The 130,986-nt window shown below is 35.4% G+C and overlaps 1 protein-coding gene across 1 annotated transcript; it reads left to right on the top strand.

The window, feature by feature from the left end:
* Window positions 1-3,276: 3,276 nt before the first annotated feature.
* On the top strand, window positions 3,277-114,842 carry ZBBX (zinc finger B-box domain containing). The gene is made up of 20 exons (XM_059388064.1): window positions 3,277-3,343; window positions 10,702-10,842; window positions 15,224-15,337; window positions 17,867-17,957; window positions 24,378-24,426; window positions 25,312-25,421; window positions 32,282-32,377; window positions 62,890-63,045; window positions 67,891-68,065; window positions 72,461-72,581; window positions 80,931-81,040; window positions 81,448-81,548; window positions 82,696-82,775; window positions 85,121-85,260; window positions 90,112-90,419; window positions 93,973-94,126; window positions 94,929-95,045; window positions 101,269-101,526; window positions 112,638-112,776; window positions 114,552-114,842. The coding sequence occupies exons 2-20, from the start codon at window positions 10,775-10,777 to the stop codon at window positions 114,667-114,669; spliced, it is 2,505 nt and encodes an 834-aa protein (XP_059244047.1). The 5' UTR covers window positions 3,277-3,343; window positions 10,702-10,774; the 3' UTR covers window positions 114,670-114,842.
* The last annotated feature ends 16,144 nt before the right edge of the window (window positions 114,843-130,986 follow it).

Here is a 130,986-nt window from a genome sequence, read left to right on the forward strand (position 1 = left end):
ACTCACAGGGTGGCGGGGCAAAGTATGCAAGAGGATTGCCTGTAGATCAGACACAGAATGTGTGAAAATGTAGAAGAAAATGGATCATTTAAAATTCTGTCCAGGAGGATCACTGAGATCCCATAGAGAGAAGTAAGAATAATCACTTGATGCCTAGCGACCCAGTAAGCAGAGGTGTTAAGAGAATGCTTCACCTGCAGCTAGGGGAATGTGAGTAGATGTCCTCAGTGGAGGGGGGTGGGGTGGTCTCAGGCGAATGAGCTGCTCTAAATGCCTAGCAGGCTCAGCACCATCCAGTTAGGACTTGTCTGCTTTAATCCTTCTCCTTTTCTGTGATTTTAATGTAGGCAATTAATAAGACTGAAGGAAGCATGGCTGGTGAGGAATGGAAACCCAAGCGTCTCCTAACAGGTCCTTGACCTCAGGTTTCCTCCCTCCATTCAGAAGGCCCAACCACTGAGAAGGGGGGAAAAATCTCAATACTAAATCACATGCAAAGTTTTGACAGTTATATGGAACTGGACATTTTTATTACTCATCTAAGAACTTTTATCACCTGTGAGTGACCAGAGAGTCTCGAGGCCTGTGCAATTTTCCTGTAGGCAGTAGCCTACCAAGTACAAAAGAAGGTTATTTAATGAGTGGGGCTTGCTTAATGCAAGTGTGTGTGTGTGCGCGCCGTGTGAGAGTGCACGCGCACGGATGCGTGCACATGTGAGAGAAAGAGAATGTCTTTTTAAGCATGACCTTGTAGCTTTGAATTCAGTAAGTCTGTGCTCTTGGTTTCTTCAGTGTGGGCAATTTTTATCTCTACATTGAACAACCCTAGTTCAGAAAACTTGCTTTCCAATCTTGTCTTCATACTGGTACAATGAAGCATGAATTTGCAAAAACGGCCAGGAATACCATGCTCCCGATATAGACATGGTAAACTATTTGCAGAATTGCTGGTGTCAGTTAAATGCACTCTGCTTCAGCAGAGAGGAAATCCTATCTCTAGAGGTGTCATTGTTTTTACATGTTTCACTTCATTTTGTCACTAATCATGGTTCTGAAAGACAAGCTCTTCATATTTTTCATTTTACTATGCAACTTGGCATTGGGACTATTTTTTTGTTCTGCTTTGTTTTGCATAACTGTGCATAAGCTAAGCTATTTCTCTAAGTATAAGTAAGATAATGTCCTTTTAGTGCTTTTGAAAAGTGCCAGAATATTTTATACATTATTTTTATGAGTTTAATTTTACTGTTGTACCAGTAAATGCATTTTAAGAATGCCTTTGCAAGTAAAAATGTGCTGTACAGAAGTAATCAGAGGTTTTATGCAACATACTGCTATTGATTGGGCCTAAACTCAAGTTTATTTTTTTCTCTGTCTGGAATGTTCCTGGCCCTAATTGCCCATGTCTTCCTTCCTCCCTGCATTCTGGGACTTTCCTGACCATCTAACCTAAATTTGAACTCTTCATTATTTTCTGTTTCTTTATTCTGCTTTATTTTTTTCAAAGCACCTGATGTATATTTATGTTTGTTTATTGTCTTTTTGTCCCTATTAGGATATAAGTTTGCTAACAGGAAGGGCTATGTTTCCTTCACTGCAGTATTTTCAAGATGTAGAAGAGTGGACTTTCAATAAATATTTGTTGAATAAATAAATGAATGGATACACACTGAAAATATCTTTCCTGGTACTTGGAAAAGCATGTTTGGAAAAAGTCCTGCATAAGAGAATTCTCATAGTATTGCACGTCCATTTAACACTTGACATTGTACTAGATTTAAAGGAAGGACTTGGTGAATTTATATCACGAACACTTAGATACCAATCAGTGTACAGCACCACCACCTTTTTTTTTTAACCATTTATTAAGCACCAATTAGGGGCCTGCGTTAGTGCTAAAGACTTAATATGCATCATTTCATTTATGTTTCCATGCTAGACTATGTATGGACTAAGTGTATTATCAGCTCATTTAACCATGTAAACAGGTTTTATATCTCACTCAGGATCATACAATAGCTTAGTTGTGGCAGGACCAGGACTCAGACTCAGGTCCGCCTTCATTTCAAAGTCTGGAATCATAGCCACAAGACTATCATTGTCTTTTCCTATGTATGCTAGTTAAGTTTTGTACAACTGAACCTTCCAGGGGAAAACATTAAATGTGTTCTTAAATGAGTATTGACAGACATATTAGTGCAGAAAGCAATGGTGCAAAGTTTAGTATCTTAACCATAATAGTTGAGATTAGTAGTCTAGTAACAAGATAGATAACAATGTCGATAAGGATAGACATTTTTAGACCAACTAACTGAAGAATTGACCACACATCCTACATGAGTTATATAAAAAAAGAGATAAAAACTACAACACTGCAGCATATTTAGGAAGCAAAAAATAAATTCACCACAGGTGACTGGACAGAAAAGTTTGAGAAGCATAGGTTGATTACTTCTCTTTCTCTCTTTCACATACACATAACATATAATGTATAATGTATAATATATAAAGACTCACACACAACTATGGGTCATGTATTTGGTATAAAGAAAAGAGGGTTCTTAAGACCTGGATTCTAGTGTTGATTTTACCTATTGTGACCTTTGATAAATGATTGAACAGAGCATACATGTGGGATTTCTTTTTTTTTTTTTTTAAAGATTTTATTTATTTGACAGATAGAGATCACAAGTAGGCAGAGAGGCAGGCAGAGGGAGAGAGAGAGAGAGAGAGAGAGAGTGGGTAGCAGGCTCCCCGCGGAGCAGAGAGTCCGATGTGGGGCTCAATCCCCGGACCCTGGGATCATTACCTGAGCCGAAGGCAGAGGCTTTAACCCACTGAGCCACCCAGGTGCCCCACGTGTGGGATTTCTTAATTGCTTCGGTTAATTCTTCTTGGGTTTGCCATTTGCTAGCTTCGTAATTTTGAGTCATTATTCAAATTTTCTGTGCCTTAATTCTCTTAGCTATAAATTGGGCCATTATGAGGATGAATTAAATATTACAGATAAAACTTTTAGAATATTGCTGCGAATGTGGTGGGAACCCCTGCAGCAGAAAGTCTTCAGAGCCTGCTGAGTTTCCCAGCCCTTCCCTTTTGGAGAAGATCCTTCTTCTCCCCCTCCCTGCTACCCCTCCTTTCTTCCCTCTCCCCTCTCTCTCCTGCTCCTCTCCCCTCTTCCCTCTCTCGGCAGGCTCCTTTGTGCCCTCTGCTGGTCAACAGCGGCAGGACCTAGCGTTCTGGTTGCTATGGGTACTGAGGTAACGCGGGAACCAAGGAGACCGAGGCGGAAGTTCTGGATAGCCAGAGCCCAGGGCGGTGACGCGGGCGGCGGGGTCTTCAGGTGGGTCAGCTGGCTGCCGAAGACGGTGGTGCCGGGCGGGGGACTTCCGAGTTGGCGGGTGTGTGTGAGCGTGTGAGTGTGTGTGTGTGTGGTCGCCAGGTCTGCGGTGGTGCGGGGAGCAGGGCGGGACGGCGGGAAAGTAAACCGGGTTGAGGGTGGAGCTGGGGCCCCCGCCCAGTCGGTGTTTGCGGAGACTCTGCCGTGGGCCAGACACTGTCCCAGGCCCGCGGACTGCGAGACGCAGCATCGCCCTCAGGAGTTGAAGTTCTTTTTTTTTTTTTTTTTTCTGTAAACAAAGAACTTCTGAGCCCATGGTGCTAATGGAGTCAGGAACTGACAGTGAACCCTAGCCACGGAAACCAGGGGCTTGTCCTCCCTCTACAACCTCACCTTTTCAAACGCCACCGTCTTTTATCCTTTGAAGTCGTTGGTGCCTTACGAAAAATTTGGTGCCCTGACAAGTCGTTACCACATCCTCTTTTTGAGCCTGCTTCCTGCCTGGGGCCACATGCACCCGCTATGTTCTGGAAGTCTGCTCCTCCCGAGTAAAGGTTATGGTGAGGGGTGGCAGATTCCTAAGAAATCTGAAGCTTGTGGGAGTTTTTTTCTTCTATCCCCAAATCAGCTAGATAGAGGTGCTCATATACAAGTGTAATTATATATGTATATATAATTTTTTTTTAATAGCCTGATTTTCTAAATCCAGAGTTAGCTAGACTCCTAAGGGGGGAAAAAGTGACATAGATTTGAAGCTACACAAGATTAAAACTGTGCAAACTGTACGCTTATAGAAAATGAAAACAGGGGCGCCTGGGTGGCTCAGTGGGTTAAGCCTCTGCCTTCAGCCCAGGTCATGGTCTCAGGGTCCTGGGATCCAGCCCCGCATCAAGCTCTCTGCTCCGCAGGGAGCCCGATTCCTCCTCTCTCTCTGCCTGCCTCTCTGCCTACTTGTGATCTCTCTCTCTCTGTGTCAAATAAATAAATAAAACCTTAAAAAAAAAAAAAAGAAAATGAAAACAGAAACAAGAACAAAAACACCCCACCTCCCTCCAACACCTTATTTTATAGGCCACTTACAGGCCTGTCCTGACTTTATTATTATTAGTAGTAGTATTTTTGGTGGTGTTACAAATGTATTTGAAAGTGCCTCGGTCTTTTGTCTGTTTACTTCAAAACGTTTAATATGTCCTCCAATTATTTTATTTGCTTTTTAATTTTTTAAAAAGCAAATAAATTTTAATTTTTAAATAATTTTTAAATTTTTTCCTATTTCTTCACCAGAGTGTAAGTTCAGTGAGGATTGGTGTTATTCCTGTTTGGTTCACCTTGTTCTTCAGTTCTTAATCTGATACCTGGCACAGAGGAGGTGTTTCTGTACTTACTGAATGTTCATCAAAGTCTGGTAGGATACAGAGAAAAAAGAACAAAAGGATTTGTTGAAGTGGGAAAGAGGGTGTGTTTGTTTAATTTTTTTCCCATAAGGTTTGTGCAATAAATTCAAAGCCATAGTAAAAAACTAAATATTTAAAACTTAACATATTATTACTGGCAGTACCTTATGAGTAGGCCCTCTTCTAATTGCTGGGGATTCAAAGATCAATGATATATTTGGGATGCTTAGGGAAACAACACCTGTACAAGCAAAGCAGGAAGAAATAACACAGGGCAGCACAGAGTAGCAAATGATGGTGTTACACATGATGTCCTTACAGGAGAAGTTCACTTTTGATGGAAGAAATCTTCATGGTAGAGGTGGCATTCCAACTGGGAACTGAATAGAATAAAACTTGGTGAGCAGAGAAGTGGAAAATAAAGTATAATGCTTAGGAAGATTGGAATGCATAATTGAGGCTCTTAAGGTACCAAACAGAGCAGTGAGAAAAAAATTTTTTTTTTCCTTTTGGGTATGGGGAAAAAATATAGAAACAAAAATTTGTTATCTTGTATTACATGGGAGCGATTTGGCACCTAAAAGGTTTTCAAGGTATTTAAATACATTACTGTAAAATTTAGAAAATGATCTGATGCCAAACAATTCTTTCTCTAAATTTCTTTTTTATGACAGGTTAAGAGTATGAAAGGGGGAAGAAGATGAATGATATAAATTCATCATTTTAAGTACATCGAACAATATTTAGATTTTGAGACTTAAGAGGAGCTAACAGGACTGGGAATAAAATTGTAATTTCTGGCTTTGTCACTAATCTTGGACGGGTGCCTTTAATTTTCCCATTCCTAAAATAGTCATAAGCGATCACTTAAGCTAATAGTGGATTTTATGAGAATGGATGGGATGGATAAATATAAAAGGATTGGGTTTCTGAAAGTTGTGATTTATAAACTTAATGCTTTCATTGCTATTTGTAATCATGCAGTTTTCGGTTGATACAGAATTAATAATGATTGTATATTAATTTACTGTTGTGCCTTTAAAACATTTTTTTAAGCTATAGAGGAGTTTCTTTATAGTTAATCTGAACCAGAGGCTCATTATGTAAAATAGATGGAATCAGAGAAGCTGTGGTTTAAGAAAAGCCTTGATGCTCCCTCATTACCCTCTCAAAGTAGCTTTTAAGGCTGCTCCTTCCCTGAACCCTGAACTCTCTGGAGGTCCTTAAGGAGGATTTACAGGCCACAAATTTGAGTCCTTCGTTTGATATCCTGGAAATTAGGTGGGGGTGGGAGGCTGTGGGGGGTGGAATTAATTCTCCTTATTTAATACTGATAAACTGAGACTCAGAGACCACTCTGACACAAAGGTTTTCAGAACTTAAAACTGGTATTTTTAGTATTACTTGTCATTTTTAGTTGGCAAATATTTTATTTTTTATTATTATTATTTAAAGATTAGTTGGCAAATATTTTAAAAAGATACCTCACCCCTTGATATCTGAAAGAAAACTTCCTTAATTGTTTTCAAGGGAACCTGCACATACAAGGTAAAAACTGGGTGACATGGGTACTACTTAGTACCCTGAGACAGTATTTATCAGATATGTTGGTTGGTTGAAAGATTAAGCACAGCTGAGAAGTCAATACCTGATTTACTTTCATGGCCTGCACTAGGAGAAAATGGCATATGTCTATTTAGTAGGCCATTCAAGCCCAAGATATGCTAAGGATCATGTATTATCAGTCTTTCCCAGATTTTAAAAAGATTTTAAAATAAATATATACATTTAGAATATGGATAATATCAGGTAGTGAAAATAGTAAAAGCATAATTCTTTTAAGAGTTTAAAACTATTTTTTTAAAAAAATTCATTTTTATTTGACAATTTTTTTTTGAGCCTCTGATTTCTAAGTACTATGGTAAACATGTTAATCCATCCAAAAGAGCTTGCTTTTGGACCTTAAAATATGTGTTAAAATAAATATATATGTTAAATAAAATATGTGTTAAAACTGGCTTTTAAATTTTTAGGTCTAAGATGATCTGGGTCTTCAGAATAACCAACACATCTTAGATAAGTTTTCAGTTATAAAAATTTTCCCTTCTTGGGTACCTGGGTGGCTCAGTCCTTTCCATATCTGCTTTTGGCTCATGTCATGATCCTGGGGTCCTGGAATTGAGCCCCACATTGGGCTCCCTGCTCAGCAGGAAGTCTGATTTTCCCTCTATTTCTCACCACACTTGTGCTCTCTTTTTCTCTTTCTCAAATAAACACATCTTTTTTTTTTTTTTTTAATTAACTTATAACGTATTATTTGCGTCAGGGGTACAGGTCTGTGAATCATCAGTCTTACACAATTTACAGCACTCACCATAGCACATACCTTCCCCAATGTCCATAAGCCAGGCACCCTCTCCTTCCCCCAGCCCCAGCAACCCTCACTTTGTTTCCTGAGATTAACAGTCTCTTACCGTTTATCTCCCTCCTCATCCCATCTTGTTTCATAAAAAAATTGTCCCATCTTTAAAACAGTGGTTTCCCAAACCTCCCGTTCTGCCAATGATGTCATGGCAAATTCTAGGAGACCAGGGCAACTCTTGATGAATGCTCTGAGTTTCTAGGATTATAAATCATCATAATTTCCTTGTTTCCATTCTGTGGTAGTCAGTCTTGATGACTGGGTTGCATTCCCAGAACAGGAACTTATGTAGGAGGAGAATCAAACCATCATGGACAACATTGGGTCATATTATGTGTACATGTGTGGGGAAGAACAAGGTTGGGGTTGGGAAAATGATTCAGTCTAATAAATCAGGTAATGAGAAAATTTTCCAAATAAATATTAAACTTTTGCTATTTAATCATCAGCAAAAAATGGAGTAACCAAAGGACGGCGGAACTACAAAATTTGCATTATAGGGTGTTTTATCTGTAGTTCCCTGATTCCATTAAGAGACAAAGTTTAGTGCTTTGCTTTTCTTCCTGCTGACATTGTTATATCCTTGCTGTCCTAAGAAAGGTGACTAATTCTCTATTGGTTTTACGAAAGGAAACAGGCAGAACAGCATGACTCACAATTATGATCTTCCTTTTTTCTTCATACAAGAAAATTGGCTTATGTGTGTGACTTGATAAAACATTTAACTGAGAAGAAGCCTTACTAATTGCATTCAGTGAAGTGAAATGCCCTCAAATTTATTGGTTAAATCACATTATCAGCAGAGCTATAAATCTGAATCATCTCATCCTAATGAAATTTACAGACTTTTTAAAAAAATTCATTTCAGTCCTCATGTATTAGTTTGGTTTTATGCATATGTACATATGCAATTGACCCTTGAACAGTGTAGGGGATTAGGTACAGCAACTCCCTACACAGTGAAAAATCCATGTATAGTTTTCAACTTGATTTTTTTTTTTTTTTGGTAATGATAACAATATGGAACTTTTCATGAAAAATTTAGCCACAGTAGACTAGGGCCCAGCTGTTTGAATTTCTAGATTATAATAAAAAAGAGATATAGACTCTTTGAGTAGGATTATTCCTGGAGTTTTGTTTTTGTTTTTGTTTTCTTTCAAGATTTGTGTGCTTTCCCTTTCATTTTGAGTTCTTTGAGGGAAGACACCATGTTTTTACCATTGTGACTTCGGGAACCCCAAGGGAGTCACAAAGGAGTAGTTAAATGTTTGTTTTGAATGCACAAATACACTTAATTCTACACTGCATCCACTAAACTGCTTACAGTATAAAATTATTTTGTATAATTCCATTGTGGAATTATCTCCAGAGAATAAATTCCTTCAGAATATTCTCCAAGGTAGTAAAAATCTACCCTTTCAGACTAGTTTGCTTTTTTTTTTTTTTTTTTTTTGGAGGTAGAGTAACTTGAAACTAAATTTGACTGAAAAAAATAGTCACTCTTGCTGAACAATATCATTTTCAGTTTTAAATGAGGCATAACAAGGTAGATCTGTGTGTTTGTTGGGTATATGATGGACTCTTCAGATAGTTTCAAAAGAGTCTTTTAAAAAAAATAATTTATTTATTTGAGAGAGAGAGTACAAGCAGAGGGAGCTGCAGAGAGAGAGGGAGAAGCAGGCTCCCCACTGAGCAGTGAGCCCAACAAGGGGCTCCATTCTAGGACCCTAGGATCATGACCTGAACTGAAGGCAGACACTTAACCAACTGAGCCACCCAGGCACCCATCAGAAGAGGCATTCTAAAAATGTTTTGATCAGTAGTTGCGTCATTGAAATTATGTTCCCAAAGGAACAAAACCAAACAACTACTTATTCGATTATGTAGACTTTGATGTTACAATAGCCTTCCATTTGGTTGCTCCTGTTCTGATGCCCTCCCTCCTCAAGTTTTTGAGCAAAGCTTCTAGATTTATTTTCTGTTCTTTTATCTAAAACTTCCGGTGACTCTAATTTCTAGAGAATAAATTCCAAATACCTTAACTTTGCATTTAAAGCCACTTGTTTTTGGGCCTTAGCCTTATTTCCAAGTGTATGCCTACTTTCCCCCCTCCATGTAAACCCACACATCAACCAAATGGAACCAGTTATTAGTCCCCATTCAAAAGCTGTTCTTTCTTATAGTGTGGAGTGTTCATCCCATCCATATCTTCTTCTTCTTCTTTTTTTTTTTTTTAGTGAGGGGGAGAGGGGGAGGGGCAGAGGATGAGAGAGAGCAAGAATCTTAGGCAGGCTCGATGTCCAGCATGGAGCCCATCCTGGGGCTCCTTCTCACAACCTGAGATCATGACAACTGAAATCAAGAGTAGACACAACCAACAGAGCCACCCCGGTGCCCCTTATATCTTCTTATATAAGCCCCCCTTCTCCTCAGAACTCCACTTTAAATGCTAGCCAGCTCGAATTTTTCCTTTCTCTCACTTATTATATTATTACATCTTGCTTTATGGCCTTTATATTTTTTACCCTATTTTATGGCTTTTATATATAGTTTTTATATGCCCATTTTGATTCTTTGCCATTTGAGCCAGAAAATGAATCTCCCTGGGCCTTGATTCCTTCATGCCTCTCTGCACAGTGCTTTGCATATAGCAGAGACTTAGTAAATATTAGTGGAAGTTGTGAATATGTAGTAACACATATATAAACTAACAATATCAAATGGTTTGGCCATTTAAGAGTCTGGACTCTACGGTAATGCCTATATTTCTTTAAGAATGTTCAGAATTTGGGAATTTTTATTGGTATAAAAATCAAGTAGTTGTGCATGTGATTCAGTAATTCAGCATTACAGAATAAATTATTATGGAAACATGAATAATTGGGATATTCAGGAAATAGGGTGTTCTGAATAATTTAATTTTCTGGTTAACTTGGAGTTGGGCGGAAAATCTTTTTTGTTTCATTTCTTGTTAAAAAATTCTTTCTAAATATGCTAATTTCTGGTCTTCGGCAAAGAGCATCATTAAAATTTTCTTTGATGAATGAGGATATTAGAATGCCTTTGGGTAGTTGTTACATACCTTAATTCTCATTTTACATTGCCATATATGTACAAAAAAAGTTTTGAGTTTGGATTGTATCTCAAAAGTTCTTTTCTTTTCCCTATATTTAGCCATGGATATTTGGATGGGAGCAAAACCTGATATATATTTTTATACTCTTTACTATAGAAAGTGCCGGAGAATGTTCTCTGTCTTAATGAGTGCATTCTTCACTTTCAATTGACTATTTCCATAATCTTTTGTTATATAATTATTGATAAAATTTTACTTCCATTAGATATGTTATATTTATAACTTTGTTAATATATAAATATTTATAAAATTTATATTTAGCATATATATATTTATTGTCTAACCTTTAATTCAGCTTTTTGCTTCATAATGATCTCTGTTTTTAAAACTTGCCTGAACTATATGTAGTTTTGAATTTGTAATTGATTGGCTTACTCAGGCATAATTCTTTTATCTGTTACTTTTCCAGAAGTTTTTGCAAATCACAATGATTTTTATTTACTATTAAGATAGTGGAAAAAAAAAAAAACACGACAGTGATCATGAACTCCAAAGATTTTGTAGTTCTTCCTTGGGGAAAACCTGGAAATTCTATAAAGCTGAAATACAAGTAAGTGTGTATTTATTACTTAAATAGAAATAGTTGTTAACATTTCTGTATGTTGTAATTTTAAGTATTCTTTTTATATGAGGCAGTTTAGACTTAAATTTGTGAGTTATTATCTCCATTTTTTTTTTTTACCTTGGTGTATTTTTATCTATAAGAGAGTAAGTTTGACATATTATAAATCCAAAATAGTTTTTAAAATAAGGACTAAAATTCTTTATGTCACAAAACTGAAGTGAGAAGTTATAAGTAAAATCTGGATTTGTTGACTATTAAAGCCATCTAACAAAGTTATAAATAGTTTGTGGCCCTTGTTTGGAATTAAAAGGAATCACCCTGAAGAAACTGAAAGACATTGAAATTTAGGGACACTATTGGGCCAAGAGATCTTAAACAGAGAAGGTACTAACTATCCCAGCACTTTGCCTACTAAGACTGTGTTAAATTCCCCTTTCTTGGAGGGGCACCTTCTGTCCTGGATTGCAGTGTGGATGCATTCAACTAAAACCAAGTCATTTTGCGTATCCAGGGAATTTCATAACACAGCAGGAATACTGGAAATGTCAATATACTGTTTCCCTTTGAGGTCATCTAGAGTCACAGGAAATTGCCAAGGCCTTCCTTTCAAGTATCAATAAGGGGCAGCTGATTTGGATTCGGGACAGACTGTAGACTTTTAATTTTAGTTTTGAGTTCCAGGGAAGAGATCAATAGTCCTGTGGTTATTCAGTGTCTTCAGAGCCTTCCTAATTCTTCCTTCACTTTTGAGATACTGTGTGTAAGAGCACGTGTAAACTGGAAAATGTTACACAAATATTTGTGATTCTCAGCACAGTTGACCCTTGAACAACATATGGTTTAGGGGCACTGACCCTAAATCACTAAAGCACATAAAAAAAATCCATGTATAACTTTTGACATCCCCAAAACTTAACTAATAGTCTACTGTTGACCAGAAACCTTATGGATAACATAAATAGTAAAATAACACATATTTTGTATGTTGTATGTTTTATATGCTTTATTCTTTCAATAAACTAAGCTAGTGAAAACAAAATGTTATTAAGAAAATTGTAAGGAAAAGACAACAGTACTGTACTGTATTTGTAAAAAAAAAATTTTGTGCGGAAGTGGACCCATACAGTTCAAACCCCTCGATTATCTGTATTAGTTTTACCATTTTTTTAGTGGGAGGGGAGCTATCCAATTGCTAGTATTACCAAATTTGCTTTTTTGTGTGTAAAAAGAAAATGGGGCATACAAAATTTGATTTTGGTCATATGTTTCCAGTCTGTGTTTATATACCTATAAACCGTTTACCCAAACATTTATTAAGTGCATGTGTTCTATACAGTGTGCTGGAGAATGGTGAATATGAAAGTAAGAAGACAAAACCTTTGCTCTCAGGTAGCTTGTAGAGGATGTGAATGGATAAAATCACATTTATGAGATAGTGAGAAGTGTAGTGTGATGAGAAAGCACAGTGGGCTGTGAGAACATGGTCTAAACTACTGGATTAGTGGGGAGGAGGTCTCCAAGTTTCCTCTGAATGATGCAGTTAGTTGGGTAGTTATTGGGAGAACTTCGGCGAAAGCACAAAGACCACATAGTCTGGAAACTTTCAGACACATCCAGTGATGTATGGAAGAGAGACTTATAGAGCAAAATTGGAGAGAAGGGCAGGGTTGTACAGATAATAAATTAATTTGTGTGCCACACTAAGGAGTTTGAAATTTATTTTGGAGGTATGGTGGGGGGGGATCACTGTTCCATGGCCTGCAGGTCTTCCTGATCCATCCAAGATCAATAACCTACAGAAGCTATGACAGGAACACACACTCTACGGTAATTGCTCTGGAGGTCCATTTGTTCCCCTTTCCTTATTCCCCTTGTCCCCTGTTTTCATTTGATACTGTCTTAATGATTATCTTAACCTTGTTTGATGTGTTGGTGCTCTCCAACATTTATCTTCCTCTTTCTCAGCCTCTAACTCATTTCAGCAGTTGTTTCTGGCCCTTGGATTTGGTGGGTTGACCTGGTCTCTGCAGGACCAACCCTAGTTTTCCTCAGTGGTCATTCCTGCCCTCTGGCTCTGAGTCTGAGGCTGTCTCTGGAAGGAACCCTTGTCTTGTTTCAGAACCATAACATTCCATCAACTTGATCACTTGGTCAGTAATCCAGTCTTTTTTTTTTTTTTTTTTTTCCCGTTCTCATCCCTTTCCTCTACCACAGTGGGGTTTTCAGAAACATTAAATGTTTTCTAAGTAAGTGAGTAACACAATTACATTTGTGTTCTTGAACCCTTTTTCTGGAAGCCATGTGAAAAGTGTTCTGGGCCATTGAGACTTTAGGCAGGGAGACCAGCTCAGGTATCAGTCCTGAACTGTGTCCCCATCCCATATCAAAGTGATCTAAGCATCATTATCCTTCTGGTTGCCTGAGTAAGAAACCTAGGATTATCTTAGATTCCTTCTTTGTACCTTCCCTGGTGAGTCAACTGCTTCTGGTCAGTCTCCAAGTCCAGTTAATTTTATTTCCTCATATTTCTCAAGTGCTCCCATTTTTCTCTCCACTGTCTCTATCCAGTCAGACCAGCGTCATCTCTCTATTATCAGGATTACCAAAATAGTCTCCCAACTGGCTACCTTGCCTTGCCTTTGAGCCTTGTACCCTCTAATTTCCCATTCTGCAATCAGAGCGATCTTCCTAAATAAAATGCAAGTCTGATCAATTCTCTTAAAATCCTTTGGTGAGTCTCATTGCCTGTAGAATACAAATTCTTGTCATGGTCTACATGGCTCTTCATGATCTGGCATTCTCCACCTCAGCAGTTCCATTTCTTGCTACTTTTGCCATCCTGCACATAATGACTGGTTAAGTGGAATCTCTTGCTTCTTGACCCACACATCACCTGTATCCACTTGTGCTCACACTTTTCTTTCTTCCTGGAACACTGCTCTCACCATTTCTCTTTGACTGGCTAGGTCTTTTCATCCCTTAGGGCTCAGCTCAGACTTCTCTTTCTCCTGGAACTGCTCTTGTAGGCCCATCGGCTGGGTATGTGCCCTGTGCCCTTTCTGTGTGTTCGGGTACTGACAGCACCATTATATGGTATTTCAATTACCTTCAGGCATGTCTGTGTTCCTATGTGTGCTGGAAGCTCTACTGGGTCTCATCCCCTTTCACATACTGTCACATATCCTGTGCCTGTTTGTTTTGGGGGCTGAAATACTCCTTGTGGAGCAGATACAATGAAAATAGTCCTCCCTCTCAGCATCTTTGACAGCTTCTCTGAACCCTCGGGCAGCCTTGCCTCCTTTCACTTTCTGTTTATCTCCCTGGATAGTGTACACTTGGGCCTGGATCTTTGGCCCCCTTGCACCTTGGTGACTGCCTCTATAAATTTGTTCCCTTTTCTGATCTCCATTATTCTTATTTTTCAACTCCTCGCCATTAAATCCTTGGGTATGCACACTGCCTGAATATGGACAATCATTAATGTAGTAATAAAGGAAGAAATTTAAACTCATTATAGATAATAAAAGCTAGAGAACTAGGTTGGCATAGACCTATGGAAGACGGAGTCAGTGACTAATACTGACAAGAGATGAGAACTGTAAAATGAAGAAAATGGCTTGTGTCAAAAGTTTGATGAGCTTCAGGTATTATTATCAAAATCTCTTGCACAGGAATCGCTAAGATGGCTCCTCTCTTCAAAAAGTTTTTTTCTTATTGTCTTCCTGTCTTCCTTCAGATGAAACAATAGGTGGTGTTGGCCCAGTTCCCATTCAGTCCTTTTGATGGCTCCTATACCAAGACCATCAATAGATGCCTTCTTCCTAATAGGCCCCAAACAGGCTCTGCTCTTTCTTTTTTTCTTTGTATTGTACTTATACAATACAATAGAGGCAGAAATTTATTGAAGGTTTCTAAGATGATCAGGTCAGCAAAAAATGTGTATTCTGTCTATGAATAAAAAAAATGGTTACTTTAAACCATATGCCTCAAACTATTTGAATTCTTTAGAAGAAAGACAGTATGAAAATTAGAACATATTTTTTTCTTTTGCATTCTATTTGTATAGCATAGATATTTTGTGCATATGTGAAGGCAAAGTTCATATGGAAAGTGACTTATGATTTGAAGCATCTAACACTGTAATAGGAAAAACAAAAATTTGAGATTTGAAGAGATGTATACATCAAGAAGAATGTTAATGGAAGTTATTGCTAACTTGAGAAACCATATTTCACAGAATGCAAAGGAAGTAGTTAGAATGCCTTACACTTGCTGTAGATAATTTTAATTAAAGGCAAAAGATGTTATAAAATTATTTTGTCTTTGTTTACCACAAATGAATGTTCTGTGTTTATCTCTTACTCAGAAATGCTCAGGAACTGAGGATGGAGAAGGTCCAGTTAGAACTGGAGAATCAACAGATGGAAAAGAAGCTACAGGAATTCCAATCAGCCCGGAGTAAAGAAAAGGAAGAAAGAGAGTAGGTGACATTTTTAGGGAATTTGAGAGGAATAAACTGACTTGGGTAAAGAATTACTTCATATATTAATATATCATTCCAAAAAAGAGCTGCCCTGAATGAATAATTTCTGGCTTTTCCTGATGAACAAATAGTATTAAATTTCTCCTACTTTTTCTTTGTCTTTTTTATGATGTAAGGCATGTTGCTTTTGAAAATTACCATTACTTCTGGGGCGCCTGGGTGGCTTGGTGGGTTGTGCCTCTGCCTTCGGCTCAGGTCATGATCCCAGGGTCCTAGGATTGAGCCCCACATCGGGCTCTCTGCTCGGCAGGGAGCCTGCTTCCCCCTCTCTCTCTGCCTGCCTCTCTGCCTACTTGTGATCTCTGTCTGTCAAATAAATAAATAGAATCTTAAAAAAAAAACAAAGAAAATTACCATTACTTCTGTTTCCTTTGTACCTTATTTGGTCTTACACTTTCTTATTTCTCTTTTTACATGACTTGTGAACCATTAAAGTCTGGGATGTTTAGCACAGAAATGCAGAAGTTGGCCTTTGCTCTCATAAAGCTGCCATCCATAGGAGACTGTGTTTGTGTTTAAGGTCATTTTTACTTAAGACTTTGTGGGGACAGGAGTTTATATGTTAATCTATAAGAACCATTCAAACCCTCAAGTATGTTTAAAATATTTTTAGACAAATATGTTTTAGCTGAAATTTTATTAATGAGCACTCTCTAATATTGTACTCTCTATCTATACTAATTTTACTGGACATTTTCCTTTATTATAAAAATAATAAGCATAGATTATAAAAGTCAAACAGAGCTGATGGTTATGTAATGGAAATTATTTCTTTTTAGCTGTAGGCTGAATCTCAGACCATTTGTAGCTCTGCTTTTAACAATTAAGTTTTTTTCCCCCACAACTATCTTATCTTTGTGTAAGCCTGTGTGTGTTTGTGTGTGTGTATTTGTATGAATGTGTATTTGTGTATTTCTCACATATCTTTTACATTTTTACAAGTGAGGTTATCTATAAAATGATTCATACCCTATTTTTTTTACTTAATACATCTTAGCATTCTTGCCACATCAGCACACAGTTGATCTCATTCTTTTAAAGGCCACATAATATTTCTTTGTGTGCTTTTCAGATCTTTATTAAATTTTCTCAGTTTTGAAGTTGTAAGTGCTACTGTGAACATGCTTCTATGTATATTTTTGCTTACACATGCAAAAGTATCAAAGGGTTAAATTTTAGGTCAAAGTGTATGTGCAGTTTACATTTTAGTAGAAACTAGGAATATTGTCTTTCAGATAGGCTTCAAAAATGTATAGCTTTCTCCTACAAGGATAATAGTGCATGTCTCATGTGCTTTGGCTGATACTAAATCTCACCAGGCTTTTTGTATATTAAATTTGCTTTTGTTTGGTCTTATCATATATCCAAGTGATATCATCAAATATCCATGCAATACCTTCTGAACCATTAAATAAAATTCAAATGTTTACTATAGCGTCAGTAGTATTTATCTTTAGAATCTGATTCTTTGAAAAATATTCATGACATATGCACACACCTTTTCTAATAACAGATTAATCAAGGATCTCAATGTCATATGTCATCCCAGGTGATAAAGTATATTGTATATTTTGATACTCCTCTTTTAATGATCCAGTGAACTTAGTTTGCACTTCTCAATGGCTCATGAAATATTTGTGAATCTGAGTTCCTGAAATCAGCCTCAAGAGAGGGTTTTCATTAGCAGAGGAACCTTTTCTAGACGGTTTTAAAAATGTTCTAAGGCTTGACTGAGTTTTCAGAAGAGGTAAGTGTTCTTCTAAGGTCACATAGATAGTAAATGCTATTGCTAGAATGAGAACTTGCCACTCACTGGTCAGGAAGATAGAAGTCTAATGTTCTGACCTTGACTTTATTATTTATTGTCTGTGTAACCTTGGGGAAGTTTTTGTCTCATTATTTTTTAAGTGAGAATTGGACTTCTGCCCTGCTGACTTCAGAAAATTTTGTGAGTTTCAAAAGTGCTTTGAAAACTAGAAATTAAACAGTTTGCCTTCTTTCTCATCTCTGTTACCTTTCAACGTGGGAACTCATTTGTAGTCTTATACATGGAATTCATCACTAGTAGATCTGCCAAATATTTTGGGTATTATTTTGCTTCCTTTTCCTCTTTACATTTGTAGACACTTAAATTTTAAAACTGTACAACAATCTGTAAAGTTTCCTATAAATCAGTAAAGCTATCTTTAATCATCATAAATGTCTAAAAAATGAAATTCTTCATCTGTGTTTGGATATTTTACTTTTATTCATTTCTTCTCAACAGTTGCAAATATGGTAGAGCTATATTTTGGAATTGCTGAGGATATCATGGCATTATTGATATTTCATTTTCATTTTGTGGTGGTCTGTTACATGTTAATGATTGAATATCATTTCTTGAAACAGGGAAAATATATTTGTTTTCATTAAAAGGAGAAATGTATTTGGTAATTACATTTCATCTTCTGTTTATATATATTAAAGGTCAAGTGGATATCACTGGAAATCTGGACGAGTGGGAAAATTGGGTAATCAATCACACACGATGTCACAAAATAAAAAAAATATTATTAAGGTAAGAAAATACCATTTGGCTCTCAGGGAATTTACTCAGTGAAGAGATATAAATTAATTTTTCAGATCTTGTATCCCCTTCTATATTTAAGAAATCTACTATTCTTCTTTTAACAACTGCATATGATTGGGTTTTGATTAATTCTTATGGGTTAATTTATAACTTTCATTATTCAGATATATTTTGTTTTTCATCGACAAGATGATTTTCAAGAATTCACCTTGAATAGAATTTTTCTAGACTGAGTTTTTTTTATACAGTTCAATCAGTTCTGGTTTCAAGTATGTGAAATACAACTATGTAGTTTTATATTAAGATGAAAACTAAGTTATTTGATGTAACAAAGGACAGACTTTTTTCTGCCTTCCTATAATCACATTTGTTTAATAGTATTTATGTTTTGCTTGAATAATTATTATTCATATAGTATTGAGTTTATGTGTGAAGATACCCAAGGAAAAAATGTTTTCAGGTTTCCCAGCTATAGAATTGCTTTAGCTTTACTGTGTATTATAAAATATAACATTACCTTATATTTAAGATTAAAACAAGATGAATGACTTTATGTAAGGAAAGCTGTTTTGTTTTTGGATTGTTTAGTACAAGATCCGTGACTTCGTAAGTCTTAACTTATATAGCTTTTTCTCTTTTATATACCTATCATTAAACTTTCTTTGGACCAGTTGGCATCTATAAACATCTTACTTGATGCTTCTAACCTTTCTGTTTTCAAAAAAGCCTTTTATTTTTTAGTGTCATTCTCTTCCTGAGATATGTTTCTTTAATTTTTGGATTATAATCCACTTCCCATTTCTCATGATCTTTCTGAGATAGTGTTCCATGTTTTAGATGTTATTGAAATATAATATAATAAAAATGCTGACTCTATGATTATTGACTTATTTATTCAATAACAATTATTAAGTGCCTCCTTTGTCACATAGTGTATTATCCTTGTTCTCAAGGAGATCCTCATCTAATGTAAAAGATGACGTACATATGAGAATAGGAAAAGTCAGTATGTCATTTTTGTCATAACCAAACCATCTGTGTTTGGGAAAAATTACTTCAGTTCTACAAATAGTTGAGAGTCTTCTAGATGTCTTTGTAAGGAAAAAATGATGAATAAATCATAATGCCAGGCCCCACAAATCTCATAATGGAGTCAGATGTGAAAGCATGGGGTTTTGGGAGCTCTGGAAGGTGGGGTTAGAAAGTGAGCTAGGGCAGGAGGGAATAACAGAGTGAGTCTTTTCTTTCACTGTGGGAATGGAATTCCCTGACAGCTTTTGAGCAGGAAGACAGCAAGATTAAGGTGATGATTTATGATGGCTGATTTTGTTTAAATATGCAGGGCATTAGGAGTTTATAAATAGAGGATAGAATAAGTCATATTGAAACTATTTTCATCATGTCCCACATCAATAAAGAATGTATTTTGATCATGAACTTTTCTATACATGAACTTTTCATTTATTTATAAATAAAATTTATTTATAAATATGATAGTTTACTAATATATCATGTGTATTATAAAACAAATTGTGGACATTATTTAAGGATGGCACAAACTTCATTTCTACCTTCTTGTCTTTTCCTGAGCTCCCTCAGGCATGCATACATGCTACTTTGGAGGCCACTAATATAGATAGTAGCCTCCAAAGTCTAAATAGGCAGAGAGACTATTTAGAAGACTAGTAAAAGAATCTAGAGGTCAAATGAGAAGAGTCTAAATTAGAATGTAGCAGAAGAAATAGGAAGGAAATCAAGGAACCAAAAAAGCAGTGAGAAAGGAAAGGAGGAAGTCAAATGTATAACTGATATCAGGATGATTGACAATGAGGTAGAATAAAGAAAAGCTGAAAAAAAATTGGGATTTAGAAATCCCTCCCTCCCTTCTTCTTTCCTTCCCCCTTTCCTCCGTCTGTCCCTCCTTTCCTTCTTTCCTTTCTTCCTTCCTCTCCTTCTTTTCCCAGCTCTACCGAGGTAACTGACAGTTACAATTTTAAGATATTTTAAGATATTTTAAAGTGTAACAGCATGATGATTTGATACATGTATACATTGTGAAAAGATTTCACCCATAGGTATAATTAACCCATCCCTACCTCACATATTTACTCCTCCTCTTCTTTCTTTCATCTTCTTTCCTTCCTTCCTTCCTTATTTTCTTTCTAGGACTTTTAAGTTCTACCTAGCAGATTTTGAGGATTTAGAAGGGTATAAAGGATAAAGCTCAGAAAGGGCAGGTATGAAGGATAAAGCTCAAGGAATATGGAGGCAAAAGAGAACTTTAATATTGATAATCACTATCTATTTTATACTAGTCAACAGTTCAGCTGCTTTTTCCTGTTTTATCTCATTAAGTGCTTATATTGCTCTTGAGAGGCAGTTATTTTTCCAATTTTACAGATGAAGTAATTTAACATCAAAAAAGTTCACTTGCTCAAGGTCAAGCGTCAGGGCCAAGATTTGGAATGCAGGCTTTCAAGCTGGTGCTAAGGTGATTTGCCAGCTCTCCGGTAGAGGGAGCTTGAGAAGAGGAAGAATGGTAGAACCCAAGTAATGCAATTTCAGAGAAAATGAAAGTAAATGAGGGTGTTTTGACTGTGATTTTAGACCAGTGTTTCTCAACAGGGGTTAGTTTTGCCTCCTAGGAGACATTTGGCAATGTCTGGAGACATTTTAGTTATCACCACCAAAATGGTTTGAGGTTTTTGGTTAATGAATGTTAGTGGCTCCAGGCCAGGAGTTCTGGTATGCATCCTACAACATACTGGACAGCCTCGCCACCAAAGGATTACTTGGCCTAAAGTGTCCATGGTATCAAGGTCAAGAATGTTCATCCATACTGACTAAAATCCTGACTCCTTTCATTAGCTTTGTGATTTTAAGTGAGTCACTTAAGTTTTCTGAGCGTCTGTTATATTTGTAACCATACAATATTTGTTAACTACTTCACAGAGTTTTAAGCAATGTTAAGATTATGTGTGTGAAACAAGTTGTAACACTGGCTGAAAATGTTTGTGGAGAATTAGAATTTTAAAAAAACATTGAATTTGATTTGATATTAGATGGAAAAATATCAGTTGGTTACAGGAAGAAGGGTGGGTGGCAGTGAATAAAGTCTAATGTTGCAGTGAGCATGAGAGTGGTGGGTGACATCTCAAGGATTAAACAGGATCAAGGAAAGACTTTTTTACAGTTGACCCTTGAACAACACAGATTTGAACTGTTCAGGTCCACTTAATATGCAGATTTTTTTCAATAGATCTATGTACAGTACCATAAGTGTATTTTTTCTTCCTTATGACTTTCTAAATACCATTTTCTTTTCTCTAGCTTACTTTATTATAAGAATACAGCATATAAACATATAACATACGAAATATGTGTTGATCAACTGTTTATGTTCTCTGTAAGACTTCCAGTCAATAGTAGGCTATCAGCAGTTAAGTTTTGGGGGGCCAAAAATTGGTGCCCCAACCCGCATATTGTTCAAGAGTCAACTGTATATTGTTTATTATAATCAGAAACATGTGAGCCAGTTTGTAGCTGAGGGATGGGACTCACTAGTGGGGGAAATGTAGAAGATGCAAATGAGGAAGGTGTCAGTTGCTGGGGTGTAGTCTTTGCAATGATGGTTCCTTAGGTAGGCTTTGGCCAATGGAAGAAGGACACACTGCATCTGGTTAGAAAGACAGAAGACAAAGCAGGTGGCAGTAAAGGTAATATTTTAGAGGTTGCATTTAATAGGAGGTGAGGCAGGAAGCTGTGGAAATATTTTAATGGGAAGACCTCAACATTTGTAGTAAATTTGAAGGCAACATCATCTGCTCACAATAAGGAGGGAGAGTGGGGTGAATGTGAGTCTTTCAGAATGGGGAACATTTGAGTCATGTGGGAGTCATGATTGAGGTTTAGCACAAAATGAATAAGTAGACTGCTGAAGAGCATAAGAGTATGGATTTGTAGGGGACCCAGTCAGGATTATTTCATCACAATGGTAGGTAGATAAAGGTAGAGGTCTAAGAGGAAGAAGGTAGGGTGATCATGTTTAGCACCAGATAGCTCTGAGTCTGGGCTTTTGAAGGTGTGGCCTTTCAGATTGCTGTTAGGTTTAAGGTTTGGTCATAATGGTCAGGTGGCTGAAGAGGCATTTAGATGTTCATAGTAGTCAGCATGGTGGAGGGTTTTCAGCATCAAAATGTCAGGTGAACATGGACATTGAAATCTCTATGATCATCACTCAGAACTGTGATGGAGAAAAATACTGAGCAGATTACTCTAGTTCAGGTGGAAGAGGATTGTGAATATTAATGAAAGTGGTCCATGGTTGGTGAGGACCTTCAGTAGAGGCATCATTGCTGAACGATGAGATCAGAGCGATATTCTGGAAGCAGGACTGAGGACCAAACAGGGAGAAAGATTTTCTTCTCTTCTGGTGAGTACAAGGGAGTAGAAATGGAGCTAGTTCCTCTGGAGAGTTCTTTAGAGAAGGTTGTGTCTAAAGCAAGGTGAGTCCCATTAATGGGAACTTTTGCAAGAGATGTTTTTAGGAAAGGTTTAAGTCATAGGATAAATGATTATTTAATAAGGACTCTATGGACTAGCAGGAAACCAGGATATAAGGACAAGCAGTAGAAAATGGAAAAAAGTTATGTAGCTAATTGTATTAAGAATAAGAATATTTGAAAAAGTTGCTCATGGATGTGGGCCCAGCATGGCAGATTAGGGCATTGTTGGGAGTTTGGAGGCATTTGTCAATGCAAGGAGGCTGATGATAGCATAGTCTGACTCCCAGGGACCATATGATATATCTGTATAGTACAACTATTAAGCTTCCTTGACCCTCAGTGTATCCCTTCAGTATTCTCTGGTGGAGGCATAAGTGGGTTAATAAGGCATAGGCTTCAGGATACCAAATTACTGATGTTTTAGATATACATGAATGTATATATACATACATACATGTACACATGTGTATATACATATGGATGTGTGTGTGTATGATGTAATGTGTGTATCCCCGGTCCAACCCTACCTGACTCTAGACTCTTCCAAACAGATGAAAATCAGACTTGGGAGGAAATTCTAGTTGCCTAAAAATAGCAGCTAGCAGTTTGTTCACTGAAATATTTTTATGCAGTTTGAATCATTTGAAGTAAATGTGACCATATTTATAGAGCTGAAAAATATTTACAATAATAAAAACAAATTATAAAATTTCCCTAATAATGGGTTCAATTTGTTTTGGCATAGCCATCCTGCCCAGGTTGCCTATAACCACCTTGACCATGTTGCAATTCAGATGTATAATTAAGGTAATAATAATGGATACTTTTGTTATAAAAAATGAGATTAAATTATCTGTAACTTGTATAACATTTTCAGTTTAAAAATAAGTGTGATTCACATAAAAGTTGATTATTTCAATCCCATTTTCTTTTCTGCTGTGTTTGGTACATAGCATCTGAGCAGCTACTTGAAGAATGTGAACAAAAAATGCCCGTTTGAAGCAAAACCACTAGATTCACTGAGAATAATTATGCCTAAATTTTCAAAGATGACTGCAGTTGGTGCAGCCGTCGACATAGAGGCAACTGTTGTTCTCATATTCTCATGTACAAATTGGGCAACTGAGCATGCAAATTGAAAATTGAAAACTAGGCATGAATTGACAGGGTCTGTGTAAATGTGCACCATTCCTCCATGCTCATTTGTGTACTTTGAATGTTGGTTTTAATAAGACCAAAGCAAGTATATACAGTTAGTGAGTCCATTTTATGTCTTAAAATCTTAAGATCCAAGGATTTTAAGTGACTATTTGAAACACCTAAAGGCGAAGCTTATTTACTCAATATTTTGTCTATAACTTCGGACCATCAGGGATCACAGCTAATATATTGAAGGTTAAATCTATGATGCTTAAACATGTGGTTCTCCAAATTAGACAAATAAGATAATATTGGCTTCTACAGTTAGGTAAGCAGAGTGTCTCAGTTAGAATTCAGTTTAGATTTAGTCTGTACAAATATTAGACTTTGTGTGTTTCAGAAAGATCAGAGATAGAAAAGGCTTACTGAGCCTTTACAGTGTTTGAATACTAGTGCTTTCCTAAAATAGTTTCATGAGGATATATAACTATTTTTGTTCAAAACATAATTTATGGCATGTTTTTAAAAGTGGTTTAGTTATTGCCCAAAGTTCCTTTTTTGGGGGGGTATTTGCTCTTCCTTCAAAGTTCTATATAAGTTTTAATCATGATTTTTTATTAATTTTATATTATTCTCTCAAATGTTTGTTTTGCTCAAGATTCACTGAAATTTTATGGCTCTCTACCATTTTTGTTAGTAACTTAAGCATTCTTTGAATAAGAGAATATATACCTGACAAATAATATCCATTTCATTAATACAGTTTTCTGCTGGAAAAGTGAAATTAAAATTACTGAAGGAGCAACTTCAAGGTAAACAGTTTACCACTGTTATTAGATGCTAAAGCTATAACTTTTCTTTTTCATTTGAAGTACATAGATAATTAAAGTGCTAGAATTGTTTGTGCTACATAATGATTCTAAAACCCAAAATGATGACTCTCATGTGAGGTTTTGATATTCAAATCCATTTTATTTATTTTTGGGGGAGGGCAGCCTTATTTTATGTTAAAAAAGTCAACTTAAAATATGAATATAATAATAACATTTTCCAAAATGAGGACTTTGATAGTACTATTCTGTGACCTTACTTATATAATCTTTTAACCAGGAAGATAATTGAGCAGTATAAAATTATATATTGAAATTCTACTCTAGGAATCTAAAAGAATATTGAAAATAGTTTTATATTTAATTAATTATTTCAAAATAGCAAAACCTGAAAATAAATTTTGAATTCACAGTAAATCCAAAAGAAGTAAATTTTTTTATAGAGGATAAGTACATTTAATTTGAATGGATAAGATAATTTGGTAGGACAAATTCTAGAAATACATGTAACATTTATTATAGAAGGCTGTTTTCTGTGAGCTTCATTTAATTTAATCCGGAGATGGGACAGAATGCCATAGCGATTCTATCAAGAGCCTAGTTTTTGACATTCTGTAATTTCACTTGTCTAATTCAAGTGAGTTTTAAGCAGGATGGGTATGGGCACGTATGTGGGCCCTAAGGTCACAGGGGACTATGAGGGAGGAGTATGGTTTCCACAGTTTACTGGGAAGAGTAGACTTGCCTGCACCCATTCTTACTGGGGAATTAATATTTAAATACTCTTTGAGAATTTAGAAATGTGCTTAAGTTCATTACTTTATCAGTCAGAAAACTAATTGGCCTGACATTTTTCTTTTCTTCCAGATCCAGTGAAACCACAACTTAATTATAAGATGGCCAATCCTTCTGAAAGTAAAAAATCCAAGATAAAAGGGAAGGTTTGTGGACAGTGTGAGAACAAAGCTGCTCTGCTGGTATGTGCACTATAAAAAGGTCCTAGAACCTAACTTTCACATGGCCTCACTCACCTCTTCCAAGTTGACCTGCTTTGGGAGTTGCTGTTGCTGAAGGGGAAGTGAGCAAGCCGCCCTGTTCAATGCACTGCATCTCATCCTCTCATTCCAATTTAAGGATATCACCTTCCTCCCGTCCTCTCCCTCTTGGATCATGCCAGTCAGCACACAAACATGTTGCAGCACTTTCCAAAGCAAAACTACACCCAAAGTTCTCCTATGACCACCACATCTCCCTCTGTACCCTTGTTAGTAAAACTTCTAAGGAGGTGTTGTACACTTGCTCTCATCGTATTCTCTCTTCCTATTTTCTCTCTCTCTCTCTTTTTTACTGAGGTAGAAAGCACTTACTGTGAAATAGACCTTAAATGTACAATTAGAAGGCTTTTGACAGATGTTTACATCCCCGTCAAGGTAAGAGAATACCCCTGAGAGTTCTTTTATGACTTTTCCAATTAATTTCCACTACAAAGCCAACTGCTCTTGTGATTTTTAGCCGTACCTTTAGTGGCACCTATTCTTGAACTTTATGTAAATGGAATGATAGGGTATATATTTTTCTGTGTAAGGCTCCTTTTGTTCCACATAGGGATTCACCGATGTTATTACATTTATTAGTAATTTGTTCATTTGAATTACTGAGTAGTACTCCATTGTACAATATACCACAATCTGTTTATTCATTGACATACTGAATGACAGTTGGGTTGTTTCCAGTTTTTTACTACTGTGTTTAAGGCTGCCTTGGATATTTATGTGCAGGTCTTTTAATTTTTTCCTTCAAACAAATGATGTTTATTTTTTCTCCTTGAAAGTTATGAAGTGAAATTGAAAATAAAAAAAGCCCCCAAATGGGTTCCAACGGTTCTCTAACTTCTCATTGTTGCTGATTTCATGAACTTAAAAAAAATATGGTAAAATATGCCATAATTTAAAAGTTACCATTTTAGCCATTTTAAGAGTATAGTTCAGTGGTGTTAAGTACATTCATGTTGTTATGATGCCATCACCACCATCCATCCACAGAACTCTTTCTGTCTTACAAAACTGAAACTCTGTACTAATTGAACAAAAATTCACATTCCCCATTCCTGTCAGCCCCTGGTAACCATCCTTCTCCTTTCTCATTCTACTTTCTGTCTAGGAATTTGACTATTCCAGGTGCTTTGTATAAGTGGAAGCTACTATATTTGTCCTTCAGTGCCTGACTTATTTCACTTAATGTCTTCAGAGCTCATCCATATGGTAGCATGTGTCAGATTTTCCTTCCTGTTCAAGGCCGAATAACATTCTATTGCATGTATATTCCACATTTTGTTCATTCATCCATTAGGGGACACTTGGGTTGATTCTACTTTCTGACTATTGTGAATAATGCTGCAATGAATATGGGTATAGATATTTGCCCAAGTTTCTACTTTCAGTTCTTTTGAGTATAGGCCCAAAAGTGGAATTGCAAAATTCCCATTCTTTCTTGAATGCTGTCTATTCAGAATTGGGTCTATGTCCAGAAACTGCTGCTATCAAGGTCACAATGGCATCCATATTCTTAAATAAAGTGGCCAATTCTGAGTTCTTATCTTAATCTATTAGTAATATTTGGTACAGTATTCCTTTTTTCTTTTATGACTCTTCACTTGGCTTCCTCCAGGACATAATTCTCTCTTGGTTTCATTTTACTTTGCTAGCTGTCCCATCTCAGTCTATTGTTTGTTTTCTGTATTCTAGACCCCTGAGTATTAGAGTGCCCCAGGGCTCAGTCCTTAACCCATTTCTCTAGTCCATCTATTTACTCTTTTTATTATTTTTTTAAGATTTTATTTACTTATTTGACAGAGATCACAAGTAGGCAGAGAAGCAGACAGAGAGAGAGGGGGAAGCAGGCTCCCTGCTGAACAGAGAGCCCGATCAGGGCTTGATCTGAGGACCCTGGAATCATGACCTGAGCTGAAGGCAGAGGCTTTAGCCCACTGAGCCACCTAGGCACTCCCATCTGTTTACTCTTGATAGGTAATTTTGTCTACTCTCTTGGCTTTAAAGATCATCTCTACATGGATGTTACCCAAATTTACATCTCTTGGGGTGCCTGGGTGGCTCAGTGGATTAAGCCTCTGCCATTCAGCTCAGGTCATGATCTCAGGGTCCTGGGATGGAGCTCCACATCAGGTTCTCTGCTCGGCAGGGAGCCTGCTTCCCTGCTCCCTCTCTGCCTGCCTCTCTTTCTACTTTTGATCTCTCTGTGTCTGTCAAATAAATAAATAAAATCTTCAAAAAATATACATCTCTTATTCCTCTCCTTCCCCTGAACTTTTCCAACTCAGACTGCCTACTCAGCAGCTCTACTTGGTTGTCTAATCACTAACTTAGTGTGTTCAAAATTGAACCTTTAGTATCTCTCCAACATATTTTCTTCCCCACAGTCTCCTTAGAAAAATGGTCAATTCAGATATTCCCTGCCCCAGCAGCCTTTTGTAAGGGGGGAACAGCTGAGTAGCCCTGAATTTTTTGGAGCTTCTCCATGCAACCACATTACATTTATTACCTATTAATATGTACTTATGTGTTTATTTTCCATCTACCTATGTCAAGCTCATGAAAATAGGGATTTAGTTTTGTTCATTGTTGTATGCCCACCACCTAGAATTATGGTTGCAATTTAGGAGGCACTCAAAAAATATTTGTTGAAAGAATCCATTTTTTTTCTTTAATAAAGACTTCAGATATATCTTCCTTTCAGTTAGTATTAAAAGTACTCTAATATCTGATGTAATTTAAAATATTATATGCCTTTGAGAAGTTTCCCCCCCCCCAAAATTTAATGATTATAACAAATATTTGTAGATGACTGTAATGATATTTGTTATAGGTTTTGGAGAATTTGGCCTTCATCATTTCTGATTTGAGACTCTGTTACTGTCCTTATTTCATGGCAGTTTTAGTTGTTTAAGAGAGTTAGAATGCTGTAAATCTGATAAAGAGATAATAGCAATATTAAATATATATAATATTTAATATTACCCTGGCTCTTGGTACAATGCTCTTACTATTACATCATGCTGTCTTCTTATTTGATGTAGTGATGGACAATAATTTAAGAAATCTTTATAAATTGTACCTATCCAGAAATATTTAAAAAAAAATACAAACAATGTTAATATTCCTGAAGTTGGAAGTATGAAAGCTAAAAGGAACTTGCTGGCTGAACTGAATTGTTGAGGTCCACTGTTCATGATCTGAGCAAAGTATTTATGTAGGAGCTGTCAATATTTCTTGTGAATCCTGTTCTGTGTTGAGCATTATTTAAAGACCATCAAATCTGAACAACATGACATATGTAGGTAGGTAAATTTGACCTGGAAATAAAGGATGATTTTCCAAAGAGAAGGAAAAACAAGAAGCGGACATTTCAGACAAGATAAATGGCACATGCCTTGTCTGGAAAGCAGATGAGAGTGATGATGTGTGCAGTGATTAAAAGGCTGATTTGCCTGAAAACTGTTAGAAATAGAAGCTATCATTTAAACCCTACATGGTCTTGAAGATTTTTGCTACGATTTTAAGAAAGTATGTTGGTTGATTTGAAGTGAAAGTAATGACCCATGATTATTTGTCAAGCACCATAATAAGTTATTTAAAAATTCAAGTTAGGCATATCTAATGAAATAGACCGTGGTGATGGTGAACTTAAGGTTATCTTGTATTCTTAGCATCCATCATTCTAGATGGTAATGCTGGTGTGTAGTGAGATTAAACCTTCTAATAAATTATGATAAGGCCTTCATCAGGGCCTTCATTCAGGGTAGACTGTATATGGCAAGTAGAGGTTAAGAGCTTGAATTTTTGATGGTTTAAATCTTGACTTTACCTTTTATTAGCTATGTGATCTATAGAAAATGGCCTAATTCCTCTGTATTTTTGTTTTCTAATTTGTTACAATGGGATAATACAGGTAGTATAGTCTATACCTCAGAGTTACTGAGAATAATAGTTAATGCATATGAAGTAGTTAGCATTGTGCCTGGCACATTGAGAGGAGACAGTAAATTGTGTGTTTTGTTGTTGGCACATTTTCATATCTCCTGATGCATTCACATACATTGATGGTAAAAATAAAATCCCAAACCTCCAGATTCCTTATTTTTAAAAGAAATTCCAGTAGCTTTAGGCTGTTTGTACATGGCGAAAGTGAAATGGATCGTTAAAAATTACATATTAATTTGGCAAATGTAGATAATTTAATTAAACTCAAAGGGATTCTCAAGGCTTAGCACAACTGATCTAGGCTTGATCAAATTAAAAAGATATTTGCTAAAACTGCACTTGGGTATTCCATCATTGAAGAAGCATCTGTGGCGGAATGGGGTCCTTATCTACATTTTTAGTACGTTTCTGCCAGTTATACAAACTGCCTAAAAAGATTTTCCAGTTGGCGGTCATTTTAACCCAATTTAAATCCAAATATGCTTGTATAACAAAATATATAAGCTTACTCTGCAATTCCAGCTTTGATCTTCTAGTCTACAACATCCATTCAGCTACTTTCATTAAAAATCTGTTGTTAACAAATACTTGGCTTAGAATTCAATGTTAAAACTGATTTTCAGTATTCTATATTACAGTGTAAAGACAGTTCCAATATGTCTAAAAAATTTATTAAAATATTCGCAGATATGTTAAAATTATGCAGAATACTTTTGGAAATATGCATCAATACAATAGTACTGCCATGTGTGTATGTGAAATTACAGCTTTATATTTGGTTGTACATTTAAAAATTATCGATCCAGATATGTTTTAATCATCATTTCTGTAAGTGACTGTTGTTCTTCAAACATGAGTTGGAAGGGTGGGACTAGTTCTGCTATTAGGGATAGTGTTTATTTTTCCTTCACTTAAATAAAACATTCAGTTCTGTATAGCTAATCACATTTGAAAAAGATGCAATTGGATTATGATAAATACCTCCCAAGCAGTCATTTGTCACATTGGGTTTTATTTTATTGCAGATTTTATCAAGGTTTTTCAATAAATGATTAGTGCTATGATTAATGGTCAATGTGATTTTTAATAATTTGGGTCATGGGCAAGCTTGAGTTTTCAGCCAGTCTGTGGGATTAAAATCCTGGCTCCATTAGCTGTGTGACTGGGCACATTCCCAACCATTATGTTCCTTTGTTACTTCCTCTTCACAACGGAGATACAATGATCATGTTAATCTTCTAGGGTTGTTGGGAGGATTCAGTGATGAAACATATGAAACGGTTAGAACAGTGAGTTAGTGTTCTGTAAATGTTGTGGTTACTGTTATTGTTATGGGATTCTAGCCTTCCTTTTCAGTTTCATTAATTTTATAAAATGTCTTACTCTTTTTACCTTTGGTGGTGGTTGTTGGTGTTGTCCTAATCATCTTATATTTAATAAATCTGGTCACATTATTGCAGGCAACTGTCATCATATGGAGACTTTGTAATACATTTTTTTTTTTTTAAGTAATGGTCTCCTGTTGGGTTTTTAGAAAGTGTTTACTTTTCTACACCCTATACATTCTGGTGCCTGTTATTTGGTGTGTGGTCTGCACACCAGCAGCTGCATGGACGTCACCTGGGATCTTGTTAGAATGCAGGATCTAGGTCCAAATCTGGACTTCCTGAATCAGTCTTCACTGCAACAGAATCCCAGGTGATTCATATGCACAAGAGGGGTCACTGTATTGCACATTTTAGTCAGTCACTCCGTAGTCAAGGGTAGAAGAGCGTGGTCAACCTTTCCCCAATCTGCCCTAGCTGCTTTCTGCGTAAGATCCCTTGACAGGAGAAGAGAGGGTGGAGGGGAAGAATGGTGGTGGGCATGCAAAGTGGAGGAGAGGAAATGAAAAAGAATCAAAGGGAATGTGGGCTCTGTGACATAGACTTTCTGACATTATCTCTCTAGACCCTGTGCTTTCTTACTTATTTGTGCTGCTGGCATTCTTTACATGGCCCAAACTCAAGAAAATTAGAGGTCTTAGCTATTTGGGCTGCTTTTTCTTATGTTGTACAGGCTCACGTTGAAGTGGCTGTACAACTGCCTATAGTACTTTCAGTAGCAGTAAAAATTCCATTTTTTTTTCTTTTTACTTTCAGTCTTGCTCAGCACCATCATAGGTACAAGTATAGCCCATCAATTTATTCATAAATTTAAAAAAATTACATTTTAACACCATAGGGAATTTGAAAGATAAATATAAACTTGTCCATAATCATTTTGCCAGTCATAAGAATTGCTGACATATTGATGTGGTTCCATCCTGTTCTTTTTCTTATACTTACTTTCCTTTGAGGAATCTTCTAAGCATACTTCTCAAACCATGTTTTGAGAATCACCGGTGAATTAGTACCATTGAAAGAAGCGTGTGGGGATTTTTGGAGACAAACAGTATATGCATTGTGTCATGTAAATCAATAGAGGAAAATTAAAGAACTCATAAAAATGAAGTAGTTTTGACCCAGAGAGAATGCCTGCTTAGTTCTTACCAGATCAAGAAGTTTGGTCCCAGGTTGCTGGTGTTTTATGACTTACTTGGAATTGTATATACCTATATACATCTAACACATATATCTAAAAGTTACTTGCAGCTATTATATTTATTTTCATACGACAGTAATTAGAGTTTACAAATTAATTTTTTGGGTCAAATTGTTCTAGTTTCCTTGGACTTCTCTATTCTGATGACATCTAGGCATGTAATCGGAGAAATAAAGATAAGAATAATGACTTCTTTATGCAAATGTTTTCTCAAGGTCATTAATATAAGATTGTGTGATATTTTAATGTCTTTTAAGGTATGCCTTGAATGTGGAGAAGATTATTGTTTGGGTTGCTTTGCTAAAATTCACCAAAAGGGGGCACTGAAGCTCCACAGAACAACTCTTTTGCAGGTATGACTTTTAAAAATGCTTTACTTGTACTGTATTTATAAAATGTTTCAACCGAAAGATATTTAAAACATGTTTAATTATCTAGAATTTAGGATGACTTATATTAATTTACAAAATTCTATTATGTACAGTTTTTTACTTATATCTCAAAATTATTTTACTGAGTGTTAATCTGGGTTCAATTTTGCTATTTAAACTGGGTTTTAATATAGTTCCTGAGACATGAGCTTGATTAGAGTTTTTAGATCATGCATTTTATCTGTGAACTTGACATTTAAAAATTAGACAGTATTTTTATCTATTGTGGTTTCAAATGAACACATGGTTTGCTTTAAGTATTATTTCTATATAGTTTATAAATAGAAATCTCTACTGTTTTCTTTTCATTTTTTTTAATTAGTCTTGTATTTGTCCTCACCCATTATCATTTAAATAAGCTTATCTCTCAGGTTTCTACTTTTCCTCCTACATAATAGAAGCTTTTATTTTTCCTCATATAGGCATTGTTCTGTGAAATGCTCAAGTTCAAACCCTGTCAGATGGTTTAAAAATTCTAATACTTTAACAAGAAATATGGTTAAATATAGATAGGACATATTATACTGGTTACATTTCACAGTGCACTGATTTGTCATAGATTTTATTCATTATGCAGCAATTTATTCAACAAATATTTATTGACTACCTTTTAGAAAGCAAGGTCTGTGCTAGGCAGTACCTTACACAGATGAATAAGACTAGGATTCTGCTCTTAAGGACCTAAGTGAGAACCAGGGACCTTGTGTAATGGGTTAAAGATTTTACTATCTTGTAGGCAAAAGGAAGGAGAGGATCAGATCAATATTTAGAAAGATACTGGTAGGTTTCAACTTTTACATGACTCCTCACCATAAATATTGATAACTCTCAAGGATGCTGATGACTCAAGTCATAATAATCACAAAACATAAAACAGACCTTATTTGTATCAGTATTTACCCAAGTGACATACTTTTGAGTGACTACTCAATATTTAGAGCTTCTTAGCAGAAATCATGAGAGAAAAACAAAACAAAAATAACCAACCACCTGTTACTCTCCTGTCTCAGGAAGGTTTGTACAACTGGACAATTATAGAATTGAAAATTAATGTCTATAAAAGTGAATGTAATTGTTAATATAGAACTAATGTAGAATTTAAAGGCACTCCACTTTAAGGGTAGAGTCTAATTCCCTCGCCCACCAAGCTCATATTAGTAATATTTGCTGGTGTGGAAGATATAAAGAAGAATGAGACATGGATCCGAGGTCTGATTCTCTCCTGTCCCTCCCTCCGACCCCATCTCTAGTCCTCTCTTTCAGGTCTCTCTCCCTCTCTTTCTTCCATACACATCACACACACACACACACACACACAATTTCAAAAGACAGACTGTGCTGTGATATGGCTTATTGTTATCCAGAGACAGATATAATATGGGTCAAGTCATGCTTACTAAAAGCAATGCAATATAGTGTAGGCTTTATAAACATTATGTCATTAAAATCTATGTCTTTTATGTCTTAAAAAAAATAATGTCATCTTTCTAGATGGGATTCTCATGTAATTCTAGTGTGGAATTGATAGGGAAGAGAGAATTAATACTTATGAGAATATATTTTGTATCATACACTGTTGTTATATCCTACCAGCATCACATTTTCTAGCTTTTATTGCAGGGGAGAAAGGTTGGTGAACCAGAAATAGTAAAATGGCATTTAAGTTCCTAGTGAATCTCAAGTTGTGGAAGACACATTCATCTCTAAAAGTTAACAGAAGTGAATTTTATAACAGGTGTAGATCAAAGAGCATAGCAAGCGACAACAAATCCTTGAGATGTCTCTTTAAACACAGGGGTTCCTTTATGTATATATTTTAAAGTTAAATACCATAGAGAACTATGTATTTTCCATATTCATGTTAGTCCTCTGTGTTGCCCTACAGTCTGTGAAGACAAAAGTTGCTACTTGATGCTATTTCGAGGATCGTTCTGGGAAGTTCATTCCTACTGGGGAAATCAAATTAGGAGGCTAAACTTAGAGAAAAGTATGGGGAGACTGTGCATGTTGGGAGCTGAACATATATTGTTCCTCTTTTTATATAACAACATTTCACTTACCCAAATTGCTATGTAGTGAAATACCTTGAAGATTTTTTTCCAAATAAATCAGGTAAATTTGACCTTTATTCATTGAACAAAAATTTAATTAAAAAGGGATTTTTGTTTTAAGGAAACTTTCAAAATGTGTAACATACTCCCTCCCATCTTAGTAAAGATTACAGTGAATACAGTCTCACTGTGTTTTGGTGACTCCTGCTCATTGTTTTGCCCACTAGCTGTTACAATAGTTTATTAGTTAATAAGAGGCCTTGGCCAGCAGATGTAGTAGGTGGAGCTATACCTTCCTTCTAAGAGGTTTGCTCTGATTAGTATTTCAATTTTCTTCTTTATCATGGTCTCACTAATTCTCTGCCATCACTTCTTGATTTTAATCAATTGTCCCATTAGCTATCTGGCATTTTCTTCCTCGTTCTGTTCTCTGTTTAGCCCTTTAATTTTTTTTTTTTTTCCAGTCATCTTGTTTTTTCTCCTTGTTTTCATCATTCTCCCTGGTCTTTTCCCATCAGTAAAGGTTCTTGCTGCTGTTGTTCCCTGGCCTGAGGACCATTGGTCAGCAATGAATGGTGTCTCTCTCTGTTTAGCTCTCATTAACCAGTCATATAGTATTTTTACCTTTCTACTAATTTGGCAACTGTCAAAGCCATGAGATTTTTTTTTGTTGAGTGCTGAATTCATGCCAAATTTGAGAAGTTAGAGCCGACATATGATACTTGACTTTTAAGCATTACTATATAAAAAGCAAGCTTTCTAAGCTAATGGCTACTCTACTTTTATATTCTTTAACCTATGCTGACATTTCCGGTTATTTTAGAGCACAGCCAAATTTGATTGCTGTAAACTGTTTCAGCCCCAATCCTATAGCCCAGTGAGTCTTTATATAGTTCACAGTCAACAGGGACCATTTTGTACTGTATATCTTCTTTTACTTAAGAGATAAATCCTTGAAAAAATTGGAGGCAAACTACTACCATTTCCATGTTGACTGACATTATAATTTCAAAGGGTTTTTCTTTTGATTTATGATTGATTTATACTTGGCAATGATTCTAACACAAGTTTTTTCTTTTTTTCACCTCTCCAATCTCTGTTAAATAGTTAATTATCTGCAAAATAAAGTGCAAATGCATGAGGAGAATTACTAAGGATGAAAATCCTATTTCTACATTTAGAATGATTTGCAACACTTTAAGGATTGAAACAAATTTTTTTCAGTGGGTAAGCCTCAGATTGATGAAAAATAAGGTCTTAATCTATCAGGCATTTCTATTTCCTTTTACCAACATACAATCAAACACAAGAGACAAGGTTAATCAGAGATAATAGAAGATAGGAGGGAAAGCAAACAAAAGGTATTCCATTATGAAATACTACATGCACAAAGGGAGGTTGGATTAGGTACATCACTAATAGATTCTGGTATGTGTGTTTTCTTAATTGGAATGGAGATTTTTCTTAGCTGGGAGGGAGAGATCTTGGGAAGGGGGATGGTTATTAATGAGTGAAGAGATAATTGAGGTAGTATTTCCATGTTTTCTGGTATAAACCATTTATATGCAGCCTCTTTACCTTTTTTAATCTCCAAAGAAAGGTATGTCTATGTAGATATAATAGAGTTATATGTTTGCTTGAACATACTTGTAGGAAAGTAATCACCAGGTAGAACTTCAGTTATCATCAGAATACTATTTATGGTAGTTTTTTCTTTTAGTTGACAATGACCAATATCAGCTTACAGGCTCACACTGTCATTGTTCTGTTAATGTTAGTAATAATATAGTATTTTTAAATCATAGCTAATCATTTGGACAATATCATTATTACTAAGATGACCTTAATGGACCCATTTTAAATGCTGTATGTACACAGTATTTATAGATGCCATGGTGTGCTACTGAGATCCTCATCTTCAGGATTGAGATACTCACTTCCTTAGCTACCTGGAGTATTTGCCTATAGGTGGATCATATTTGGGTCTCTCCTTGGGAACTGCTCTTGCCCAAAGAGAAGTTCCACTTACAAGCTTACACTCTATTCCTTGAGGCAGTCATTTTCTGGTCCAATTTCTGGTCTACGTGAGGGTACAAGTTCCCAGCAGCAGACCCTTGCCTCAGTTGAGAATAGTTGATGGGCCATCATAGCTTCAACTGGCAATCGCATCAAATTCAGTTTTCCTCTTTCCCTAAATTTGTCTCTTTTGTCAATCATACTTGTTCTTTTCAAAGAATTTCCCAGTAAAAGTTAGGCAGGCAGATCTCAGAATTTGTTTCCTGGGAACCTGACCCATGACAATATCCAATTCAGAGTGGAATTATAGAGTTTTTAGCCCAACTTTAGAGTGCACTGCAATTTTTGGAGGTCAATGTATAATATCTCTTTTTTTCATTTTTCAGATTCTGAATCAAATGAGAAACAGATATTAGAGTGAAGACATAGAAATCTAAATATCAATTTTATTATTGCTACAATTAAAATTACTGATTGCCACAGTCAGCTTCCCAATTCTTCCTGGAATTGAACATTTTTTTACCCCCCTCCCAAGTGGTAGACATTTCCCTTTGCCAGGGCAGGATCTACCCAGTAAAACTTCTTAATGGATATCTAGATTGCAGTGTATTCTCTGGACAGGCAGAGCTCAGAGAGAAAACCCAGAAGGGACAGCAGTGAACATGTTCCTTTTCTTCTTCAGAGTCTCAGCAATAAGATAGATATGTAGGGATGAAGAGTAAATATTCCCATAAAAAAGAATAATCACAAATTCCTATGATTTTAAAGTTTAGGTAATATAAATGTCTTTGTATAAATTTGCTATTTATAAATATTAGTTAATATTGCACTTAAGAAAAAACAAAATACCTAAAATATATATAAACAACTGAGCCATGGCACGTTTTTCTTATTTTCTTAAATATGAATAGTGTTATTAACAAAGATTCCTTATGCTACAAGTTTGCATTTATTACCCTTCTATATGATTATCACTTTGTACTTCCTCTATCAAAGGGTTTTCTAAAATTATATTCTTATCAACTATACACTCTTTTATAGCTTCTGATAAATTTCAAATCTTGTGAGGAAAGAGACTATTTCTATTTTGTTCATCACTGGATTCTCGGTGCTTAACATTATACCTGGCCCACACAAATCAAGTTTTTGAATAAATGGCAACATGAATGAGTCCCCAATGATACGATCAAGCTCCTGAAATAATTTGAAACTGTACTTTAGCAAAATTTTATTATTCTCTGAATTTTTGAAAACCAAAGATTGGGTAATTAAAGGAATTTATGGTATATTAAAGTGTTCTGTGGGTGAAGGGCCAGCAAAAGCCTCTTCAGTCTGAGAGTTTGAACTTGAATTTCCTAGCTGTTTCCCCGGGAAGGAGATAAAGGCAGTGATGTCAGCTGTTTCCTAGACAACATATTTATGGTAAACATAACCCCTGATTGGCAGATTGCCTCCAAATGGGAGAACTATAAATACTTCAAGTAAGCCACAGCTCCCTGAGTATGGTGAGCTTTGTATCTATGCCTTTTGCTGGGGGGCTCTGGAAGCCATGCAGATGGGGATTGACCCTGGTGGAAAATAAAGCTCCTAAGCAGGCATCATCCTCACCTATTCAAGCTGTACTGGTGCATGAATTTCTGCAAGACTCCCACCCAAGAACAACTGGTGCTGTTAGTAAAGTGCTGTCCCTGTTCTTACCCTTCTCAGCAGACCGATGCCAAAACTGGTCAGATGACAGCCTTGTGAGTCTGAAAGTTTGGTTAACTCAGGCAGACTCGTTGGTGAGCATTACGGTTTCAAAAAACAAAATGGTGGAATGCCTAAAAGATAAATGAAGAACACTCGTGCAGTATTGTTGACGAGAATATTTTAAAAACAGCTTCCTTGAGATACAACTTTTATCTCAAGGATGATGTTGTATCTCAGAGATTGATGAATTTATGAATTCATCAACTCAATTCAGTAGATTTTAGTATATTCACAGATAATGTATAACCATCAGCACAATTAATTGTAGAACATTTTCATCACTTCAAAAAAAGAAACCCCATACTCTTTTGCTACTACTCCTATCTCCCAATACACTCCTTCCTCCAATCTCCTGGGAACCACTAATCTACTTTCTTCCTCTGTAGATTAGCCTATATTTCATATAAATTGAGTTGTATAATATGTGATCTTTAATGACTGGCTTCTTTTTCTCAGTAAAAATAAAAAGTTTTCAAGGTGCATCCACATTATAGCATGTGTCAGTATTTCATTTATATTTAAGGCTAAATAACATTCCATTTTATACATTGATATACCACATTTTGTTTACTCATTGTTTGATGGACATTTTGTTGGTTTCAACTTTTGGCTATTATGAATAAAGCTGTTATGGACATTTACGTACAGGTTTTTTTTTTTTAAAGATTTTATTTATTTATTTGACACAGAGAGAGATCACAAGTAGGCAGAGAGACAGGCAGAGAGAGAGAGTGGGAAGCAGGCTGCTCGCGGAGCAGGAAGCCTGATGCGGGGCTCGATTCCAGGATTATCATGACCTGAGCCAAAGGCAGAGGCTTAACCCACTGAGCCACCCAGGCGCCCCTACGTACAGGTTTTTATATGAACATATGTTTTTATTTCTCTTAGCTATTTCTCTACCAGTGAAATTGTTAGGCCACAGGGTAACTCTGTCTTTAATTATTTGAGCAACTCCCAGAGGGGGTTCCAAAGTGGCTGCTCCATTCGACATTCCAGTCAACAGAATTTGAGAGTTCTGATTTCACTGTGTCCTAGCCAACATTTGTTTTTGTCTCACTTTTTTTTTTTTTCCTAGCATACAGTGTCATATTGCAGGTGTACAATCTAGTACTTCAACAGTTCCATACATCACCCTGCGCTCATCACGACAAGTGCACTCCCTAATCCCCATCACGTATTTCCCCCGTCCTCTTGGCCCTCTCACCTCTGGTAACCCTCAGATAGTTCTTTGTAATTAAGATGCTGTTTCTTGATTTATCTCTTTTTTTCCTCTCTTATGTTTTCCCTTTGCTTGTTTTGTTTCTTAAATTCTACATATGAGTGAAATAAGGTATTTGTCTTTCTCTGACAGTTCACTTAGCATTATACTTTCAAGCTCCATCTTTGTCTTTGCAAATGGCAGTATTTCATCCCCTATTTTTTCCAAGTTCTTACATTAACTCCAGTAAGCTAATTCAGTGTAATATTAGTTTAGGTGTCGAATTTAGTGATTCACCACTTCCATACAACACCTGGTGCTCATCAGGACCAGTGCACTCCTTAAGGCCCATCACCTATTTCACCCATCCCTCCACCCCCTTCCCTTCTGGTAATCATGAGTTTGTTTTCTATAGTTAAGAGTCTGTTTCTGGGTCCCCCCCCTTATGTTTGTTTGTTTTAGTTCTTAAATTCCACATATAAGTGAGATCATATGGTATTTGTCTTTCTCTGATTGACTTTACTTAGCATTATACTCTCTAGCTGCACCTATGTTGTTGCAAATGGCAAGATCTCATTCTTTTTATGGCTGAGTAATATTCCATTTTATATATATATACCACATCTTCTTTATCCATTCATCAGTCAGTAGACACTTGGGTTCTTTCCTTATCTTGGCTGTTGTAGATAATGCTGCTGTAAACACAGGGATGCATGTATCCCTTTGAATTGGTGTTCTTATATTCTGTGTATAAATAATCAGCAGTTTCATTGTTGGATCATAGGTAGTTCTATTTTTAACTTTTGTTCTTTGGAGAAACACTGATAAGAAGTTTCCTCTTCATTTCTTAAAGATTTATTTATTTATTTGAGAGAGAGAGAGAGAGAGCGCGCACACAAGGGGCTGGAGGGCCAGGGGGAGAGGGAGTTTTGAGGATACTTTATGCCAGTGCAGAGCCCGGTGTGGGGCTCCCTGAGCTCCCACCCTGAGATCACCCCTGAGCCGAAACCAATAGCTGGAATCTTGACCAACTGTGTCACCCAGGTGCCCCTACAAGTTTTGAGAGGACCTAGTATTAAGAAAGGCTAAAAAAAAGAAAAAGATGATATTTGAAAGGGGTATGGTAAAGGGAGAGTAGGGCTTCTATTACTATCAGGGTGGAGTTGGAAGAACATAAGTGGTTTAGGGAGTATGTTACAATATCAAATGACAGATGGAGTAACAGATACGGTGGAGAAGGATACAGTGCAAAGGTTTAATACAGATGTGGTTCAAACTAATATCAAAAGGAAAGAAGAGTGTTTCTGTAATATTTATACTAAGGGACTCTTTAAGATAAAACTCATATATGCAATTTCAGAAACATGAAGGGTTGTTGTGAGGAACAAATTAAATGACAACAAATATAAAAGTATTCTGCTTATAGCAGGTGCTCCATATATTAGGTTTTATTAGTCAGGATATAGTACTTGGAGAAATTTAGCACAATTCCTACATTCTAAATTTAGAACCTGGAAAACAAATTATATTCATGGTAATGAATCTAAAGAATTAATGAAAAGGTTACCTTTGGTTTTAGGGTTATTTTAAAAATCATTATAGTAATATATATTTCGGGAGGCTCATGAACAACCAGTGAAGTAAAGTTTTAGAGAAAAACAGACTTTCTCATTATCCGAATAGAGAATAATCAAATCTCAATTTTGGAGGGGACCATAAAAATTATTATTCTAACCACATGTCTGAACCTTTAATCAATCACATTGTTATTGAATATTTGAGGAGCCTTTATAATTTTCAGGTGTTAGTAATGTTCTTAAATTTTTTTTCATGGAATCTGACAAGTTTTACAGTATTTTATGTTCATTGGTCTTTATAGGACAAAAATGTTCAATTGTGATGTAATAGCACTGCTATATATAAAAACCAAATATGACAAATTATTGATTGTTATTTGTTAGGAAGCTTATTCTGCTATGATAAAAAATCTATTATTCAGAGCACTGCATATAAAATCATTTCTTTCTCATGTAGCTCAATATGAGTAATTACTGAAAGCAGCTAACTCATCTGGATGCATTATACATGTAATATTAGTTGAAAACAATAGTAAGTACTTGCCAAGGTAATTAATATAGTGCATAATTATACAGCATCAAAACTGCAAATAGAAAGATTGCAGGTGTGAATTTCCTGTGTTATTTTTTTTTGTTGCTATTCTGGCTCACTTTTAAGATTGATATCTAAGTAGAATTTTTAAATGTTAATAATACTTGAAAAGCACAGTTATTTAGATGAAGATCCCATTTTATTATTTTTCTGGATATCAAGTGGTTTAACAGTTTTCGACAATATGTTTTCTTTTATATACATATGCTTTATTGTCTTATTTTAAAGTATTTTCCTGCATGAATTGTTTTATTTCATGATTTTCACATCACTTTTTGACACTATTAAATATTGAGTCTGGATTAGTTTTATTTGACATTTACTATCCCTTGAACAGTAAACCACATTTTTAATTTTTTTAATTGAAATAAAATTGGTGTATAACATCATATTAGTTTCGGGTATCCAAAATAATTCTATTTTTGTATTCATTACAAAGAATAAGTTATCATCTGTCACCGTGCACTTAACCACCCTCATCCATTTTATCCAACCCCCTTCCCTCTGATAGCCATGTATTCTCTTCTCTGTATTTATGGGTTTTGTTTTGTTTGTCCATTTGTTTTGTTTTGTTTTTTTTAGATTCTGCATGTGAATGAAATCATGCAGTGTCTGTCTGTCTGACTTATTTTGCTTTGCATAAAACCCTCAAGGTCCATCCATATTTTCACAAGTGGCAAGATTCCCTCCTTCTTTGTGGCTGAGTAGTATTCCATTGTGTGTGTGTATAATATTATAAATACATACATACACATATACATATATGTATATATATACCACTTCTTCTTTATCCATTTATCTATTAGTAGACACTTAGGTTTCCATATCTTGGCTATTGTATATACTGCTACAGTCAATGAAAGAGTACATATATCTTTACAAATTAGTGTTTTTGTTTTCTGTAGGTAAATACCACAAAGTGGAATAGCTGGATCCTATGATAGTTCTCTTTGTAATTTTTAAGGAAACCTCCATACGGTTTTCCATGCTGGCTATACCAATTTACATTTTCAGCAACAGTGTATGAGGGTTCCCTTTCTTCTACACCCTCATCCACACTTGTTTCTTGTCTTTTTGGTAACAGCCATTGTAACAGATGTGAGGCCATACCTCATTGTGGTTTTGCTTTGCATTTTCCTGGTAGTGAATTTGAATATCTTTTCATGTGCCTGTTAGCCATCTGTATGTCTTTGGAAAAATTTCTATTTAGATCCTCTGCCCATTTCTTAATCAGATTCTTTAGGTTTTTGTTTTGCTTTTTGTTTGGTTTTGTTTTTTGCTCTTGAGTTGTTTGAATTCTTCATATATTTTAAATATTAATCCCTTATTGGTTATATGATTTGCAAATGTTCTCTTCCATTGAGAAGGTTGCTGTTTCATTTTGCTGATAGTCTCTTTTGCTATGCAGAAGGTTTTAAGTTGGATGTAGTCCCACTTATATATTTTTGCTTTTGTTGCCTTTGTTTTTGGAGTCATATCCAAAAATTGAAAACCAAGCCTGATGTCCGGGAGTTTACTGTCTACTAGCAGTTTTAAGGTTTCAGGTCTGACATTCAAGTCCTTAATCTATGTTGAGTTAGTTTTTGTGTGTAGTGTAAAATAATAGTCTAGTTTCATTCTTTTGCATATGTCTGTCCAGTTTTCCTAACACTATTTGTTAAAGAGACTATCCTTACTCTCTCTGTTGTATATTCTTGACTCTGTATTATAAATTATTGACCGTATATGTGTGGGTTTATTTCTGGGATCTCTCTTCTGTTTTATTTGATCTACAGGTCTGGTTTTATGCCAGTACTATACCAGTTTGATTACTTTAGCTTTGTAGTATACTTTGAAGTCAGAGAGCCTGAGATCTCCAACTGTGTTCTTCTTTCTTAAGATTAGTTTGATAAATCTCAAATCTTTGTTATTCAAGGTCTTTTATTGTTCCATATGAAGTTTAGAATTATTTGAATTATTTGTTCTAATTCTGTGAAAAATATCATTGGTATTTTGATGGGGATAGCATTTAATCTGTAGATTGCTTTGGGTTGTATGGACATTTTGACAATATTAATTCTTTTATTACATGAGCACATAATATCTTTCCATTTATTTATGTCTTCAAATTCTTTCATCAGTGTTTTATAGTTTTCAGTGTACGGTTCTTTTACTTCCTGGTTAAATTTATTGGTTAAATTTATTTCTAAGTTTTCTATTCTTTTTCATGTAATTCTAAAAGGGATTGCTTTCTTGATTTCTCTTTCTGATAGTTTGCTATTAGTGTATAGAAAACAGATTTCTGTATATTGATTTTGTATCTTACTACTTTACTAATTTCATTTATTAATTCTGATAGATTTTTTTAGTTGAGTCATTAGGGTTTCCTATATATAGTATTATGTCATCTATAAATAATGACCATTTTATTTCTTCCTTTCCAATTTGATTGCTTGTTTCTTTTTCTATGCTGTGTCTAGGATTTCCAATGATCTGTGAAACAAAAGTGATGAGAATGGACAAGTTTGTCTTGTTCCCAATCTTAGAAGAAAAGCTTTCAGCTTTTTACCATTAAGTATGATGTTAATTTTGGGTTTGTCATATATGACCTTTACTGTTTTGAGATTCTTTCTTTCTTTCTCGATAGTTTTTATTATAAAGTTTCTTACTTGTCTTTCCTGTTGATAGCTTTTATTATGAATGGATGCTGAATTTGGTCAAGTGCTTTTTTTGGCATCTGTTAAGAAGACTGTGATTTTTATCCATTTTGTTAATGCAGTGAATCAGGTTGATTGATTTGCAGATGTTGAACTATTCTTGCATCGTTGGAATAAATCTCACTTGATCGTAGCATATGATCCTTTTAATGTGTTGTTGAATTTGGTTTGTTAATATTTCGTTGAGAAATTTTAATCTATGTGCATTAGGGATATTAGATTGTAATTTTCCTTTTTTGTGGTATCCTTCTCTGGTTTTGGTATCAGCGTAATGCTGACCTCGTAAAATGAGTCTGGAGTATTCCTTCCTTTTCAGCATTTTAGCAGAGTTTGAGAAGTATTAAGTCTTTTTTTTTTTTTTTTAATATTTGGTACAGTTTATCAGTGAATCCATCTGGTCATAGACTTTTGTTTGTTGGGAGTTTTTTGATTACTGATTCAATCTCCTTATTCTAGTAATCTATTTAGGTCTTCTATTTCTTCATGATTAATTTTAGAAGATTATATGTTTCTAGGAATTTATCCATTTCTTCTAGGTTGTCCAATTTGTTAGAGTAAATTGTTCCTAGTATTCACTTATGATCTTTTATATTTCTGTGGATAAGTTGTATCTTCTCTTTCATTTTTGATTTCATTTATTTGAGTCCTTTCTTTTTCCTTGATGATTTTAACTAAAGGTTTGCCATTTTGTTTATCTTTCGAAGAGCCAGCTTTTAGTTTCATTGATCTTTTCATTTTTTTCCCTCTATTCATTTGTTTCTGTTCTCATCTTTATTATTTTCTCCATTCTACTAATTTGAGGCTACTTTTGTTATTTTTCTAGTTCCTTTGGGTGTAAAAGTTTATTTGTAATTTTTGTTTTTCTTGAGGTATTCCTGCATCAATATGAACTTCCCTCTTTGGATATATTTGTGATTTTTTTCATGTAATTGATTTCTAATTTTATACCACTTAGTTGGGAAAAAAATGCTTGTTATGATTTCAGTGTTCTTAAATTTATTGAGACTTATTTTGTAGTCTAACATGTGATCTATCCTAGAGAAAGGTCCATGTGTACTTGAGAAAAATGTTTATTCTGTTGCTGTTGGATGGAATGTTCTGTGTATATGTATTTAGTATATCTAGTCTAATGTTTCATATAAGACTGATGTTTCCTTATTGATTTTCTATCTAGATGACCTATCCACTGGTGTAAGTAGGACATTAGATTCTCCTACTATTATTTTATCACTGTCAATTTCTTCCTTTAGGTCTGTTAATACCTATTTTATATATTTAGGTGCTTCTATGTTGGGTTTATAAATACTTACAAATATTATCCTATCTTGTTGGATTTTCCTCTTTATTATTATATAATGCCTTTCATTTTACTACAGTTTTTGTTTTAAAGTTTGTTTTGTCTGATGTAAGTATAGCTACACCAGCTTTTTTATTTTTTTCCACTTCCATTTGCATGGAATATCTTTTTCTGTCCCTTCACTTTTAGTCTGTTTATGTTGTTACTTGTAAAGTGAGTCTCTTGTAGGCAACATATAGATGGGTCTCTTCTTAACACATTAAAATCATTTTATGCCTTTTGGCTGAAGGATTTAGTTCATTTACATTAAAGTGATTATTGATAAGTATGTGCTTATTGACATTTGGTAGTTCTTTAACTGTTTTTGTGGTTTTTCTCTTTTCCTTTCTTCTTCTCTTATACCCTTCCTTCTCTTGTGTCTTGATTATGTATTATGTTTGGATTCCTTTATCATTATCTTTTGTATATCTACTATAGTTTTTTGCTTTGTGCTTACCATGAGTTTCACATATAAGATTATATATGTATATATGTGCATGTATATCTACATATATGCATGCATATATATTTCATAGTATTTTTAAGTTGATAATAACTTGAGATTAAAAGCATTCTAAAAACTCTAAATTTTTATTCTCCTCCCATACCATTTTATATTTTTGATGCTATATTTTACATCTTTTTATTTTTTGTATCTCTAACTAATTATTGTAGTTATAGTTAACTTTACTACTTTTGTCTTTTAACCTCTATGCTATCTTTATAAGAGGCTAGTCTGCTAACTTTATTATATATTTGCTTTCTCCTGTAAGATTTTTTCTTTCATATGTTTTCTTATTATTTAGTTAGTATCTTCTATTTTCAGCTTAAAGAAGTCTCTTTAGCATTTATTGTAAGGCTGGTTTAGTAATGATGGACTCCTTTGGCTTTTGCTTGCCTGGAAAACTTTCTCTCTCCTTCAATTCTGAATGATAGCCTTGCCAGTTAGAGTATTCCTGGTTGGAATTTTTTCCTTCAAGCACTTGGAATATATCATGACGCTATCTTCTGGCCTATAAAACTTCTGATAAAATGTAGTTGATAGTCTTTTGGGGGTTCCTTTGTACATAACAAGCTGTTTTTCTCTTGCTGCTTTTAAGATTCTCTCTTTAACTTTTGACATTTTAATTATAGTATGTCTGGTGTGGGTTTTTTGATTTATATTTTTTGGAACTCTCTGTACTTCCTGGACCTAGATGTCTGTTTTCTTCACAGGTTAGGGAAGTTTTGAGATATTCTTTCTTCAAATAAGATTTCTGCCATTTTGTTTTCTTTCTCTTCTCTTTCAGAGACTCTATCATGTGACTGTTATTCTGCTTGGTGCGAATGTCCCATAAGTTATATTTACTTTTCTAATTTGTTATTGTTGCTCTGTTTGGGAGATTTCCACTGCTCTGTCTTTCAGATTTCTGATCCATTCTTCTCTATATAATCTGCTATTGAAATTTTCTATTGTATTTTTCATTTCAGTTATTGTATTTTTCAGTTCTTCAGTTCTATTTGGTACTTTCTTATTTTTAAAAAAAATTTTTTTGTTGAATTTTCCCTGTGTTCATCCATTCTTCTTCTGAATTTAGTGATCATCTTTATGACTATTACTTTGAACTCTTTATCAGGTAAATTACATACTTATGGTTCCATTGGGAGTTTTACTGTGGCTTTATCTTGTTCTTTTTGTTTGGAACATATTCCTCTATTTCCTTGACTTGCTTCTTTCTCTGTGTTTGTTTCTGTGAATTAGGTGAAGCAACTGCCTCTCCCAGTCTTGCATGACCTTGTGTAGATGAGGAACATTATTGTTCAATCTTGCTTTAGTTCTTGGTTCTTTTGAACCATCATGATTATTTAAGCAATCTGATTTGTTCCTGATAAAACCCAGTTGTTGAGGTTGTTCCCAGCCCTGACAGTGTTCCTAAGGGAGGCGTCTCAGCCAGCCGAGTTTCAAGCCTACATAAACCCATACCCTCAGGCAGCAGTTTTTAAGTATGCAAATATATACAGTCCTTTGGAACCACAGTTGCAATCCTGCCAGCCTCCAGACCAGGCAATTCAGAGCCAGCCCCTTCAGGGCAGTTGTAAAAATCAAGGCTTTAGATGAGTATATAAGCTTCCTTCTAGGAGATACTAGGTGAGCTGTAGCAAGGTCCAGGGAGAGTGCAAAGCTGGATCCCCCAGATACCTTCCCTGAGAGCTCCTCCATAGTCTTTATATGTATGGTAAACTCTATATGTAAACTCTGTATGTATGCCTAGCCTTCAGGCTAAAGCTCCACAACAAGTAAATAGGCCTTTTTTCACAAAAAAGACCATTTCAGTCGGCTTTCTGTGCCATGCCATCCAGTTGATAGCTTGCCAAGAACTTTGTCTTTAATTGTTTTAGTCCTTTGAGGCCCTGTAGCACAGATCCAAGCCACCAGAGCCAGGTGTTCAAGGGGCAGCCCTGTGTGGACTGTGCATACCCACCCACTGGCTTCAGTGGGGCCATAGGAGAACTTGGCACTAAGGCAAGCTCACTGACTTCACTGGGGCCACAGGGAGCATGGAGCTAGGGCAAGCCCCCCAGCTCTAGCTGAGAAAGCTTGTGGGTGGAGCCTGCCTGCCGGACACAGAGAGACCACAGGAGTGTAGGGGGCAGGGAAAGCCTGCCAGCTTTAGGGCAGAGGTCAGGAGAGGAGGAAGCCTGCTTATTTTAGCAGGGCTGTGGTGAGGGGGTGGAGCAAGCCCACCAGTGCCAACAAGATAGAAGCAGGTAGAGCACAGCAATGGTGCCTGCCATTACTTCCTTCTCCACAGAAAGTCCTACCAGATTACTGTGTCTTTAAGACATACTTGAAGATTAGCTAATGAATCTTCACATATGGCCTAGGTGCTTTTCAAACTGTTGCTTTTACTTCTTATGGCGAGTCTGCATGCAAACCCAGTAGAGTTTCTGTTCCCTTAATCTTTTGGATCTCCTGGATATAAACCCCATTGTTTTTCAGAGCCAGACATTTTGGCAGGGGTGTGGGGGGGGGCAGCTCCCATCTTTCTGGTATAGATCCCAAGGGCTGAGATGCCTGATGTAGGTATAATGCCTTACTTCTCAGGGAAAAACTCCATAGTTGTGAGATCCTTCCCAATTGTGGGTCAGCATACCAGAGATGAGGATTTTGGCAACACTGCATCTCTGTCTTTCCTACCTGTCTTAACATGGTCCTTTTATCATTTGTTCAGCTAGTTTCCAGGTCTTCAGGCCTTTTGTAGAGGGAATTGGTCTCTATGTAGCTATAGATTTGGTGTGTCCATGGGAGACGGTGAGATCAGGATCTTCCCGCATGGCTGTCCTGAATTGCTCTCTCAGTAAACTGCATTTATAATCAGGAGCATGTGTCCAGATCCTCATTTATTTTTATTTTCTCTTTATGTGTAAAGGGAGAATACCAATACATAAATCTTTGATTAATAAAATCTGTGGTTTTTCATTAAACTTTCAGAGGAAAGGTAAATCCAAGGGTCCTTTAAGTTCTACTTAAAGTTATACTTAAATGATGCTAGAATAAGCAATAAATTTTAGCCACGTGAATTTTACACTTCCAGAATTTGATTTTTATTTAGCTTGCAGTAAGCAGGTTTTTTTTTATACCATTGATATTTTTGTACCCCTCATGCAAATACTCATGTCTGTTTTTAGAAAGATGATGAGCAGAACTGTATTTAAAACATGATTCTGTTGTGAGTTGCCTCATTGCAACATTCTTTCATCCTGTAAATATTTAGTTTTCTCCTGTTTCTTCATGTATTTATATGGGAACTTTTACCCAAATTGTTTTTCTTTTCCAGTTTCTACTATATGGAAATTCCCATCTTTGCTTCTCTGCCTTTCTAGTTGCTCTAAAGTTAACTCTTTTTCTCTTTCTTTTTATCCCAACACTAGATGAAACCTTTGATAAAATCATTTATGGATATTTCCTTCTTCAACTTTCATAGAAAATGCACAGTTGACTCTGTGGTAAAACCCATTTTTAGGGAACACATTTGAACTAAGATAATCTAAAAATGGTTTCATCAGACAAGCAGGACAACACTTTTCTGTAGAAATAAAAGACATTTCCTTTATATATAAAGATATATATATCTTTTATTATATATATTATTATAATACTTATATAAATATATAATTATATGTGTGTGTGTGTGTGTGTGTGTGTATTCCCCTGGGCAACCCACGTGCCCCAATGGACTTATTGCATTTTATCCTAGATCTATGATAATTTGAAGAGTTTATCTGCTTGTTGTAATTACTAGTCCTTCTTTTCTACATATCTCCAAACTCAGATTTAATCTCATTTGTTAATTATTGACGGTAGTTAGCAGGATCCTTATACCGTCATCATGAATGTGTTCAATGCAATGTATAAAGAGAAAATATGCTGCCAAAATAATCTGTGGAAGTTTCTTTAGATAAATAATCTTTTTTTAAAAGATTTTATTTATTATTTGACACAGAGAGAGAGATCACAAGTAGGCAGGGAAGCAGGCAGAGAGAAAGGGGGAAGCAGGCTCCCCCTTTCTGAGTAGAGAGCCTGACGTGGGGCTCGATTCCAGGACCCTGGGATCATGACCCAAACTGAAGGCAGAGGCTTTAACCCACTGAGCCACCCAGGCACCCCTGGATAAATAAATCTTAAGCAAATGTTTATATGATATTTAATGAAAAGGTTTATTTTACTGTAAATATATTTTTTAGTGTACATGTGTTTCTGCTATAACATGATATATGATTTCTGAAAAATTTCCAGTTTGGAAAATAGTAACCCTTTTAATAACTTCAGGAAAAATTAGAGGAAGACCACTCAAATCCTATAGCACTTTGTAACCAGAGCCCTAACAAAAACAGTTAACAATACTGCAATACCATTAATATATACACCTTGAGGACTTGTGCTTTCATCTCTTTTTTCTTTGTGATGTAGATCCTGGATAGAATTAAGTGCTAACAGATCATTTTAATCAAAATGAAAAATTGGAATCAAACTGTTACTTCCTTTATGAATCCATTGTTTTAAATCAGCTTCTTTTTACACTCACATTTTTTCCAGATGACTTAGTGGAATGCAAGGTTGTTAAAACCTTTAAAATAGTTCTGCACAAAGGGGAAGATTTAATACAGATTTTCAGCTTTTTACTTAAGTTCTTCCTATATTGCTAAAGTTCAGGTTTTAATGGTGAGATAGCTTGCCCACAGTTGTCTCAAAACAGTAATGTGTTGGAAAAGAGAAACTTAATAAAGCTCCATGGTTCTACTGACATCATTCCCCTATTTACCATTTGCATTTAAGGTAATTCACATCAAAGAAACCAGAAGAAGCTTTCTGTGGGAAAATATTTCCAATATGGGAGGAAAGTGTTTTCTCAAAATCCAGGCCAAAAAAATTATATATAATATATATATGAAATATAGCTTATAACATATGTAATTTTTAAATTCCCCTTGGTGTGTAATTTGGTCTTTCTGAAATAATTTTATAGTTAACAGCTATCCAAGTTCTACTTATATTCAACAGTCAGTGCAACCTATGAATTCATAATGGTTCTTAAGTTCTGCTTAACACAGTTTTTCTTGTATTTGTATGCGTGTATCTATATCTATTTGCCTAGCAATACAAATGAAATAACAGGTTTTATTAAAAGCCTGTGGTTGCAGTAAATTTCTTCTAAAATCTTGCAACTGGAAAATCAATGGAAATTAACACCATGAAAAGAGACATTTCAGCATTTTTTTTTCTTCCGAATTTAGGAAATAATATAGGTTTAAATTACGTGTGATCTTCTTTGAGCTGAAACTTCTGGATCACCTAAGGAGGCATGGCTATGTCAACAGGATTATTAATACTTATTGCTGGATAGCCAGGGTTTGGGATAATGATGGTACTTAGAGTTTTGAAGCACTGACACTACCATAAAGTATATCGTTTTTCTAACTGAACTAAAACTTTTACTCTTGTACCTAAACTTCTACAAGGTGCCATCCACTCCAAAGTGCTATAAAATATCAACCCTCTTTACTTTTGATTAATGATACATTGTCAGAGTGATGAATTCTTCTAGAGTGTAATTTGAAAGATAATATCATTCTAGGGAGAAAAAAGTTCAGGTAAGAATTTAGAACAGTTACCAGATGAAATCCTACCATCACACAGTATAGTGAAGGATTGGGGGGGGGGGGATCTGGAAATGCTGGCAGTAAATCATATTCTTTGGCTTTAGTTTAAGCTTCTATCCCACAGTGAGATATATGATTTACTATCTGCTCTGAAGACTCTTTTGGTTTGATTTTTAAACATTTTTAACATGTAGAAAAGTTGCACAAGTAATTTTATTCATTTTTGGTCCCCCCATTTTCTCTTGCTACCTTTTAGTACTGTTATGTATAAATTTTCATATTTAGCAGATGGAAATATAATTATCTTTGAATTTTTAATTTTGATAATACCGTAATAGATAAGGTACAGTCTTTGATAATTAATATGCATAGTTAACTATTTTGTTTTGTAACAACCTTAACATTCTTGTTCATTGGTTACTTACTACTTGAAATGATAGTTTGTATACTATTAAGTGAAAGATAATGTGTTTTGTGTTGCAAATCTAGGTGTGTCCATCTAAGCGAAGACATAAGATGAAAGACTGCAGGTGGTTACCCCTGTGGAGTACCACTCATTAATTGGAAGGAATGTCTATTTGTTACTTTTTAATATGGTGGCATTACGATTTATTTTTAGTGGGTTTCTGTAATTAAAAAACAAATGTTGCTAATTGAAGGCTAGGTCTATGTTAAGTGTTTCTGGATTGAGGATGCTCTTGAGTATTTTGGGCAGGAATGTTTTTCTTGAGCTGCACCATTCCTCAGATTTCGGAATACTCATTAAACCTGGTTATCACCCATTAAATATCAGTAATGCTCTACAATGAGTGTGAAAACCCCAAACACCTTACCACACTTTTGTTTTTTTTTTAATATTTTATTTTATTTATTTTTTTAAAAATATTTAATTTATTTATTTGACAGAGAGAGATCACAAATACACAGAGAGGCAGGCAGAGAGAGAGGAGGAAGCAAGCTCCCTGCTGAGCAGAGAGCCCGATGCAGGGCTCCATCCTAGGACCCTAAGATCATTAATATTTTATTTTTTTGATGGAGATCACAAGTAGGCAGAGGCAGGCAGAGAGAGAGGAGGAAGCAGGTTCCTTGCTGGGCAGAGAGCCCGACGTGGGGCTTGATTCCAGGACCCTGGTATCACGACCTGAGCAGAAGGCAGAGGCTTTAACCCACTGAGCCATCCAGGCGCCCCCCTTCCCACACTTTGAAATTTCCTTGCGGAAGTTAGGAAGTACTGATCCTTATATTAATTAGGTCTCTTTGCAGTAGTTTGGGACTAAGACTTGTTTCTTAATTGCTAAAAGCCTCATAGATGTCTCTCATTGTATGGGGCTAAGGATGGTGCAGCTGAGTCATATTCAGAATCAGGACTGGAAATTGCAAAGCTATTGAGATACTTGTCAGACTTCTTCTTCCACTTTCAACTTTATTTTTTTCTTTGTATATCTATTTTATTCTTTTCTTTTAATGAATAAATTATGAATTCGATTATAGAACATCAGTGACAGAACATATATTGCTTTCTTGATTCCAAATCTAAGTTCTCATGAATTCAATGAAGACTAGGTGCTTACTTCTTGTCCAATGAGCCATAGCCCAGAGGACAGAAATATGTTGAGTGATTGTGCCTCACATGGTGGGGCTGGTGCAGAGGAGCACTGCTGTGGGTCAGGGAGAAATCACATAGAATGGGACATTACTGGAAACTGAGTATTCACCTTAATACAAGTCTCCGCTGCAGTTAGACCCAGTGATTCAGGAAGGTACTTGTCTATTGATTTATTTTTTAGTCCAAACTCTTTTTATTGGGTTTTAATTTATACACTCTGAAATTCACATTGTAAGTGTACAATTCAATGATTTTTTTAACGTAAATTTACAAATCTGTGCAACAATCTTGCAATTGAGTTTTAGAATATTTCCATCACAATAAAAAACTTCCTGGTACATTTGTGCAGTCAACCCTTGCTCCTACTTCTAGTTGCTCCAGGCAGCTACTGGTCTTCTTCTGTTGGTATAGTTTTATCTTTTCTATAAATTTCATATAAATGGAATCATTCCTATGTGATCCTTTGTGTCTGACTTTTTTCACTTATCGTAACATTCTTCCACATTGAGAACATTCTTCCACATGTTTGTTGTAGTTCATTCATAACATATTTGTTAGCTTTTCAAGGAGACACCAAACTGTTTTCTAATATATCTATAACATTTTTCATTACCCACCAACAATATATGAGGGTTTCATTTTTCTCCACATCCTTGCCAAAACTTAGTATTGTCAAATATGTTTTGCATTATAGCTATTCTGTATGTGTGATGATATCTCATTGGAGTTCTAACTGCATTTCTTTGATGACTAATGATGTTGAACATCTTTTCATTTGCTTATTAGCCATCTGTATGTCGTTGTTGAAATGTTGATTTAATTTTTTTGGCCATTTTTAAAATCGCATGGTTTGTGTTTGTTTGTGTTAGCGAGGTTTAAGGGTACTTTATACATTCTGGATGTAGGTTTTTATCAGATATATGATTTTCAAATATTTTCTCCTAATCTATATATCTTGACTTTTAAAATGAAAGTTAAAAAAATACTAATTCTGGATTTTTTGCATTTCCATATACATTTTAGAATAAGGCTGTAAATTTTAGGATAAGATTGTCCCTTACTATAGAAACCCCAAACAAATACAAAAGCTGATAGAATTTTGGTATAGAACATATGGCATCCACAGATCGTTTGTTTTTACAAAGCCTTAATTTATCAATTGATTCTTTTATGGGTCACGTTTATGATCATTTTGTTTGTGTGTTCATACATTGATGGATGCTTGGGTTCCTTCTACCTCTTGGCTATTGTGAATAGTTCTTCTATGAGTATGGGTATGTAGACACTTCTTTGAGACCCCACGTTCAATTATTTTGAATATGTATGTAGAAAGGGAATTGGTAGATCACGTTAAGTCCATTTTTAATTTTTTGAGGAATTCCTTTTTTTTTTTTTTTTTTTTTAACTGCAGCTGAACTATTTTACAGTCCTATTAATAGGGCACAAGAGTCACGCACCTGGGTGGCTCAGTTACGTGCCTGCCTTCGGCTCATATCAGGACCACAGAGTTCCAGGATAGAGTCCCACATAGGGCTCCCTGCTCAGCTGAGGGTCTGCTTCTTCCTTTCCCCTTTACCTTTCTTGTACTTTCTCTAGTTCTGTCTCTGAAATAAATAAATCTTAAAAAAAAAAAAATAGTGCACAAGGGTTCTAACTTCTCCCCCTGCTTACCAACACTTGTTATCCTTTGTTCTTTGACAGTAGTCATCCTAATGGGTGTGAGATAACATCTCATTGTTCTATATACATAATAGGGTAAGCTTGTCAATTGTTACAAAGCAATATCCTGATGGGATTTTGATAAAGATTTTGTGTAGTACACAGATTGATTTGGGGGAAAATAACCTTCTTAACAATATTGAGTCTTTCAGTCTCTGACATGATTTTGTTCCATTTATTTATCTATTTAAAAAATTTCTAAAAAGATTTTACTTATTTATTTGACACAGAGAGAGATATCACAAGTAGGCAGAGAGGCAGGCGGGGGTGGGGGCAAGCAGGTCCCCAATGAGCAGAGAGTCTGATGCGGGGCTCGATCCCAGGACACTGAGATCATGACCTGAGCTGAAGGCAGAGGCTTAACACACTGAGCCACCCAGGCACCCCTTATTCCATTTATTTGGATCTTATATAATTTCTTTCATCAATGTTTTATACTTCTTAGTGTTAAATCCATGTACTTTTTTGTTAAACGTTTTTGTAAGTATTTTGTTCTTTTTGATGTTACTGTGGATACTTGTTAATTTTATTTTTGGGTTGTTTATTACATATATATATAAATTTGATTTTTGAGTATTGATCTTGAGTCTTGTGAGCTTGGTAAATTCACTTATTATAGTAGCTGGCTTTGTTTGTTTGTTTGTTTTAGATACCTTAGGATTTTCTACAAGCTGGATCATATCCTGTACAAGTAAAAAATAGTTTTACTTCTTCCTTTTTAATCTAGATGGTTTTAATTTTTTTTCTTGTTTTGTGTTAACTAGAGCCATCAGTAAAATGTTACATACAAGTGGCAAGTGTTTGCATTCTGACGTTGTTCCTTATTAAGGGCTTAACATTTTGTCTTTTTTACCAATAGTTGTGATATTTGCTATAAGTTTTTCATAGGTGCTTTTACCATGAGGAAATCTCTTTGTATTTCTTGCTTCTTGTTCTGTGTTTTTATAGAAATGCTCAAGTTGTTTGGTCTTCTATTAATAAGCTTTTTTTTTTTTTTTTTTTTTTACAATACTTGATTTTTAGATGTCCAGTTAAGGAGGCATTACTGGATATAAATTCACTTGGTCATGACTCATAATTTATGTATTGGTGGAACAGATTTGCTAATATTCTGTGAAGGAATTTTGCTTGTAAGTTCATGTGGGATATTAGTCTGTAGTTTTATTTTCCTGGAATGTGCTTGTCTACTTTGGTATTAGAGTTGTATTGGCCTCATAAAATGAATTTAGAAATATTTCTTTCTATTTTTCCTGAAAGTACTTATGTTAGATTGGTATAATTCCTTACTTAAATATTGAGTAGATTTTACAGGTGAAACAATCTGAGTCTGGGGTTTTTTCATGGAAAGATTTTGAATAATTAGTTCAGTTTCTTTACTGTATTGTTCTATTCTAATTTCTATTAGTTATGAGTAAGTTTTGGTGATTTGTGTTTTTTGTTTAATTTATCCATTCAATCTAAGTTGTCTGATTTACTGGCATAATTTTTTTTAAAATTTTATTTATTTATTTGACAGAGATCACAGGTAGAGAGGTGGGCAGAGAGAAGTGGGGAAGCAGGGTCCCTGCTGGGCAGAGAGCCTGATGTGGGGCTCGATCCCAGGACCCTGAGATCATGACCCGAGCTGAAGGCAGAGGTTAAACCCACCGAGCCACCCAGGTACCCCACCTGGCATAAGTTTTTCAATTCCTTTATAATCTTCTAATATCTGTAAGTCTATATTGATGTTCTTACTTTCATCACTGATTTTGTTAATTTGTATTTTACTCATTTTGGGGCAGTTTAGCTAAATATTTATGAATTTTCAAGTCTTTTTAAAAATATGATTTTAGTTTTATTGATTTTTTAAAATTTTTTGTTTTATCTCATTGATTCTGATCTTTATTTTCTGGTTCTGACCGGCTTTTGGACTTTTTTTCACTGATTTTTCCCCCCCTACTTTTTTGAGTGAGGCTCAGGTTACGTTATTGGTTTTAGATATTCTTCCTTTCAAAGCAACCATTTAAAACTATAAATTTCAGTCTAACCACTGCTTTAACTGCATCTTATGTATTTTTATTTGTTATGCTTCCTTTCTAATCAATTCAAGATTATTTGCTAACATACCTTGTGATTTATTTTTTTATCCGAAGATTATTTAGAAACAAGTTGTTCAATTTCTAAATATCTTGTGATTTCCCAAAATTATTTGTTGCTGATTTCTAATTTTTTGTTGTTGTTGAGGTCAGAGAACATATTTTCTATGATTTCAAAAATTACAAATTTATTAATACTTTTTTTATGTGGAGCATATGGTCTAGCTAAAGAATGTTCCATATGAGCTTTAGAAGCATTCATATTCTAGGTCTAGGGTTTCTGGGGATCTATCTTTCTTTTGGTAGAATTTAATTAATTAATTAATTTATAAGATTTTATTCATTTATTTGACGGAGAACACAAGCAGGAGGGACCGCAGGCAGAGAGAGAGGGGAGAAGCATGGCTACTTATCAGGCTGGGAGCCTGTGGGAAACTCAATCCTGGAATCAGAACCCAAACAGGAGGAAGACGCTTAACAGACTGAGCCACCCAGGCGCCCCCTTCTGGTGGATTTAATAACTTTTGTCTTTACCACCTTTTCTTTTAGTGTTTCTTGTTAGGGTGGATCTGCTAGTAATGAATTATCTATTAGTTAGTCTATTTGAGAGTAATCTTTATGTTTGCTTTCATTTTTGAAGGACAGTTTTCCTAGTATAGAATTATTTTTGGCAGCTTTTCCTTTAAGCACTTTGTGTTATTCTATGGCCTTTGGTCTCCATTTTTTCCCCCCAATACAAAATCAGTTTGTTATTCATATTTACGTGCTCTTATATGTGATGAGTAATTTTTCTCATTTATTTAAAGATTTTCTGTTTATCTTTGACTTTTAGTAGTTTGGTTATGAGTTATCTTGGTATGGATCTCATATTTATCTTTCTTGGGGTTTGTTGAGCTTCTTGAATTTTTAAAGTAACAATTTTTAAGTTTGGGACCATCATTTTTTCACATATATTTTTCTTCTCATTTCTCTCTGATATTCTCACTAAATGTATGTGGGATGCTTGATGTGGTCTTGTAGGTCTGTAAGGCTGTTTTCATTTTCTTTAAACTTTTACTTTTTACTCTTCATATTAGATAATTTATCTCTAACTTTAAATATACTGAATTTTTTTTCCTTTTAAAATATTTCATACTCTAGGTCATAATCAAGAATTTTCATTTGGTTCTTTTTTATGACTTCCATTTTTAAGTAGCTCCTCTATAACTCTCTTAGAGATTTTCAGAATCATCCCATTAAATGTTTGAGTAGTCCACTGCTCACCTTAATTGGGACCAAAGCCTCGGGCTGTCAGAGCTGTGGGTTTTCCCCATTCGTTTATAATCAAATTTGCTAGTTCACTGATAATGCCACTATAATTTTAAGATCTGCCCTCTGCCAGGAATCAAGCACACTCCTTGTTCCGTCTTTCCCTCGTAACATTGACCAAGTTAGGAAGGGAGATATAAGAAACAGCCATAGATTTTTGCTGAGTTATATCATAGTAGTTTTTCTTAAGTAAATACTTCTCAACTTTTTGTTAGCTTTTGGTTGATTTCAGAGTCCTGAAATAGTTTTAAAAAATTTATCCAGTGTAACATTTGTTTTATGGGGATAGAATTATTTGCTGACCTCTTCATTATGCCATAGTCAGATGTTCTATCTCTCTCTATTGAGTTGAATAAGAATTCTATTTTGGGGGTATTTGAACTATTTTTCTTACTTACAGGGAAGTATTATATTGTGATCTAGATAAAATGATAGCAATCATTTGGATGCACTATTTTGTGTCATCACTCTGGTAGGTGATTTTCATACAGGATGTATACTTTTCACAACAGCTTTGTAAGGTACATAATGTCTTCATATTATTCACTTAGAAAGATAAGTGATTTCCCCCTTTATGCTATTATTAACAATGCCTTTGATTGTGTCTGTGTTGACACTGACTTAGATAGCTTCAGTAGAGAGGAGGAATGTTCAAATAGAATATTTAGTCATTTTTATCTCAGTAAGTCAGAGAAATTTGATTCAACCAACATTTCTCAAGTACTTAACCAGTGTCAGGCAATGTTCTAGTTGCAAAGTGTGAAGGATGAAGCTGCAGGGAGGAGAAGCAAAAGAAGTTGATATAAAGCATGGATAAGTTAGAATAAGACATGGTCTCTTCTCAAGGAATTCATAATCATGAAAGAGAAGACAGATGTATTCAACCAATTGTAACTCAACTGAATGGTACAACACATGATTCTTAAACCATAGTGAACGTTCAGATTACATGGTAAGGCCCAGATTCTGTTGCAGTGGTTTTGAGCGGGACCTGAGATTTTGTATTTTTAGCAAGTTTCCAGTTGGTGATGCTGCTGCTGGTACATAGATGGCGCACTGAGGAGCAAAGCTCTAGTACTGATGTGAGCAAGGGTTTATAAGGGCACCTAGAAAAGACATAAATTTTGCTGCAGCTAGTTGAAGAAGAAAACTCATTTTAGAGAAATTAAATAATTTGCCCTAGTTCAGATACAGTGGAACTGGATAGTACTTGATCTGGGCCTAAAATAATAAACAGGATTATAATAGGAAAGCTAGCCATTAGAGAGAAAAACTTTGGCAAGACATAGAAGAAATATGTTCATGTGTGTTTTTAATAGGAAACACATTTAAAGCACCCCCCCCCCCCCGCCGCTGGTGAAACAGAATACCCAGTTAGGAGTAGTTCCAAATATGAGGCTATATATTGGTGGAATCCTTGCTGAGGTAGAAGAACCTCCAAATCTCAGTAGCTTAAAACAGAAAAAGTTTAATTTTTACTTACCTAAATTTCAACATAGATGTTCCTAAGACATCTCATTTTAAACATCTCCCTCCCTCTTGATTTGGGGACTTTAATGTGTAGCACTACCATCTTAGATATGTTACTATATATCCATCTAGCTGGCTTGTTGAACAGGAAAAGGGGTAGTTTCTTACCACCTTGCCAGTAGAAGTAATATTCATTACTACCTTTCACATTCTGTTAAACTATCATAAACTCCACCTAGATTATATATTCTTCTCTGGAATAAGTATAGAAATTGCATTTGGAGAACAGGAAGTTGCAAATCATTAACACATAAATGATATATTTTTCACATACCTAGGAACTTAAAAGTTTTGTAAAATAGTATGTTATAGTAGTGTGGTAAATTTCTAATCTTAATAATTTTCTTAAATCTTATACATCTTAATTAAGAGATAGATATTTTAAGTGTGTTCTATAATTCTACTCTTAGGACACGTCTAATTTTGCTTTTCAGAAATTTTGTTTTTGCAAAGTTCATATGCCTCCCCAACCCCACATTGCAGATAGTAGATGAGACAAGTAAAAGAAAAATCTGTTTCTCCCTTCAATTTGCTAGTGCTTAGTCAAACATGAAAATAAGCAGAATAAGTTAGAAACAGAAACTAAGCAATGTAATCCCCACACCAGCAATTATATACATAATTACAATTTTTTTGTAAAGGAAGGAAAAATGTTCATATCTATGGAGATAAAATCTAATATATTTCAATTCTTAGGAAATAAAAAAGTAAAACACATTATCTGTAATAGTGTAATTCAGTAGAGTAAAGGAATTAGGCTAAGAGAAGGACGATCTTGGTTCTAACTCAAGCTGCAATATTTTGTATTCGTTTGGCTTTGACGTACGCTTTATGAGTTTGAATTTCCTTGTCTATGTAATGGGGATCATAATATCTGTCCCTTCCCTTGCATGCTTATTTTAAGAGTAAGAAAAATGTATTTACATTTACAACTGAAAAAAGTAGTATTTATTTTTTAAATTAAAAACATTTTTAAGAAAAGTAATATTTAAATATAAGATGTTCTAAGAAAAAAATCCCTGTAAAATTAATAGTTGTTTTTACTACTTTTAAGAATGTGTCAAATGACAAGTAGATCTTCTAATCACCTTTTAAATCAATAGATCTCTACTCCAGGGAATTTAAAATCAGGCTTATATTGGATTACTCTGTTTAAAAAATACTTGTTTTGGTAAAGCATTACCATTGGCTTGAATTTCTTTTAAAATGATTATATAAGTCTATATAGGCCTTTTGATGATCACTGGGAAAATTTAGATCAAATATCACTGATATCTGGGCATTAAATATATATATAAATGTGCATATATCACATTAGTCATTTTTCATAGATAATCCATTAATTCAACATGAAATAACACTAAATAATTTGATCTTCATTGGTTTATTCTAGAGTAAGTTTGCAGTGAATCTTAACAGATCTGTAAAAGGTCATAACTGGAAAGATTCAGTATAATCTTAGTCATTTAAATAGGTAACTAGATAAAAATTTAAAAATAGGAATATTTACATGAGAAAGTACAAAATAATTATTTCTAATCCCTGCTGAAGTTATTCTCTGTCTTGAGGACATTTGCTAAAGGAGTACAACCTATCGTTTGTCTTTCTAATACCAGGTTTTCAGAGAGTTTCACCCTGTAGTTTGTTTGGTTCAAGGTCACATGCAACCTAGAATCTGCAGAGTCCTAGGGCACATCAGAGTAGTTGCTGATAGGAGACTTCTCAGAGAACAGGGACTTTCCAGGAGTTGCCTATTCCTTTTTAGCTACACTGAAGGCATGGGGAGAGGTTTTTGAAGTCTTTTTCTCAGTCATTTATTTTAATTCTGCAGTTCTTCTTCCCCTGCCCCCCCGGCCCCTTATTTTTACCAAATGTTATATGCCAGGCACTGTGGTAGCCATAGAAAGATTTAAGAAGACAAGATTTTTTTCTTCTTTGAACTTACATGGTATGATGGAATAGATAGACACCAAAAGGGAATGTACAGTCAATATTGTATGGGTTACTAGAGATCTACTTTGGGTCTGAAGAAGGTACAGAGGATGAGCACCTCACACAGCCAGAGTGAGAAGGACAAAGAAAGGTTCCTAGACCTGTTGGAGTCATTTGGGATGCATCTAGAGGGAAAAGTAGGAGTCTGCCAGGCAAAGAAGATGGTAAAAGAAGGAAATCCTTTCTGGTTAGTGAAGCTCATGGGCGAAGATACTAAATGAGGAGCAACTTGGAATTTACTAGGAACCGTCAGGCAGAGCCACTTTCTGATGTGCACTTTTGAATAGTTAATACTTTCCAAAGATGTTTTATCACCAAGGGATACTTACTACTGCTTATTCAGGCTCCTACTAGATTAGCTATATTTAGTTCTTCAGCTATGTTGTACAAAAATAACACATCTATCTATTTGCGGTTGACATAGTAGAAAGGCTGTGAGTCAGAATTAAACACACCTGGGGTCATTTCCCAGCTCTGCCACCCACTCACCATGTGACCAGGCCTAAGTTATTTAAACTATCACAGCTTTCATTTCTTTATTCTTAAAACAGAGACAAAAATAATAATGCTGTAGAGTTGACTTGAGGATTAAATGATATGTTTTCTTTTTCTTTTTTTTTTTTTTAAATGATACGTTTTCAAGATACTTGGGATAGTATCTCCTCAGTAGATGGCAGCTGTCACTATTATATTGGTTGATATAAACATCAATTTGTATTCTGAAATATTAAATAAAATGTGTTGGATTTTAGTAATCATAGAATAATAAAAAATGCAATTTAATGTATCTAATTTACTTCAACTGACATATTAGTCTTTTTAGTCCTATTTCGTTTCTTTTTTAACAGGCGAAATCTCAAATGTTATCCAATGTATTGGATGCTGCCCATCGATTTATCAAGGAAGTTAATCCAGATGAACCCAAAGGGAATAATCATTCTGAAGAAGAGATCAGTAAAAGTGAGAACAAGCCCAAATCTCTTCTACAGGGGAGCCACTCTGGGGTAAGCTAAGAAAAACAGAGTAGACATTTTCTGTCATACATGATCATGGAGACTGTCACTCATAGACTTAACTAGAGGCAAACAGTTTCGTAGGTTATTCTATAACGTTTAATATTTGAATTTTTTTTAAGACTCAAAAACATCTTGACTGTTAAAATCCTTTCTTTAAGGAGACTTCTTTGATTCCACTGAAGACTTTTTTTTTTTTTTAATGAATGATTGTTTGACATGTTGCTTTCTGGTCATTGGGGCCATTTAAGGAAATGAATGAGTATTTGGGAGAAACATGAAAAAAAATAACACAATGCAATATAACAATTTTATTTTAGTTGGGATTTCAGAGAGGCTAAAAATACAAAAACTTGCCAAGTGTGTTTTGTTTTGTTTTGTTTTTGTTTTTGTTTTTGTTTTTAGGTGATGGGCAATTTTATAGTTATTTAAAATTGGACTTACACCAAATTCTGGTCATTATTCAGATTGACTACTGATCCCATGTTGTTCTAGATAAGCTTTCATCAGTTCATGTCTATATTTTGTAATGGACGTGTTGTAATGATTCTTTAGCAAGAAACAAGCTTCCTTGATCTTTGATCTATATTTTAATCCTCATCCTTTTAGATGCCACTCACCTTTCCACTAGAGTTCAGAAATAGTAACAAACATGGCCAGTCACCAAACTTCTTACTTGGTGACAGGGTTAGGCTTGAACTTCAGTCTCTTGAGTTCTTAACCCATGCTTATGGAACAAAGAAGAAAACATGCTTTATGCGTATAGGACCTCTTTCCAGCAAAGAAGCTGTGCTTGAATTGTCCAGGAAAGTCAGTGTTTTTACATGGATTTCACTTTCTAATAGAGCTGTCAATGGTGAGATGTGTTGAAAATGGACTCTGTGCCAGACATGGTCTTACATATTTTACATGTATTATCTCTTTCTATCCTCTCTTAATTTTTCCCTACTTTTTCCAGATGAGAAAATTAGTGACAAAGATCAGTTTTTATAAATTGCCCAAGGTATAAATTAAATTAGATTTAAACCTAGACTTTATGACTCCAAATTATTTGCTTTTAGCTGCTACACAGAGGCTGTGGCATTAAGGGTTTCTCCTTCCTGGCTGCCATTTTATGTAATTTACCTAATCGTTAAAAATAGTGATAGATCAATAGCTAACATTTGTTAAACACCTAACACTATGCATTGTGCTTAATCCTTTCATTGCCTTATCTTATCCAACTATCACAACAACCATGTAAGTTTTGCATTTTTTATTACTCTATTTAACAGATGACAAAGGCAGAGAGGAACTTAGTAACTAGCCCTATTAGAAAGCTTATGCCTTTGCCTGTGCTTTTAATCCCTACAATAAATGCTGCCTCTTGTCCCCATAGGTGACTGCTTATGCTAGATAGACCCTCTCTACTTCTCCTCCTAACCTAAAAACTACTAATTCAGTGGTTTCATCCAGGAGTGCACATCAGAACCAACTGGAAAACCATTAAAGGAACACACACACATGGTCAAATTCTGCCTCTCTTTGGGTGGGTCCACAGGTGTGATTTTAACAACTGCTCAGTCATGGTGGTGTAAGTATTCTGGTTGGACATCACTGCTATCAACCATTAGGTGAGCACCTGTACTCAGTGGCAGTGGCTCTCTAGCTGTAATACATAAACATCAGAAGCACTGATTGAGTTTGTTAAAATGTGACCTTTCTTCTAGAAAGTGGGGATATTAAACCATATCTTGCAAGGATACCATGTGGCTTAGAAGGATAATGAATATTATCCACTGAATTCCATATGCTCTTTCAAATTTCCTATTCCCTTCAGAATTGGGTAGAGTCATGTTAGGTTTTGAGTTTGAAGTGGCATATGAGAGAGTTCTGGACTCAAACATTTGAAAGCTGATGTCTAGTCCTCTGATTTTTCCTATCCTGCCATTGCTGTGAGGAAGCCAAGTATTCCAAAAAACATAGCTATAAAAAGCAGATCTCTTATATCTCTGACTCATTGGTTGGAAAGGAGCTGCTCTGGACACCTGCTGGAATCACTGTATCCTTAAACCATTTTGTATTAAGCACTGAGTTTCCAGTGCTGCTTTATTTGTGCAGCATACATACATATGTGCACTCACATTGTTTACTGGATACCTATAAATACCTTCCACTAACTCGGCACTTCTTTTCTTTCTCTTTTCCCTCCCTTCAACCCTCCCTCCCTCCCTTTCCTCTGTCCCTCCTTTTCTTCCTTCCTCCCTTTTTTAAGAGATAGAGAGTGTGAGTGGAGGGGGGAAGGACAAAGGGAGAGGGAGAAAGAAAATGTTAAGCAGACTCCATGCCCAGTGTAGAGCCCAACATAGGGTTTGATTCCATGACCCTGAGATCATGACCTGAGCCAAAAATCAAGAGTTGGCCACTTACCAACTGAGCCTCACAAGTGACCCTAAAACTCAGTACTTTTGAACCAAATTTACCTCTCCCCCCAAACCTATCACTGTCACTGTTGATGAAAGCCTATCTTCTTGCTTTTCAGGTGAGCCAGGAACCATCATTTTCTGTAGTCCTTTCTCTTCTTCCTCTGCACGTCCAGTTGGTTACTGGACTCATGCAGCTACTGTCCAAAAACTCACCTGAATAGTTGGGTCCTTCTGTCCTTATTGGTCTTCCAAATAGGGAAATTAGCTTTTTCTTGAAGTACAAAATGTTCATTCTATGGAACCTGGATTTCATTCTCTCCCTTTCTAGAAGGCAATAATAATTCCAGTTTTATATGTATGTATTTCTTTACACAACTAATAATATGTTCAATGCTGCTCTGCAAATAGGCTTTTTATAAAATGTTTTGATATACACATAAGTATGTTCTATAGCCTTCTCATTCTACATAGTGGTTATAAAACACCCTATTTATTAGACAAAAATTACTTTAAAATACAAGTTTAAATTTTAAAATTTCCACTGACCAGCATTTACATTATTTTGATCTTTTGTCAATTCAAAGTAGAATATAAAGAGTGATTTTGAAAAATATTTTTGCATATATATATATATATATGTATATATATATATATATATATATATATATATATATATACATGTTTGTGTATATATACATGTCATGTGTTTGTAATGTTGATAGATATTACCAATTAGCTGTAATATTTTAACTGGTTTCTTTGCATCCAAACTCACTATTCCTTAATTTCTCTTTCTCCCACACTACTATGTAGAAGTCTACAGTGACTTTGATTTTCCATTATGTGTAAGTTTAACTTCCTCTCTACGCAGCAGGATCCTTCATGATTGGACACAAATTATATTTTCTCTTATCCTACTTTTTACTACTTCAGTGTAAACTACTAATGGCTCCATGCCACTGTGCTGTTTGACTCCATGTTTTGGCATATATACCATCCCCTCTCTCTGGAATACTGTCCCTACCACTTTTTACCCGTAGAACTCTTGCTTATCTGAGTTAAATAACCTGTTTCTTGCACTTGTTTTTGTTGTGGACTTTTAAACCCGTGTTTCTGTGGCCAGCAGCTGGCACAGTGACTTAAGTTTCCCAAATGCCTTTGTTTATATTCAAAATTTTGGACACATATTTAATGTTCTTTTCTCAATTATACTCTAACGGTCTGCCTGTTTATTTTGTAATCAAGGGGTGAACATAGAGAACTCTACTTTTGTATCTAGAATATACACAATGGAGATTTAGCAATTTGATCAGTGTAGGTAAATCCACAATGCTAATTCAGCATTGGTGTGGACTTTATTTTGCCTTATTTTCCTAATTTGGCCATTTTCTCTGATCCTGTGTGTAACTACCAAATCCTACATTTATTTTCTTCTGTGCATTCACAGTGAGCCTATATTTTGTGCTGAATTCATCCTTTCCTCTTATCGTTATGCCAGGAAGCATGCGATGCTTCATATGCATTAATTAATTTGTTCATTCTTTCAACTGACTTTTAATGAGCACCTACTTTATGCCAGGCAGTGCTCTTGGCACTGAGAAAAAGAAAAAATCCCTGATCTCATTACATTCTAATGGGGAGAGACAGGCAATAAACAAACAAACATGTAGACTAAATTAACACAGAGATGTTTTTCAGAGAAAAAGAGAGCAGGTAAGGGAATGGAAGGTGGGGGTAAAAGGGCTGTATTTGTAGGGTAATCATCTGAGCACAGACCAACTGTAATGAGTGGAATGGCTATGTGAAAATATGGAGGGAGGGTCACGGTATTGGATGCGGCTAGTGCAGGGCCCTTGAGTGAGAATGTGTTTCGTGGGCTCAGCACTAAGAATGTGAACATTCTTGATGAATGAAGAGGGGAATGAAGAGGGGGATTGAAGGAAGTGGAGTAAAAAGGCAGGGAAGTACACGGTCTGCAGAGCCTTGTAGGTCTTATTAGGAACTGGGGGTTTCAAAGAATCATTGGAAAGTTTTGAATATAGGAATGGCATGATCAGATTCACATATTAAAAAAAAAACAACAAAACTGCTCCCTCTGCCATGGGAAGTTTGCTGATAGTAGATTGAAGTAGGGGGATTAGGTTCATGGCTCTTGCCACTCCCCATGGGGAACACTGGTGAATAACATGATGATAAATCTTCATTCATACAGGCTCTAGTTTTAATAATTTTTGAAGGGACCATTTCTAATTGTCCATAATATTTTAAAGAAATCAGTAAAGCATATGCATAAGTACAACTTAAAAAAAAATTCCATTTTAAAGTTAAAAAGTAGTATATGATTCAAAATGCCTAATAATTAATGCTACTTATATTTTAAGATAGGGGAATTTTAACAAAGCACACTTAGATGCACTTTTAATTGGTTTAGGTAGAAGTTCCAACCACAAAAAGAGCAGAGTGTTCACATCCAAAAGATAGGCTCCTCTGTGAAGGGTCATTTGATGAAGAAGCTTCTGCCCAGTCCTTTCCAGAAACTTTAAATCAATGGAGAACTGGACATCAAGATGACAACGAGAAACAGAATCCACCTGCAGCAAAAGCAGGTACAGTTACTTTTATCAAATGAATGTTATAAAATAAAGCTGAATTTATCTTATTTATCTCCATTCTCTGTGAATAAAAATGCAGTGTTTAAAAACTGTTAGCATTAGGATAACAGTTTAATGTAACTCCTCAAAGGAGCATTCACTGTACAACCAAGGGTAAGTGGTTTAATATTTATAGAACCCTGACTTGAGCACTGGGGAGATTTGTGTTTGTTTCCTATGTAAATTTAGACTGTCAAATGAATGCAGAATTGGATGCTTTCAGCTCCCCCACTCCTGGCAGAACGTTTTTCTCAGGACAACTGTTCCTTTATTGAACTGTATTTATATATAAAACAAGAGGATCTGTGAGATAGAGAAGTAAAGTATTTTTTTGTATGTGTCTTGAAAAAATATAGTTCAAGGACCACTATGAACTTAAGGGGGAGAATTGATTTATCTTTTTTCCCCTCCTGCCCAAAGGAATATTTTTTATTTTTATTTTTCCTTGATGATTTTTGCACCCATATTCTAGACATTGAAGATTGGGTGACTGAGGCACATTCTGTTTCTGTTTTACGTTTCCCAGAATCTTTTGAGAGATATCATACTTCTCAAACTATTTAATTAATTAATTTTATTTCTCAGAATCTTATAGAGACATCCAGTTGTTTTTCACTGAAAATAAAATGAGGCAATGAATTTCAATCATGTATCTTTATTGACAGGATCCAATTTATTATTTTTACTTCATTTTTTTTCCAGTGCAGGAATTCTCCTGATTATTCATTTTTTATATTTTTATTCATTATTTAACATTGTTATCATTCCTGACATCAAGGTGTCACATACCATTTTCCAATTAAAGCTGGAATTTTTTCTAAATAATTTTCTCTTTGAAATATTTCCCTACCCTTGTTCATGCTGCCTCAGTTTCATTAATACTTCCAAGATTTTATTTATATACTCTCTTTGTAGCATGTATCTTAATATAATTCTCATTGACTATGTTATTTTATGTGTTTTTTATTTGAAATTTCAAATTTTGATGTATTTTTTATTTTTTAGCTTTGAACGGGAAAAGTCTTATTCTATACAAATACCTTTTGATTGTCTACTTTAAAAGACTTAAACTAATAAAGGGACAGATATGATAAATCAGATGAGATCAGAGAAGAAAAAAACTTTGTTTTTCATAGTGGTGATAACTATATTATTAGAATAACATAATGATTATTTTGCATGATTTTATTATTACAAAAATTTAACCAAGAAGAAAATGAGAATAACCTAATTCAACCATCTAATCAATGTTAACATGTAGTACGCTTTTCAGTAGACACAGTTGCACCATCATGCACAGGTATAAATGGGGTGTCACTATGAATGCTATTTGTGACTTTTTTGCTTAGATTCTATCATGGACAACGTTACATATAAATACAGTTATATGTCATCGTTTATAACTGTTGCATAATACTCTGTATGCCAAGATTTACTTAATCAGGATTTTATTGATGGATATTTTGTTTCTAATGCTCACTATGGTAAAAAGTTATAATGACCATCTTAGCTCTTTGTGTACTGGTACGATTACCTTAAAATAAATTTTTAAATGTAGAAATACTGTGTCAGTGATTGCTGAAGAGAAATCATTAAGATGAGGACTTCTGTTGATCTGGTATGTGATTTTTCTTGCCCCAGTGTATTGTATATATGACTGTGGGTGTACCATATGTATACGTTTGTCAATATTTTTCTTTTCCTGACATATTAAGTAGATAGAAAAGAACATTTACAAAATTGTATAGATTCTGGAGAAAAACAAAGCAGTAAGCACCTGTTCTCTCTCTTCTTTCCTCCTCTCTAAGAGATTGTCACTAACTTAGATTCTGTATTTTTCATTTAAAAAAATTTCCTTGTAGTTTACTGTATTTTGTGTATCTCTAAATAATATGTTAAATTTGCGTGTATTTGAATATTACATAAGTGGAAAGCTAGCATATATATTCTTTTGCAGCCTGTTTCACTCACTATTATTTACTAAACTTTACCCACGAAGATGTGCATAGTTGTATTTTATTCATTTTTACACTTAATATTCTTCTGTTATAGGAAATTACCACCATTTACATGTTTAAATGTTGATGGGCTTGGGGTTGATTCCTATTTTGCCATTATAAACAATGCCGGTATGAATATCTTTGTATAGGTCTCCTGGTACCCATGTACACGTTTCTAGGATGTCTTTTCCTAGGAGTAGAATAATTGGATCATAGGCTGCATATGTCTTTGACTCTACTAGATAAAACTGAATTATTTACCAAAGTATTAGTATCAGTTAATACTCCCACCAGTAGATAAGCAGTTTGGTTACCTCCCATTATCACCAATGTTTTGTCAGATTTTAAAATTTTTGCGGCTCTGATAGACATGAAAAGGCATATTTACATTGTGTAACTCATTACAAGTGATACTGAGTATCTTTTTATATGCTTCTTGGCCATTTAACTTAGTAACATGCTTTGAATTTTCAAGTTTTCTAGTTATTTGTTATTGACTTTAAAAAAAATATATTTATTTTTTATTTGACAGAGAATATGAGCCGAGGGAGGGGCAAAGGGAGAGGTAGAGGGAGCAGCAGACTCCTCACTGAAGAGGGAGCATGACTTGTGGGACTAGTTCCCAGGACCCTGGAATCATGACCCGAGCTGAAGGCAGATGTTTAACCAGCTAAGCCACCTCGGCTCCCCTTTGTTATTGATTTCTAACTTCATTTCATTTTAAGTGAACTCTAAAGTCTCATCTCCTTCAGTGTGAAAGGCACATACTTACAATGGCCTAGAAGTTTCAGTGTAATTTCAAGTCTGTTATCTCTGTGATCTCACCTCCTGTTATTCTCCTTTTGGAGTGTTCTGTTTCAGCTACACTGGCTGGCTGACTGTCCCTCCAACGCCTACTCCAACACATCAAAACATACGTTTACCTTAAGACTTTGGCACTGTCTATTGAGAAAAACACCCACCATCCCATCAGTATGAATACTGGGACATCTCACACAAATTCTCTCACAAAAGGTAGCCAGAGACCCATGAAAAAATGCCATCAAACTAAAACCCAAGTTATGTAGCTTATGTGAGAGACATGTTTCATAGAACCATGTGTCCTAGAATTGTTTTCTATAAGCAGTTCTAAACAAGGGCTATCCTTTTAAATGCATTAAACAGGTAAGAGTCTGCTTCCATTAATATCACTAATCTATTTTCCAGTAGGTTCAGTTATTAACATATTCACAAGCAGATTAACTCAGGTTACCCACTGACTTTATTTCCAGGGGATGTACCCTTGGTAATGGGAGAAAAGTGATGCTTTATCCCCTTCCTCCTCATCAGCTGATAGATCTGGGAGTTATCGCTCAAGCAGAGTGGCTCCTCTTTATGCCTAGTCAGAGAAAAAAGTGAGTCCTCATTTTTAGTTTCAGATTTCCTATCAAGACATATTTTGTTTGGCACTGGAAAGGAGGACCCGTAGTGGAGGGATCTCCTTTTGCTCACAGGTTAGTGCATTCTGGAGTGTTTCTCAGAGCTTCCTCCAATCGCTTTCTTCGACAAAGCTCCACTTTTAGGGGAAGAATATGGGTAGTGTGACTTGGATTCTTTTGGTTCTTTCTATTGCTGGCATTTGGCTGTTCTGGAAGCTAATCTTTAAAGGCTGTGGGGTATGAAGTTGGAACTAGTTGGAACTAGTTCTCTAGTTTCAGCCTTCGAAACTAATTTTTCTCTTCCTTACTGCTTCCCTTTCTTCTTCAGAAGTTTTTCTCCTCCTCTTATGGTCAGTTTGGAGAGAGGGATAGTATCCAAGAAGGTGCCGATACTGGTAATTCTGGATTTACACTGCTTTCTTTCCCAGAAATCTCCATCAGTTTTAAATATCTCTGAATAGTGGTTTTAATTTTAGTAGTACTTCAGAAATATCTTAAGCATCTGGAAGTGAATTTCCGTGTAGATATAAATTCATGAAGACAGTTGTCTCCTCCAGGTGCCATTCTGAGTTATTTATTTTCTGTTTCCCATAATGTATAAATATTATTGTCAGTGGCTATGATACATACCTTTATGTGTCTTTGCATTTATAGAATATATAATGAACCTGTTCGTATTTATCATTGAAAAGAATTGGTTCCTTTTAAAAACCTTATGAATCATAAGATTCTTTCATTTCAAGGGATTATTGAAGAAAACTGTCTGTACAGTCATTTAATAAATCACTAATAGTTAACATTTTGCATTAATTAAGCCTAGAACTATTGACTACAAAGCATATTTGCTTCAAAAATGGTGAGTTTTGTATCATGAGAGATTTAATTTATAGATTAGTTTACATTAATTTTATACATTATATTTATTTTTATAGACTCATTGGAAGAATGTGAAGTACAAACTAATCTGAAAATTTGGAGAGAACCACTCAATATTGAATTTAAAGAAGACAGTCTATCCTATATGGAAAAGTTATGGCTTAAAAAACACAGGAGGTATTTTCTGAAGCTTTGCATTATTAATAAGAAACATAAACGCTATTTATGTTCCTGACTTGTGTGACATGCTTTTTTGTAGCAATTATATATGTGCGCTTCACATTTGCGTAAATAATTTTAAAACAATATTAAATCCTTGTGAAGCTTCTTCTATTCTAATAAGAATTTAAATTTTATTTATGTATGTTATGCACCATTAATTTAGAGTTTGCTAGGAGAAATGCAAATATGTATGTGAAAAAAAGGTACAAATATGGTATAGAATTTAAGAACGATAGCAAAAATGTGTAATGAACGATTATTTTGAAAAAGTATTACTCTTATTTTTTTACATTAGCATAAACTTTTGAGGCTCTACTTTTTAGAATCTACTTTTAAGTTAATTAGACTTTTAATAGTATAGCTTTATTAATAATATTCAGTTATATTATTCAAAGACTATGTCATTAGATGTGCCATTTCATCAATTGTTCAACAGTTAAATTGTTAAATCTCAGACCAGAATTATGACTGAGTATGCTAGAGTCATTCACATTTTTATGATCAAATAAGATCCATATTGGGAGGTACCTTTAAAGTCTCACTTTTTCGTATAGCAGGGCTGCTCACACTTTATTGTGCCTGTGAATCACCGGCAGACTGGTAAAATACAGTTTCTTCTTCAGTAGGTCTGGGTGGGACCTGACACTCTGCATTTCTGAATTTCTAACAGCTCCCAGGTGGTACTAGTGTGGGTAATTCTGGTCTCTGAACTGCATTTTGAGGACCAATGTGTTGGAGTGCCAATACGTTGAAGGTACCTGAGGAATGGTCATCAAGCTCTTGCTTCACCTTCAATCATATAAAACTCTCCCCTGAGATGGCACATTCCATCTTTGGAACTTTCTGCCTGCTATAGTATCTTCTAGTGAACTGTAATTTGTGTCTGACTGGTTTCCAAACATGGTCTCAACTCTACCAGTTAAGCCAGTATAGAGCAAATTGAATTCTTCCTTTCCATGGCATTCCTTTGGATTTTTGAAGTCAACCCTCATATCTTCCTTGAAGCTTCTGTTTGATGACAGGTTACTATCTACTTCCATGCCCCTGTAATTGTTTTTCATGTGACATATTTAATTTTTTTTTAATATTTTGTAATAAGGCATACCAAGGAGTTGTAAAACAGTATTAAGATTTCCCACATATCATTCCTTCAGCTTTCCATAATGGCAACATCTTACATAACCATAGTGCATGTGTCAAAACCAAGAAACTAACTTTGATACAATATTATTAATCAAACTACAGACTTTATTTGGATTTCACCAGTTTTTCCATTGTTATTCTACTTCAGGAGCCAATCCAGGATTCCACATTGCCTTTTTTTTTTTTTTTTTCCTTTCTTAATCATAGCTCCTTATCCATTACACTTCCTTAGTCTTTCCTTGTTTTTCCAGACCCTGACATTTTCCAAGAGTACTTTCCAGGTGTTTCATAGGATATACTCAATTTGGATATGTCTGTTTTTTTTTTTTCATAATTAGATTGAGGTTGTGCATTTTGAGGAAGGATAACACAGAGAGGATGTGCCCTTCTTAGTGTGTGGTATCACATAATTATACTGTCAGTATATCTTAATACCAGCATGTTAACTTTGAGCCCATGGTTAATGTGGTGCTCACCGAGTTCCTCCACTGCATACTCTCTCTTTTCACTTTGTAAATAATGTTTTGGGCTGTTACACAGAGTAACAGGTAGCTTATGAACACACACATTCACATTTCAGTTTTTAATGATGGAAAGTCCAAGAAAAAGGTGCCAGCAGATTCGGAGGGATCCAGCTTCTCGATTTACGGATGATAGCCTTCTCTGTGTCCTTCCGCGACAGAATGGCTAGGGAGCGCTCTCAGGTCTCTTTTGTAAGGGCATTAATCCATTAATGAGAGCTCTATCCTCATGAAGCCATCACCTCTAAAGGGCCCACATCCTAATATTATCACTTTGGGGTTAGGATTGCAACATATGAACCATTCTGAACATAGCTCAGCCCTGCTCCCTACAAGGTTCATCAGTCCTCTCACATGCAAAATATATTCATTGCATCCTAAAAGCTCCCAAAGTTTCACTTCTTCTAGTATCAACTCAAGTCTAAAGTCCAAAGTCTCATCTAAATAACATCTAAATCAGATATGGTAAGATTCAATGTGTGATTCATTCTGAGGCAAATTGCTAACTGTGAACCTATGAAATCAAACACATTATGTGCTTCTAAAATATAATGGTGGGACAGGCATGGGATAAATATTTCCATTCCAAAAAAGAGAAATAGGGTATAAGAAAGGAGTAGCAGGTTCTAAGCAAGTCTGAAATCCAACAGGGAAAATTCTATAAAACCTTAAGTCTTGAGAATTATCCTCTTCATTGGTGTTCTGTACTCCAAGGCCCATTGGGGTGAAGGTTCCACCTTCCAGACACACTAGAATGGGGGTCCTGCCTTCCAGACACACTAAGGAGTGCTCCCATAGCTATGCTGTCCTGGGGCTGGGGCTTCTAAGACATTGGGTGTCTCTGCCTTCATGGTTTTGTGTGGTCTCATTCCTATGATGGCCCTGTGTGAGGTCACATCTTGTGGCTCCCTTGGGCTAAAATCATGTGGCATTTCTAGTTTGGGGTTATAGGGGCTTCCTTACCCTCATAGTTTCACCAGGCATTGCCCCAACAGGTGTTCTTGGCTGTGTGACCTGGAGCTTTCTGTGCCTGCAATTGAAGGAATAGCCCTGATGATTTTTGAATTGCCTTTGGAGGTCATTTTCCCATTGTTTCTGAAAAAAGCCACAACTTCTATCTGGGTGATTCTGATTAATCTCCATTTCAGATGGCCCTTTGGCCATTTACTTCTTGTTCTTGCCTGAATAGGCCCTCTCATTCTTTTTCAATATATATATTTTGAGAATATTCCAAATATTTAAGTTTGCTTATCTTTTGGTTAATAATTCTGTCTTTAAGTCATTCTTCCTTCTTACTTTTTACTATGAGCAGTCAAGAGAAACCAAGCCTCCTCTTCAACACTTTGTTTAGAAATCGCCTTAGCCACAGAACTAATTTCATCACTCATAAGTTATACTTTAAATAAAACACCAGGACAAAAACACAGTTTAGCCAAGTTCTTTGCTACTTTATTAATGAAAATTGCCTTTCCTCCAGTATCCAATAATATGTTCCTTATTTCCATTTGGTATCTCAGTAAAATGGCACTTAACCATCCATATTTCTACTGACACTGTTCAGGATTCCTTAGGTATTCTGTAGGGAGACTGAGGCTTTTCCTCTGTTCTCCTCTTTTTGAGTCCTCATCAAAATTATCTTTAAAGTACTTTCATAACACTATAGTTTTTTTCCAGTATGAACTTTAAACCTCTTTCAGCCTCTACCCATCAGTGAGTTTTAAGGCTGCTTCTACATTTTTAGCAGCATCCAACTTCTGGTACCAATTTTTGTCTTTGTACATTTGTGATGTTGAAACAATATCATAAACTGAGGTGCCTTACAAACAACCATTATTTCTCAGAGTTCTGGAGGTTGGAAGTTCAAGATCAAGATACTGGCAGACTCAGGGACACCTCGGTGGCTGTTGGCTAGGTATTGGCCTTTGGTTCAGGTCATGATCCCAGGGTCCTGGGATTCAGTCCCACATGGGGCTCCCTGCTCAGTAGGGAGCTTGCTTCTCCCTCTGCCTGCCACTCCCCCTGCATGTGCAGGTACACACACTCTCTCTTTGTCTCTCACAAATAAATAAAATAAAATCAATTAAAAAAAAAAAAGATACTGGCAGACTCAGAGTCTAGTGATGGCTTGCCTCGTGGCTCATAGGCTCTTTCTGCTGTGTTCCCACATTGCTCTTTTGGACCTCTTCTATAAGGGCATCAGTCCCACATGGGGGCTGTACTTTCATAATTTATCTCCCAAAGAACCCACCTCTTAGTGCCATCATATTGATGTTAGGATGTCAGCATATGAATTTTGGGAGGGGGCACATTCACATCATAACTAATACAGGTTTTAGGGAAGATACCATGAGGTGATATAAAATGCTATTTTTCCTTAAACTTTCTACTACTAATATTAGTATATCAGTGGATTTTGCCAGAAGCAGAATATCTGGGGATTTTCTATTTCCTTCATTTCTTCTATATTTACTAATTAGAATCCTTCAAGGAAGAATATTTCTTCCCCCCTTCCATTTATTTATTCTGTTTATTTGTGTAGACTCCTGGATATGTGTTTTATTTTTTGGATTAATATCCCATACTATTGTTATTTATTTTGTGACTCAAATGGTTCTTGTCTTGACCACTGAGAGCTGATTTAGTTAGACTCCTCTCTGCTTTCAACGTGGTCTCATCCTTTTTTGTTTGTTCGTTGGCTTGCTTGTAACATCTCTTTATTTTTCTGACACTGAAGATACATTTCTGTGCCCTAGGCCAGAAATAATTTTTCCAAATAATCTTGATTCTTTTTTTTTTTTTTTTAATTTTTGAAAATGGATTCAGAAACCAAGATCTGGATTATAGGTATACTCATGGTTACAAAGGTACCACCAGAGCCTCGGTCTTCTCAGAGAACATCTAGGAAATATATGTAGGTATACTTACCTACTATAAACATACAGCCAAATTTATTTCTGTATCTATCTACCTGAGTATTTGTTAAAGTAGACGTGAGTGTACTCATATCTCTGACTCAAAACCAGCATCACATTCTCCCTTTGCTTATTTGTAGTTTCTTTCACCCACAGTAAGAATCCTGGCTTTCATTATCTATGATATATTTATTCCTTTATCATCCTGTGTGTGTGTATATAAATATGTATATAGTATACCACTATATATGTGTGTGTATGTATATACATATATATTACACTACGACACACTGTTTGTGTGCAGTGCTTTTTATCTTTAGCTCACAGTACATAGTCCAGATCTTTTCCTTCAAAGTTGCTGAGGCCATGGCTCTCATTTCTTTCCCACCTCCTTTAGAGTAGTTCTGCCATTCATTCGGTTATGTCCAAATGCTGAGTACTTTTTAAAATTTGAATAGCATAAACTTGTGTATGATTCTGTGGGTTTTTACAAATGCCTGGAGTCAAGTGTTCACCGTAGTACCAAACAGCACAGGTTCCATTGCCCCCAAATTTCCTTTTGCTTCCCCTTTGTACTTAACCCTTCTTCCCCAACACATGGCAACTTGCCTTTTTCTGAATGTCATGTAAATGAGAGCATACAATATGGAGCCTTTTGTGTCCTTTACTTAGCAAAATGCATTTAAGAGTCATCTGTGTTCTTCAGTGAATCAAAATCCCCCCCGTACTTGGGGGAGAATTTCATCATCCTGATGTACAGTTTATCCATTAATCTGTTGAAAAACATCTTGCTGATTTCTAGTTTTTTGGCAATTATGACCAAATCTGTTAGAAGCATTTACAAATAAGCTTTTGTTTGAATGTAAATTTTTAATTCCCTGGGTAAATACCTGGGACTGGGATGACTAGATCACATGGTAAGTGCATGTTTACCTTTATGAGAAACTGTCAGACCATTTCTGCAAAGCACCTGCACAATTTGGGTCCTTTCTCACAATGTGTAAATTCTGTCCACTCTCCATCTTTGCCAGTGCCTGGTAATTTCAGGGTTGTTTGCTTGTTTTTTCGTTTGTTTGGTGGTGGTCATTTTCATAGGTATATAGTTGTATCCCCTTGTGGTTTACGTGGCAGGGTATTTAAGTTCATTCATATACTCTTCTGATTATTCCTGTACAACTGCTGTCCAAGCTGTCTATCTCTATTATAAAGTGTAATTCCTATAATAGTCTTTTTCATATGAAACTCAGTAGTGTGTACCTGTCATTTCATCAGTCTTCAATAAATATCTGATCAAATTTTGAGGAAAATATGGTGAGGTAGTCTTATTTTTAAAGATGTTTACCCTTGGCGCGCCTGGGTGGCTCAGTGGGTTAAAGCCTCTGCCTTCAGCTCAGGTCATGATCCTAGGATCCTTGCTTGGATTGAGGTCTGCATGGAGCTTTCTACTCAGCAGGGAGCCTGCTTCCCCCCTCTCTCTCTCTGCCTGCCTCTCTGCCTACTTGTGATCTCTGTCAAATAAATAATGAATAAAATCTTTAAAAAAAAAAAGATGCTTACCCTTTATTTATGTGGCATGATCTTTCAAATAAGCATTGGTGCTAGGGTCCCAATATCCAGAGTACAGACCTAGGTCACTGACTACCTAGTTGTTTGTTCATGGGAAAATCCCATAAAATATTTTGATCCACATTTTTTATCTTCAAAATTTTGAGTCTAGAATAAAGGATAAATAGTTCCAATATTCTGTTGTCTAGATTCTATAAGCATTTGGTTCAGGGCTTTGCTCATTAAATAAGGTAAATTTTTACTTTAAAAGGAGTCCTGGATAATTGTACATTCATGTGCATTTGTGATTGAGGTTTTTTTTTATAGTATATTTGTGTCAGACTGGAAAGAGTTTTCTGGTGGCCAGGTGCCATTTGTTTTGACCTTTACTCTTTAAAATTTTCCATCACTTAATTAAATTATAGATTTAAGATGTCATGCCCATCAAATTTGTTAAGACACAAAGCTGAATAATATAAATATTTAAATAATATAAATATTTTGGAGTGTTCTGATATGTACATTACATATATTAGGAAAATGCACTTAGCCATAGACTGCCAGATTATCAAATTTTATTGCTTTTGCAAATTAGGAGAAAGGTTATATAAAGTTAGTGGTTAAGAACATTGACTTGGGGACGTGGACTCCTTGGGTTCAAATTCCTCTTCTGCTTTTACTACTTGAATGACTTTGAGCACTTTGATTTACTTCTTTGTGCCTCAGTTTTCTCATCTGTAAAATTAAGATAATATTGGTACCTATTTAATATTACCTATTAATATTTAATATCCGAACTTAGTTTGAATAGAGCCTGGTACATTTTAAGCTTTGTATCAGTGCTACACAGAATTATCATTTAGAGGGCCCTGACTTTTACACGAGGACTCCATGAACTGGCATGGTCTGGAAGGGCTGTAGCTACTTATATTCTTGATTGAAAAGTACCACTTTCCTGACAATTTGGGAATACCCTCTGGAATCAGATGCATAATCTTGACCTCTGAGAATTCCTGTGTTTTGTTGCCTTCTATATGAGTTGGGCCATATCAGACCTTATTAACTGTGTGATAAATGTGACAGCCAGAACATACTGCATTCACATTGTGGGAACAGATTTTATCATCCTACTGGCTTGATGAAAGTTTAGAAGAATATCTTTAGGTTCCCTTAGTACCTATCAACATGTTACATAGGCTGTGATACAACAAATATTTTTAAATTAGGGTTTTTTAAAAAAGATTTATTTGAGAGAGAGAGAGAGAGAAACATGAGAGGGCAAGGGATAAAGCAGATTTCCCAGTAAGCATGGAGCCTGATGGAGGGTTTGATCCCAGAACCCTGAGATCATGACCTAAGCTGAAACCAAGAGCTGGCCACGTAACCAAGTGAGTCACCCAGGGGCCCCCATAAATTAGCTTTTTTAAAAAAAAATTTTATTTATTTATTTATTTTTTAATTTTTTAAAAAAAATTTATTTATTTATTTGACACTCAGAAATCACAAGTAGGCAGAGAGGCATGCAGAGAGAGAGGAGAAAGCAGTCTCCCCGCTGAGCAGAGAGCTCGATGCGGGGCTCAATCCCAGGACCCTGGGATCATGTCCTGAGCCGAAGGCAGAAGCTTTAACCCACTGAGCCACTCAGGCGCCCCATAAATTAGCTTTTTAAATAGTGTAATATGTTTCATGGGCTCCATGTGACTTCTGCAAGAATGCTGACTTCTATCATAACTTTGATTTTCATTCTAAATGAATAATAGTAGGACATGCAATTGAGAAATCCTGTGTGGGGGTTTCTGGGTGGCTCAGTTGGTTAAGTATCTGCCTTTGGGTTAGGTCCTGGTCAAGCCCCATATGCATTTGCCTGCTCAGCGAGGAGTCTGCTTCTCCTTCTCCCTGTGTCCCTTCCCCTGCTTGTGCTCTCTCTCTCTCTCTCTCAAAAAATAAATACATTTTGAAAAAAAAAAAAAGAAAAATCTTGTGTGTGTTAATTTAATTTATAAAATTATTTTAGTAGATTAAGATTCTCTTATACAATCATACTTCTGTGAATTAGAGGCATAGCTTTGCTTTCATCATTAATTTTGTATACTCACTTGTTTGTGAAATAAATCAAAATCTCATCAGGGAAAATTTTACATAATAGATTTTAGTCTTATAATTGCTTCTTTCTTGTTTTGTAGAACTCCACAGGAGCAACTTCGAAACATGCTACCCGATACATTCATACCACAATGTAAAACAGCGAGTGAGGCACAGTGTTCCCAGAATGAAAGTGATGAAGATAGTGATGGTTAGTTCAGACTTATTTGATATTGTCTAATTTATCATTTCAAATTTTACACACTAAGCATTAGTCAGCATCTGCATTTATTTATGTATTTATTACTGTATTATCTTCAGTTGGACTATGCACCCTTTGTCTCTAGATCAGAATCAAGCACACTCCTCTTCCCATTCCATAGATTTACTTTGCCTTAATTATATCATTTTATTTATTTAAACATTGAATGTTAAGAAAATGTGTATTTTAAATTGAGGTGGGGAAATTGATAACATTTACATATTAGTGTAGATGCACAAGAGAACATTATTATAGTCAACAATAGTTGACTATATAACATAGTCAACTATTTGAAGATAGGGAATTATCAGGTGAAGTATATTCTTAAAATATTATTTCCTAATCTTATATCCTAGTTGAGGAGACCAAAGTTCAGTACCCAGCGCCTTTTCTGCCAGTAGAAGAACTAAACATAGAGAGACCTGAGCCATCTCTAAAAATAGTTGAACTGGATGATGTAAGTGCATAATGACTGCTCTGTTACCTAACAAGAAATTTCAAAACACGTAATTACAACTATGTATTATATTCAAGAAGACTTTTCTCATAATTCAACATTGTTTGGAATGAAATTTATAAGAGTTTGAATTAAATATGTTAAAAGGAGTAAAACAGTATTATTTTTAGTGTAGGCAGTCCATTTCTGAGCTGTACTGATACTGTGCCATTTTTGGAAGTGTGTAGTGTGGGAAATGTACTACTTTTAACTTATATAAATGTAGTTTAGTTTTTGTTTTGCTTAGGTCTTTATGTTATCAGTCTTTTTAAACAAAAATTAGTCTCCTAATATCATATCTGTTTAATATAATTTGTATACATGTTGTTTCTTGAACGCCATCTAATATTATTTTCTATTTAAAGGAAAAATAGTACTAAGATTTAAGGGATTTAGTATAATAATAACTTGGATACAAACCTCTAGAAGACAAAAAGTAAAATCAACAGGAGCTCTTGCCAGTCAGGGGTAGAGCTTTTGTGAAAGGTTTAAGTTTTGACAAAACTTAATGTGTTAGCACATTTCTGACTTTCTAGTTATCTGGTAGCTGAATGTACAACTTGTCCTCAATATTTCTCTTCCTGTGGTTCTCATAGAAAAAGACTAGAAGAGAAGTATCTATTTAAGGACCACTTTCTTCTTTTGGTTAATAACTTCTGCTCTTTTTGCATGTATGCCTAGAAACATTTTAATTCTCTTCTGGGTAAATTTAAGATATAGAATAAATAAACACATGTGCTTGCGTATATATGTGTGTGCTTGTCATTATTTTGTTGAAGCACAGAGTAAGCTTAATAACATGCTGTTCAGAGGACTAAAAACACTTGTCACTAGCCTACTTGGCACTTAGTAGTTACGTAATAAAACAGCTGTTAGTGTTATTTCTAGGTGTGATAGTAAGGATAAAATGGCTGACACAGCAAATGCCCTCAACAAATAGTTGTATTTGTTTAGTTCTTCTAGAACTCATGTTCTATGGCACATAGCCAGAAAGCTAATGACATTATTTGTAGGAAGAAAATTCTCTAAATACTACATACTTGTTAGCTGGTTAATGTGTAATACATTTATTGAATATACTGATATTATACTACATGTATTTAATAAGACTTATGAAGAGGAATTTGAAGAACCAGGAGACCCAGTGCCCTACAAAGTTGAGTTAGCAGATGCGGATAGTCAACAAAGGTAAGATCTTGCTAACTCACTTTTGATGCTTATTAAAAACCTACTCTCAAAATCAACTATTTCTTTACATGAGAAATTCATGATGTAAAAAACATGTGACTTCATGGGCGCCTGGGTGGCTCAGTGGGTTAAGCCTCTGCCTTCGGCTTGGGTCATGATCTCAGGGTCCTGGGATCGAGCCCCACATCGGGCTCTCTGCTCGGCAAGGAGCCTGCTTCCTCCTCTCTCTATGTTTGCCTCTCTGCCTACTTGTGATCTCTCTCTCTGTGTCAAATAAATAAAAAAAATATTAAAAAAAAAACATGTGACTTCAATGTTAGAATATATTTTACTAAAGCCATGTTTAAATTTGTGTACAATATTGCTAATATTTGCCAACATTCAAAGCAACATGGTTATAATGGTATGTTTATATTCTTACCTAGTATCTGGATTATTTAATAAATACTTCTGATTTTAGCATCGTTATTTGAAGTAACTTACCAAGGGTGATGTGTGTCATATGAGCTTTCTTCTTTTCTCCAAAGATATTCTTTGAATTGTTCTTATTTTAGTTTGCTATGAACCCTAAATAAAAAGTTATATTAATGATTAGTTTGAGAAACAAAAGGGCTCCTAAACTATAGATTAGTTACTAGGTAGATTTTACTATGTGATAAATAAGTACAGTATAGTATAGTATAACAGCTCACTTTGCAACTTTTTTTTTAGAATTTTGTCATTTCCAAGTGAAAAATAATAGCTGTATCTGTTAGTAATGATAAAAGGACTCTGGGTCTTCTTTGCTTTTAAAAGTTTAGCCAGGGTTTCATGTGTTTTGATTACAAAGTATTAAGTTGGGTAAAGAGCAGAGTGAGATTTCTGTTAAGTAGCTCCTATGCCAATTTTTTGCTTATACATTCAGATCAACTTAAGCCCTATCAGCATTTTGGAATAGCAGTGGGCCTAAGGGATATCCTTGGACCTGTCCCTTTCCTAAGGGAAAAGACCCATGTTTGGACGCATAGACCCAGATGTCTAGCAGCCAATGTGCTTTTCGCAGGAGATAACCTTTTAGTCAGTAGATAAAAGATTTGTATGAACTACTGTATTCCTAAGAAAATGAATGACTTATCTGCTCTCTAATTTGGTTCTTTTATATGTCTTATTGCAAGTCTTGCTTTGACTTCCAAGTAAGGTATTACAGAAGGCAGAGAAAGTTACTGATCATGGTTTGGCAATGGTTTTGTCTCTTGGGTATGGAGGTGCCTGTAGAGTTTCTTCCCTTTTTTTTAAAAAAAAGATTTTATTTGTCAAAGAGAGAAAGAAAAGGGGAGCACAAACAGGGGAGTGGCAAGCAGAGCAAGCAGAGAGAGAAGCAGGCTCTCTATTGAGCAAGGAGCCAGATGTGGGACTTGATCCCAGGACTGAGCCTGAGGTGGGAGTCGATCCCAGGACCCTGTGATCATGACCTGAGTGGAAGGCAGACGCTTAACCCCCTGAGCCACCCAGGCATCCCAAGTTTCTTTCTTTCTAAGGAGAACCATAAAGAATCATAAGTGACAGAGTAGCATAATCCAGTTTTTATGTGGTACTATGTAAAGCTTGCATATTGGATATTATTAAATATTAGATATTTTAAAATATATTATTCAATTCATAGAAAGTGTTGTTTGAATTGTACATATGCAAGTATATAGTAACCATCATTAAAAATTGAAAATAAATATCATCTATTGCTTTTTAACCCACTGAGCCACCCAGGCCCATCCCCCCCCCCTTTTTTTTTTAAAGATTTAATTAACTTATTTGATAGAGATTACAAGTAGTCAGAGAGGCAGGCAGAGAGAGAGGAGGGAGCAGGCTCCCTGCCGAGCAGAGAGCCCAGTGCTGGGCTCTATCCCAGTACACTGAGATCACAACCTGAGCCAAAGTCAGAGGCTTTAACCCACCACGTATTGCTGTTTGACTCTGATAGTTCATTGATAAACAAATAAAAAGTTTATTTAAGTAATAAAACCCTGATTTTACCAGATTTCAATACACTAGTAGATAACTCTCCATTTTTAGAAGAAATAATATCAAGAACAAACTTATTTCAGAATATTTTTTAAAAGAGGTTTTCAATTGACATTGTTCATCAAATCAGATCTGACCAGTTACCTCTTTCTTTAAAATCCATAATACTATTTAGTTACTTGTGGTTTAGAATGTGTCCACAGTAAGGTTAAAAAAATATTAAATTATTGTGAATAACCCTATTCCCTGAAGGTTTTACTGTAATTTTAATAAGATGGGCCTTTTTACATTCTTTTCTGTATCGTTTCTTTCAATTCTTCTCTTTTGTTTACCCTGAAACATGAAAGTTGCACATTTCATGAGTATCAGAATACTTTTCTATATGAAACTGACATCCATCAACATCATGTTTCCACCAAGGAAAAAACAGACCTCTTACATCTTCATCTGAACAACAGCTCTTCTTACTGTAAAAATAACTCAAAAGGTAACTTTTTTCCTTGTAGATTAATATTATTAACAATAAATGTTGGCAAGTTAATAAAACCAGTAGGTATTGCAGTGTGTAAAAGCTTTTCTTATTATGATGTTTATTTTAAGCCCCAAAAACTTAGTACTTAGAAACACTTGGTTGAAGATATAGTTATCTAGCAAATACTCTGTCCAGTCAATGGGGAACAGTGTCTGTAATCAGAAGAAAAGCAGGCAATGTTGGCTGGTCTGTCTGAAAGTTATTGTGGACTGAGCTAGTATTTAAAAGGTTACATGGGCAGGCTTTTAGTGAAGAAAATCTAATTGACACCTTGTTGCCTGCCTTGCATTAAATCTCCCAAAATATTCAAATTTGATGTAAAGTTTCACATAATTGATAAAACCAAACAAAACCAATCATCATGTTTATATATCTACATTGTTATTACTAATAAATTCCTTAGAATTTATCGATTAGAATGCTGGGTGTAAATGTCTGGTTTCAATTTCCAGATGGTGAGAGCACCATTTAAAGACAGTCACAATAAATTATCTTAGTCCGGGAAGTCAAATTTCATTTCCATTTCTGTCTTAAATCATTGTGTGACCTTGAATATGTCACTTGCTTTCTTAGATTGCATTTTCCTAAACTAAAACATAGGAACTATATTATTTCTAATCTGCCTTTCTAATATAATTTTATTCTATTTAGAATTTTCAGAAAAACTAATAATGTTTCTTATATAAAAGATTTGAGAGATACTCGAGAGCATTATTTAAAATAACTAGTTATAAAACTGATGATTACTTTTGATTGGGTAATAGATGGTAGAGCCATGATTTGTGATAATCCTGCTGGTCTTGACATCTTCAACTAATAAGCCTCTAAATTATTATGACCAACTATGAACTATATCCACATGGGAATTTAGGACTTCACAGGGCTCCAAAAAGATATTTTCTTATCTACCTGGAGCATGGTGTTCCAATTGTCTTTGAGGAAATGCTGAATATAAATATCCATTAAGTGTTACTTTACAAGATACTTGATTTATGTAAATAGACTTGACTTTTTAAAGCAGTTTTAGGTTCACAGCAAAACTGAGCAGGATATACAGATCGTTCCCTTATACAATCTGCATTCACAGACTCATAGCTTCTGCTACCATCAACATCCCAAACCAGAGTAGTACATTTTTTACAAACAACAAACATATATTGACACACTATTATCACCCAACATCCATAGTTCACATTAGGGTTCACTCTTGATATTGTACTTTCTGTGGGTTTGGACAAATTTATAATGACATGTATCCACCATTATAGTATCATAAAAAAATCATTATAGTGCCCTGCCTTTTTATGTTACCTCCCTGCCTCCTAACTCCTGGCAACCACTGATCTTTTCACTTTATAGTTTAGCCTTTTCCAGAATGTCATGTATGTATGTCAAGCTGGAATGATATGATGTGCAATCTTTTCATATTGGCTTTTTTCACCTAGTAATATGCACTTAAAGGTGCCTCCATGTCTTTTCATGGATTGATAGCTCTTTTTTTTAGTACTGAATAATATTTCATTATCTGGATGTATCACAATTTATTTATACATTCACTTATTGAAGGACAACGTGTTGATTCTGGATTTTGGTAATTATGAATAAAGCTGTTATAAACATCCATGTATATTTGAAGATAACTTTTCATCCCACTTGGGTAAATACCAAGGATTGCAATTGTTAGATCACATAGTAACAATATGTTTAGTTTTGTAAAAAAATCACCAAACTGTCTTCCAAAGTAGCTGTACTATTTGCATTCCCAAAGCAATAAATGAGACTTCTTGTTCTCTACATCCTTGCCAGCATTTGGTATTGTCAGTGTTTTGGATTTTTGTCATTCCAAAAATTGTGGGGTGGATTTCATTGTTGTTTTAACTTGCAATTCCCTAATAGCATATGATGTTGAGCACCTTTTCATATGCTTATTTGCCATCTATGTATCTTCTTTGATGAAGGTCTATTAAGGTGTTTGGCCCATTTTTAAATTGAGCTCTCCATTTTCTTACTGTTGAGATTTTAGATTTTTTAATATTTTTGAGATATAATATTCACGAGATATGTATTTTGCAGATATTTTCCCTAAGTCTATGGCTCGTCTTCTCATTCTCTTGGCAGCGTCTTTTACAGAACAGATTTTTAATTTTAATGAGGCTCAGCTTATAAATTATTTGTTTCATGGATCCTGGTCTTGGTGTGTGTCTTAAAATGTCATCACCATACCCAAAATCATCTAGATTTTTAGGTTCTAAGGGTTTTATAGTTTTGCATTTCATATTTAGGTGTATCATTCTTTTGAGTTAATTTTTGTGAAGTGTGGAAGGTCTGTGTTCAGATTATTTTGGAGGCATGTGGATGTCCAACTCTAGCACCACTTGTTGTAAAGAGTTTCTTTTTTCCATTATTTTGCCTTTGCTGTTTGACAAAGATCAATTGACTATATTTTGGGAGACTATCTATAGATTCTCTGATATGTTCCATTGATGTATTTTTTCTATACTTTTACCAATACCACATTGTCTTTGTTACTACAATTGTTTAGTAATTTTTGAAGTTGTATAGTGTCAGTCCTGTGACATTGTTCTTCTCCTTCCATATTGTGTTGGCTTTTCTGGGTCTTTTGCCTCTCTATATAAACTTTAGAATCATTTTATCAATATCCACAAAATAACTTGCTGGGATTTTAATTGGGATTGAACGAATCTATAGATTAAGTTGGGAAGAAGTGATATTTTGACAATATCGAGTCTTCCTATCTGTGAACATGGACTATCTCTCCATTTATTTAGTTCCTTGATTTCTTTCATCAGAGATTTTTGTTTTCCTCATATAAATCTTTTACATAGTTTAAGTTCACTCTTAAGTATTTCAGTTTTTGAGTACTAATGGCATTGTGTTGTTAATTTCAAATTCTACTTATTCATGTTGTTGTATGGGCAGGTGATTGACTTTTGTATCTTGATCTCGTATCCTTGCCATCATCACTTATCAGTTCTAGGAGTTTTTTGGTTGATACTTTCAGAATTTGTACATAAATAATCATGCCATCTGTGAACAAAATTAGATTTATTTCTTCCTTCTTAATCTGTATACTTATTTTCTTGTTTTATTGCATTAACTATGACTTGTACAGTGTTGGGAAGGTGTTGTGAGAGGAGACATCCTTGATTTGTTTTTGATAGTAGGGTTAAATCATCTAGTATATTGTTAAGTATGATGTTAACTCTAGGGCTTTTTATAGATAGTCTTTATCAAGTTGAGGAAGTTCCTTTTTGTTTCTGGTTTGCATCTATTGATATGATCTTGTGATTTTTCTTCTTTAACCTCTTGATGTGACATATTCGATTATTGGTTTTCAAATGTTGAATCAAGACATCTGATTTTTATGGCTTTATGGGCCTTCCACTGAATAGACTAAATTAAATCATACCTATACTTTCTTCATCATATTTTTAAAGATCATTAAAATGCAGCTTTGTCACCTCTTCAGCAACATTTGATCCTAATAATAGAATTTTGCAATCTTGCAAAAATATTGCAGAGGTTAGTTGTAGACATTTACATAGAGGAAATAGCATCTTTTTGTACCAAAAAATCAATTAATTTCTATTGAAGTTTAGGAGGAAAATGCAGCATTATTATGGAAGTTTCCTTAAGTTGAACAGTTTTTATAAAGTTATGCTTGTAAAAATATTTCTCTGATATACAAGTTACTGTATTTCTCATAGTACTTATGGTGAGAGGTGGTAGTTGTTGGAAATGGAGGTTCTAAATACTATGTGTAATTGCTAAGCTATACAAACATTTGATTGCAACAAGTAAGTCCTTTGGGCAGCAAGGCAGAATTTACATCACTGGAGAGTATTTTAGTCATAGCCTTTACTATTTTATACCATCTATTTATAGAGATAAGATATTTATATTGGAAAGAGCATAGGGATAATCAGATGAAGCTATATTCCATCTGGATAATGATAAATATACTGTTAGTTAAAATGAATGCAGTATGGCATAAAAATTGTTAAAGAATTTTTATTCTTCTTAAAATTAAGACCAATGTTTCACAACCCTGGTTGCACATTATAATCACCTGGAGAACTTTGTGGAGGGAGGTGGAAGAAGCAGTGCTTGAATCCCACTCCCAGTGTCTGATTTAATTGGTTTGGGGTCAGGCTCATACACTGACAATTTTAAAGAGTACTTTCAGGTGATTCCATGTGCACCCAGGTTGAAAACCAATGATCTAAAGCAACTCATTTATTTAAAGCAGACATAATGAGATGGTGACTAATATAATCTTGCTCATTTTGTAGCTTTCCAGAGGCAGGTGTCCCAGCTGAAACATTTTCTGTGCCCCTAACTGGTACTGCTCTTTCATCTGCAGATCTCCCCTTGCCCTCACCTCATCACTAGGCATGTTAAAGAAAAGACGCAAAATGTGGAAATAAGGTTCTCTCTGCATTATTTTTCATAAATTGCCAATATAAAACTGGAGTGGGAGAAGATGTAGGAAAGTAGGAATTGAACCACAGGCTGAAGTAAAAATGTGCATCAATTTTGACATTTCATTACAACATAAAATCTTGCCTCCTTCCTTTAGTCTGGTCCATTAAGGTTTGAATGTATCAGTAAATTATGATTATCATTTATAAACATTAACAGAGTAAATATATTTTAACACTGAGATCTCGGTAAAGAAATGTTGATAAAATAGTGCTTATTGATAAAGGTTTACACCACAAAACTTTTGGTTTATTAACAGTTTAGTTAATTTATTTAAGTTTTGTAAATAATTGTTTTCAACAGCAGGAACTTCAGATACTGAATTTGAAATCATTGTGGATCCTGATGTTTATTTTCCTGCCATTGAGAAAATAGGGGAAAGCAGCATTTCTGAAAGAAATTTCAAGGATAAAATGATAGATACAGAGAGTAATCAAAAGTCTGGTGATTCCTGCGTATCACTTGAGAGCAAGGCTTCTTTGCCAAGCATAGATTTAAAAAAACCTTCCATTAAGGAGCAGTTACCTCAGGACATCAAAGAATCCTTGGAATTTAGCAATCTGCATGAGAGGCCAAACTTTGAAGATTCTAAAGCTACGGAGTCGCCACTGGTAAATCTCTATTGTGTTTATTACATTAAAAATTTTATATGAAATGTCATAAGAAAATTTTATATTGACATCTTATATTCTTAAACATTACTACCTATTGAAGTTAAAATTTGCTACCTTATATTATCATGAGACAGTTGAAGAATGACTCCTATGGGAAAGAATGTTAATGACCTATAGGAAAAATTCTAATATGGTAAATGCCATTATAACAAACGGTTTTATGTGACAACACTTTAAGGCCCACCTCATGCACCATAGTAAGAGAGCTGTTACTTTTCTAAATGAAATTTATTATTAGAAATAATTTAGCATAATAAATCCTTTCTAGCTTTTTACAGAATATAGTCACTGTTAAAAAAAAATGAAATAAATGCAGATATGTAGATATAACTAGTCTTTGTGGCTTAATGTAAGTACAAGGTTTTAAAGGTGGTTCCTTCAGAAAAATGGCTAATAAATAAATAGGGGTATAGTTTTCATTTCATCTTAGAGGAAAAAGTAAAGTAGCTCGTCATTGCATTAATGCCCAGTTTTGAAACTATATTTGAATCTCTGTTCTATACAAAAAAATCTTAGGTAATCATGATTACGTAATACAAATTTTGGAAATTAGGCAAGTCAAATGTTTTAATAACCCTTCAAAGTTATATGAAATGAATCTTCATGACGCCTAAAGTGAAGTTGGGACCAAAACCACAGAAGAATGACTATGGATTTGTTGCCCCTTCTGCTTGGGGGATTGGATTTGGGGCCCACCTTGTGATGGGTCTTCTTCCTTTTTGAAATGCAAAATTGGAACTGAGACCTTTGCAAAAGCTTTTGATCCATAGAAGTCTTCTCAGTCACTGGAAGAATACCCTGGGAGACATGCTCACAGATGCAACAAGATGAAGAGAAACTGATTTCTGCAGAGGAACTGGGACAGATCAATAAAATACCTTACCTGAAAAATGGAAATTTTGGGCTTTCATTTAACATAGGTTTACAGTTTAAATATATATTTCTTGCTTAGGAGCTCCAAGCCAACAAATTCACATTAATTTTAATCCATTTATGTTGATACCTTAATGTGTCTGCCAGAAGAAATCCAATTCCTTCTAGAAGACATTCTCACAATTTAGCTGATAATAGATCTCAAAAACAAAGCCTCATTGCAGAGGAGCTTTTCTTCCTCCTCCCTCAGTGAAGAAAGCAATCAGACTGAATTTCTGCAAACAGAACTCTAATTTTCCAATTTCCACATGGCCTCATGAAGAGGACTAAGTGACAACCTACACATGCATTGTCCTGTGTTAAGGGAGAGGAATCCTAGAGCACAAGGACCCCAATTCTTTTATAATGGTTGCAAGCCTGCCTGACCTATGCCGTAGGGCGAGACATTCTCTGCTGTAACCTAATAAAAGGCGGTTGGTCAAAGCTCACAGATATGTAATCTGTGGTAATTTGTATAATGGAAAGCAATCTAGCAGTTAAAATGAATGGCATAGGACTATTTCTATTTATATGGATCCATCTAAAAAAATATGGCATTAAAATTTAAATGTAAAAGGGCACGTAGAGATAAGTCAGTATTTTTGGAAACATTTAAGACATAACTTTTTATGGATACATTCAGATGTAGTAATAGTCAAAAACATGCATTGGAATTAAGTATGTCTACTTCAATGCAATAATACAATTAGCTCTAAAGACTAATTTTTTGGCGTGGATATCTGAAGCAAATATATATTTTTTAAGATTTAAAAATCTTTATATGTATTTGAGAGGGTGGAGGAGAGGCAGAGAATCTGAAGAGGACTCCATGCTGAGTGTGGAGCCTGATACAGGGCTTGATCCTACTAATGTGAGATCATGACCTGAGCGAAACCAAGAGTCAGACATTCAACTGACTGAGCCACCCAGGCACCCGTGAAATGAATATTTTAAATTACTGATATTAAATTGTGTGATCAAGTCATGTTATAGATAATACATATCTACATACTTAAAGTATTTCGTAATTAGAATTGAAGCGTTACAGAGCTACTAACCATATTTTGATTACTTATACTACTATAGTAAAAAAAAAGTGGTAAATGATTATGTCACAGAAAACAGTGCTTTTTATATAGTGATAGAATCTACTTTGTTTTAATCTGTGATGACTAGACATGAATTGTTTTTATTCTCTTTCTGCTGTAAGAGAAGCTATTCCTTGAGCAGAGACTACTTAAAAATCTATGTTGCTGCAGTAGAAAATTTAAGATTGAGCAGTGGGGGCAGTTTTTAGCAGTAGTATTACTTGACTTGCACTGGAGTGCACGATCATTCATTTTGCACTTCAGTTTTCAGAAACTGAGTCCTTCGTGAAGGTGGAAACTGTGGAATTCAGTACCAAGTTGTAGAGCAGCAGCAGTGGAATAGGGCCGGGTGCCGGGAAGAAAACATGGACTAGTTAGGGGCTCTTGGTTCTGGTTTTGACACCATCAATAGTAGTCTGGGAAACAAACCAATCCACTTTCTTTTTCTTATCTCTCAACTGATGCTTTACAAAAACGCTCCAGATTTGCAGTTGTCTAATACAAATAAGAGCTGCACTAGAGCTGAAGGGTTGCTATAAATTGAAAATCAGTGTCCTGGACAACCAGGGAAAATGCCATGAATAGAGCCAACTTAGATTTGTCTTTGAAGGAGGTGCTTTATTGGTCACTAGCTTTGTTTTGTAACGTTTTATCATTTATATGACTTATACATTTGAATGGACTTATCATAATTTTTTGTGTTGTTTACTGCCTGGAAACAGACTGTATTTGGGCATTAATTAGATCCATTAGGGAACTGTTAAATACGGAAAGCACTCTGATTATGTTTTAAGCCCATCTAGAGCTCTCACGTCTGAATCTCTAATCTGTTACTTACTAGAATCATGTATGTTTTAATCCCATTAATATTCTTCCCTAGGATGAAACATATCACAAAATGAATTCGTAGGGCGGGAAAGTAAGCCTATGCTTCACATCAGCCAAACCTAGGTGTGCTAGTTTCTAATTGTATGACCTTCTCAAATAACTTAGCTTGCTCTTGCCTCTGTTTACTACATAGATGTTTGTTTCATAATGAATATTTTGTTAACTTGGATTTTGTCCATGACAAGTTTTATTCCCTTTGGTATTCTACTTTCATCTTTGAAATTAGTTTATATATAGACAAAGATACTAATTCAAAAGCACAGCATATGAGGAAGAATCTGTTTTCCAGAGTAACTTAGGCACGAAGACACTAAGGGAAGAAAATAAAAGGAGGGAGAAAGGTGACCTTTTCTTTTGTGATCTTCTGTCCTTCTTGGATTGATGACAACTTTCAGATAATTACAATAATTGTGGTTTATATATTTTTCAGGACTTACTATATATAAATGTTGTGTTGTTTTCTATGTCTTCACTATAAGAACCTAAATCTGATGAGGAGAGAATTTGTGCCAAGAACATAGTAGGTGCTCAATGAATGAATGTGCTGCTTTGTGTTGATGAGATAAAATAAACTTAATTTTGTTGAATATTTTGTTTCCTAGTTGTTACAAGAAATAGCCCTCAGAAGTAAGCCTATAACTGAACAATATCAAGGACTTGAAAGATTATTTGTTTTTGATAAAAATGAAAGACTCAACTTACTTCCTTCTCATAGCTTAGAATGCAGCTATTCCAGTACTAGGATTACAACTGCAGGTAAATTCAGACATGAAATCAGATGGCCTGTGGACCAACCTAACAATTTCCTGACATTTTTTTTTTTTTAAACAGCTCATCCTCATTTTCGGAAATACTGGGCAATTCTGTTCAATGAATAAAGTCATTTTCTTCTTCTCCAGCTGAAATTATTAACCCTCTGTGAGTTGCCACATATTTATATTTGAGGCTACTCTCAGAATGTGAGAGAATATAAGTATAATGAGACTGAGGAGAGATTATTTTTAGAATTTAGAAATGTAGCCTTTACTAAATTGTGAAATAGAAATTCTTTGAATCAGTTAATTAGCTGCTAAGTATTGTATGATGATTCTTAAATACCATCCTAAAAGCAAATATAAAAACTCAGGATTTATAGGAATTTTTGAAACATAGCTGGAATTTCCTTCTGCAAGTTCTGGTATCACCTATATTCTTAGGTTTCCCATGTATTCAGATATGTTTATTCATGTACTGTTATGCTTTATGTTATATTGTTATATACTTAAAGTATTTATTTTTATTATATATTAAGTATATTGTTATATACTTAAGTATTTGTTTTTATTCAAATGTATATGTGATATCTTTGCAATTTACAGTTTATTTCTTTTTATTATGCTATGCAAATCTAATGTTTTTATTATATATTTATGAGATTTCTGTCTTTTATAATATATCCCTCACTCTTATCAATGTTCCTTATTTAGATTATCCAGTAAGATGATAAATAAAATAAAGCCATAATATGGATCTCTCTGCTTTTTAAGATTTAAATTAGCTTACAGTTTTTCCATTTCAGGAGACAGAGAGTGGATTCCAGACCGTAGCATAAGTACATATGCTGATAATGCAGTCACCTTGGGTGTTCAGCAGAGTGCCCAGAACCCGTCAATGAGTAGAACACAACAAAAAATGGGTAAGATCAGCTGGAAGGCCACAGTGCCATACTGATGACTCACTGTGTTCTTTAGTTTCTCTGAGCAGTTTACTAGGTACCTGAAAATTAGTTTTTGCAGTTTCATAATGTGAACATATTCATTTTACTGGCTGCCTTACATTTTTTTTTCCAAAACCAAAAAAGCAAGACTTGTCATATTCTTCTCAACAACATGAGTTCAGTCTCTTAGTTATTTTTGCTACAATGTATTAGTAAATAGTATTTTTTAAATGTAGCTCAGGGTATGGTGTGTATTTTAAACAATCCTCATAAAGTACATACTCAGTTTTATTACACTCTGGGACACAGTGTATTTGTTCTAGATTTTGCATATCATACACTTGGTTCACATTATGATCAGACATAGCCATTTGTGAAAGGAATGGTTTATGTTAAGATTGCTTTCTGTAGCCATGGTTGAGACACCTCTGTTCTACATCTCGTGCTGAATATGTTAACCCTGAAATTTTGATTTACGTTCATTGACTCCATTCACTAACCAAAATAGTCTTAAGATTGTCTCTATGATAACTCTTTTGAATGTTGAATCTCACTGTAATATTTTCCTAGAGAATGTACGCAGAGAATTTTGATATCATTAAAATCAGTAGTTTTCTTATGTCATTATTATTATTATCCAAGAACACCTGTTGCAGTAAGTTTGCTTTATACTGAATTTCATGTGAAGTTGCTGTAGATGACTGATGAATTAAGGCAATTCAACAGACCTGTGTTGAGTATGTTGGCCTGATGCTGGGCCCTGAGGAAAAAGGGATGCGTAAGTCATGTTCCCTGATCTCTAGGAGCTCACAGGTTTAGGAAGAACGCTTGACAGGGGGGTTATTTGCCTTCATCTGAATGCCATCTTCAAGCCAGAGATTTAATTACAGATGATTTGTCCAAATATGCAAAATTTATATGTCTCTCTTGCCCTAAATCCTATGATTCAAACTCTGGCTAGCTTAGATCCCTTTCATATGCATTTATGTTGATAATCTGCCAGATTTAAAACATTTTTTTTCATGAAATAACCATCCATTTATTATAAATGTTTTTTGGCTCTATAATTAGGTACCTGTTCTCACATCAAAGTCTCAAGCAGCTTCAAAACTTCTGGTAGCTTCATTTGGAGGCAGCCAAAGGAACTGTTTTAAGTTACCACATATTGCTGAAAACAAATTCATATGCATGCTATGAGAAATGTGTTATCAGGACAAATCTTTATAGATAAGATGCCAAATGCCTTTAAGTCTCGATCTGGAGTGATCAGTTGAAATCAGTAATTTACTATAAGAGACATTTGTGGAAGCACTTACTGTAAGCCAGGCACTGCAGACATGGTGAGACAAAAGCTGCCCTCATCCCTGAGCTTAGGCTAAGGCAGAAGGTCTAGAATGTTAGTGTGAGCATAACCACCTGAGAAGCCTGTTGTAGTGTGGATTTCACCACCTCATTCTTAATATTCTGATTTATTAAAGTTGAGATAGGAGCTAGAAATTTGTACTTATTTTATCAATAATTCCATGTTATGCTGATGTAGGCAGTCCAAAAATCATACTTAGGGAAAACTGCTATATAGATACATAAACACATAAATTACCCCATATAAAATACACATTTTGTAAGAGGACTTTGAATAACATACTTTTGGAGACTGACAGGTAATTGATAATCATAGTACATGCGATCAGTTATAGTAAAGGTAGGTACATGTGCAGTCTTTTTAGGAATGGAGATGGTAAAATTATTGCTTTGCTGTTAAAAGGTGTAGATCACCAAGGTGTTAGAGACCAGGTGACATTTCATCTAAGTCTTAAGGAATTAATAAGATGTGCCAGTTAGGGACAGAGGGAAAGGACTTTCTGAACAGAAGCAGTATCCTGAAATAAAAATTAAATTTTTCTGGCTAAGCCACAAGTTATCAAAATCTTATGTTCTCAACTGATGCTAGTGGATAAAGGAATTCTTCTGTAAGATTTTTAAGTCTGTGAATGTAGAAACACAATAGCTATGAAATACGGCAGCAAGCCCATTGATCTCCCCAACTCCTGCCAAAACCTCTTGCTCACCCACCCCATTTTTCTGTGTCTGTCTACAAAACCATATAAGCATTGGTAAGATGGTCAGTAGCTTTCTTGTTTCTCTCTTACCCTCTACAGCCGAGTCATCCCTAGATTCTGTTGATTTCAGCTCTGAGACTGATCCCGAATCTGACTGCTTCTACCTTTATTCCAGAGGAGCCTAAGCCAGTTGTCCATTATCTCTCAATTTCACTTCTTGCCTTTCTTGAAAACAAGTTTTAGTAAGTAATTTCTATCAAATTATACTGTTTATAGTCAGTGAGTGAATTGTTTATAGCCGTAAAATTGTTTATAGTTTATAGGGAGCTAATCACATTTTCTTTCAACTTAAAGCATAAATTGTATCTTGTCATTCTCCTGCTTAAAAGCATTTTATAGCTTCTTATAGAAGACAGGAAAAAAAAAAAAAAAAACCCACAACATCTCTTACCAGACATCACACAGCAGTACTGAGCTGGCCTTGCCCAACTCTGCTAACAGTGGTCCTCTCACAGTGCAGCTACACTGGCTGGCTTCTTTTTGTTTTCAAAAAGAAGCTCCTTAGCTTTAGAATTTGCTCTTCCATCTAACCTGGAATGGTCTGTAGCCTCTTTCTCACTCTTCACACCATTTTTCAAATGATCGTTTCTTTTCCATTTTTCTATCTCAGCCCAGACGCTGCTTCCTTAGAGAAGCCTCCTGAAACCACCTTAACTAATGCCAGCCTCTTGAGACCCCCGTCACACTTACCTTATTTTTCCTTCTCCTAGAAACTAATAATAGTTTCTAATAATAGATGTAATTATTGTACTTGTTTACTAGTAATAGATGAAATTATTTTATTTATTTATTTTTTGCTCATCCTAAGCTTGGTTGGAAAGAAAGCGAGGACCTAGCCTGTCCTTTTCTTTGTTGCGTCCTCAGTGATGGAACACAGCCTGGCATATTGTCAGCACTTAGCAACCGTGTCTGAAGGAGGGAAGCAGGAGAGCAAGACTGTGTATTAATTTGCAGTACAGCTTGAGGGTAGAGGCAATGTCTCATTCACTTTTGAACACCCTGAACCTGACACAGTGCCTGACAATTTCAGGATATGACAAATGATTTTTATAATTTAATTGAATTGGGTATTAATTCATAGGCTTTCAGAGTTGGAGAGGATTTGAGATATTCTGTCCCAACTCCTAAGTTACTCCTAACTTTTGTAGGTTGAAATATATTTGCATGCCTTAGGTCACAAGATGATTTCTAATTCAGTGAGAATGGACAAGTGCTTCCCACTTTAGCCTTCTTTCCAATAACCCATACTGCTAAAAAAATGCCCATCTATGTGTCAAGAACTCTTAGAAAATATATTTTTATGTTTTAAAGTATAAATGCTTAATAATTTACACAGAAGAACAAGAATGTCAAAAGGCAATGATGTTTCACAACCTTTATTCAGAAATAAAATAGTGGCTTCTTTGATCAGATGTTATTTGTTACTGAGACACTACACAAAAAGCATGTTGCTCTATTGATATTTCATCCAGTTCTAATGTTTTTATTTAGACTGGCAATAACAGTTATTGTACTAAATACCATTCACTGAGTGATTCAGACTTTCATATTCTTGTCAGTATTCTTGTGCCCATAGTCCAAAGCGCCCTTCTCTTTTATCTTACCAATAGCAAGCAAAGTCTCATTAGTAGTCATGGAGCACATTTTCTTTAGCTAATACCAAGGAGAGTTTTTTAAGTTATTTTCAGAGTATAACTGTGGTCACTGGTAATCTATAATTTTGTAAGATTACATTGCCAGCAATGGCACAAGTTACTCTAAAAAGAACTTCTTATGTTCCTAATCTACAGGCTGAACTTAAAAAAAAAAAAAATTATAGAGCGCTCCCTTCAATCATGGCACTTTTCATTAGTGTCAGTCTTAATGGTGTTTCAAATTTTAACCCCCGCATTAACATCAATAAGCTTCTACATTAATAAGCCTGTACAGAGAACAATATACTCATCTAAATAAACAAAATAAATAAATAAAATCAAGGACCAGATTGAAGCTTCTGCTGTCTCTTTCTATGTTTGGGGGACTTTATATTAGTCTTTAAACATATTTTCCACAAAAAGATGGTCTGTTTGCTGCATGCATGTCCCACCCTCAGTGTACTTGTTTTCTCAACTGGGATCAGTTAACGTCTAATACTGTGGCAACCAGATGTTGTCACAACAGTTTGGCAAGTGTTTGTGCTCTTCTGAATCTTCTGAAGGACATCCATATTATGCTAAATTTTTCTCGACTCATATTTGCCTGTGTTGGCAGAAGTCCAGTTCTTCCTCATAACATCTTCCACTGGTTTTATTTTAGTCAGAGTTCTGCATTCCTCTGAATTTTACTTGACTGGGACAGAGCACAATACAAATAGAAGGGTATCATTTTCTCCGTAGATGCAGAACTTTCAATTCATATAGTTGAATTATTGTTATACTCACATTTCCACGTTAGCTCTTCTTGCTCTGGCTTTGCTATGTAAGAATGGCAAGGTTGCTTTTTTGTGTGTCATGTATTCTTATGTATTTGTTTATTTTATATATGATGTACTCCTGTGTATTACAGGTAAAAGGGGAAATTATTTCCAAATTCTAGCCTTTAAAGTAATCCATAAGGATATTTGCATTTGTATGTCTTCAAACATAGATACATTTTTGTCAATAATTTTTCTTCATAATTATCTCTGTGCTCATAGACAAAAAGGTCAGAATCTTATTTTAATTTATTCATAATTTCATTCTGACAAAAAATATTTTCAAAATTGATTTCTGAAATGTTCATTAAAATTGGTGCCCTTTGGGACTTACCTTAGTTTTAATTGCTTAAATAATTACGTACTACATTAGGATGCTTCTTGGAGTACCAGCTACATTCAAAGTATATTTTTAAGTTTAAAAAAAAGACAAATTCAGTAGTTTTTGAATGTTTAATGCATGACAACTACCTGTAGCTGTTCTTCTGAATCTTACATTTTCCTTCGAATTGAGTGGGCATAATGTTATAATGGCGTATGTTCATTCAAATAATGATTTTCATGATATTGACAGTAGTGCTTCTTTAAATAAATAATCCAACATTTTACACAAAGCCAATTCTCATTAAGGGGACACAAGGTTATCTTATATTTATATTTAATATGAAAATATTAATCTAAATAAGAACAGTGAGTTAGTACATATAAAATACCTACACTCTGAATTTCTAAATTTGTACTTTGAATATTCCCTTGACCTTCATTAAAGAATTTTGTGAGTAGTATCAAAAGATAGATATACGTATCTATCAATAGATAGATGGATATATGTAGATAGAGAAAGAGAGAGAAATAGTTATGTTAGTTAAGATTTGAAGGGATCTTTTTTCCTGCTATGAAAGAAACACAAATGTTAAAGAAACCAACTAAACGAAGTCAAAACAAAGTTGTGACTACCATAGTGGAACAAAGTAATAACCCAAGTTAGATCTGTGTTTCTGGAACTTTTCCACTAAAGTGCCCTCTATAGCAGCAGAAACTGAACTTATATTTAGGAAAATTAGAAATAGAATCTCAATTTCTTGAAAGCCTGTGTTTTTCTAGAAGATTTCACATACCATTATTTTGTCTCCATATCTGTCTCAATAGAAGAATGTTACACACCATCAAAAAAATTCACGGGGAAGTGGTCCCATGTCTATTCTATGGTTTATTTTTTTTTCTCTTACAAGGCACAGTGTGGTATCATCCTAGAATTTAAGAAACATGACATAGTTTGGGATGTTTAGGGAACAGATTATAAGATTGGATATTGGATAAAAAGAAGATTAGATACTGAATTGTTCTGGAATTAACTTGGTTTACAGATTTCTTGCTTTAGTTAAAATTAGCTTGTCTTTTTCTGAATGTAGAAAAGAAAGGGAAAAATAACTCAGAAGTGTTCTTTATGACATAGGGAAAGTAATTTGGGATTAAAACATTGTGGTAAACCAGAATGCATGATAATTTAAAGTACACTTTCTCTTAAACTCTGTTGTATGACCTTAACTGTTCTAGATTTAGGGGGCTGGTATTTTATACCTTTAAGCATAAAAAAGTTGATATAAAAATTTTTTATTTTTCATTTTAGGCCAGATATCCCAGAGACCTTCAACAGCAAATTTATCCCTTTCCAACTCTGTTAAAAAAAGCTCCAGCTGCCTTGTCTCCTCCCATCCTCGGTCAAGAAGTGCAGGGGCTCGACCATTGTCTAGAGCCGCTTCTGAAATTTCAGAAATTGAATATATTGATACTACTCACCACACCGAGCCATTCTTAGATGGCACTGCTGATCAGCAAACCTTAGACAGTTTGGAAAAAGAATTAAATGTCCTAAGAAATCTTGCAGGTAATGCTATTTTTTCCCCCTATAGACAATGTTAACTCTGTCTTCTGCTTGATTCCTCCTATCACACTCCAAGGAAACAAGGCTTTCCCTCTCCTTTGTTCAACCACCAACCTTTGTATTTGCTTCCTTGGGTGTCCCATGACATCACCCTGAGAATGTTATAAAACATATGGATGCCCACACTAGAGATGTCCCCTTCGCTTATGTAATACACAGTCAAAATATAGCACAAGGAACTTCATGTGGACAACAAAGTAATTTTTTTCTCCTTTCTACAAACCCCACTGAGTGGTTAATTTCTGTAGCTTCCTGAAAGCCACCGCCCATCACCCTTGTTGGGATTTGAGCTGTTAGATCTTTTAAAGCAGTTTTTTCCAAATTTCAGTGTGTATATAAACGCCCTGGGGATCTTGTTACAATGCAGATTCTGGGGTTGCGCCGGGATTCTGCACATCTGACAAGTACCCAATTGATGTCAATGCTAGTTGGCGGACCAGTTTAAGGGGAATTTATACTTGTGCATTCTCCTTCCTAAACCTCAGTGTCTGCAGTCTAGCAAATCATAACCATATCCTTGAAAGAATTACAAAAAAATACTAAAAAGGAAGCCAAAATCCCCACAAAATCTTATTCTTCCAAAAACAACCATACTATTTGATGAGCACCATTTAAAATATCTATTTAAATCATGAGTATACATGTAAAAATACATAGAAGGATGAATAGATTGAAGGAAAGACAGTAAAAATTTTATAAAAATATATTTATGCTTTACAAGTTTATAAATAATTTTGTATTTACTCTGTTTCACAAAAGAAAAATTCAAATGAAACTAAAGGAAATCATACATTTCTGAGAAGTATTTTTTTATTACAAAAATATGAAGTTGAAATATATGAAACTGCCGTTTTGTACCCAAGAAACAGTGGGATATTGGCAATTTTATATAGTATATCCCGTAGCTTTTTATAAATATCCCTTTAAAAATTAAGGAAAAAGGAAAAAGGAAACATTAAGCTATGAAGGCCATTTATAACTATATATGACTTAGTTTTAGACAATAACGATTAAATCCGTATAATAAGAGGACTCAGTTCTTTTTTTTTCTTTTAAAGATTTATCCATTTATTTGAGAGAGAGAGAGAGAGATAATGCACACACAGGGGAAGGGAAGAGGGAGAGAGAAACTTGAGCAGACTCCTGCTAAGCTGATAAACACAAGGTGGGGCTCGATCTCAGGTCTCTGAGATAGGGACCTGAGCAGAAACCAAATGTAAGAGTTTCAACTGCCTGCACCACTCGGTGCCCCTGTTCTTTTTTTTTTAAAACCACATGTGGTTATAACTGTATTTTATATAAAAATTATATATACAAATATATACATATATTTATATATTATATTTATAATAGAATGTATTGCTATTTTAATTTTATTATTTTCCATTTTTTGAGGTTTCCTTTTTCATTTTCTTAGTGAAAATTCATATTAGATTAAATGGTCAGTACTAGCATTTTTATTATGACTTTCCAATTCTGACCTTTTATTTTGATTCATCTCTAGAAGATCTGATTGTGGAATTCTTCAGAATGCCTGTTTCAACTTTTTGGTCAATTGGCAAGTTAGCTAGATTAACTTAGGGAATCATAACTTTTTTCCTCTGCACCTAATAGACATTTCTCCACTGTCTTCTGTCTTCTGTCCCTGATTATTGATGCTAGTTAGTTTAGCACAGTTTTTTTTTTTTTTTAACTTTTGTTTGGTTAAATTTAATTGTCAAGTAGTTTTCCTCCCTAGTAGGGCTCATGGTAGCTCTGCCACTCGAATTCTTTCATGTTTGAGAATGTGCTTCCTTTATATTTCAATGGCATATCAGTGGAGGGTAAGTTCCTTGGGTCATTTTACTTGTAAACCTTGTACGTACTGGTTCTTTGTTTTCTGGGTCTGAATTCTGTTATGACGTAGTCTCAGGTTACCATGATTTCTTTCTTCACTCTCTCTCTTCCAAGTGAGGGCTTCTTTCCAGACTAGATGTTTGAAGAATATTTTTCTTTATCTTTGAAATTCAATAACTGGACCAGGAATGTGTTTCAATATCGATAATTGAGCATTTCTTAAAGCCCAGGGCTCTTTTTCTTTCTGTAGAATAAGCTGCTCCTTATTTTCAGAGAAATTTTCTGCTGTTGTGTGTTTGAATTGCTTTTCTGTTCCATTTGGCTTTCTCCTGCTGACAAATCTATTTTATCAATGTTGGATCTTCTTTGTACAATGTATTTATTTATATTTTCTTCAACTATTTTAACCAGTTTTTATTTTCCTTTGCATTTATTACTTTATCTTAAGCTCGTGTTCTATGTTGGAAGTTTAATTTTCAGCTATAATTATAGAATATTCTTTATGAATTGATTTAACAAATAATGGGTTGATTTACTAAATTAGCTCTCTAAAGGTATTGCTTTGTTTTTTTTTATTGCTTTGATATTTTTGGTAAATTTTTACTTTGATAAATTTTGAGTTTATAGAAAATTTGCAAAAATGCAAGAAAATACAAACTCTTATATACTCCTGTATGCTCTTTATCCAGTTCATTACCTAGTATCTGTCTTTTGCCCTGCTTAGCTATGCACACACACACAAACACACACACACTGTCCTTTCTTGTAAGCATTTGAGACAAAGTTATAAAGATTATGACACTTGATCAAAGAAATACTTTAATGTGTATTACCCAGGAACAAGGCCATTCTCTTAAGGACCATAATATAATTATCAAAATCAGGAATTTTAATATTGATATAATGTGATTCTCTAATCCACAGTACATACTGAATTTTTAAAATTTGTCTCAATGGTGTTCATTATACTTGTTTTTTTTCTGGTACAGAATTCAACCCAGGAATAGGTGACTATTGAAAAAAAAATTTTTTTTTGATGTCTGACATGCTATTGTTTGATCTTTAAGATTAGTTTTACTCTTCTTAATTTTTTATTGAAGTATAATTGACATACGATATCTTATTAATTTCAGGAGTACGTAAGAGTGATTAATGGGTTTGGGTTTATACATTATGAAATAATCCCCATGGAAAGTCTGCTTACCATCTATCACCACACACAGTTATTACAGTATTATTGACTACATCCTCTGTGCAGTATATTACATCCTCATCACTTATTTATTTTATAACTGGAAGCTTGTAGCTCTCAATCCCCTTTACCTGTTTGCTCATCCCCAACTCCTTAGCACTCTAGTAACCAAGAGTTTGTTTCCTATATTTATGAAACTCTTATGTTCTGTTTTATACACTTGTTTTTTTTTGTTTTTTTTTTTGTGCTTAGATGCCACATATAAGTGAAATCATATGATTTTTTTTTCTCAGTCTGACTTATTTCACTCAGCATATCTTCTAGGTCCATCCAGGTTGTTACAAATGGCAAGATTTCATTTTCTTTTTATGGCTGAATAATATTCTGGTGTGTGTATCTCTGTATGTATGTGTGTGTGTGTGTGTCTCATCTTTATCCATTCATATATGGATGGACACTCAGGTTGTTTCTATATCCTGGCTATTGTAAATAATATGCCATGAACATAGGGATGAAGGTGTCTCTTTGAATTGATATTTTCATTTTATTCAAATAATCCAGAAATCGAATTGCTGGATTATGAGGTAGTTCTATTTTTAATTTTTTGAGGAACTTCCATATTGTTTTCCATAGTAGTTGTACTGATTTACATTCCTATCAACAGTGTACAAGGTTTCCCTTTTTTTTTCACATCCTCACTAACAACTGCTTATTTTTTTTGCCTTTTTGATAATAGCTTTTCTGACAGGGCTAAGGTTGTGGTTTTGGTTTGCATTTACATGACGATTATGATTTTATAGAGCACATTTTAATGTGCCTGTTGGCCATCTGTATGTCTTCTTTGGAAAAATGTCTATTTAGGTCCTCTGCCCAATTTTTGATTACATTGTTTTTTGATACTGAGTTGTATTTTGAACATGAACTCATGATTTGCTATATAATTTGCAAATAGTCTCTCCCATTCAGTAGGTTACCTTTCCTTTTTGTTGATGGTTTCCTTTGCTGTGCAAAAGCTTACTAGTTTGCTATAATCCCATTTGTTTATTTTAGCTTTTGCTACTCTTGCCTGAGAATACTAGTCCAAAAATATTTAATAATACATATTGCTTAGACCAATGTCATAGATTTTACTGCCTATGGTTTCTTCTAGGAGTTTTATGGTTTTCAGTGTTTAAAGACATTCAAGTCTTTAATCTATTTTGAATTTATTTTTATAAATGGTATAAGATAGTGATACAGTTTCATTCTTCTGTATGTAGCTGTCAGTTTTCCCAACACCATTTATTGAAGAGACTGGGCTCTTTTGTGGTTCCATACAAATTTTAAGATTCTTTGGTCTAGATTTATAAAATATGCCACTGGGATTTTGATGGAATTTGCATTGAATCTTTTGATTGCTTTGGGTAGAATGGACATTTAAATAATATTTTTTCTTCTAGTCTAGGAGCACATTGTATCTTTATTTTTGTTGTTTCTATTTCTTATATCACTATCTTGTAGTTCTCAGAGTATAGGTCTTTCACCTCCTTAAATTTATTTCTAGATATTTTATTCTTTTTGATGCAGTTGTAAATGGGATTTTCTTGATTTCTCTTTTTTTTAATACTTTATTACTTATGTATAGAAATGCAATTGATTTCTGTATGTTAATTCTGTTTGTATCCTGTGACTTTACTGAATTCATTTGTTAGTTCTTACAGCTTTTTGGTGGAGTCTCTGTTTTTCTGTACACAGTATCATGCCATCTGTAAATAGTGACCATTTTACTTCTTCCTTTCCAATTTGGATGCCTTTTTTTTCCTTTTTCTATCCTAATTGCTCTAGCTAGGACTTTCAATGTTGAATATGTTGAATAAAACAAGGAAGTCCTATGAAAGTGATAAAAGTGAGTAACCTTATCTTGTTCCTGATTTTAGAGGAAAAGCTTTCAGCTTTTCATGGTTGAGTATAATGTTAGCTTTGTATTTCCCATGTATGGGTCTTTCTTATGTTGCGGTGCATTCCTTCTGTACCCAGGAGTGGGACTGGCACAGGATGTAACATGCTGGGGGTTTGTCTTAGGGAAATGGCTGGAACTTTTCTAAGCTAGGGGCCTGGGGCTTTTCAGGTCAGCCTCATCAGGCCAACTACAGTGCCTGGATCCTGCTTTTTTTGTCTGTGCTATCAAGGAGCAGGGGGAACATGCTAATGACACTTACCAGTGCTTCCAATCCTGGAGTGATTTTTAGTAGTTTCTCAGCATTTGGTAGGTGCTCTATGGTTAGTAAATAAATTTCCTTCACTTATCATTTGATTTCCCTTTAAACCGCTATTTTTTCTTTGTGTCTCAGGGTGAGGGAGTATACACATGCACACACTCTCCACTTCAGGTTGCCACACTGGGGATGGGCTTCCCTTCATTACCTTGTCTCCGTCTCTTACTCTTCCCTGTGTGATCCCTCTCTCATTTATTGTGCAAGAGCCATTCGTTCAGCCTTGAGTTCCTCTTCAGGAGGAATTGCTCTGTAAGTAGGATTAGACTCAGTGTGTCTGTGGGAGGAGTGAGTTCAGGGTCTTCTATACCACCATGTTGGACTGGCTCCTCGCAGTGTTACATTTTTTTAAAGTGTCATTTTCATTACTTCTCTTGTAACCAAAGCACTCATGGGAAATTTTCTGATCTTGATCTGTTTTCTACCAGATTGATCTTTTATTTAATCATTCTTTGCATGCTATGAATTCTTAGATTGTAGTTTGTTTGTCTGCATAGCTAGTTGCTGCCTATTCTTTGTATCTTCCCTGTTTATATTTACTGTGGGCTACTTTGCTCATATGCTCCTTCTTTTCTAATATAGTGATATGACAGTTTCCCTAAAGTGCTGTTCACCTGAGATGTGTCAGTCTTATCTTTGGAGCTACTATTGGTGGGTTGGTTATTGCATTGTTTTCATGTCTTGCCAGCTTAGAAGCATGGGGGTATAGAGGAAGGAATGGGGAGTTCATCTTCCTTTGTTGGAGGACCTGGAGTCTCTAGTCTTCTTGTTACATTAAACTTCATTACACCTGGTTTCAAGTGTATTCTGTCCCTATGGGGACACCTGTAGGTTTGTAATTTGGTTGCTTCTGCCAGGATCTTACAGTGGGTACTTAGGGGTTTTAAAAATATTTCAAATAATTTCTTCTTACTTCCCATTCATCTACTTTTCTCCAAATTGGTGTGGTATTGGTGAGACTTGTACTTTAGATGACTCTCCTTTTCCTGTTACTGGTTTGATGTGCCTATTGGGTGGGGAGGAAAATGGGTGGACAGTGGTAGCACCCACTTGTACCCTCAATGAATCTTCTGTTTTTCTTTGGTTGCCCCTTGTCCTACTTTATTATGTGGACTTGTATCCTTTCCTTTGTTTGACTCTTTTTGTGATTTGATTTGATTTTAATTTTTTTCTGCCTTTTCTATTCATTTCATTATGGGGTGGGGAATGAGAGTCTATGATCCATCTGTATGTACTGTTCATTTGCCTTACTCTGAAATACTAAAAATCAAATGCAAATCTTCTTGGAGGTAATTTTCACATTAAAGATCAAGTCTAAAATGAAGCCTGACAGATCTGAACTGGATCTAAAAAGGATAATCATACAATTTTTATTCAGAAAATGAAGGGTTTCTTATTTAGATAGATTGGTAAATTCTATTTATAAATAAAACACAGCACTTAACAAGCAGTAGTCTCTTCTGGTTGTTTCTAACCACTTAGGTTTTCTTATTTCCTTTATCACTTTTGTTCTTACATATTTCACTTTTTCTCTGGGCCACTCCTTTTCTCATATGCCAACACCAGTATTTTCACTAGGATACATAACTTTTCATATACAAAAGCAAGCACACACTGTGTAGCCTGTGAACCACCAGGGCTTTTCGGATGTCCCAGGAGCAGAACAAAATCACTTACACACAATTGACCCACAAACAGCTCTCTTTCTATTTGGGAAGATTGGCTCTGGAAGAGTGCAGAGCTTTGGAGACATTCACCTGGAGCTGAGGAAGGAAGAGGGTGGCCCATCAGCTGAATCAACCCAACAGTCACTGAGGTGACAGATGCTGTGGTATAATAAGCTGCTCTTCCAGAAAAATCAGTTTGTGTATGAGACTTTTGTATTCTGTTTAGCATCAATGGGCAGAAAAATTCCACCCACATTTTACTACTCATGGCACAACCTGGAAAAACTCCGCATGAGGTTTGGTTCCACAGAAGCACAGCTACACAATTTGACTCTTATACAAATGTAAATGTGTTCATATCTCTGTGAAAGCCAAATTTTTGAGAGCAACAAACCTGACTTGTTTTCTATTAGCTCTAGAGTTCCTCTTCCCTTCCTCTAAGTTCTGTGGAAAACAACTGTGTCAAGGAGGTAGGAGAAGAAAAGACAGGAAATAACTGCATTAAGTGAAGTGTTTTCCCATTTCATTCAGCTTGCTGTGGCTGATATTAGAGCCTTTTTGGAGGCAGGCAGGCGGGGCCGGTGGGCGGGGACAGGAGATGTGTGTGCTGCTTGCAGACACAACTTTCTGCTGAGGTGGGAGGTAGGGGGAAGCAAAACGTGGTAGTTGCAAGCCAGGCTCTTCCGCTAGGAGCCTGGTTTTGAAATTTGAAACCACTCCTTACTAGCTTCATGACTTTAGGCAAATTACTTTCTTAATCTGATTTTGCATCAGTTTCTGTGTATGAAACCTGGGTAGTAATAGGCCCTATCATAAAATTGTTCAATGACTGAGTTAAATTATATATTAAATACTATATTTGTGAAGATTTCTTTCATGCTCTCTCTCTCTCTACACACATACACACTCTCTCTCAAGAGTTAATTGCCTAGCACATAGTAAGTCCTGAAAAAAATCTGTTAAATTATGTAAGGAACCAGTGAGTGGTATTTTCCACATATAGTCAGGTAAGATTCTCTTGGTAAGTCTAATTTCTAGTCAAAAAGATCTAAAAGTTGTTTTTTATCCTAAAACCATGTCTTCTTCGGGGCCACTTTGAGGATATAGTTAGCTATAGTTCATGCCATATAATTATTTCCTCTATGAATATCTGTAAATGATGTTATAGTCACTTCCTTTAATGTGCTCAACATGGCAGTATAACTTATTTACCAAGCCACTTTGTCAATTTTTGAATATTGTTATAGCCTGAAGAAATTTGGGAAATATCAAAAGATATGTATTATGAGAAAGTCTCAATAATAATGCATGTTAAAGCATTCACATTTTTGTTAGTTATAAACGATTCAGTTGTTCAAATTCATTCTGACTTGTGGTTTAAGGCTTAAATTCCCATGGCGATCCTATGTTTTAAAAGTCCACAGACAGTGGACTTTTAAAGGCAGTTAACTGAGCCAAGTAAGGCACTCAGGCAGTTAACTGAGCCAAGTAATTAAAGGATAAATTAAAAGATTAAGGGATAGAAAACGTTTAATTTCAATCCATTCCTCAAAAGTCCACTTTTTTTGACAGGTATAAAGTAAATTTATAATAGCTGAATTTCCAATATAAGTGTCAATCCAGTCTTCCCTGATCTTATATTAGAAAAAGTTAGGTTTATGTACAATTGATCTTTTAGATTTAACACTAACCCACAATAGGGTTTTCATAAGCAGTTTTATTTTCCACTGCTTTGAAAATCAAGTGATGTCATCTTTGCCCCTATTAACTTCAAAAGGTATTTTGAAATATAATTTTGAGAATGTACAATTACACAAAAATAGACCCATTCTGTTTGTACTTTCTGAATTAGCCCTGTGCTAATTAGGACTCAAATACCTAACAGCGGTTGAATACCTCTCCTTCTGGTGTTCTTTAGATCTAAGAGCCCCTATTAGGTTTCAGTACTATAGTGTTACCAATTCCAAATCCTGAATTGATTGCTTTCTCACCGTAACACTCCCTATCATTGGGGCAAGTAAAGGTATCTTGCATACCGGTCTTATTCCTTGTGGAAAAAAGGAGAGAATAAAAGCCTCACCTAAAGAATTAGATTCTGGAACATAGTGATTGATGATATTGGTGAGCTAGAAGAGCTTAGAGCTAGTTCCAGTTCTTTTCCTCTGGTGTGTGACTTCTAAGTTACCAATGCCTTGGGGACCCACAATTTCTAATCTCCCAACAGCTGGGGATGCGACAAAAATTCTATCTGAGGATCTTTTGTTTTTTTCAAAATTAGTCTTATACAGAGCCCCAGATTTAAATGAGACCCTGTGAAAGCTGTCTTGATTGCTTTGGGGTGGTGGGAGCAGGAGCAATATCCTCAAGCCTTCTGAACTTCACCATGTATCATAATTTGAAAGTCACTGGACTAAACAATTTTAAGGACACTTCCAGTTGTATATATATTGAGGTCTTTCTTGCAGCAGGAATGATTAGAAGTTTCTTCCAGCAGGGGAATCTCTGCTTGCTCAAAAATTTCTGGTAAGTGCTATCTTCCGAGAAAAAATAATGCTACTAAAATAATTCTCTTCGTCAAGTGGATAATACACGTAGTTTGGTGTGTGGTCCTTCAGATCAGGAGGATATTTGATTGACACTTTCATAGGAGTTGGAAGTGTCTAACTCCCAGATCGGGTATTTTTAATGATTTTAAAATTCATCATAGTATAACCTTAGGTACAAGCTAGATTGGCCCTTAAAACTTTATCAAAGATGAAAAGAAGGCATTATCGTCTTTCTAATATAATAATCATATTTATTTCTGTACTTGACTTTTTGGTAGTTTATATAAAATGGTTGCTTGTCCATTGGCTTATTTAACTGGCACTATTTGTCCTTACCTGAGCTAAATCATAGGGCAACTTCATGTAAAAGGAGAAGATTTAAGGCTTCTCCCCTTTCGCATACAAATGGTTATTATCTACCCAAACAAACCAAGGAAGCAGAAAAAGAAAGGGTAGCTTTGCTAAGACTAATCTTTGCCTCAGACTGTGCGGGGGTAAAACTTTTATTTCTTAGAAGACAAAAATAAACAATAAAGCAGTTAACATTCAGGCAAATTGAGGTGTCACCTAGTATTCTAGGTTTAAAAAGGATCCCATGACATTCTTTGAGATACTATAAATTTTCAGGACAATTGACACTTTAAGTATAATATATATTTAAAAATCAATATGGTTAGGTGAAATAAGTCACAAAGACAAAGACAAGTACTGTATAATATCACTTATGTATGGAATCTAAAAAAGCCAAACTCATAGAGACAGAGACTAGAGTAGTAGTTACCATGGACTTGGGGGGTGGAGGAAATGGGGAAATAGTGGCCAAAGAATATAAACTTCCCATTAGAAGATGAATAACTTCTGGGATGTAATGTATGGCATGGTGATTATAGTTAATAATATTATATACTTGAAGGTTAATAAGAAAGTAGATTTTTTTTTTTTAAGATTTTATTTATTTATTTGACAGACAGAGGTCACAAGTGGGCAGAGAGGCAGGCAGAGAGAGAGGTGGAGGCAGGCTCCCTGCTGAGCAAAGAGCCAGATGCAGGGCTCATCCCAGGACCCTGGGATCATGACCTGAGCTGAAGACAGAGGCTTAACCCACTGAGCCACCCAGGTGCCCCAAGAAAGTAGATCTTAATTGTTCTCAAACAAATAAAAAAAGAGGTAGTTATATGACATGATGGATGTGTTAGCTAACACTATGGTATTAATCATTTTGCAATATATGTGTTCCAATCAACATATTGTACACCTTAAACTCACACAATGTCACATGTCCATTATATTTCCATAGAGATAGAAAAAAATTGGGGAATTTGCTAAAAGCAAAGTCAATATGATTGAAGTGACTTGGTACCAATGTCCTAATTTAGAGGGTCAGATCAAACTTCGATATTCTGCCCACCCCACAAATACTAGAAAATTGAGGTGATTAAAAATCTGTACTGACCTTCTTTGTACTGCCTATAGTTTACGCCGGGTAAACTTTTAGTACCATATGCTGCGCGTTTATGTCTTGAATTTATGTGTTGACAGTGCATAAAATAAAATGTTTCAGATCCTTCAGAAAAGCTTTACAGCCTAACCTCAGAAGAGTTACCAGCCTTCAACAACCATTCGCTGAACATAAGTCAGACTACCCTAGATTTCTGTAAGACCTCAAGTGCAAGAGGCCTTTGTGCAGTTGAGGAATGGAGGTAGGTTAAGGCTTCAGCCTACATGTAAAGATAGTGCATAGTGAAATTTTTGACAAGCCCCGAATAGTTATCTTTACTATGTAAAGAAAGATTGTCCTCATGGGTATACTTTATATGGCCATCCTCTATAAAATGTTTGGGTCCTTAGTTGACCTATTTTCAGGATTTCATAGAAGTCTTATGAAGAAGTTACTTTAATGTGAAGAGATAATTCTCTGCTGCACAATGTGTGTCAGCAAAATGAAAAGATATTTGTAATTTTATAATCCTTTAGCCTTTCTTCTTATGTTGAAAAACAGTTGCTTTACTTGGATTAATTAACTTAATAAATCTCACTAGTTTGCACTAATAGGATCTTACTTAATATGAATAAGGTTTTTAGAGTATTAAGAAGATTCTTAAAGTTAAGTCAAGGTTGTTAATGATAGCATATTTTAAATTGTATCATTTCATTCTTTCTGCACATGAAAAACATTTTTTTGGATGATCAGTCTGTAAAGAATACAGGTTATATTAATAAATGCTTCAAAAAGTAGTTTATCATGTTGATCTATTATTGGCATGCTGGAGTTTCTTGAAAAAGGAGGATGGATTTTTCTAGAAGGATTAAGATAAATGTAAAATAAAAGTCCCTTGAATTATAAATTCCTTTGTTTGGTTTGAAGTCTAATATTGCAGTGAAAAGGAATCAAGAGTCCATTACTCTGTCTTTTTAAAGGAGAAAATCGTTTAGCTGTGGTCCTTGGATTTTTGCATTTCTAACACCACTTATGTTTTTAAAAAGAGGAATCAATATAAAGTTGCTATTTTTTCCCTAAAAATCTCTTTTAAAACAAAGTAACTAAACTTACCATGTACTCTAGGTATCATTTCACGAAAAGAAAGGACATTTCATACTAAAAATATAAGGGGAATAAACAGAATAAAGCAAAGTTCTTTTAAATTAAAAATGTCATGAAAAAGTCATTACCTTGTTGTTATTTTTTCTTCTTAGACCAGTGGAAATTTTTATCTCAGTCAGATCTGCCCTGGTCCACAGATCAGAGTTTAGGAACTGCTGATTTAGCCTCTGTTGGGCTTATAAAAAGGGATCTAAAAAAATATCCATCACAGGATGACATATTTATATTATTTAGTAGCATACATGGGCTGAAATTCTAGATAAGTTGGACAAAAAATAAAAAAATCTGAATTGTACAAATTCCTTTCTGTTCCCCCACACTACCTCCTTTCCTAAACCTGACACCTATATACTAGAGTTTCTACCAGTTCCTTTCCACAATAAAATATAACAAAATAAAACAACTAAATAATTGCTGACATTAATTTTGATTTTGGCATATCTTGACTGGCTATCCACATAGTCCTAATTTACTGTACACAAAAGAGGTGATTTATCTGGCAGTCTATTCATTGGGATTCTATTAAACAGCCAATGTAATGATGAATGTTCTTAATGATGACCCTGAGGCTCTGCAAGTTTCTGAAGAGCCTTCTGAATCATCAATGAAAGACACAACCAGAGACCATACAATCTTCTCCCCTTGGTTCCACTGTGCCTTTATTTCTTGGGAGAGGGAGAATGATGAGAATTTCTCATTAAAAGGAAGCTTCGGATATTGGGCACATTGAAAATTATGGCCAGGGTCTGAGACAGCCTCCTCACATCTGCCTGCCTCCAATGACTTCAATGCATGTAGTATTGATCAGAAAATAAATGAAGAGTTGAAACCTGGTTCTGTATATTGTGTATTGATCTTTTAATGTATTTCCAGCTCTTTTGAAAGAGATACTGAAGCTCAGTCTTTGCTGACACTTTCTGAAAGCAGCACAGATGAGGAGGAAGAGGATTTTCTTGACAAGCAACATGTCATCATGCTATCGTGGTCATAGAGTGCCTCTTGATAATGATCATTTGTTCATTACTTTTTCGATTTTGTACCCAAAGTAAAGCAAACAGCTGAAAAAAGTGACCAAGTGATTACCTGTACAGGTGCTGGAGATTTTTGATTATTAATGTTTCTGATATTTCAAGGTTTGCAAACTAATAAAAGTTAGTGAAATTATAAGGGCTTTTTCTTCCAAATGATTTATTGTATGTCAAATGCTAATCTATATTGCAGATCATATTAGGAAGATTTGGTGAATTTGTAACAATGACATTTATATTGTGTGTCTAGAAACTACTGTAGGTTAGAACATGATTGTATTTAAAGTAATATTTAATTGCTGAATTATATTGAATAATGATGTCATCATAAGAGTTAATTGAGCCTAGAATCCATATTTTACTTTGGTAACTACTGTTTGGTTTTGATTTGATTGTTAGGGTTTTTGACATTTAGAAAAGTTCTGGTAACTTCAAACATTGCTGCAAGAAGAGAAAAAGAGGACCCAAAGTAAAGCAGACATAATACTTGTCATTCTAATATAACACAAAGACATAAACTAGAGAACACAGAAACTCCCCCTCAAGCCTCTTACTTTGGGAGGGTCATGTGATGGTTAATTTTATGTCAACTTGGCTAGGCTATGATACCCAGATATATGGTGAAACTGTATACTACATGTTTCTATGAAGGTATTTTTTAGATGAGATTAACATTTAAATCAATAGACTTTGAGTAAAGCTGATCACCCTATATGGTATGTGTGGGTCTCATCTAATCAGTATGTGTGGGTCTCATCTAATCAGTTTTATTAAGAGAAAAAAGAACTGGGTCCTCCAAAGAGAGGGGACTGCTGCCTCCAGACTGCCTTTGGGCTGAAACCGCAGCATCTAATCTTCCTTGGATCTCCAGCCTTCTGGCCTGCCTTATAGATTTTGGATTTGCTAGCTGTCACAATGGTTCTGTTTCCCTGGAGAACACTGACTAATAAAAATAGTTTCTGGATTGTTGTTACAGTGAAAAAAATGAGTACACATAGAGGTATTCTGCTGGTCTCCAGTAGTAGGAGATTTGGGGTTCAATTCTTTACATGAGCTTATAATCCAAGGGTTTAACAAAAGAACAGAAAAAGACATGCCCAAGGAAAGCTTTATGGGTTGTCACTTTGTGACATTTTAGGACAGTTTCTTCTTAAGGAGTTTATTGACATCAGGAAAACTTACCTGTAGGTTAGTAATGCCATCATCAGGGCATAGCCATAGCTGAAGAATCAAACTCTTTTTTCTTCCCTCTGATTCTGGTTAATAACCCCTTGTATAAGACCGTTGATTATTTAGCATAATTTATCTTTGATATATTTTCTATGGGATCAATACATTGTACTTGTATTCACACAGGTGACCTACTATCAGGATAAAAAAATGATGAAGACACCTATTTCTATGGTCTAAAAATAGTTAGGTCTATAGGGCTAGAGATGCCCTTTAATTTGCCTAAAAATGCCCTTCATTAAAAGTAACATAAATGAACGATTTTTAATAGGTCTAAAAATGTCCTACATTAAAAGTGAAGGAAGCACCCAGGGGTACCTGGGTGGCTCAGTGGGTGACGCCTCTGCCTTCGGCTTAGGTCATGATCTCAGGGTCCTGGGATCGAACCCCGCGTCAGGCGCTCTGCTCAGTGGGGAGCCTGCTTCCCCCTCTCTCTCTCTGTCTGCCTCTTTGCTTACTTGTGATCTCTCTCTCTATCAAATGAATAAATAAAATCTTTAAAAAAAAAGTGAGTAACATATATGAACAATAAGCAATAAGGAAATCCAATCGTACTATCAAAATAGAATTTCTGAAAAGAAACATATCTTAAAGAGTGTAACTCCTCCGAAGTTTTCACTGTCCTCTTAGCACTTCCTCTGTCACCATCTCAGAAAGATAACAGTGAGTCACCCTCAAATCCTCATCATTTATGTCAAAGGCCCTTCTAGCATCTTGTCCTGAGGCTGATAGCTTTCTGAATTTTAGAATTTATAGTTAAAATGGAGATTGCCTTTTCATCAATTAAAATAGGAAGAAAATACATTATTTTTTTTTAGCATGTCTTCTCAGATTTAAAGTTTTTTGACTCTTTCTATCCTCCTTTGCTGTAAGACAATATCTTCCTTTTTCCTTCTGACGAAGAAGAAAATCGCTCCCTAGTGACAATTTATACAACTCCAGTGTTTTTCTCCAAGTGGAAGGAGGTGTCCTATTCTCATTAAGGAAGAAGGACCACTGCTATTCCTTCTGTGTATCCAGGCATAGCTTGAGTCTTTTATGAACTAGTTCAGAAAGAGATTTTGTAAGATGTTATTACCTTTCACAATAAAAGAATCTTAAAATAACAATAAATCTGAGAACTAGTTGTCATTAGTGCATTTCTGGCCAGGACCTGAGATAAGGCATGTATCATTGACTTTGCCATTTGACTTCCAATATGACATTGAAATTAAACATGAGGGTCCTCTGTGGCAGAGCAGACCCCCTTCTGTCTTTATTTGCTTCCCATAACCACACATTTAGAAAAGATCTTTAATTCCTTTTCCATTAGTCTAATGAGGAAATAAAAACTAAATAAGATTAGAGCCTTTGCCTGAAGCAGTTTCAATGTGTTCTCTCATTTCGAAGCGCAAGCTTAAAATCACTGTTAAAGGCATGCACCTAATTCTGACTGTGGAATTGAGAGAGTTACAGAGATTCCAGAAGAATCACAACCATGTTGCGAGTGCTGCAGTTACCACAGTGTGCCTCTAGCAACCACTGGACAAGTGATCCCATGGTTTTATATGCATGTTGGGATTTAGTAGTTTATACTCAGACTTGCTTAGTGGTGTAATAGTCATATGAAATTCTATAATTTTGCAGCTCTGGACATACACATAATGGAAATGAATTGACATTGAATTATATCTGATAACTTGGATATGTTGTTTGATATTTATTGAAGTCATTCACATCCAGTGCACTCTGAGTGTGTCACACTGTGACACATATGTGCCATATATGTGAAGTGCACAGAAAACCTTTCTTGAACAAAAGAATTCTACAAAGTGGCTCCATATGTAATAGGGCCTCAGATATTTTAGATAATGTCTTGATTCAGAATAAAACAGTTCTCTCTGTCCCTATGATTCAGTGGTTGGAAAGATCTTGAGCAATGTTTACCTCATTTTGGTTTTGGCTACATGATATTTCTCATCTCTAAGGTCTCAAAATGTACCTTCTGAATGAGACTTTCCATTTCTGTTGAAATTAATTCCCTATGTTCCTTTTTCTCTTCTTTCTCATGGCATCCTACTTTTCTCTCCTTTCTCTCTTACCTCATGACCTATTAATTTATTGGTGTAATTTTTGAATGTATGTCAGACAATACATTTCAACTGACTGGATTGTCTATTTTGTTCACCACTGTACACTTAGCCTGTAGCATATGCCTAGCTCACATTGCTGGTCATCAGGAATGAATGAATGAATGAATAAAGTGTACAGGATCCAATGATAAGTCATTTCAGTCCCTAATTTTTCCCAAAAGGACACAGTAAGATATATAAAATGAGAAACACAGGATATCAGGATACACTACTTACTAGGTGGCAAATAACTTATCTGAACGTGTTTCTTCATCGTGAAATGGAAAAAAAGTCACCAGCTTTTCTTAGAGAAATGTTGCAGGAATCCAAAGCAGTAGTGATTGTGGAAACACTGAGAACTGAAAAGCTCTCTTCCATGCTTATTATCATCACTTTTCAAGAGTTTATGCTATAATCATTGAAAATACAGACAAATTATGGATGGATCAATTAGTGAATTCAGGATTGAGTTAATAAATGATAAAAGTCACTCAGTATCTAGAGTGGAAAATGCTTCCATTGAGTTGGACAGTTAGACTGAATGATGTATAAAGTTGTTTATGTTGAAAGCTAAATATCTAAATTTATCTCATTAAAATTATTTTTGAAACATTATTTCCTATGTTTAGCTTTCTTCTATCCTGTAAAAATTCAGAATTTTTAAATATTAAGATTGTGCTGGTACTTTTTTTTTTTTAAGATTTTATTTATTTATTAGAGAGAGATCACAAGAAGGCAGAGAGGCAGGTAGAGAGAGAGAGGAGGAAACAGGCTCCCCGCTGAGCAGAGAGCCCGATGAGGGGCTCGATCCCAGGACCCTGAGATCATGACCTGAGCTGAAGGCAGAGGCTTTAACCCACTGAGCCACCCAGGTGCCCCACGCTGGTACTTTTATAAACACTTTGTGCGTCATACTTTCAGAGAGGAGAAATTTTAAAAACATACTTATACCTCCCCAAATCTGTTTTTATGGGATATTTTGTTTCAGCATAATTTTCATCGCTGGTTATTTATTACTAGCCACATTTTCATGAAAACTATCTTTATTTCCTCAGAGTTCATCTGTGCCTGTAGTTTATCCCCCACCTCAAGTCATAATTCTTTGTTAGTGACACGCTGATTGTTTGCTGGGTAAATGATTATGATGTTGCAAACAGGATTATGACTTTAGCTGGGGAATAACCAGCAGGCATAGATGAACTCTAAGGAAATACAATCCTCCCTTTTTAATGCAAATGTCTTCCATAGTTAAAGAAAAGAAGAGGATATTTTTAATGTTCTCCATGAGGTGACAGTTATGTTTAAAATGAAAAGAGTTAATTGATTGATGGGGTTAGCTTGTGTTTCTTCTTTTCAACTACATGTAATATGCAATAACATTTATGGAAACAGTTCTAAGCATCTCTATGCTCTTATTTCTGCCAGAAGGAAGCACTTCGTGTATCGCCTTCTATCCAGAAGACAAATATACATTATTCTAGATACAAATGCTTAGGAAGCCTTCTAAGAGGGGAAATGTACTTCATCCCTATCTTAAAATTAAACCTTATATATTCAACATAAGTATGAAAGAAATGTTTTAGGGTAAATTTTGATATTTCACATTTTTTAGAATTGTCTTATTTTTATAGTATAACTTTTTTTGTTTATTCAAGCGATGGTAGAATTTGTAAACAGCTTCTGCACTTAAAAAAATGAAACCTGTGGGACACCTGGCTCAGTGGGTTAAGCTTCTGTCTTCTGCTCAGGTCATGATTTCCGAGTCCTGGGATGGAGCCCTGCATTGGGCTCTCTGCTTTGCGGGGAGCCTGCTTCCTCCTCTCTCTCTGCCTGCCTCTCTGCCTGCCTGTGATCTCTGTCTGTCAAATAAATAAATAAAATCTTAAAAAAAAATAAAACCTGCAAGTGCCACAGAAGATGAACAGATGCACATTTGATTTTTCAAAAGTAGTCACCCCACATTCACTTTCTCCTCTGATCTACACCACACCACAGCCCTGGAAGAAAACTCTGTAAGTGAGACCATTGAACCAATCAGGATTTGATTTAATTTTATATCACAGGAAATACCAAATAACAGCGGACTAACATAGAAGATTCTTTTGTAAGTTGAGTCCAGGAGTAGGCAGTATGGAGTTGGTGCAGCAACTACATCTTGCTGTGTTGTTTCTGTCCTCAAGTTGACGTTGTCATTCAAGATGGGGATAGATCTCCAGCCTTCAGAATCTGATTTCAAGGTGTCAAGAAGGGGGACAGTGGGTAGAGCAAAGTAGACACCTCCTAACTGAGGTAACTTCTTCTAACCAGTGTTCTTGGATATCTCACGCAACACTTCTGTTATGTATTATTGGCTGGAACTTAGTCGCATCTAGAGGCAAGAGGATTTGGAAATGTAGTCACTGAAGAGGGCACATTGCTGCTCAGAATAAAAGTGGGGTTGTTACACCGGGGAAGTTGGAGAGAGTGGATATTGAAGGCACCTGGCAGGTCTGTTGCAGCCTCTAATGTTACCTTCATTAATGATCTACTGCAGCTTGCTTTCAGCATATATGCATTTTGCAGTTAATGTGGTTTGCAATATGTGGCAGAAACCAACCTTTTGAGATTTAAGTAAGATAAATTTAAGAGACACTCCTATACTTGGATCACTCAAATTCATATATAAACCATACCTCTCTTTTAGTCTGAAAAACATGCTTTTGTTACACAAACAGAGACTTCATTATTCAGTTTCAGGTTTTCACCTTAAGACTTCTTAAAACACATTCCACATCTCTTTAAAGTTCAGTCTTTGGGTTGATGCCAAAAGACTTTGAATGCACTCTGTTAAAAATACTGTGATATGAAATATTTGTCTCAAATGAAGTTTCCAATATTAAGATATTTTGAAACCTATGATGGAAATTTTCATAAGAATACACAGAGAACAAATATAAAATAGTTTCTTCTATTAGGAATATTGGATATTGGCATAGGAGAGCCAGAGATTACAGATGGTCCTAGAGATAAAGTCTCATGGTTATGTGCTCATTTAGCAGTGCTTTAATCCTTTGTAGTTCACATATCAAATGAGAAATTAAATGTTTTCAGACCAAGTTCTGGGGACCCATAGGGTTTCTTGATTTCAGGGAGGAGTTTGAAGGAGGACTGAGTTGTTCAACAAAAGCATCTCTGCTTGTTTTGTTTGTTTTAATGTATAAAGGGATTCTTTGTGAGATTGAAGAAAGAATTTTACCACAAAAGTTAGACTGTGGCCTAGAGTCCTAGATCTCTGGGCCCCTGTCAGGCTGGTTTTCTGGGATTTATACTGTCACAGAATGTGATAGATTGTTAGGATGTTTTACTGGATTTATATCTCTTGCTGTAAGAGCAGACTCCAGAGAACAATGAAGGAAGATAGTTTCTCCTCCTCAATTCATTGAAATCTCTTCAAAAATTATCCAGCTTTAGGCAGACTACATTGTTAACTGATTTCTAGTTGGATATCTTTTTCTTCAAGTACAGAAACCCAGTCAAGGCACTGAAAATAAAGTGGGTTTATTTTAGTGAGAAGTGAAATGGTATGAAAATCCAAGAAGAGGAGCTGTAGAAAAGTTGGTATGACAGGATTTTACAGTTCCTGGACCGGAGATAATTCTGTCTCTGGATGGTCTTGACCACTCATGGGTTTTTGCTTTTGGGGGGCACATTAGTTCTATGTTCCCTACTGACTGGCTTCTTATGTTCACTCAAACTTCGTGCTTATACCCAAGGATGCAACTTGTTCTTCACCCAGGCCTCTGCCTCATGGCTTCTCTCTCTCTGCTCTCCCCACATCACTATTTCATTCCCTTGAATTGGTTTTCAATTCTAGATTCAGAGAGAGACATTGGATTGGTTCAGTTTATATTTTCAAGACAGGCAGCATGATTGCCTAAGGAGGGTTCAGGCCTGGGGCTGAACTTATCAGCAAATAAGTGTTTCCAGGCTATGGTGAGAAGGCATGGAGAGAAGAAAGGACAATTTGTTTTAAAAAATGGCCTCTCTAATTCAGCAGGTCAGCGGATATGATTTCAAAAGTGAAGTGGTGAGTGCTGTGAAGTGTGTAAACCTGGTGATTCACAGACCTGTACCCCTGGGGATAAAAATAAATGTTTATAAAAAATAAAAAATTAAAAAAAAAAAGTGAAGTGGGTTTCATATGGCATGGACTTCTCAGAAAAACGCTCAGGGGAGGACCTGAGTGCCAAAGGGAGGTTTGTAGGACAGAGTTGTGAATATTGCAGTAGGTATGAAAAGGGGGACAGAAAAGGAAAGGGTATTAAGGGCTGATGCTACAACAGGATCACCCTAACTGTATGGGAAGCATGCTGTTGTTCCTTTAGTTTCAAACAGCACCAACCTGAAGTGTGGGTTTGTGCTCTTACTAGACCTCCTTAGGGCCATCGTTTCACCTGTGACTTGAGTGTCAATATTCCTCTATTCTCAAAGGGCCAATGCTGGAATCAGTAACCTGGATCTTCATTCTAATTTTGTTCTCTAATGTCCTCATCATAGACACTTTTTCATTTCCAGGATTGATCTACTTGACAACTATGAAGTGAGATTTCACACCGAATTCCTCTTGGGGCAAAGTGTTCTTTGGAGGTCTCAGCAGACTTCCAAAGCAATATGACAAATGTGGCAGGTGCCTTTCCTTGTCTTGTCTGGCATCCAGGGCCAGATGATTCTGACGGGAGCTCAAGCCTTTCTCACAGATTCCCATTTATTGATTCTTGAAATGGCCCCATTTTCTTCTTTATAGAGGAGGAACTAAACCTCAACCAGATGCTTGTGATTAAAATAAGAGATAATGATAATAGAACTTTTACCAAGGATACGTCTCCTCCTGCTATCAGATAAATGCCAAGGTGAAAACAAGCCATTTATCTGCAAATAAACCTTGCCCTGGGGGTAAATGGTTTATTTTCTAAGTTTGAAACAATTATACTTTGACAGCATCACTCTCCTCTCCAGATTTTAGTTTTATTATAACATCATTAAAAACACATTTAGCTGGCATTAGCGAAACACAGTTCACAGCACTGTTATATAAAAGACAATTTTGACATAAAGCTGGTCAAAAACAGTCTCAATTTAATTTTCCATATTTCTAAAAAAATTCTTTATCTTTTCATGAATTAAAGTATCTGATTTACTGATACTTCTTGAATAGATGAAATTTTGTTTTCTCTTTCTATAAACAAAAATAGACTACGGTCATACAAAAATGGTCAATTTTTCATTTTGTGCTATTTCCTATTCTAAAATATAGAAATAGAAATGCTTCAGCTTTTAAGGTTAGATTTAGAGATACTATTCTACTTGATTCTACAACACTAGTCAGCATAACTGTTACCTCAGAAGAAGAAAAGTGTTTTGCATTTTCTTTATGGAATCCCAGCTGTACAAAGTTCAAATTCAGATTAAGCATCTAATTTCTTGGAATGAATAAACTTTGGAATGCCCAACACAAATTTGGTGGAATATTTGTTTACAAAAGAGTGAGAATCCCCATTATCTGCTCAACCCAAAAAGTTCCTCTTAGAGAAGGGACAGAGAGCACATCTCCCCTTGAAAAATAGATTTCTCTGAACTCATACCATCTTACTCATTCCCCTCACAGTAATTTTTGCACCATCTATAGTAAAATTCCTCAAAAGAGATTACTATACACCACTTTCATTTCCTGTGTCCTCTTTGACCCATAAAATTAGGCTCTTATTTTTACCATTTGACCATAATGTTCTTGTCAATAGTGACCTCCGTATTTCTCAGAGATCATCACTGCCTCTCAGCTTCCTTTGATGTGGTTGACTACTCCACCATCCTTGAAACTGCTGTTCACATGTTTAGGGATACCTCACACTCGTGATTTCCTTTTTGTCTTACTGTTACTTCATAGTATTATATGGAATTCCTTCTTTTCCCAGCTTCTGAAATGTCAATGAGTTCAAGGCACAATCTTTTGAACTCTTACATATTTACACTCTCACTAAGTGATCCTGTCTGACCTGCAAAACATAATTTCACATTAAAAGTAACCCCTTAACTCCAAATTAGGACACTGATGTGACCAAAACAGAATTGTGGATTTTTCTTTACAAACTGGCTTCTTTGGTCTTCTCTATTTTGTAAATGGCAGCACTGTTCACATAACTCCTTGGGCCAAGGACACTGGGAGTCTCCTTTGAAACTTTCCTTTACTCACAGGCTCATACCCATTCTGCAGTAAGTGCTGTTAGTGCTATCTTAAAATATACCCTGAACAAGGTATCCCCCTTCTAGAGGTTCAGGTCTCACATCAAATATATCTCAGAGCAGTTTCATTGGCCACTGTACCTGAAGGAACCCATATACCTCTTAAATCTATCCTCTTCTACCTTTTTTTCCCCTCACTGATACTACAGAAAGCATTTATTCACTTTTTTTTTTTTTAACTAGTATCCTTCATTAGAATATAAGTTTCTTGACAGCATAGGCTGTCCCCTTCCTATGTTACCAGCAAGTGCCTGGCACAGAGAACATTCGTTAGTGAGTATCATTATTCATTCATGCGTATTGATTGAGTGAAAAACTGTTTTTTGCTGTTTTTTTTTTTTGTTGTTGTTGTTGTTGTTGTTGTTGTTGTTTTGCAAGGTATGAGGTAGGCAGTTGATGGAAAAAACTTTCTATAGTAACTTCCTAACATATATTGAGCATCTTTCATGCACTGTAAGCATTTCTCATCACCTCAGAGCAACCCCATGTTATAAGTACTAATATTAGTCCCAACTTTACATATGAAGAAACAAGGGCACAAAAGGGTTAAATAATGTGCCCAAGGTTACTGGGCTAGTAAATAAGGGTGACAGATTACAAATATAGGCTTCCAATTCCAGTGTATAAATTTACCAACATGTACAGTACTTCCTTTCCACTTTCCCTTTCAGTGAAATTTAAAAAGATAGTGTACTATTGATTCATGGAACAAATTTTAACTTTAAGTGCCAAGATTGGATCTGAGGTTTCCTTAGTAAAATAGCTGGATTTAGCTTTATTATAAGTAAGTCATAATTTAATTCTTCTTTCCAAAGATTTCATTTGTTTATTTGAGAGAGAGAGAGTGCACAGGGTGGGGTAGAAGGGAGGCAGACGCAGACTCCCAGTTGAGCAGGGAACCTGGATGGCAGACTCTGGGGCTTGATCAGGGAACCCCAAGATCATGACCATAGCTGAATGCAGACACTTTAGGGATTGAATCACCCAGACACCCCAGACATAATTTAATTCTTAAAAGTGTGTTTTCTTGAAAATATTTTTAAAAAATCTTCTATATTGAACTTAGTAGACTTTCAATCAGTCTTGGTTGAATAAAATATCAGAAGTAAAATCTAGACATGTGATAAAGTTATAGTCTTAGAATTACAGGGCTCATTTTTCTTTTTGTAATAAACAGGGGGTGGTGGTAGGGAAGTTAAATTTAGTGTTTGTCCTTTATGTCCTTGGCTATAGAGTCAGGTACCCCTTGGATCATACTATCTTCTAAGTATGCCTACCCACAAAACAATTCTGTGAGGTATCTCATTTATATCAATAGTCAGTATTATCAGCCTAATAAACATTTTTGACAATCCATTATGTGCTAAGCCCTGAAGTAGGCTTTGGGGCATAAATGAATAAAGTATGAATCCTGCCTGAAGGAATTTATGGTCTGATAGGGAGGATAGACACACAAGTAATTGCACTAATAAATGTAGATTGACCTCACCTCTGTGAGATTTGCATTAAGGAAGACTTCACAGAAGTGATATTTAATTTGGATGTCGAGAATTAGTTATCTCAAGCAGGATAGTTGGGTGGGGGATGAAAGGTATTCCTGATAAAACTTATGTGGCAGAAATAGCCCACATATAGAAAGAAACAATTGTCCTTTGAAGTTTCTCATTAATAAGTTCATTAGTTATTTTTCAGTTCTCTATTCTGGCAATTTGTAGCCTGAAGACGGAAAATTCTGAATTACCACATGCCAAAGTTATCTTAAGGTTTTACATTAGGAAACAGTATATTTTTCTAAGCGCTAAAGACTTGGTTTTCTGTCCTAAAAAGACAGGAAGCAATCGAGTCTATTTTTCAAGTTATATATTAAGTAATGATGACAGGACAGAAAAAGAACAAGGGAGATTCCCGCTAATACATAGGGACAAGCTGAAGCCAGCTATATACGGCAGGAGTTACGTTATTCAGTACAACAGTATGCACTTATTTGCCTTCTCAAATTCCTGGAAAAACTGTCATCACCATGGAATTCTAGCAAAATGAGTGATGGGATCATGAGCTGTCATCTTTTGATTTAGTGGAAGATGGGAAGCATTATCTGCACTGTTTGTTGAGGTATTTTTCTCCTGCATTGTCATATGCAGCTTAGAGACATTTTTATATCAATGTGCTTCAAACTCTGCTACATGGAGCTTGGGTGGTTTTAAGAAGACCCCTGAGAGCAGAGGGCATCAGGGGGCAGGATTGTTGTGACCCCTACCCTAGTTGCAGCAACATCCTTTTTGTGTAAGATTTTTCTCCACCAAAGACTTCTCATCTAGAATGTTTAAATAGTACTGTTCTATTCTAAGTGCTCTATAATGAGAAATGAGCCTTTCTTATGACTATTTTAATTGAGTGGAATAGTACTGTGTACACGCTTAGTGCAGCATAATGCTCAAATCTATAAGATAGACTGCAGAGCACTTTGTTTAGGAAAAACTCAGCTTGACTCAGAAGCTGAGTCATTGTTCTGGTGATGCACTTTAATTTTACCAATTTAAGAAGCACTTTAAATCTGTAGACCTACTTCTGCTGAAAAGAGTTTGAGGAAACCCCTTAATGTGTGAAGTGACTCTACAACCTGTTTTCAGTCAGTTGTAAGAATAATTTAAGAAATACTCAATATCAGAGGCTTTTATTTTTCTTCTTTTAGAGTGTGTGAAGATGTTTTTGGGGTGGAACTGTAGAAAGCAGGAGAATAGGACCTAAATGGAAGACATATTTCTCTGATGGCACAAGCATTGTAGCTGACAGAAGGGCCACCATCCAGCAATAGGCAAGCTTTACAGAGGACATACTGGAAATAAAAGGCGGTAGCAGTTAGCTGAGCTCTTGCCTGGTACTGAGAAAAGAAAATGAGAGTAAGATCAAGGCAGGACCTCAGCAAGAGAAGATCAAGAGTCAAGATCATCAAAATAGGGCTCAGAAACAATGAGATACATGGGGACTTTGTCAGAGAATTAGGTTGAAGTCTATTTCTTAGCCTGAGGTCTCTAGAATATGGGGGAATGAGTCCCTAAAGAAACTCCAGGGAATTTTTGAATCCTATAAAATTGTAAACTTGCATGATTTTGTACTATGGAAAGAACCCCTGGCTTGATCCCGAATTTTGAAAGGAGTCCACATATAAAAAAGTTTCAGGATTATTAGAGATTAGATTGGATTTAGGCCAAGTGGACTCAGTGCTGAGATACCTGAATAACAAACTACTTCCTAAAGAAATATGGGAAAGAATGCCAGACAGTGTGTAAGAGTCAGCCTACCAGAAGAATTAGCTGGCCCCTACTTTGGGGAGAGTTAGAGGAAATTATATGAAGTATAACTTTGTCCTTCCTGAAGACTTCTCTCTAGAGCTAGAGTCTGGACAATTAACAAAAAGTACGACTTCCAGATTCATCAGTGGACATCTGTAAGCTTCTCTTCCAGTGAGCATACTGACCTGAATCCCCTCCTATATTCATGAAATGCTTACTTAGCACTTATAATGTATTTGACCTTGTGTAGGCATGTAATGGATTCTAGCTCTCATGAAACTTACATTCTAGTAGGGTAGTCTAACTGTAGAGAACATAATAGGTTCTTTAAATTGTACTTAGAGATACAAAAGAAATAAGTTCTGAGATTGTATTAGCTAAGACTGACTGTATTATGTTTCAGCAACAAATACTTCACTAAAATTAGTAGGTTAATACAAGTTACACCATATATCCATGGCTGGTTCACTGAGGCTTTGTTCTACATCACTGTCATTCAAATATGTAGTCTGATGAAATCTTACTATGGTATAAGGAAAGAGAATGGGATAATCATACGCTCCCTCTGTAAACTTCTGACCAGAAGTGATGCATGCCACTTCCACTTATATTTCTTTGGTTAAAGAAAGATTAAAAAAAAAAAAAAAGACTGAGCAGCTGCTTTAGGTATTCAAGAAAGTCCTTTATGAAGAGATAATATCTGAGTTGACATTTAAAGGGTGAAAGAAAAAAAAAAGCAGGCCATGTGAATAAGGAATGAGAGGAGGAAGGGAAGAAGCTTCTAGTCAGAACAACATACATGAACAAGAGTGAACTTGGAATTTTCTAGAAACATTGTTTCTAGACAATGTTTTCTAGAAACAATGTTTCTAGAACATTTGTGTCACCTGAAAATAATGGAAAATGGAGGAGATTGGTTGAAAATGAGACCAGAAAGATAGGCTAGTATTTGTATTTTAAGTGCAAAGTTGAACATTGAGGGGTTTTAAGGATTCAGGTGATAAGGCTGATTTTATGGTTCAAGAAGTTCATTCCTGCTTCTCTGTGGAGAATGGATTATTGTGGAGCAAGACTGTTACTGGGAAGACTGGTTTCAAGTCTGTATGTCTGGGCTAGTCTCAGAAAAAGGCACTAGGAGCTTTGCCAAATCTCCACTAAAAAAAGATTTGGGCTACACTGTTTATTTAAGACTTTATGAAATCTTGCCATTTGCAATGACCTGGATGGAACTAGAGGGTACTATGCTGAGCAAAATAAGTCAGTCAGAGAAAGGCAGTTATCATAAGATCTCTCTGATATGAGGAATTTTGAGAGTCAGGACAGGGAGTTTTGGGGGATAGGGAAGGAACAAATGAAACAAGATGGGATTGGGAGGGAGACAAACCATAAGAAACTCTTAATCTCACAAAAGGAACTGAGGGTTGTCAGGGCTTGGGGGTGGATAGGATAGTTGGGTTATGGACGCTGGGGAGGTAGGTATGGGCTATAGTGAGTGCTGTGAATTGTGTAAGACTGATGATTCACAGACCTGTACCCCTGGGGCAAATAGTATGTTGTATGTTAATAAAAATAATTAAAAAATAAAAGCTATTCACATTTAACCAAAGTTGGGGGGGTGGGGGGCAGGGGGAAAAGACTTTATGGCCTTTGGTTAAGTCCAAGAGTGGCTGCAGTGATCTGTCTAGATAACCATTTCTAAACCCTGGCAGACCTGGATTCCCAGTTCCCAGACAAAAATTTATCTTTAATCCGACTTTCTCAGGTACTTCCACTTGGAGTAACTTCCAGAGGAGTTGTTCCTGGGTTTAACTGTTTTTGTGTTAATTGCCAATAAAGAAGAAGAACTAGAAGTAAGGGGGTTTTCTCTATGGAATATGGGGTGGGTAGGCTATGATAATCCTATCGCCTCTATTTTGTTGTTTTTGTTATTATTGTTGTTTACTTTAAATTACACCATGGCCCTTATTAATTTATTATTCATTCACTCATTTACCCATGATGTTCTGAATGCCTAAGATGGCTGAGGCACTATGCTGGAACAGATAATCAAAGATAAAGAAAACCACTTTGCTTTCTTCAAGGATCCTAGAGTCTATGTGTGTATGTGTGTGTGTGTGTGAGAGAGAGAGACAGAGAGAGAGAGAGGGAGAAAGAGAAAGAAAGGAAATAGATGACATGTAATGCAAGATGAAATCCATTGTTCTCAACTTGTTTTCTAATAATTTGGCAAGGGATTAGGGGTGGTAAGTGTTAGGTCTACCGGATGGTCTTCACCAGTAGGGTGTAACAATGGTACAGTTTTCCTTGGGTCACCTGGGTCTCAGGAGATGAACTTTGTTATGACTTTACAGATTACCCTTTGCCTACTAATTGTGGGAGACACATTATGTCATCACTTGATTATTCATGAGAGTTCAGAAGAATGCTATGATGGCATTTTACTAGCATGTAAGAATAAAAAGGTATATATGTGAAGATTCCAAATAACATATATATCCACATCTGGGCTTAGTCATTGTGCTGTTACAGAAGGGCATCTCACATTGAAAACTCAGGAAGCCCTTGAAAATCTGGCTTCAATTTCTATGATGGTGATTATGGTTATTATTTATCAATTCTTGACCCCTCCAGTGGGTTTGTTTTTTTTTTTTTTTTTTACCAAGTTCACTGGCAGGGTAGTTATAGATGGTTGTGCAGTTTATGCCAGATCAATGGGATGAATATGGAACAAAATCTACCTTCCACTGTGCTTGACAAGTCCTATGCCCTTATGAGGTATCTGCATCAACCTGGATATCTTTTTAAATTGAAAGGTGTCCTATAGGTAACTGGGATTCCATTCCCCTAAACTCAGACGACACTACCACCCTGTTTTTATAACAAAGCATGCAAAAAACTCTGGTGTACAAATCCGCTATGTGTTTTTTGGAACCTCATTTCTTGGAAGATAAACCCAGCTGATGAGGTACCATGGTGACATAGAGGGTTCTGTTCACATGGGTTGCAAAACTGAGGAGACTGCCTGATACGTTGAGGAAAGTAATCTTGTTTGAAGCTATTGTCTGAGTAAGAAGATGCATGGTGTAGAGAGAGACAAAAGACATTTTGAGTTTCCTTGGTAGTCAAATGAGTCTTGATGACCAGTGGTGTGTTAGGGTCCAAGCCAGATTAATCTCCACTTATATATTACATAGTCAGGGTTTAGTTTCTGTGTTAGTCAGCAGTTATAAAACAAGTGTGAGCCCATTAGCAAGGAGCTTCAACATCTTTATTAGAGCTGGAGGCAGGGAATATGTTGGAGTCATCTTATTCTCCTCTTCTTCTTCTCCTCCTCCTCCTCCTCCTCCTCCTCCTCCTCCTCCTCCTC

The sequence above is a fragment of the Mustela nigripes genome, chromosome 2 (assembly GCF_022355385.1).
Source record: "Mustela nigripes isolate SB6536 chromosome 2, MUSNIG.SB6536, whole genome shotgun sequence".
Taxonomy (NCBI): Eukaryota; Metazoa; Chordata; class Mammalia; order Carnivora; family Mustelidae; genus Mustela; species Mustela nigripes.

Bases quoted from the DNA above. Each gene is read 5' to 3' on its own strand.
- ZBBX (XM_059388064.1), top strand. From the start codon at position 10,775: ATGAACTCCAAAGATTTTGTAGTTCTTCCTTGGGGAAAACCTGGAAAT. The intron at 68,066-72,460 runs GTACAGTTACTT...TTATTTTTATAG, and splicing joins TCCACCTGCAGCAAAAGCAG to ACTCATTGGAAGAATGTGAA. The intron at 95,046-101,268 runs GTAAGATCAGCT...TTTTCATTTTAG, and splicing joins TAGAACACAACAAAAAATGG to GCCAGATATCCCAGAGACCT.